The sequence below is a fragment of the Poecilia mexicana genome, unplaced genomic scaffold (assembly GCF_051168715.1).
Source record: "Poecilia mexicana isolate PSO_F unplaced genomic scaffold, ASM5116871v1 scaffold_21, whole genome shotgun sequence".
In the NCBI taxonomy this organism is placed as follows: domain Eukaryota; kingdom Metazoa; phylum Chordata; class Actinopteri; order Cyprinodontiformes; family Poeciliidae; genus Poecilia; species Poecilia mexicana.
Window position 1 is genome coordinate 13,133,460 of NW_028263390.1, and position 143,749 is coordinate 13,277,208.

At 40.0% G+C, this 143,749-nt stretch overlaps 5 protein-coding genes and 1 long non-coding RNA gene across 16 annotated transcripts in view; 3 read left to right on the top strand and 3 right to left on the bottom strand.

Annotated features, from left to right (window-relative positions):
* Window positions 1-2,033: 2,033 nt before the first annotated feature.
* On the top strand, window positions 2,034-98,259 carry nhsl1b (NHS-like 1b). Of its 7 annotated transcripts, none has more exons than XM_014968010.2 (8): window positions 2,034-2,982; window positions 77,025-77,177; window positions 82,221-82,348; window positions 85,704-85,908; window positions 87,337-87,468; window positions 89,186-92,365; window positions 93,551-93,689; window positions 96,703-98,259. In XM_014968010.2, the coding sequence occupies exons 1-8, from the start codon at window positions 2,664-2,666 to the stop codon at window positions 97,352-97,354; spliced, it is 4,908 nt and encodes a 1,635-aa protein (XP_014823496.2). In that variant the 5' UTR covers window positions 2,034-2,663; the 3' UTR covers window positions 97,355-98,259. The 7 variants fall into 7 exon arrangements, with proteins under 7 accessions (XP_014823496.2, XP_014823815.2, XP_014823742.2 ...); XM_014968256.2 differs by lacking the exon at window positions 2,034-2,982 and adding an exon at window positions 38,727-40,644; XM_014968724.2 differs by lacking the exon at window positions 2,034-2,982 and adding an exon at window positions 44,192-47,521.
* Window positions 98,260-100,778: 2,519 nt separating this feature from the next.
* Window positions 100,779-105,303, bottom strand: hebp2 (heme binding protein 2). The gene is made up of 5 exons (XM_014969440.2): window positions 105,192-105,303; window positions 104,878-105,031; window positions 103,602-103,737; window positions 102,881-103,061; window positions 100,779-102,410 (listed from the first exon to the last, which is right to left on the bottom strand). Exons 2-5 carry the CDS (start codon window positions 104,950-104,952, stop codon window positions 102,224-102,226), a joined length of 579 nt encoding a protein of 192 aa, XP_014824926.2. The 5' UTR covers window positions 104,953-105,031; window positions 105,192-105,303; the 3' UTR covers window positions 100,779-102,223.
* A 740-nt stretch (window positions 105,304-106,043) lies between these two features.
* cmtr1 (cap methyltransferase 1) lies at window positions 106,044-115,818 on the bottom strand. 3 transcript variants are annotated; one of them, XM_088002288.1, is made up of 24 exons: window positions 115,087-115,818; window positions 114,072-114,173; window positions 113,661-113,821; window positions 113,364-113,522; window positions 113,178-113,270; window positions 113,007-113,078; window positions 112,619-112,713; window positions 111,826-111,898; window positions 111,526-111,724; window positions 111,301-111,419; window positions 111,069-111,171; window positions 110,853-110,985; window positions 109,567-109,746; window positions 109,426-109,482; window positions 109,278-109,335; window positions 109,011-109,079; window positions 108,788-108,919; window positions 108,550-108,675; window positions 108,369-108,460; window positions 108,031-108,099; window positions 107,835-107,882; window positions 107,589-107,701; window positions 107,388-107,496; window positions 106,044-107,050 (listed from the first exon to the last, which is right to left on the bottom strand). In XM_088002288.1, the coding sequence occupies exons 2-24, from the start codon at window positions 114,166-114,168 to the stop codon at window positions 106,915-106,917; spliced, it is 2,493 nt and encodes an 830-aa protein (XP_087858414.1). In that variant the 5' UTR covers window positions 114,169-114,173; window positions 115,087-115,818; the 3' UTR covers window positions 106,044-106,914. The 3 variants fall into 3 exon arrangements, with proteins under 3 accessions (XP_087858414.1, XP_087858413.1, XP_014824546.1); XM_088002287.1 differs by having other exon boundaries at window positions 115,330-115,817; XM_014969060.2 differs by having other exon boundaries at window positions 111,075-111,171; window positions 115,330-115,815.
* Window positions 115,819-116,757: 939 nt separating this feature from the next.
* LOC106903882 (uncharacterized) lies at window positions 116,758-119,769 on the top strand. Its single transcript, XR_001414778.2, has 2 exons — window positions 116,758-116,942; window positions 117,901-119,769. It is a non-coding gene; the product is annotated as an uncharacterized LOC106903882 (long non-coding RNA).
* Window positions 119,770-126,377: 6,608 nt separating this feature from the next.
* si:ch211-225h24.2 (testis development-related protein) lies at window positions 126,378-140,746 on the top strand. Its single transcript, XM_014967830.2, has 4 exons — window positions 126,378-127,316; window positions 133,374-133,430; window positions 137,814-137,929; window positions 138,850-140,746. The coding sequence occupies exons 1-4, from the start codon at window positions 127,230-127,232 to the stop codon at window positions 139,286-139,288; spliced, it is 699 nt and encodes a 232-aa protein (XP_014823316.1). The 5' UTR covers window positions 126,378-127,229; the 3' UTR covers window positions 139,289-140,746.
* Window positions 140,747-141,634: 888 nt separating this feature from the next.
* The window catches only part of fbxo25 (F-box protein 25), an 11,220-nt gene continuing 9,105 nt past the window's right edge, over window positions 141,635-143,749 (bottom strand). For 2 of the 3 annotated variants that reach the window (XM_014967724.2, XM_088001702.1), the window contains exon 10: window positions 141,635-142,500. In XM_014967724.2, coding sequence (XP_014823210.1) covers window positions 142,411-142,500 — 90 coding nt within the window. In that variant the 3' untranslated portion in view covers window positions 141,635-142,410. Of the gene's footprint in view, window positions 142,501-143,417; window positions 143,445-143,749 lie in introns of all 3 variants that reach the window. The other variant, XM_014967661.2, reaches the window with a different exon arrangement.

Consider the following 143,749-nt stretch of genomic DNA (forward strand, 5'->3'; position numbering starts at 1 on the left):
AGAAAAAAGGGGGAGGAAAAAATTGAGAAGGAAGAAAGTAAGTACACCAGCAATAAAGAAAAGAAGGAACAACTTAAGAAGAATTAAGTGAACAATAATGTAGGAAGAAGGCCACTCTATTGAGATAATGGGGCAGGAAATAAAGAATTAAAATTACATTATTTTCTTTTTTCCAGAATTATGCAGGCTTGGAAATGACAGGATTCCAGCAAATTCCAGGCTTTTCTAATAAAATGTCAGAACCCTGTTTGCTAAACTATGAATGCTTTTCTAATCTCACAGCTGTACCTCCTACTCAATAACAAAGACATATTTGCCATTATTTTTCAAAACAGTTCCCAAGTGAGAAAAAAAAAAAAAAAAAAAAACTTCAGTTCCAGAACATGCATATGTTAAACCAAACAAAGGAAGCAATGATGGGAATGCAAGGACACAAGTAATAACCTTGCAGCGAGTAAATACTATCCGACTGGTTCCTTTTCCCACCGGTGTTGAGTCATCTCCGTGATGGGTTTGTTTTTCTGTCTAACCCATTTTCTTTGGGTTGAGGGACAATCGCGGATCTTAATCATGCCAGGCAAGATGATCAACCTTGTCTTTGCTGTTTGTCTAAATGAATCACAGTGGGTGTCACACGTTCAAAACACTCTTAACAGTGGGTGTATCATTGTATTCACTACTAGTGAATGAGTTGGTAAGCTGTTGCCACTTTGTACATTCTTGTTGGGAAGGAAGGAAGGAGTTTCCAGTTTGCTGAGTAATCACAAAATACTTGCCTGGGTCACATGCAGGCAGCTCAATAAAAATGCTATGTTCTCTTACAGACACCAGGGGGCGCATCTGCTATCACATAGGTCTACTGAATTTGTTGCTTCTTTTATTATTTTCACAGAAAAGTTGAATTGAATGCCCAGGAGGAGTAAATGATTGCTCCTCGTGCAACCATTAAAAAAAAAAAAAATATATATATATATATATATATATATATATATATATATATATATATATATATATATATATATATATATATATATATATCCATCTCCTTTTAAGAGTTTTATTTGAAAAAGTTAATATCTAATGGTGGACAAAACAGAGATGGGATGCATTACAGAGAAATGTTAAAAATAATTTTTTATTTGATTTTCAAAGCTATGAGAAAACAGCTCAAGTGTTATTGTGGAGACAGCCTCAACTCAGTCTGTTTCAGTGTGTTCTTGTTTTGTACTACAGGACAAAGCAATTTCAACCTCAGCATAGTAGTATAAGCCCCATTAGTTTTTCTTTTTTCTTCCTTTTTTTTGCTCCAGTACTGTCCGCTGTTTTATTAATTCATGCAAAACAACCAAGTGTCACATCCTGAACCGTAGAGGTAGGTACTCCACCCCTTTATTACAAATTCTCTTTTTTAAATTGAAAGAGCAGATGAGACAAATTTTTTTTTATTGTTGAGAGTCAACTACAGTGGTGTTAACAGCCATGGTGATATAAACCATGTGAAAGAAAACAGCAATGTAGTATAAAACAAAAGACAATTTAAGCATAAAAAGTAAATGAAGCATGCTATGTCCATCCCTGATAATTTTCAAACATAATCTACAGTGCACAAACGTGGGGAAATGCAACTTACATGCTACAACAGAAACCCATGAATTATAAATGGTTTGGATTACAACGACAGACAAAACATTCATTAAATTGGATCCATTAAAATGCTTCTGTTTGGAACAACTCATAACACTGGCAATGTACAAAGAAACTAAGCATGAACTTAAAGGCATATGCTTGTTTTGCAAAAGAAAAGTTGATTTCTGTAGCACCATTCACCATTTGCTAGTTGAAAGTGTTTTACAAGAAAACAGTAAATGCCATAAAAAAAAAAAAACTTGAATAGCTGTGTTAAGGAAATAGTAAAGTCTTGTTCAGAACATGTAAATGTACTAACTGTTAAATATAAATACAAAAATAAACGTAAATATGAGGCTTGATTATAATAACTCTATTATTATTATTATTATTATTATTATTAGTATTATTTTTATTTTTATTATTTTTTTTTTTTACTCTGGCTTTTATATGGAAATTCAAATAGAACATAAACATGATACGTATAAAAATTGTTAGATTGATGTAGCCTGCCATGAATAAACAAAGACAGATATTACAGAAGTTTTTAAAAATGGTCATAGTTGCATTTCAACACCAACATTGTATTTGTTCCATGTATTTTACCCATCCTTCCCTCCGTGCTCCATTATTGAGAAAATCCGCTCCATCTTTTCCGTGAAGCCGCTGACCCAGAAGGAGGGCAGGTAAACTGAGTCCTCTCCAGTTCCTACAGGTGGTTGTAGTATTCTCCGGGTTTTGGTACAGACTTCCTTCCCGACTTTTTCCCTTGCTGTGTTTCTTTCTCCTGCAGCTTGCTCTGTGTCTGGTTGAATTTGAATAGACTTTGAGAGGCAACGTCTCCGGTGTACAGCAGCAGGACAAAGTACCATGCTTTGAAAACAATAAATATGGCGGGACTGAGGGATTCCATTGCCTTGGGAATATTACTTTTTGCCGTAATGTAGTTTTATACATGTATAGCTTTGTTTTGAAGCGGGCTTCTTTTTTCATGTGCAGTTTTCGGTCCCCGCTGAGGTTATTGGTATGATTTAAATATGCCCTTTCATCAGAGGACTATTGAGCCGCGCCGTGTGAGTCGGTTATCGGCGAGGGACGACTGGAAACCGAGGGAAGGAAGCGGGAGACGCAAACTCCGAAGACCTGTTTTATACTCGTCTCTGGATGAGGTTGGCTGTCACACGCTGACCAGCTTAATCCAGCAACTCTCAGACCTTTCCCGGCATGCCAGCGACATCTTCCTGGGCATCGAAATGGAGGCAGGGCTGGTGTTCAGAAGGTCCTGCAGGATTCAGGGGCGCCTGCACAATCTGCAGAATGAGGTCCTCAAGTTGGATCCAAAGAAAGTTAAGATCCGTAAGTTCCACACGGGTTGCCTCCTCTTCATTGTAAACGTTACACCAAACACCGGAAAATGCGCGGTGAATTGCAATAGGCTTTATTGTTGTGCTTAAATTGTTGCTGAAAGTTTTGTCGTAGTCATTTGGACAACTGGCAGCTGTCAGACAGGTGTTATATATTCTCTTAGAGTTTAACAGTCTGTTCAAGTCCAAGGTGTCTCACATTTTGACTACTGACACAACCAGGGAGGACTGACCTGTGTCCTCTGGACACATTGCTGTCTTTGTCCCTCTTCAAACTTGTGTTAAGAGAGGGCATGGAGTCCTTTCAAAAGTGATGGATCTCCTCTCGTCTTATTGACCATCTGTTGGTAGAGCTTTATTGGAGAACAAGATCACAGAAAGCCTCTCAGACGTTGTCTTTTCGTCTGCTTCTTCATGCAGTTTCAAAAATGTCAACAAAGTTGGTCAGCAGAGGGATAAATGGAAAATCAATTTATTGACTCCAGGGGTTTAATTTGTTTTGCTTGCCATCGTAAAGCTGCTGCTTGTCCCGCACAGTGGTTATATATTAACTCGGACACTGACTCATGCTTTGGTGCCTGAATTGTCTGTGGAGTGCCAAAAGTGCCACAGTATATATATATAAAACCCCTATATATTACAATAAAAATGAAAACCCCCAATGTGCATAAATGTATCAGTTACTTAGACTAGTCATTTCATTATTTGATCAAGATTTCAAGTCGTGTTTTAATTGTGTTGTTTATCAGCTGATATTTTAAAATACATTTTTAGAAAAATATCTGAAGTTAACATTGAATTCACTGAGTTATGAAATTGCTGGATAATTTTTCACACGCCTGTCTATTAATTTAATAAAATTCTGTGTAAACTCAAAAATAGACTCATGGTGCTAGAATCTCTGTGGAGTGTCAAAAGTGCAAAAATCGTTTTGATTTTTTATTGTAAAATATACGAAAAATACGCAACACATGTGCACACTTGTTTTAAAATTATGTAAAGATTATGCAAAATTATTTTAGTATTTAATTGTTTCATGGTTATTGTGCAACAGTGAGCCGTGAGATGTTTTGCGATGGCTTATCAAATGGACTTTTGTATCTAATTGGTTAACAAGCAGAGCGATTCCAGCACAGACCAGTTATATTGATCAGATTAGAGCTATTTAATGCAGGCAACAATCATCAACTAAAAATTTTAATAAAATATAAAATTTGCAAAAAGGACAATTATTTAATTTATTTGTTTTAGATTTTTGATCATTAATGTACATTAAAGTAAACATTTAATAAGTTCTAGCTTATTCATTTGTGTCACTTTCAGCACTCCATAAAAAGAAACATTAGGAAGTTCAGATGTAGATCTGAACTAAAAGTCACGTTGTGTCTGTGCCTTTAACTTAACCCTTTTTTGTGCTCTAATGTTCATGAACACGTTAATTATGGAATTATATTACCTCCTGCTTTCCAGGGCGGCTCTTTTGCTCATCTAATTTGCATCTAAAGAATGCTACAAAGTAGCGTTCAGACGTCCAGCCCAGATTCTACTAAGCACCATTGAAAGATGGCGGTTTCGGCGCTGACTCACAGGCTTTTGTTTCCCCTTTTTTCTCCGTCCTTGTGACAGTAGTTGGTTCATCCTGTCTTGGGTCGGACTGTGAGTCACTGTCAGAGAGTCAAAAGTGGTTGTGGGAATTTAAGCTGACCTGACAGATCCCAGACTTGAGTGAGAGTGTTTTATGATGAGCAATGCGTTGGAAGACGCATAAAAACTTGGGAGTGAAGCAGGCGTGTTCAAGGAGTACACTCTTCACAAAACACACACACACACACACACACACACACACACACACACACACAGACACACATACACCATGACTTCTTCGTCTCTAATACCCCTGGTTTCTTCCCATTGAAACTCCTTTATACTTTTTCATTGCAGCTGAAGACGAGGTGAGGGAGAGCAGGCAGGAATGTGGTGTGTTACGTTGCAAGACTCTCACTTGCCAGCTCACACATGGCCCCAAGCGCAGCCCTGAGTGTACAGAAGCTCTGACTTCCAATTTATTACAGCACAGACCTGTCAGCTTTACTTTAAATCTTTCTGCACGTAAAGGAGAAAAACACCACCTGCCTTCTGAAGGGCCTTGCAGCGTTACTCCAGGAAGCCAGTGCTGCATTTGAATATGTCAGATCAGCTGGCGGCACTCTGAATGAAAGTTGCTGTTAGCGTCGTGTGACTTCAGAGAGCAGAGGCAGGTTGTGGTATTGCCAAACTTATGCTGTTACATGTTTTCAAAGCTGGATTTGTAGTTCTTTCTATCTTTAATACTTAATCCTGTGTTGACTTTTGCTGGCCTGCGGTGTTGAATTTGCTGCCTTACATGATGTACCCTTAAAGTTTGCATGTAAATATTTACCATTGACAAGTTCCTCTGGAGGTTCTACCTTAGTTCAGAGGTGGATCATATTACTGGTGAGGGGCCCCTCTATGCTGGAAGACCACTATTGAGTGAAGGGGCGTAGGGGGGTGGGGGGGCAGACATAGTAAATGTGTGTACATCGACTTAAAGTAATCAAGGTTGGACTGAATAGGTCAAACGGGGCATCTACGTTTGTGTATTTTGCTACCATTAATCCATTTGTGCTGAAGCAGAGGCCATCAGGGCAAAGTTCACAGGTCGTCCTGTGGAACGTCAGCGGGGGTGCGGGGGGAACTGACACCTGACACGCACAGAGTGAAGAGTTAAACAAAGCTGAATGGTCCAGCTTGGATTTCTGCTTTGGGCCAAAATAGCCGAGTCATCCGTATTTGGATAAACAGTGTTTCCTGCTGCACCCATATGTGTGAAATGAGGCGACCATTTTGTTCAGGCTAAACAGTAGCTTGAAATCAAATCAGAGGATAGAGGAGATTACTTGAAAGACTTAGTTAAAGTCCAGACAAAAATGAAATTAAGAATCATTGTCTTAAAAAATAAAAAGTCCTCATCAAAGACATGCTTAAAGCTGCAGTTACAGCAAAAGGTGACTCTATGATGTATTAGCTGACAGAAATGAGCATAAATGCCTGCCACACTTTTTATATTTTCACTTGTAAAAATAATTAAAAAGCATGGATATCTCCTCCCACGACGGCACCGACTTTATGACGGTCAATCATGTAACACTTTTTAAAGTCTGTAGTTGTATGACACATTCAAGGAGTTCAAGGGGGTGTGAATACTTCTGCCAGGCACTGTATGTATCAGTGAGCGCTGTTTTTAACTATACGTTTTACTCCCAGTCCTTCGGCCAAATATAGCCCTGTGTTGAACTGGGAGCGTTTTATTTTTAATGAATCTAGGTCAAACTGGTGAAGGTTAATTGGAGTTGGATGAGTCTCGGGGCTTCCCTGTCAGACGTCTTGATGCCCACCAGCTGGACGTTGGAGACACACACACACACACATTGACACACACAATAAAAAGGAGATTTGTTTCCAGCCGACCCACTAACGCCAATAGTCCATCTTGTCTTTCCCTTGCACTCTTCCACACCGAGCATTCCTCCTCTATCCCTCAGATATTTATAGGCGCATGTCTTTGCCCTATCTTTCATCTGCTGTCATGTCGACGGTGTGTTGCAATGCTAAAGTGTTCCTCTAAGACCCCTTGTGTGTCTGTGGGACCATACGCGAGTGTCTGCTGATGGACACTTGTTACTCAGGGAGGGACTACTCCGGTTGGGTTGCAAAAACTCCCTTGACTGAGATCCAAGTTTGTTTTCCTTCCAAAGCGCTGTCACGCCTGGATAAGCTAATCACCGTTTTGTTTTTATTTCTTTTCCGGTTTGCCACCCAACGATGCTCATGCAAGCCGCATTTATTCCTGCTTCACTTCTCGTTGCTCGCTGTTCCCTCTGTCTCACCCCGGCTCCCCGCCTTTCATTGATGGCAGAGCAGTCATTACGCTGACAGAATCCACAAGTCGGTTCCCACAGAACTCGCTCCAGAGAGAGGAGCCTGGCCTGGTTCTGGAGGTCGACCTGCTCCCAGGGGGAACAAAAAGTCCAGGTCCAGTTGTACGGACGGAGGGGGATCAGGGAGAGGGGAGAAACGTGAGGGGAAATTACTGAGAAAGAGCCGCAGCTTTAGGAGAATTGATAGGGAGCCGATTCTGATGTTGACTCTATGACAGAGTTCCAGCTTTTTCCAGGTACAGAAGTATGGAAAAATAAAAAAAATGAATATGGAAATATGTCAAATCTTTTTTTTTTGTTCCTTCTATCCTGTCTCCTTTGTGTTCTTTTACCTTTCCCCCCTCCTTTTTCTTTCTTGCTTCTTTCTTTCCTACTGTTGTCCTTCTGCCCTCCCTTTTCTTTTATTTGTTGTTTGTGTTCCTTTCCTTTTCTCCGTTTCTTGTTTTTTTCTTTCTTCTTTGTTTGCGTCATCCCTTGTGTCTTTCTTTAATCTCTTTCTCGTGTCCTTCTTTCTTCCATTTACTTTCCAATCATCCTTCCGCTCCTGGGCGCTTTAGGATCTCCGTCCTTCCTTGTGTGATACCGTCATTCCTTCGTTGTACTCCCTTTCTTTCCGTCATCCTGTTATCTTTAGCTTTGTCATTGTTTCCTTCCTCTAATTTTTCCTACTGTACGTTCTTCCTTACACTCTGTGGCTTTTGCAGGTTTCATTTTTACATCCTCAACAATGTAGAAATGCTTGATGAACTTTATGATGAACTTTTAGAGTTCTCGTGTGTGTGTGCGTGCGCGTGTGCGTGTGCGTGCGTGTGTGTGAAGTTCACAGCTGCCCTCTCTCACGCTTCTGTTCAGACCTCCCTGAATTTGGATACAGTCCTGTTCAACGCTCAGAGGAGTCCAGGAATCCTGGCATAACACACTTGTTTGTCATCATCCGTGATGCTCCAACAACAGTGGCCTTGTCTAATTTTATTCAGTAAAAACCTTCCAATAATTTTGTGAGCCCAAGATAAAATGACAGCGCATGTTCACGCTGACGTGACTGGGTGTAAAACTAGATCTGAGCTGCACTGTAAACCGGTTCACTTTGCAAAGCGCATATATGTTTTTTTTTGTTTTGTTTAATTTTGTTTTATTATAGATATCCACATACGCGCAAGTATGTTCCCACATTTAGAGAAGCCACATGTGGGACTGGTCGGCTAGCTCCTCAGTAGTTGAGGTTGCTGTGGGGTAATAAGCAGCCAATAAGGAGACGGTTTAATCCCCGCTGCGGTGATGGTTTTCAGAGAGAGGACGGACCGAGAGTCCCCTGGGATACTGGATCTCACTTGTTTTGATGTTTTTCTAAAAATCTCAGCTTCATTTCGATGTTTTTCTAAAAATCTCAGCTTCCACATGTTCATCGTTTTCCACACGTTAGATTCTACTGTTTTACTCGCAGTTTACCACACTTCTTTTACAACTGAGAGCCAAGCAGGTTTAAAAAAAAAAAAAGATAAGGCTTCACTAAATTTGGAGTCAAACGTCGTCATATCTTCTATAAGTCAAAATAAGATTTTAGTTGGGCTCATCGGCAGATTGTTCCGTCATCACAGTCGTACCAAATGATTGAGGTTTGTTTAATTTTTTCTTTTTTCCTTTTTCACTGCAAAAGGTTTTATTTAGAGTGCAGTTGAAGAGTTCCAGTTTGAGGTCACGCTGCAGATTTTTACACAGCTATTGTTACGGAGGAAAAGTATCAGACACAACCAGATGTTTGGGACGAAACACACTTCCTCGAAAGACAAACGGGAGCAGAGCTGCCAGCAAATCTCTGGTGAAAACTCTTTATGACAGATGAGCCTGGATGATATCCCTCCCCCCCCCCCCCTCAACTCCCACAGGGCAAATTAAAGACAAGACATACTGTCCAAGAGACTGGAATGGTGCAGTAAATATAACTCTAAAGAGACAATAGATTAAAAAAAAAAAAAAAAAAAGTTCAGTTTTTGCATGTCATCTCTATCTACAGATGCCACATAATGCATGATTGTATTCTTTTCTATCAGCTTTTTTGTACTCTGTTCTGTCATCCTTTGTCTCTCTTTTCTTTCATATGGTTTCCACAGCGCTCCTCTCTCATCTCAACCATTTCAGCACTTTGATGTCACGCTGACCACAACAAAGACGAGCCTTCTGCTTCCCTTCATCTTCTGCTTGCTTTGACTCTTTCATAATCAATTAAAATTTTCATTCTGTGACTTCATCTTTATTTTACAAAAAAAAAAAAACCTTCCCCATATTTGCTTGTTTTTATTCTGAATCCTTCTTATTATTGTGTTTGACGTCCAGAACTGTTCACCAGCATGCCACCGCAGTCGCAATCATGTCAGAAGAAGTATGCGCGGCCTGTTTTTCAGCTTGTGTGAAAATGATTAAAGTGGCTCACACACACACACACACACATGCACACACGCACAGATGCTTTACTCTGCGTTGCTCACAACTTGTGGGATTGCTACATTCTCCTCCGCTAAAAAATCATAAAACGCTGCACGATAGAAGATTTTTGTGGTTTTTAATAAAATCTTCCACATTATTTGAAATATCTTGAACCGAAACCAGTTTCTGAATAAACAAATGAATTAAACGGTTTTGTTTTTCTGTTGCTATAGTTGATTATGTCACAGATGGCGCCATTACTTGGATATGTTTGTGTGTAAGATAATCATATGTGTTGGGCTTTAGGCAGCTTGCGATTTCGATGTCATCACTTGCTTTTAATTAACACAGAAGAGGCAGTCGTTATTCCTACTGAAGGCAAAATAATCGAATATGTTCATTGTTAATATCTTGAAAAGGTATTGTTGTTTCAGGATTTCTATATAGGCTTTAGCAAAAGTCTAAATTTCAACACCCTCATCTGAGCTAATTGTTCGGAATAATTGATCTTTCTGCCTCTCTGCTCCTTATAAAGTAGTACTAACAAATTGATATTAGCTAGTTAATTAGTCGGCCTGCATTCCTGCCGACTTTGGTCTTAAAATAACTGTGGCTTGATAAAGAGCAGTGGGTTTTATTGCTATTGTTAGAACGGCATGGCTGTTTGTTCTTTGTGGCTGGAAATTTTTCCAGGCAGCTTAACTTTTATCTCTTTTTCATTTTAAGCGAAGGAAGAGTGTGATAGCAACAGGTGGGGGAGGGGCAACAAAGCAGCGTTCTGTTAATAAAATCTAAGGTCACAACTTGTCTCTGGCACTTTCTACTGAATTGTTTTAATAGGAATCGGTTTAATGGAATATGTTGCTGGTTCTATAATCCTTTATATGAGCAATCATGCCTATATCAAGTTCATGCCTGAAACACAGAAAACAGCAAAAATAACCACATTAAAAGTTATATTTGGAGTACATTTTAAGGCTAAACTTGGTTGATATTTTTGCATTTTTTTTTTGTTTTAGATTTGTATGATTGTGCTGGAGTTGAGGAAGATTTTTTGGGGGTTGGCAGCCTACAGGAGCCTTAAATCACTAAGGAATATTGTCTTTTGTTGTTGTTGCCGACTCGATAGCTTTCACATGTGGATTTTGTTTTCATTTGTGTGTAGTCATGCAATTTATAGTTTGACTTGTCTGTCTGCCTTGATATATAGGATGTTTATCCTGTGACCAGGAAGAGATGAGGAGATATGGCTTTTTTTTTTTGTTTTTGTTTTTTTTTATCTCAAATTGGTGAAAAACAAGAAAGGTGTCACTGTTTCAAGTTTATGTTTTTGTTATTCATGTGTCACCAGAGTGGTTTGATTTACAGACAGCGCAGGGAGTACTAATTCACATGCACGCAAAAGTTTTAATCTTTGCGTAAGTGCATGTTGGGGTTAACCTTTTGTGGTTTTCCCATTGATCCTACAATACAATACCATCCACTGTGTACAGCCTATCTTAAATCCCCTTCATGCAAATAATCATCTATGGGGGGAAAACCCCAAGTTTGGGTTCCAAAACAGAGCCGGAGGTCCACATAAACTCATGGTTATGTTTTACATTTGCAGAGTTTTTGTACGTTTGATTGTAGAAGAAGAATCATGCAGTCTTAACAGCTTTACTTTTATCAACTTAAATGGTTCACTACATCCTGTGTGGAATATTATAACCCATCAGTGGTGAGTACAGGAGGGAGACAGGATGGCAGACAAACATGCATCTATTCTACACAGTACATGATGACAAATGGCAGCAGATGGTGTTTAATATAATAGGAGCTTTAAAAGGCTATTGTTTTTCCCGCATTTGCACTTTACTGCACTCACTATATTAACTCTATGGAAAATAAACAAGGGTTTTTATTTTAATAGAAATCAGACTTACACACCCATGCATTGTGACTGACTGACTACAACTAGATCCATCCTTGTTAAGGATGTTAGAATATGTTTTGTGTAATTATGTCAGCACTGGTGGAATAAAGTCCATAGTGCAAACCCGGAACCTTCTACTGCTTTGGATGAAACATTTGAATTTTAAATCCAGATACAGACAGATGAGAAGTTGGGGTGGAGCCTCTTTCGGTTATATTTGGATTGGCAGAGAAGTCATTGCAAACAGCTGTTGGCTGAGTGTTTTCAGACATAAATTTAGTCCTCCAAACATCGGCGACCTCGCATAACTTGAACTTCCTCAGCTGAATAAACAAGCCGAGCTAATACGAGGGTCGCTAAGTTATTTTGTTCTTTCGCAAGAGGCCATTTTTACACTTCAGTTTTCATTATTTGTGCATTCCATCGTTTGCATGGAGCAATGCCACTGTTCAGTGGACTAGCTTTATTTTGGTTTAGGCTAGATCCAGAGTGGTGTGACAGAAAAGTCCCACCTGTAGGTCTGTAAGAACTTTTTCATCAGCTGTCACCACAGTGAGGAGATGATGGCGGTGTGAAGCAGGGTGTTGACAGTGTTGAGGTGAGCTCTGTTTACTGTTGCATCAAGAGCTTTGTAAGGAGAGAAATCCCTTCAGGATGAGAAAGTACCGCATAAAACAATTCACTCCACAACTGCTACTTACTTTTTTTTTTTTTTTTTACATGGTAAGACTTTTTTTCCACTTTAATGACAAAAATAAGTTATCACACCCATGATTCAGCTCTCTTAAAAAAAAGCTGACATAATGTCTGCTACCTCCTTGTATGTCTGTATGTTAGTCAGACCAACAGTGAAATACGCTGTTCTGAATTCTTACTTAACAGTTTATAGTCATCATATTGTCATATCATTATATAAATACCGCACCCTTTAATGTAGTTTATTGAGTGACTGCAGTTTTTTTCCACTTTGAAATGTTTGTTTGACATTGGCTTGGTCTTCTTGAGATTCTTGGAATATAGCCAGAAGTAAAAATACTATCATTTATGGTACATACACACATTTTTTTTTTTTTAAAGTTGTGTAACATTATCTATTTTTTTTTTTGCATAGAAAAACAAAGTATTGATACTGGTGATAAATATAACTGTGTAATTATTAAACGGACTGGGGTTGTGCAATGTTAGGAAAAATACATTTTTGTCGAATACTGTAAGGACATGACTCAAAAACTTTTGGAACGAAGAACCTCACAAGTTAAGTACAACTCGTAATTGTAACATATGTGAGAAACAGTGAGCGGAAAATCCAAGTAGATCAGGGAGTTAGCATTGATGCTAGCTAGGTATATTAGCTAGTATAAAGGCTGGAGACAGCAAGGTCTCCAGCCTCGGCAGGTATCACATAATTTATCACTAATATAACACCCTGTATAATTGTGTAGAACCAAGTCGAGCTCCCTCAACCTTTTCCTTTTCCCCAATTTCAATATTGCCAAAGTTCTCCCCGAGTTTAGCAGGTCAGTATTTTGAACAATAAGATTTACGTGAAGTATGGGGGTAAACAAAGTTGGAAAGTCCATTCAGCCAAGTCCAAATATATTTTTGATGAACACAATGTCAATGCATGCCACTTAAAATATTCCACAAAAAATAGCATCCAAGTAGTCCATTGGCTTAGTTTATTTGCAGAGTATACAGTGCTGGTTCACGTCAAATCTCATCTCAAGTCCAATTTGCATCAGAAAAATATAAAGTCAGCTTAATTCAGTAACATTCCAAGTCACCTGCATATGTCCCAATTTGGTCCTTGTGAAACACTGAAGAAGTTAAGTTTATGTTCCAGTTGGTGAAAGGTTTTCTATCAGCTGATTTCCTTGAGTTACTGACTTTGCCTCAATTCCTCCTGCTGAACAAGCATGTGGCAACAGGGGGATTTTTGATTGTGTCCGTGAAGTGTGATTGGAATAGAGGTCGAAGCAAGAAAGGGCTCATCCCAGCTGGACTGTTTAATGCACTAGTGAGAAAGGTGAGTAGAATATGTAAAGACTTGTTTATTTTTGCTGAGCTTATTTTGAGCTTTCAAGGTGATGCAAGATGTTCCTGTCAAAAGTGAAACATTATGAGTTGCTTTAGGGCAGAACATGTCTTGGGATGCTCTGCATGGGATGCCTTGATTGTATTGCAAAGGTTGTGAAAAGATAAAGTAATCAATAAAGCCTAGAGCCATTTCTTTTCTTCAGATAGACTTTTACCTTAAGGGTGCTTGGAGGAGGCAAGGAGGTAACTTTCAACATACAGAGGTGTGTTAGATGTTGACATAAATCTGCATTTTATCTAGTTAGAAATTCTGCACGTTTTCAGTTAAAAATAACATGTTTGGACATGCTGATCCATTCCTTTCGTGGTTCTAACCCTTTTAATTGTCATAGCTCTGACTTTTCTGCAGACTTGGCTATATGAAACTTTACAGTTAGTTTTTTGCTAGTAATTTCTTAATTAATGAAAAAAAAAAATCAACTTTAATGTTATGGTTTTATTTTTCCACCCTTTTCTTGATGCAGGTCCTCTGTGTTTCATCAATCTTCCCACTTCCCTGCAATGCTGTGCCCCACTAAAGCATGTGCATGTGTGTCTCTTGCTCTGTGAAATATGACATACTGCCAGCTGGAATCCCCATTGGCCACTGAATTTTTTCCCCCCAGAAGCAGTTTATGCTGTCTGCCTTATCTACAGAGACTTCATTGTGTGGGGTTTTTTAAGGTCATGTATGGATGTGTTCAAAACTTTAGATCATTTCAAAGCTTCCATCAGAGTGATAGAAGAGACGATTATCGGTTTACAGCTCTTAGTCACTGTCAGCATCTCCTGTTTGCACAAGATGTGGTGTCGGGTGATTTCATATGTTTGGCCTGAAGTCGTAGTCAGGTTGGTCCTTCCTTTTTAATGCCTTGGAATCTGCTTTCCAACTGTTCTCTTAACCTATAAGAGAACACTACTGTACAGAAGGCATGATTTTCTATATAAAAAGGTCTTTATCAATGTTTGTTCAGTATGGCAACATTCAATAAAACGTGTAATGAGAATTACCAAGTGGAGGACGAAGAAATAACATCCCTTATAAATATGATCTACGGAGATGCACTGAAAGTATTTGGCCATTTCCCTATACACACACACAAACTTTAATGAAACTTAAAGCTTGACACTCACTTTGCAGCTACAACCGCTTAGACTCTTTTAGGAAGACTGTCTATAAGGGATAAGGTTAAGCATTGATGTGGGACGAAAAGGCTTGCCTAATAGTCGCTGTTCTGATTCATCCCTAAAGTACTCTGTCAAATTGAGATCAGAGCTCCTCCACAGTCATGTGGGGACAGATAAAGGCCGAGACCAAACCTTTTCCCATCGGTACTCTGCAGCATTAAGATTATCTTTACCTGGAACTTAACCCCTTAACCCCAGCCATAATCTCATCTCCACACTTGACGTCTGACAAAGTTTTCAGGTACCAACCTGAAAACCTCGACCCGTCCATTTGTTTACGAAACAGGAACTTTGGAGTCCTTTAGCTGGTGACTCTGCAGAAAGTTGCCGACCTCAACATCCTTTAACCCCTGTAAAACTGGGCATTTTTGTACATGTGTTTTTTTCTGAAAAACCTTTCCCGTAACTTTTCAGTCGAACAATTTTTCAAACAAGTGTTAAAACGTGCTGTGCACCTGCTCAGCAGTGAGCTTCTTGAATCCAGCATTTGCCTGTGTGCTTATCAGAGAGGTCCTCTCCTACCACACAGTAAAACGAAACTTTCAGAGTCACTGGTGGGGATTATGATGAGGATAATTTCATATAACTACAGAGTGGTTTAATCTTCTTAATCCCTGCTGGAGTCTGAACACCCGTTAATGGGAGCAGAAAAAGAGTAAAAAGGTCAGACGACAATAGCTGATGGGAAACCAAGTGTATATATATATACATCTACAGATGTCTTACCTGTTGGTTTATAGGAATTATGGCTGTGGAAGGATGTAATGATGGATATGAGTAATTGCATGTTGCTTTAGGCTGTTGTAAATGTTGACTTCAGTGCTTCCTCTGCAAACCATATCCTCCGAATATATTAGGGTCTGTCTGAGCTTTTTCTGCTGCTGTTGTTGGCTTGAGTTTTCTCCCCTGTGCCAGTCATTGAGGTTTTTTCTTGTCTAAACATTCTGAGGATGCCAGATTTAAAAGAAAGAAGGGCAAAAAAAAAAAAAAGATGCTTTGGAGACCGGTGGCATTCCCATCACAGATCCGAGTGTCGAGACGAAAGGGGTTGAATTTGAAAATAGGCAAAGCTTTGGGCCACCAGCTTCAGTACTGAGGTCACTGCCAGCTAAGGTATGTTGTCTCAACTGTGTATGGAAGGAATTTGGGTTCATTTGCAGCACAGGAACCGGTTGTTGCAATTATATTTTGGTGTTTTCTTTCGTATTCAATCTATAGGCTTGCCAATTAATGGTTGGTACACCCAAGCTTTCGTTGTTAGGACAATGCATTTACCTTGTTATGTTTGGCATGTATATTTGCACACTCGATTTATGAGTCACGAGGAACTGAAGGACCAGCTGCAGGCTGCAGGACATAATGTACTTCTGTGGTACCAGCATATCGGGTAACTATTGTTGTCAGTCGCATCATCTTTGCTGTTTCATTGGATAGTTTCACTCATGTTGGATTCACTGCTGGCTCTGATGGTTTCTAGCTGAAAGCAATTTCATGTGTTCTGGTTTTGTGTGTGTAAAGTCTCAGTGCTTCTCCAATATGATGTTTAAGATTAATGTATAATTTCAGTCAACATTTACTCTAACTTTGCTTTATCCGTCCAACCATCCATTGATCCATGCCAACCATCCTAGTTTAAGGCTAATCTCTATTGAACGTCTTCTGTAAATTCAGAACTTTCTGGCCACAATTGGCCTGAGAACACGACTAATTTGAGTCTGAAAAACTTGGAATTTAATGTCTACAATATAATAGTGGGGAAAAAGCAAGGATTAGCCAGCAAATCGGAGGTTGATTCTGTTAAAAGAAATATTTGTGGGGGAAAAAAGCCTTTCTTCTTCTTTAGATTCTTATTCTATTTTTCCCGACACACACACACACACACACACGCATGCACAGACACACACACACACACACACACACACACACACACCCACACACACACACACACACACACACACACACACATCCCTCCTTCGTTTGATCCAGTAGCCTGAGTGGGGCCCCAAAGCTGCTAACAAGGCCGCACCACATAAAAGAAATCCCCCACCATGCCCCTTCTACACTTAAACACCCTCAGCCCCAACGGGGTGGCTCGAAAGTCTGCTAACGCTGAACTGAATCTGCCCGATCAGCTACATCTCCAGGTTTACAGGCCTGGAGATGTAAACCTCCAGGCCTGCAAACCTCTGCCTTCATCCTCCTGGGACGGTTGGAGAAGCTCATTGGAGAGGCTCTTAGGTCCTGAATGAGATTGGGTTAGCTAGGCAGGTAATGATCCAAGTGAGAGCTCTTGTTCTTCGGGGAGCAATGCTGCACCCCCACTGAGACCTCGCAAGTCTGGAGATGAGACTTAAGGGTCTTTGTTGTCGGAAAAGCGAGGCAGTGATGAGTGGTCTGGATGGAAATGTCAGATCCCCCAGGGCTGAGAGGAAAAGGCAAATCTATCTATCTTTCTGTTTTATCTATATTTTATGTACAAATCTGCTCTTTGTTTGTGTTTCTGTCATTTTCTATCAGTTTTGTCCGCTGTGTTTTCTCACCCTTTGTCTTTAATCGTCTATCGAACTGAAAGGCTCACGTTAGTAAAATAAAAACATCACAGAAGCTTATTTAACCTCAGGATTTAACCTTTATATTGATGAAAGCAGGCCCTAATCTGTAGGTGTGTCTGAAAACAAACTTGTGGTGGCTATTTCCTGATACCTCATTGTTATTCCCACGTGCAAAACAGACACAGGCTGCTGGGATGTCCACCTCTCTGCCCTATGTTCACTCTGACTCATCTCCAAAGAGAGATTAATCCCTCTTCCCTATTGTCTTTTTTTGTGTCCTTTTAAAGAGCAGATTTTGCATTTGTCAGAGAGAGAAAAAAACAGTTTCTCATTCCCTTCAGCTGACCAGCATAGTCACATAAGCAAAATGTCACGATGAGCACAAAAACAGACATTCTTGACTGACCTTAAGATCTTGCAACATACTGAAAACCCTGCTGCATTCCTAACATAGTGTCCTGTGAAAGGCAGATGGCCAAAGTGTCATGTAACAAACCAGTACAAGACATGAACTTCCATGTATTTTGTTGAGATTTTTGTAACAGACCAACACAAAGTACATATTGCAGGTGAAAAGAAGTGGATTTATAGTTTTTAGATATATTTTTTGCAAGTAATCTAGAAAAAGTGGCAGACTTTTTTTTTGGATAAATACTTTGATGAACTCCCTTGTGCAAGTTTCTGCTTCAGAAATGACAAATATGAAGGAGTTCTAGGAGTAGATGTGAAATAGGGAACTCTAGTCTCTGAATAAAGGAGCAACCCCTTCTTTTACAGTATTTGCGCAAAAAAACTAAACAAAATCAGACGACTCCATCAACTTGCTATTAAACATTGCTGTTTTTTCTCGCTAGTATACAATGTCTAATACTTAAATTTCAGCTATTGACTTTTTTTTTAAGCAATATATCCGTTTCAGGGCTCTAACTTTAGGGAGCAATGATTTATTACCAAAAGACTGAATTTTATTTTATTTTTTTTACCATCTTATCATCAAATCAATGCCACTAAACATTAAGGCAAAATGGGTTTATGTGGCCCATCCCTGGTTTTAAAGCTGAAGCAGAAGTAAAAACTGTCAATGTTTTGCATTTACCTGATTGAGAGTTGACATCCAGATTGAGCAACACAGATGGCAGCATGTAACCAAAAAGAGAGGAGTGCTGTTATCTAAAATGCTTGAGTAATTAAACACTTTTATCAATGGATCTTAAGTGGAAAGAAAACAAAGACAGAATCCTATTCTCCATTATTAGCTCTGTTTCTACCCATAATATACCTCGGGTTTGCAAAGTCTGTTTTTTTTTCCTTGACAGAACCAGACTTGTGTATTTAAAAACAAATCAAATTCCATATGTATTTCAATTGACTTTTGAAGATTGAAACACCACCACTATTTTGGCACATACGCAGAGAAAATGCTGAACTGCAATCAGCCGAATCAGTCGTATTAAAGCAGGGAAATATCTAACTCGCAAGGCAGTGTGCCTTCAGGAATAGGGTTGGGAAACACTGCCTTTTCAGACTGATGGATTGGTGTCTATATGTTTCTCAGCAGTTCAATTGAATTCACAATATGATTCCTTTTGAAATATTTTCACCTATTTTATGTCATGAGACAGGTTCTGTGAAAGGAATTTAATTGGGTTTGAGCGATGTTAAAACGTATCTTAGATGTCCAAAAAAATTGTGTTAATCACAGTTAATTCATAATTTTGCAAACAGGATATTTTTTTTCCACATAGGACCCAAGTAGCTTTTCCCTCAGTAAATAATGTTATGTGAAGAGGCTTTTTACATTTCCTCAGGTTAATCGGTTATTGAGCGCTGGATAATCATTGGTTTAATAAAATAACATTTTTAAGAATCACAAAATGGAAAGTCGAAAGGTTATGAAGCGAAGAAGGATGAAGCGAGATTAGCGGGGAGGAAAGACAAAGCAGGGGAGTGTACGGTAAACAGCCGCTAATGGCCTAGCTAGGTTCTTAACTGGTCAGGGATGAGTGTCTGTTTGTGTTGGAAAAACTGAGAAGGTCTTCAGGAAAACAGCTGTTTTCTACTTCTTAAAACTGGGGCCATAAGGTCAGGGGGACCTCCTCATAACCATCTAAGCTGTCTATGCACACATCCATACACTCCTGTCTGTTCCTCATGTGGAAACCCAACCCAGTTGTCCTCTCAAGTGGTTGTGGGTTGTGCCGGGGATGAGAGGGAAGGAGGTGACACTGGAGTCCTAAGCAGCTTTCCTCTCTGCTCCGCTCGCTCTCTTTGTTTTAGCTCATGGCTTCCCCAGCTTGGGGTACATATTTATCGTTTGGTTTGAAGCAACAGAGCAACGTGCGGTTTGGCCACGACCCCAATAGTTTCCAGTTTGCTGACAGAATGGGTGGAGTACTTTGGGTGTAGTTGACTAAGTTTTGCCACATGTGCGGTTAAGCAATTAAAGGTCGCACCCCCAATATTTCTTCTGACCCTTATTTTTTTTTCTCTCACAAAAATGTAATTTTGTTGACAGGTCATTGTCTATTTCTGTAATTCTTCATGTAAGAGCTTTAATTTGATTACCACTTCAAAAAAAAAAAAGGGGGGGGGCACTTTTTGTAAATAAAAGTCTGATTCTTCTTACAGTTAACCTCTGCATGTTTAATTGTTTTGACCTACAAAGTCGACTCCGTCCTCCCCCCGTCTTTTTTTTTTTTTTATCTTTTCTCGCCATCACACAGTCTCACACAGAAGCCCATTGTGTGACTTCAAGCCTGCATGAGTCCAGTGAATGCCCCAGTCAGCATAAATGTAGTATAACCACAAAGCACATACACACACTAACGAGCTGATACATTGGTATCCCATTCCAATAACCTGGTTTTATTGGAATGGGATAGTGCTTTAGTAAATGTACAATATTGCCTTAAATACACCGGATATAGCAAAATGCCAATTTCCTTACTACTTGAATCTTGTCAAATTTCTAATGATGCTACAACATAGTAACTTTACAGTTAGTTTTTCAAACTGGGCATCACTTCTCGTTAATGCAGAGTTCCTACAGTCTCCGGAAAACTGAAGAATTTGAATTCAGTACTTTCCAGGTCTGGAAAAGTAGGGAAAAAGAAAACAAGTGTGGAAAAATAAGGTTTGCATTTCCAGACGCTATTCTAATGTATACATCTTTCCCCTGCCCCCTTGTTCTTTTTTTGTTTTTTGTCTTTCTATTCTTTCTCCCCTCTACTTTTCTTCATTTCTTATCTCCCTCATTCCTTCCTTTTCTTTTTGTCATGTGTTCTTCCATTCTAACTCCCTCAAATTCATCCCTCTTTCCTCATTTCCCTCCATTCTTCTGTGTGGTCATTCCTTCTTTTCTTTCTTTGTTCCTTGAACCCTTACTGCCATCCCTTTTTTGTTTCAATATTTTTATCCTGACTCCATTTATTCCTTCTTTCATTCACTCCTTTTCTTTCCTTCCTTGTCTTCCACTTTCTTTGCTTCACTTCGTGTGTCCTTCCTCCATTTTTATCTTTGAGTTCTTCCATTCTTCCCGCTCTTCCTTATTTGTGCCCTTCTTTCTTCTCTCCTGTTCCTTCCAGTCTGTCTTTTCTTTCCTTCCTTGTTTCCTAATCCATTTTTTTCCTTATATCCTTCCTGGATTTCTTTTTTTTGTGTCATTCCCTCTTTTCACATCTCATTCCTCCCATTCATTCTTCTTCTCATCTGTTTTTCTTGTCCTTTTTTTGTTTTTACTTTAAAGTTTGCCCAATGTAAAAATATTTACCATAAATAAATGGTGAACTTTAACTCTAAAAGTCTCTGACATGATGTGTTTATGGAATCCTAGAAATATGAACCCCATTTCTCCTGGTAAATATTTCCCATTGTCTAATCATACCACAAAAACGTGAAGCTATTTTCTGCTGATGAATGTGTCCTTTATCAGGTGTTTTCAGATAATGTCAGTCACACCGATAAGTGGCATTGTCTAAATGTTTTGGTTTTAACACACAGAATTTAATTGTTGTTGCTCTGTCTGCATCGTGCATTATGTTTGTAAAGACGTTACATAAAATAATTAATGCCCATCAAGCAGACTGGCAGACGTTTACATAAATTATTATTTTTTTATTGTGTGATTGATGCCACCTGGCACCAAAAACACACACGCATGCACGCACGCACGCACACACACACACACGCACACACACGCACACACACGCACACACACGCACACACACACACACACACACACACACACACACACACACACACACACACACACACACACCCCTACATGTTTCTGCAGCACATCAAATAAAGAGCCAATAAATTAATGCATGATGCAACATGACATTTGGTTTAATTCAGTTTGTTTATATAGCGTCACAATATATCAAATGTCATCTTAAGGATATTCATAAGACAAACAGCTCCATTTAATATTCAGGCGTAGAATGAAATTACATTCAAACTCAGTTCAGACAAATCCTTGATTTTCCACTGGATTACAATTATACCGTCACATAGTTGCACATACAGGTCAGTCCTACATCTTATGCAACACTGGGAAATGTTGCCGCTTACGCTGTATAATGCCAGCTGGTGAAAACCAGGTGTTGGCATCGACTCTTTAGCTTTGCAGCAAAGACGACGGTGAAAAGAAACCACTCCTTTTTAATGCAGACACTTTCAGCAGAACCGGCCTTTGTTTCCGTCCGGTCTGAACGGAAGCAGAGGAACCTGGAAGCACTGGCCCAGCTCCAGTCTTTATGTGAAGAGCGCACAGAGTTAATGACGGTAAAACGTTTTTCCCGTGACTTTATGCAGGAAAGAAACGCAGCTGCAAATGGAATCACTGGACCAGGAGTATTTTCTGCGTTAAAGAAAAACGGAACCCATTAATTTCCGCTAATGGCGTCAACAATGACTTTGTCCAAGAAAGAGCAACAGCTGAGAGACCTGATCTCTGAGTTAGGAGTGCTTTCTATTGAAAGAAGCAACAGTGTACACAGAGTTAATGGCAGAAATAAAGTTGGAGACTATTAGGTTTTGTCAGCTATAGGGATTAAAGAAAATGTGAGTAGAAACCTGTGTGTCTGGTTGGATGGTTTCCTTTTCTGTCTTCATAAATCTAAATATCAGCTCACTTTATGCCACCGTTCTATACAGGTAGAGGTCAACTTTATCTTAGCTCAGCTTGGTGATTCCAATGCATATCCAGGATTTATGGTTGTTATTGCAGACAAGTGATCCCCATATAATTAAGCATGCAGACAGAGATCAATGAGCAATGGTTCATAAAAGGAGCACCCTTCTGCATGTTGTTAGTGATTTATCCCTGAGAAACGATTGAGTAGAGCACAATTATGTCTTTAAACTTTTTAGAAAAGCAGCATTTGGAGTCCTCTGTCTGAAAATGCTGACAGATTTATTGCACAGTCTGAAGGATTTTTAGACAAGACAGTTTTTTTGTGTCTCAGTTAAGTTAAGAGTTCAGCTTTTTGTCCTCAAACACAAACCAGATTGTTGTTTCATTGTTTCTAACAGTGCAATAATGGAGGAAGATAGGAGGAGAGTGATGCATTTAGAGGTAAATTTAGTTAAGAAAGTCTTGGTTTGGAGAACCAAGTTCTCCAGTGACATTTAAAACCTGAAGAAAACATTAAAGTATACTTTGCTAGTGAAAAGAAAATCCCTCAGGCCTTACTCTAACACAACTGTGCTCTTATTTATTTTTGAGCACAAATGGGCACCATTAGTGGAGCATGGTGCAACTGAAATGATTTGTGGACATTAGATCGCTCCTTTTCAGCATATCTCTTTAAAAACCGATGGCTTATTTATTTATTTTTTGGTATTCAGATTTAACCTCGTCTACCTCCAGCCTATTCCTCGTGAACTACTCCTTTGTCAACCCTACAAGTCCCGGCATCCTGTGGGAGATGGCGCTGTCAACTATATCCTGTTCTACTTCCTGCCCCTGCCGCCATCCTCCTCGTAGCTCAGAGGAAAAGTGCTTTTAATCAGACAGCTGCCTCATCCAATTGCGCCCCTCAGATTGTTCTTTGTGATTGTCACCATGTCCAGCAACAGGATGTGACACGTCTCTCGCAGTTGTTTCCTGCTGGATCGGAAAACGAGCGCGGCGGTGATGGATTTGTCTGTGGGGAAGGGTTAGCCGAGAGGCTTCCGCGAAGCATCGCAGGTTGTGATTAAAGCAAGCCATAAAAAGCAACTGGTGCTAAACGTCGGTCACTTGCGTAATTACCTTTTAAACAAAGGATGGAGCTGACGGTATTTAGAGGCAAACCTGAAATGACAGTATGCAAGATGGATGTGGAGCTGTATAAGCCAATCGCATCGTCTCATTACGACGGGAGCCGTTGTCCTGTGGGATGAGACTGGAGGTGCGGATATGCAGTTTGTGCAAAAGTATTTTGTCACATTACAATTGCTGCCTGGAATCTATTGTGTTAGAAATGTTAGAGTAACACAAAGCAGTGTAGTTGTGAAAAATACTCAGCAGACAGGTCAACCTGGAAACAGCAGAAGTTTAAAAGCAGGTTTTGGCTATGAAGCAATATCCAACTCTTAGAATGTCTCAATAAACCTAATTTGAGGATAGCACAACTACAAGCCTAAAAAAAGAGCTCGACCGTCCACCTAAGCTGACAGGTCTAACTAGGAGAAATAGGCAAGAGGCGCATGACAACTTGGATGAGTCGCAGGAAAAACAGATTAGGTGGGAAAATCTGTTAACAGGAACGCAATTAGCTATGCACTGTTGGAAGAAAAACCTTGAGGAGTCTCATTTGCGATGTTTTAAGTCACGTTAGGGGAAACAGCAGAAACGCAGAAGAAGGCTTTCTGGTCAAATGAGATAAATTTCAAAGTTGTTGGATTGCTTGGAAAATGCTTCATGTGTAGGAAAACTATCACTGTTAAGGCACCACGAGAGACGGCTGAGGTCATTGAATTACCTCAGTTTCTGCAGGGTCCTGCTTACAACTTAATTTTTTTGTTTGATGAAGCAGACGCACATCTAAAAGTTACAGACTACCACTTCACACTGCTTTGTGTTTGTCACTTTGGTTTAAATGTGACAACTTCAAGGGCAGTAAGTTTTGGAAGACCCCTAACTTTTCTTTCTTTTTTTTTTTTTTCCTTTTCCCCAGTACATATAAGGAGGCAAAGTAACGGCCAGGTTCACTCTCACAAAGCAGATACACATCAAATGAAATCTGCCCATGCATCAGGCTGTATTGTTCTGCAGCTTAGGTCTTCAAAGAACCCTGAAGTATTTGCCATTGACCCCCAACTTGATATCTCAAAGGGGGCCGGAGGTCCCGTTAAACTTGGCTGCCTTATGTCACCCTGGCAACCGCACACTGTGGCAGATAGTGACCACATTACTGCAACAACCCTGAGTTTTGCAGGGGGTCACCGTTAGGGGCTCCTATGAATTCACCCCCTCTTCTTTCTTCATAACAGGTTTTTTGATTGGTCAGCGTGTGTGTGGGGGGTCTTCACACATGCACCGAGGCAGTGCAGAGATTGGATGCTGATTCGTGTGTAGCCTTTAAATTGAAGTCGTCCTGCCAGTGTTATGTGCATCCATCAAGTAACATGCCTGTCAAAGCAAGTAGGATTTTATCCCAAAAGCAGAAGAAGACCCCCTGCACAGGTACGCATCTTTGAGCATGTGTTTCTTTGGCTGAGCATCTTGGCAAATACTTGCTTATGAAACATTACCTAATAGAACACATTGTTTAAATATGAAGCAGTCTTTTACCAGGGACATGGTGTGAGTTCTGTGGGGAGAATGAAACTACTGAGAGTGTGAGACAAGGAGCTAAAGTAAGAACAGAAATGTGTGGACTGGAAGACGGACAAAAAGACGATGGTGATCAGCAGGTGCTGCAGTGTGGGATCTGAGCTTGCATTGTTCAGGCTGGCGGTGTGCAGGCAGGACAAGGTCAGGACTGAGAGTTGAAAGAAGCACGGAAGAATGAATGGAGACCAGCGGACTGGAAGACGGACTTTTCATTGCTCTTCTCTTAATAGATGAAATTCAGCTGTGGGGCAAATTCGTGTCAGAGGTGATGGTCCTTTATGTATTTCTTTTCTTTTAACATTAAAGACAGCAAAGTGTGAAGCTCCATTTATAGATACTTTCCAGACTTGCTTTTTAACGCATGCAGCTTCCAATGGGGAGATCATTCTCACAGCTGCAAGTAAGTTAGGTGCGTGCAAGAGGCGGAATATGCAATATTTGTCAAATCTTGAGATATCAGATGTTAAAGGTGCAGAAGCACTAAGAAATTTGTATCAACAATTGACACAGTTTGAGGTGCCGGCATTATTATTTATTTATGAACATTGTCTGTTTGCATTGCCTTTATTAGAGAATGTAGGGAGTTGACTTGGAGATTTTCATATGTCTGCATGCTGAGCATTTAGATAAAGGCTGAAATCTCTGAAGGATAAAACAGAGAATCACCTTGCTGATACTAAAATGGCAAACTACAGATCTTCTTTACACAGCAACGTCTTCTGCCCTGAAGAGTGCTGGGCTTTTTGTGACCTGTTGATGCTTACTTATGGCGTGTTGGTTGTTTTTGTTTTTTTAAATCATTCACTTGCAGGTCACAACTCCTGTTAAATGATCCCTGTTCTTTACTATATATTTGCATTCTACAGACGTTATCATGAACTGACAGTGTTTGCATGAAGATTAATTAGAAAAATCACTATTATACAGTCCTCTGATAAAATGTGCATAAATGAGGGGAAGGTACATACTTCTGTTTACACATACTCTTTAATGGCCCCTTTATCACTGCATGAAATGGCATCATCCAAAAAAATTATGGGAAAAATCAAATCTTGAACACATTCAAAGAGAATTATTATCTGTCTCCTCTTTTATAATATTTGGAACTATTATCTGACCAGTTGTGAAAAGCAAGTGTTTTAATTGTCCATTTGGCTGACCTAGATTCATCTGGAAGGATAACTCAGCTGAGCAGCAGCGACTGCTTGGTCATGTCTCATTGTAGCAGCAGGAAGAGTTCAAATGATCCGTATCAAACCCCCGGGGACTTTTCATCTTTGTCCTGTTCACACACACACACACGCACACACACACAAGGACACTCATAATGCTTTACCAGCTTTCTCCAGTCGACTGTCCACACATCTGAGGTGACGATTGTATTCATCAACACTTTTTCTCTTTTTTTTTTTTTTTAACAACCTTTCACATGTGAGGAGTTTCTGTTTCAGCTCATAACTGACTTAGGTATTTACATTCGGGTTGAAATTTCTTTTTTGAATTCACCTTGGTGATCATTTTGTTTTTTTGCCATTTTTTCTTTTTTAAAATTGTTACCGGTTTTCTTGCCTTTTCTACGTGTGGCGTTTTCCTGTGGGCGTGAACAGTCATTTCTCCAAAATGCTCCATCAGCAACATTTTTGTTGTATCGCTTTGTTTTATTTTTAAATAAACTTATTGGGAGAATATCAAAAGCTGAAAAAATCTCGCCTTTCCTCTTCCTCTTTCTCCCGCTTGAATTACTGAATATTTAAGAGTTGTGTCACGTCAGCTGGTTTCGGGCATCAATGTAGCTTGTATAGGCTTTGACATCATGAACTATTTAACTTTTGCACACAGAAGGCTTGGCTCAGAGATCGTATTTCACATCCGGGAGTTTGTATTTCTATATGTGTCGACTGGTTGCTGTGTTGCTATACAGTCCGATTAGATTTAGAAATGCAGCTGATGCCGTTACATTGATTTCATGTATAATTTACAAATGTGGCTTGCAAAAAAAAAAAAAAAAAATCTAAACAAGGTGTTCATCACTGTATGAATAAGAGGTTAGATGACAGTGGTAGTATTTTTATGACAATGATTCAGATCCAAAAATTAAATGTAAGTCATTTCATCCAGATAACTTCAAAGAGTCATTGTGGGTAGAGGTGCAGTGGGGAAGGAGAGTCTCCAGTAGCAGTCAGTCTTGTAGCAAATCTGATGAGGCCTCTGACTGAAGCACAGCTAATCCACCTCATTTGCTTTTGCAGCTTCTCTTTGGTCTGCATCAGGTCACATGGTTAAAACAGGGGTTTGGAGCCATGGACGTGATACTTGCTAACAATAATAGTCTACATGTATAATAACCAATTGCTTAGTTGCTAATTTCGCTAATGCTAGTTTGAAAAAAAAAAGAAGAAGATTAAATGAAAATGTGAAATTAAACTACAAAACTTGTAAAATCTTGTGAATCAAACAAAACGTTTTTGGTTTTAAATTTTCACCTGATCATTGTTAGTTAAGTTAAAGCTCAGTTTAACGTATTTAAAATTGTGTTTTGCCTTTTTTTTTCCTCTTTATATATTTTTCCTTTTAAGTAGTGTTGAGGTTCTTTAGTGTACAGTATTTTCTTTGATTTTCTGTAACATACCCAGGCTAGCTTTGCCCCAATTTGCAGTGACATTTATCTCCTGTCAAGTTCAAAAGGACACACATTATACATTTGAACCAATGGATCTTCCAAATAGACTTTTTTTTTTCTCTCCTCATGACCTTCACCCTGCTTTCATCTGACCTCTCTTTGACCCTTCCTCCGCATCTCAATAGGTAAGTGCTTTATTTATCTGACACTCTGTAGTCCTGTGAGATTACCCACTCACACTCTGCAGTGCACTCTTTTGAATCGGGATGTTTTTATCTTTGTAGAAAGCCAGATGTTAAAGGAAAAACAGAAACTCTGTCATTTATGCTTTCCCAGATGCTTCGGCGGTGGCTGCCGAGCCAAAATGCGGAGCTGATTTTTTAACTACTCAGAATAATTAAGAGACCATAAAGTGGATGTAGTCAAATACCGTGAACTGGAAATTACCCGTTGGGTATCTTCACTGACATGGGAACAAAGACTAAAACAAAACCTGTTATCTGTCAGGTCATTATATTTAACGTCGGGTACATTTGGAAAGCCTTTAGGAGTTGCCCAGAGAGAATCCGTTATTCATGCTGAGTCATAAAACTCTTCCTCGCTGCAGTGCTCTGACCCGCTCTCACACCCCTATGACCCACATCACCCCTCTTCATGCTGCTCGTCTTCATGTCTCCCTCTCCCGCCGGCAGTCTCAAGCTCCAGCTGACTTGTCCAACCGGTCTGACTTGTCACTTGGATCCAGAGATTTACTGCCCATCCCATTATTTTCACATGGGGAAAAGAAGTGGGTTTTTTTTCTTAAGGAAGTGGAAACCTCACCTCTGACACCTTAAGCATCTGGGCGATGCACGGGGGGTCAGGAAGGTGTTGAGTGGGCATCCTGTTTTTTTCTTTTCTTTTCTGTTTTTCACAGGCCTGTGACATCATTGCCTGTTTGGGTTGCTTGTTTTCTGTTTTCCCAATTGGACAAACAAGGAATATGTTCTGTGCGAATGTAAATATATCTGTCTCTTTTTCAGTGTTTCACTTATTGATGATCAGTTTAACTCTACTTTATTCTGTTTAGTTTTTTAAAATTTTTTATTAGCTTGTCATAGGTTTGCATCCAAAAAGTAAGGATTTTATTTCATATACCGTATTTTCCACACTATAAGGCGCACCTTCAATGGATGGCCTATTTTAAAACTTTTTTCATATATAAGGCGCACCGCATTATAAGGCACATAGAATAGACCCTACAGTAGAGGCTGGAGTTACTTTTTGCATCCACTAGATAGAGCTGCACTAAACGGAATGTCAACAAAACAGTCCGACTCCGGTCAGCGAGGAGAGCCTTCTGCAACTGGGCCGCGGCGTGGCGGGACGATGGTCACCCTTCTCCATTCGCGCACAGCATGTTCATGGAGAACGTGGTGCTAAATGACCTGCAGATGACCTGATTCTAGGGTCGGTAGGTAGATAGGTCAGTCAAACTTTATTAACAAACCAGCATGCTTTCCCAGCATGCACCGCGCGCTTCTTCTTCTACGGGGGAAAATGAAGTCGGCGGCTGCTTACCGTAGTTGCTAGACCTGTTGTGGCTCAATATTGGTCCATATATAAGGCGCACTGTCGGCTTTTGAGGAAATTGAAGGTTTTTAGGTGTGCCTTATAGTGCGGAAAATACGGTAAATAGTTTCCAGTTATCTGTCAGGATGTGTGTGAGGCGGATCGTTTTTTTCCCCCCTCCATATTTAGGGAAAAATGGTTTCATTGACTGATGGATGTTTTTACCTCCAAAGTGTCTTCAGGGTTTTTCATCCCCTTAAAATGATTCAAAGTGTGTGTTTGCATGTGTCTGCTTGTCCGCTTCAGTGCTGTTGGCTGCCATAGGAATCTCTCTCTGCACCCACAGGTTATTAACTCTGGTGTTACCAGCTAATTAAATGAGCATTCGAGTTAGAGGATGAAACATAAATGAACCAAACGGATGTTGCAGGATTCCTGCTTTAATGATCAGAAAACATTAAAGCATGTTTTCTAATCTTTATCTGATTTTTACTAAGCTCAAAACAAGAAGCACATCAAGTAAATTGCATTTGTTGAGGAATTTAGTGACAAAATGGAAGGAATATTTTGGGAAAAATGATCTGATTTTCATCTGCCAAACTGATCGGAATGTCACTTATTTTAATAAGGTAATCTGGCTGTAACTATTTTGCCCTTTTCTCTGTTATTAGTTTGAATAACATTTGGAAAAACACATAAATAGCTTTTAGTAATAAAAAAAGACATTCAACTTTGAATTAGGTTCAGTGGAACAAGCAAAATCTTAGTTAAGATGGAAAGATGATTTTCATTGTTCTTCTGCTCCTCTAAGCAAAGATTACCTATGAATAACAGATATGTCAACCCACCTCTAATAGATGTTTTCTTCCCAAAAATCCCAGAAACCTGAGCCGGTTTGAAAACGGCTAGGTGCCCCGGAGGAGGCCAACGAACCGATGGAACCCGAGACGCGATGAAAAACACACAGTGCCGATCTGAGACGGCTGTAATTTCAGTCCCCACTATTTTATTAAAGTAAAACAATGGTTTTTGTCCGGCCTGTAACGATGACCTGTGCGTGCCGTTATTACGGTGGGGAGCAGAGCTTGAACAAACAACTGCACGGATTGCCCTCTGCAGACCGCGCAACCAGACACACAGACGCCTGTAGGCAGACGCACACCTGTAAGCCGGCGCAGGTACACGCATGCATGCAGTCGGGCGTGAAGAAGGGCAGCTGCAAGGAAACGCGCTCACAGAGGCTCGCATGGAAAACCCTGCTGCGCCGACCGCGCTGTGGGTGGGCGGGTGGTCGCAACCAGTGGCCTTTGGCTCGGAGTCCGAGGTGGGCCGAGAGTTTATGTTCCTCCCCCGAATTGAGAGACTGTGTGGGAACAAAGGAAGCGTATAATGAGGAAGAGAGAGGTCCAGAAAGAGGGAACATGTTGAAACTGATCTGTTTTTTGGGGAGATTTATTGTAAAGAAAAAAAAAAAAAAATCAACCTTAGATGAACTATACACAGAGGGCGGACATAAAGGGCCGGGGGATTGAGGCCCGTTTTGCAGCTTTGAACATTGTTAATCACATGAACTCCCTCTTTGCCTTCATTACTTTGTTTTGCTTGCTATTACACCTGCAGTTTGTGTGCAGTGTTCCTTATAATCCCAGCATGTAACGGCTGGCAGGCAGCACATCCAGGATCTGATCTCAGCTGCGCCCCTAAGTCCTCCTCTAAGGATGGTTGGCTGCCGAAGAGCCTCTTGGATCGGGAAGGAGGAAAGTCGGCCAGCAGCGTGGAGCTGCTGCTGCTGCAGACAGGAATGAGCCTGAACTTGTATGTTTATGTGAGCGTATTGGTAAATTAAAGCTGATCTCAGTCCAGCTTTGTGAAGTTTGTGAATGGTTGATGTATTGATGTGAACCCAGATAAGGAGGAATGAGTTTAGAGTAACGGTAGGCTTACTCTGTGTGTGTACGTGCGTGTGCGTGTGTGTTTATTTGACAGCTCCCAGCTGTAGACGGCACAAAGCCAGACTGAGTCAAGCCCCTTTTGTCTCTGTAACGGTCGGCCTGCCGCCTGCCTAATCAGCATAATTCTGTGTGTCGCTCCTTATCTCTCTTTTTTTTTTTTTTGTCTCTTCTCTTCTTTGTCTGTTTTGCATTTTATTATTACTATATATGAATCTTGCCCTCTTTCTATGTCTCTGTTAACACCAACAGAATAATTGTTGGTAGTGTTTTGTTGACGAGGACCACACAAACTCTGCTACTGTTACTTCACACATCCTGGCTTTTATTAGTTTTCCTCTCGCCGCTTCTATGCTTGTTAAAAATGCTTTATAAATGAAAACACTTGGAAAATATTAGCCTTCACGTCCTGATTGCACAAACACCTTTTCCCTCATTGTTCTTTTGGTGCTTTTCCCTTCTGTTTGAGAAGGTATTTGGTCTTTTTTTTTTTTTTTTTTTTTTGTGCTTGATATTTCCCCCACCCTTTGACTCACACTGCCTGTCAGACACACAGCAGAAAGCAGGCTCCTCTGGGGTTTGATGGGCGTGTTGCCAGATTTGACTCCTGGTGGGTTGCCAAATTGGCTGTCAGCACATGAGCTGAACTTTTCCTTAACCCTTGTCTGCCTATTTAACTGACCCGTAGACCAAGCATGGGCACCCCGCGACTGCCTGTGCTGACAACAAATATTTCAAAACAGCCAAATTTGTCTTTAGTTTTGAAAAAGGCTTGCCTCAAATAGTTACTGACTGATTAGACAATTCAAGTCTTTAGTTGACTTTTTGCAATAAAAGGATTAAAAACACATTAAATTATAGGATGGAATTTTCTGTTTCAAAATACTCTTCTCAAGAAATGCCAGAAATATGAGTGTTGTTTATATTTCATAACCACTGTAACAAGTTCAGCATTATTGGAGTGCAACCACAGATCCGCTGGCTTTGTAACCAAAGTAGCTCTGTGACAAACACATAGATCAAGTTTGTCCTTTGGTTTTATACTGGGGCACTATGTACTCTGGTTTTCTAAAACATCCTAATAACTTTAATATTTTTTATGATTAAAAATGTAATCATTAACCTTTATTCCGCCTCTAATAGTTGTTTTTTTAACATTTGCCCTTTTTGAGACATGGACTTGAACCAATAAAAAGTATTTTCTCTCGTAAACAATTAGTAGGTCAACTTTGTTGGATGGCAGTTTTTGGAGATCAATTAGGGCTGCAAGATGTTTAAAATATATGACACTACTGTTACAACACTGCAGTGATATCTGTTGCAATAAATCCCCAGTTTTCAGTTTTCCTCCTCTGTCTCTTGCCTGTCGTTGCAATGCAGCTTCCAGCAGAAATGTATTCAAAATATGGAGTCCTGACAATTCTAATGCAATGGCCGACAGATACGGCATTCCAAACAGTCCTTTGTGATATTAATGTCAAATTATGGACAGCGATTGAATGCTCAAAATGATAAACCAGAGCAACTTAACTCCTCTGTTTAGCCTTCCTGTTACCTGATGAAAGTCTTTCTCTCTCTCACAGCCTGAACAAACTGCAAGCATGTCTTCACGTACTTAGTAGCTACTTACAAACCAAAGGGTGTCGATGAGTGCTTGACTTGGTAGCGTCTGTTTTCAATTGACCCGTCTCCAGTTCTCAAACTGCAGTGCCTCAAGACCCGGGAAACTCGTACTGCAGACGCACGCCTGGACCAAAGCGTCTGAATTATTTGCCTCCTTAGTCCCACAGAGTCTTGCTAACGACCTCATCGTTTTATCTGGGGTTTATTGAAGCAGAGACGCATCTAAATGTTACAGGGAACCAAGTTCCAGATTTTTCTCCCTGTCCAATAGTCACATGATTTATGAACAAGTTTATCATTCACCCAGTTAGCCATAGACTGTAATGGCACACCTGTTGGTGTTTCTACTGTATTTCCTTCTTATTTTGAACTATTGATGAGTCATGATTAGGTTACTGTACCTGATACTGGTTTCTTTCAGTTGGTTACACATATTGACTTTTGCCTTCAATTTTTTTATTGTCTTGAGATATATAATTTCAAGAGTTTTTTTGTGTCTGTTTTATCTCCAAAAAAACAATCTAAAACTGTCCCTGTTCCAAGACACCTGCACCAAATGGCTGAAATGCCCAACATTAGCGTACAGTCAAGCCTTACACAGCCACTCTAATGATCTGATTTTATAAGTTCAAATTCTAAGACATTTTCATCTATTAAACACAGTTTAAAATTATTTTTAGGTACAAGGTGAACTACACCTGTATGCACACATGAACCATGTAAGCTGTTGTGATTGTTTTTTTCCACTGAGTGAAGTTTAAAACCGGTTCAACCACCCAGTAGGATGGCACAAGCCCAGGTGAATACTGTAGCAATGACAAACACGTTGTTCTTTAGATGATGCGTGCAAACAGGAACTCCTTTGACACAGTCAAACAAGTCAGGGTGCCGAACATTTTTAAGTGCTACGTGCTTGATTCAGACCTCCTCCTTGGCATTCAGCTGTTGTTGCTTGAGGAAGCAAGTTACCTTCCATTTGTGCTTTATAACAAAGAAGTGCAAAGAGATTAGTGAAAATGACGAGTGTGTTTATGAAGTCCTCTCTACCGAAGCCTCATATTCTTCCTAAAATAGCCAGACTTTAACCAGAAACATACAATGTAGTATGTGAACGCGCAAAGCCCACACAGAACACATCTGGCTACAGGTCCATTGGACTGGCCCCCTCCGCTCAGGCATGACTGATCAGGAATGCATAGTCTGCCGCGCCCTTTCTCTTGCTTCAACCACTGGACGCGGCCCTGCTGGGTGTTCTCGGATTACCGGAGTTCATTTGTCCTATAAGCTGGAGCGCCACTCCTTTCTGTTCTTTTTAAGACTAACCTCAGAGCTGTTGTTTTGTCTTTTGTTCAGACGGCCTGCATGTCAGAATATTTAGCCAAATATACTCGGGGTGGTGGGGGCGGGGGGCAGTATCATGAACAGACCTTTTGCCCGGAACAGAATCTGTATATTTAAACTGCTTCTAGGCCTTTTTGCCGCACTTTGCTGCTTCTCAGATGTAAGTCTTAGACACACACGTCTTTGTTTGAAGGAAGTACAAGAGTGTTTAGACACATAAAATGGCCCAGTATCCATAGCTCCTCAGTGCATAACTGTTAAAATACACACAGCCACACGTCTACGCATATACTGAGCAGCAGCTGTGAGTCTGTTGGCAAGTGTGGGTCACAAGTAAGAGGTCAAAGGTTTGTAGCTGCAGGACTTTTCTTCATTGTGTTCTAATGTGAGAACATCACATATAGATATATACATTTGTTTTCTTGCAGCACTAGTGTATGACCGCTGGATTTGAGCTATTTCAAGCACATGGCCAGAGGGAGTAGGGATTTCTCCAAACTGGGGTGACACATGTTGACCTTGGTGTTTCCAGAAGTGTGGTCAACATTTAACAACTCAGCAAGACCCGAAGTGTGTGTGCGTGTGTGATTTTAAAAGTGCTATTACACTGAGGCCATAGATAGGCCTTGAATGTTTGAAATAACTGCTTTCTCACCCACTATAGATTATCGTCGCACAACACACACTCGGACAGAGGGTCTTGTAAATACACAAACTTTATTCCCTCTAGGCCTCCATTGTTTATGAACTGAAGTCTAATTTATGTGGTGCTCAACATGGATAAATGAATAAAGACCACCATCTGCAGTTATTTTCTTGCCCATTTGACTTTGCATTAAGGTAATATACTATTACCTTAATGCAGGAGAGTTCAAGAGTTTGAGACAAGTAAAGTTAAACGAGTAGTGCCACCATGTGGTTGGAAATGGGAATTGCATATAAAGTATGTAAGAAAAAAAAAAAAAAAGTATTCAGAGATTCAAGTTTGGAGGCTCACATTTTAATGTGATTATATCATCTCTGATATGCATTCATAAATCGCAACTCGGTGAAAAAGAAATAAAAAATTTTGAGCTTTTTGGAAACAAATGTCCAGATGGGTTTGGTGTAAAATTAATTAAAAATATGTGGATAAACAACTCAACTCCAGTGATAAGTACGATAGAGGATCTGTGAGGCTGTGGGCTCGATTCATTTCGAAATACCATGGAAACCATAATGTAAGCTTAAGATAATTTTTTCTCTGGTTATATATATATATATATATATATATATATATATATATATATATATATATATATATATATATATATATATATATATATATATATATATATAAATAAAGAGAAAGATGAGAGGGCAGAGCAGTCCTCCTGTCTGCCATCCAGAGGGTTGTTGCTTAGCTACAAGCCCTGCAGGGCCTCTGGTGGCTTTAAGTTGCGGAATATCTCACCTGATTATAGAACAGTTTGCTACGTGGCAATTTATGACATGCAAGAAAAACAGGAATAGTGTTCAACTTATCAATTACATGTATGTGACGTGGTGTAAATATAACTACTACTGAAGCAAGTTCTACCCACGAGAGAACTGCATAATTCATAACATGCAGTGTTTTTTTTTTCTTTATAAATAATGGTCAGTTTTCGTACCACATGTTGCAACAATTTAGGATTAGCTTATTTTTTATTGCTTTACGTTGCTCTTCCTACTGTAGATTTTTCTATTCTGCAGTAAAAAAAAAAAAAGCTGTCAAATTTATGGCATGTGCAGAAACAAACACGAGCATAGATTTCTTGAGAGATACAGGCGGGGGTAAGTGAAGGCTAGATAAATTGTGGCGTTTAATTAAAGGCAGATCTCTCTAGCTTCTCATTTTGTCGTACGTCAGGCAGCGTTTTGTTAATAGTGTGAAAATCTGCACCCACAATGCAAAAATACAAAAACATTCAACCAACTCTGTCGCATTCTGCTTTTGTGAGTTTTGTTCCCACACGCGGTCTTGGACAGAAACGGCCTCGCACCAGCGCAGACTCCCACGTAAACCGTCCCTGTAAATGCGAGGTGCTCAGGGGTAATAAAAGGTTTCCTCTGCGGTGCAGCTGAACCCCTGTGTTTAACTGGCTCTGGAGACGTGCTGCTGCTGAGAGACGAACTCGACTTGCTGGGATTTGAAACTTGGCAGGGACGCCCGGCCAGGGCTTCTATCTGGATGAGACAATTGCGGACGTGCGGATGCACTTCTGTGGGCTGTTTTTTCACTCGCAAAGCTCAGGAAGTGATGTTTATCCCTTAGAGGAGCGTCTGATCGGGGGTGTATTTAGTGTCAGCGGTTGCTCTTGTGTTGGATTGAGTTACCTTGCAACCAGATCGCACTCGCATGTCGCCATTTGTGTCGTGCAGAAGTGAAGAGAGCGTGCACGGAGTAGCTGATATATTTTGATCTTTGGGGGTGTTTATTTAGCTCAATATGTAAGTTAGTCAGTTTAGTAGGGCCGCTTTTATGTTGGCTAAAATTACAGGATTTTCTTGTGTAATCCAGATAATCGGTGAATTCAAAAGTGAATCTGAATTATTGTTTGTTTTTTTTTTGTTTTTTTGCAAATTACGATAATTGTCTTAATGTCACCAAATAATAGGTTTTTGCTGTTTATATTGCATTTCTTGGGATCCTGCTAATCTTTAGATATCCTTTAATTTCTTTAATTATCCAGTAATTCAGATTTACCTGTCTCCATTCTTATGATATCATGGAGGTGAGATCCAGAAAGAAATCCTTGGAGTTTATCTTGTACGTGTCTAAGGCATGTGTCCTCTCCTGGGTAAACACAGCTAAATGTCTGTGCTGATATAATCACAAGCCCGTCGGCATTTACCTGAACATGCATACTTCCTTTATGGCAACTTGCACGGTCAGAGGTCTTGTTAAAAAGTCTCATTATACTGGTATGATTTATTTTTTAAATTATTCTTATTTTTTACTGCACACAGAGCAGCAGCATGTGATCCTTTACATCTTCTCCCATGGAGAAGGAATGAACAACAACATTATACGGGAGTAGTTTTTCAAAAATTTCGACTTACGAAACCAAAAAACTTGAAAGTTTCCTCTACCTTAAAATCATTAAAAAAATTTTTTTTCAACTATGTCCTAAACATTTTCTGTTACCCTCACTGGTATTAGAGGATTATCTCCTAATTAATTTGTGCTGGAAGTTACTCAGAAGTCTCTCTAGTTTCAAAAAAAGACCTTTATCAGACAGTTTAGTAGACAAGCCAGGAGTCAGAGAGAGAAGAGGGAAGATGTGAAGTAAATGGACCAGGCCAAGAGTGGACCTGAGGACAGCTGTGTTGAGCCTCCATTGATGGACAACTTCCTATACTTATTGTACCAATCAGCTCCCCATCTTAGCAACACTCTTCAGCTCGTTCTTCGGGATCCTACGGTGTTCCCAGGCCAGAAGGAACATCAAGTTCCTCCTGAAAGTTCTGAGTCTGTCCCGGGGTCTCCTCCCAGTGGGACGAGCCAGAGCATGCCCGGGATGCTTTGCAACTTCCCTAAGGTGCTAAGGTGACAGAGCTGGTTACTTTTATTTACAAGACTGACTCCCAGCTATCCTACAGAGGAAGCTGATGAGTGAATGAACCAATATGCTTCATTAATCCCAGAGGGAAATGTCAGTCCTTGTGCCCTGGATCTTGTTCTGTGGCTCCAGTTCCTCACGTTTACCGCAGGCCTGTTGGCTGCTTCTCTGATTAACTCTCACCTCGCCTAACCTCGCCCTTATTTGGGGGGTATCCGCTTAAAAGGGGATGAATACAGTTTCATGTCAGTCTTCATAAAAGCTTTTGCAAGATAATTTGCACTCCAAAGTGCAAACGCCAAAGTGACAAATGGTGGCATAGTCAGACGTTTGTCACTTTGACAGCATATTTATTGCGTTTTTCTGTACCCGAGCATTAAAGCCAAGCCAGTATTGACTGGATGTGCATTGCGCAAAGATCCAGCCATTGGTATCGGTTTTCGTATTGATTATTGGCACTGCTTGTACGTTTCATGAAATAAAAATGAAGTAGGGGGTTGAACTAGGATGCTGACCTTCTCAGCTTTCTTGTTCTCTGGGGGGTGTTTGGCTTTGAAGGAAATTGCACTTTTTTTTTGGACCCATGGTGTTGAGGGTACCCTGTCTAATGCCTGCATGTTTGAACCAGATAATTTCCTCATCAACATAATGGCCTGTTAGTTATTAGTCTTTCAACGCCAACCAAACTGATCCCTCCGTCTCCGCTCAATAGAAAATAGTCCTGGTTAAATATTAAAGGACTTGTGGCCTCATGTGTCATCACTCTGAACAAAGGTCTTTAAACACAGCCATATCTGTCACTGTATATTATTATGGAACTTGTTCCTGATGGCTACCATTTGAGAACTTGGCCACACAGTTATGTTTATTTATTTTCTGATTCAAAGTGAAAAACAAAAAATGAAAATTAATGTGAGGAGCCCGAATGAGCAACGAGTTCTGGAGTGTTGGTTTACTCTACACGACTACACCGAAATAGGAATCGGATTTCAGCAACGTAACCGATCCATCCCGAGATGGAACATAGTGTCTTAAAGATGCAGATTATTTTACAACAACAAGTAATCCACCAACTTTTTTATGGTTGAGTTTACTTAAGATTGTGAAACTGACAGACTACTGGTTTTTGAACAAACAATCTGCTGTCGCACCTTGGTGGTCACATGTCTGTTCTGCATTCACAGTGGGGTGGGAAAACTCCACCTCCCTAATAAATATCGTAGGAGGTGTTGTACCTGAGGGTCTGTGTGTGATTTTGTGTTTATAACAAGTGTTTTTTTTTTCTTCTCCAAAATTTGTTAGTGTTTGGCTGAATTTTACCCTGCTATTCCAGTTGCTCCCTGCATGTTAGTGAGCTCAAGCCAGCTACCAAAACATGCTGTGACCTATAAGACACTTTTATTTTTGCACGCCTTTAACATGCAGTGCATACCAGCTGCAGAGAGCTTTTACGGGATTTTGAATTGTCCTGCGGCGAAATGCAGGTTTATTAGGGAAGCAGGAGCCTGGAGAGCATGAATAACACGGAGAGCAAACAGAAAAGGTAGAAGGGGCAAAACAAGGTGCGAAGGAGGGTGTGGGGAGTGGTTGCCATGCTGGCTATCAGATGAGGGAGAAGGGCGGAGATCAGGGATCGCAGAAAAACAGAAAGGCAGGAAATAAGGAAGAAGGGAAGGGCTGACTCGTATTTCAGTTTAGTGTGTTTTAGGGTTGGGTGTACTCCCGGCAGTTCCTCACAGTCATACACTTGCAGTCTGCTCTCTCCAGGAGCAGAAAGTTCTGGGAATCCTCAGCAGACTGAGCTTTCTTTTGTAAAACCGTCTGGAGTGTTTTTTTTTTTTTTTTTGGGCGTGCAGCAGGTGCAGCCTTCCTGATACTCTTATCTCAGGCGCTGATCAGCTGATTGGTCGGTCCTGAACTTGGTGGCTACCAACGCCTGGAGCATTTTCTGTTTCTCTTCTTTACTTTTTTTTTTTTTTCTGTAAAGACTCTTCTCATGCTTGGTTCACCTTTTCGTCCTTTACCAGCATCTTCAATACTGGAGGAGAAAACAAGAAGAATCGGGAGAAGACGAGAGATCTTTATTTGGCAGGAGGATAAGATATGTGACTGTGTTTTTGCTCTCCTGTGAGCATGCAAATACCTTCATCAGGCTGGGAATAGATCCAGGGAGACTGACACTTCTTAACCTCTTCGTCTGCCGCTGCACTGACGGGTTGTGTGTCACCTAATGAGCTCCAGCGACGTGAGATAACAGCACTGGAAAACATGCGTGGTTTTAAATTACAACTGCCAATTCGCTGTGATTGAACATTATCTTCTTCAAGTTTGGAAATCTCTCTCCCCACCCTTTTTTTTTTTTTTTTTTTAAATGGAAAGCCTGCATAGAGGGGTGGATGTTTTTTTCCAGCTAACTGGATTGCCTAATTACTCCCTTGGGTTTTGGAATCATGCCCAAAGACGTAAGGCAAAAAGAAACGGAAGAGATGTGGAAGGATGGTTTGAAGAAGGAATTTCAGTTTGTGAAAGGAGGATGATGTGAACGGAGTCGAAAGTTGGGAGCTGTCAAGTCGAAATCGTGATGTGGAGTCGGACAACATACTTGGCTTATGGATGAAGTTCCTCCTGAAACTAATTTACTCCTCAATGTGGAATCTGATTGGAATGTATGTGGATTTGGATTGCTTTCCCTTAATATTTGGAGCTGCTCCTAAAACAGACATTCAACCGCTGGATTAGTGTCTAAGGAGGCTAATTACCTTAAACTATTTCATCTGACCTCCTCATAAACTTGCCTCTCCAAGCAAAGATGAGAGGAGACCGGCGTTCCGCTTCATTCCACAAGGAAAAGTCGGCAGGGCTGTCGCGGGCTCTCAGTTGGCTCAACATGTCCCCCCTGTCCCACCAGGGGAGACGCTTCTTCCACAGTCAAAACGATCTCCATCTGGTTCCCAACCGCCGCTCACGCTCACGCACTCATCTTCACATGCCGCAAAAAGACGAGTCCGAGGATGATGACAACTGGGTGTACAGACCTCAGCACAAAATAGGTGAGAATGAAGAGAGACCATAAAAAAAACAAAAGAAATGCCCATGCAATCTTTCTCTTTCTCCCTAAAACCAGTGATTCAATCATTTTATTTATACGGAAAAGTAAATATAGAAACACATCAGTCTATTTATTGCCTCTTTCTCTGTGTGTTTACAACCTGCACTTCCTTGTTGCTATGGCGAGTGAGTGGGAGCCCTGTTTGGTTTAGAGGGTGGACATCGAGTTGGCGGTGAAAGAGGGCTCTGTGCGTGTGTGTGCGATTGATAAAGACTTGTCCGACCGGAAGACGGTGACATCGTGTAAATGGTTGTGTCACAGCCTGGTACCACTCAGAGTTTGGTGTCAGGCAGAGGGTCATCTTTGGATGGTTGACTATTGTGAACAAGTGAACTAAATGGATGAGTTTATGCTTCCTATTTGGCTGTCTTGGCTGACGTGAAAATGTCATTTCTAGTTCTCATAGAGATTCTTGGGTGTTATGCCTGAGATTAGTCCAGTTATACACCGATTATATCTTGGTTCATACATCAATCAGCCGTCACTGAGAGTTATACGACGGTGGTTGTAACTGTAGCTTTGTCTTGAACCCTTCATGGAAAATGCACTAATGCTGCTCCATGATAACCTACCTAATGGTTTAGTAAGAGCCAATAGTCCTGCAATGCCTCAAATATTTTGGTGCGTCAGACAAGATACAGATCAACGTGAGAATAGCGCAAGTAGCTCATGTGGCTAAATTCAGTCTCACAGTGTATCAGTACTAGATTAAGAACTATTTGACAGTTTTTATTAAAGGAGGACTGCATTTGATCCTCTTTAATTCAAAAACTAAAGATACAGAATCATTCTACACTGTACAAGCTTTTCCTTACGCCACCGCTATCGATACTTTCCAACTTTAGTTTTTTTGGGAAAACAAAAGAGAACATTTTCAGTATTTTGTTCAAATGAAGTTCACCTCAGAATTGGACAACCAAGAAAGTTTTCGTACATGGAAACCTGGACTGAGTCATTTGGCACCGACTACAAATACTTCGAAAAATGTGAACAAAAAAACATAAAAACCAATGATTCTTCAATTTCTCTCAAGAACGCTAAAATCTTGTCTAATCGTGTTCTTGTAATTCCAGTATCATGTATCTTCTCTTCTTGTGAATTAGTACTGAATAGTACTGAAGCGCTCTGATTTAACCTGGTCCTCGCTTCGACTAACTGTCTCTGTTCGATTTGACCATATTTTTAATCTGTCACTCTGAACAAATGAGAGCATTTTAATCTACAAATAAGTTACCTGACAGGAATGTGAAGCTTGTCGCCGCTGTTGTTGTTTATCGCATGTCTCAATTTTCTGTGTTGTGTCCGAACGTGCCCGTTTCCTAAAACAGCTCAGGAGATGCGCATAACTTGAATAATTTGAGGGCTTGAAATGCTTCTGTAAGTCAAAGAGCAGCACCCTGGTGGAGCTTAAATTGTTCCTTATGTTAGATGTTTTCATCATGAAACATTAAACTTGACGGCTCATGAGGTTTTATTCCAACCACTTCGAGCAGTTTGTCAGACAAACAATGTGTTGCAAAAATAACACATTGTTTAGTTTAAATTTTTTGAACACTGATTGCTTAGAAATGTTACTGGAATTTCCATTGCTTGCCTATTGCTCTAATGTGTGGCTTTTAATAGGATTTTATTACACCGGAATATTTTTAACTACCTAAAGTGTCTTTAGAGCCAAATAAATATTTTCTTGCATAATCTTTTGATATGCAGTCTGTCTACACATCATCCATGTTTACGGCACACATAGTTCCTCAAAAAGCTATAACTCTTTTCTGCTCAATCCTCTGTTTTAATGTTATAACTTTGTTGTACTGGCAAGCTACAAATCTCGAGGGCAGTAAAAACTTATACTTATTCTTTACTAAGACCAGGCATGGTGTTTTTTTTTTTTTTTAACAATGACATGTATCACATTTGCAACCCTTTGTTTCTGCCATTCAAATGGTCTGGTAGCTTAATCTAGCGCTGCCCTCTGTCTTCTGTCTCTTCCTGTCTCTCTGTTATGTGCAGTTATGTCTTTTTATAGCTAATGCTAGGCCAGAGTCGGAGTCATAGACAGGTCATTCTAAAATTGTTCTCATCCAGACAACTCATTCTCCATATTCTTCGCAAAGGAAACTTTAAAGTAATTCTCCACTTTTGCATGTGTAACAACTGGAGATCGCATTCATACACGCACCAGAACCAATTACTAGACACGTGGGCCGCCATGCGCACTGCCTCAGAGTAAATATAGCTTTAAAATTACTGCCTTCAGATTCAAAGCCTGCAATTTTTGGCGCAGCCTGTTGCCTGTCTTTTTTTGGGTGTTTGCCTCTGTTGTCACGGTAATAGGTATGCAGCTGATTGTTTCCTGGTCGGGCTCGATTTGACCTTCCTGAGCCGCCTTGGTGCACAAGCTGCTGTAGGTTCTCCTGGTGAAGTTGTACATTTTCTCGGGCAAGTTGATGTGAAAGCTGGAGTTATTTTCAGAGTTAAAAACAAATCTGATCATTACAACAGAACTTGCGCTTGAACATTTTCTTGATTTCTGCTTGCCATAAGGCCAAACTTAAAAAAAAATCTTGTTCAGAAAGGTCAAGGCTAACTAACTTAAAGCTAAACTTTCCTTATCTAGACGCCTGTCTGGGCTCCTGTCTACATTATTGCCTCTCATAAAGCTGTTTGTTATCTACAGTACATGAGGTCATCAAATAAAATGTAACAGATGTCAAATTCTGAGTCAAGACTTTGACTTTTGCCAAATGCAAAACATGTTAACATGAAAGTTGGGTGCTGTGAGGCTTAGTAGCATTTGCTTGAGGTTTTCTGTGGATCTACAGTATGTCGGTTCGGCTGGTAATATTTTCGAGAACACGGATTAACCTACATCGCCACTATACCTTGGCACTGAATTGCTGTTGCAATCAGAACCAGAATTCGGTCTCATATAAATGTTATTAAGGAGGTATTTATACATTTTTGGCCGTGTCTGCTTGGGACAGTACTGATGGTTTGTGAGATGCTTATTGAAACTCTTGCATAACAGTCTTAGAGCATTTGGGACACATTTCCATACACTGAAATAAGCTCATCATCACCATGTAGAACATTTGTAAATCCAGATTAGCAGATATTATGAACAAACCTGCAAGGCCTCATTAAAACTCAGACACGGAAATCTTAGATTGTGGCCCTTTTCCCGGTACATGGATGCATCATGAGGCTGTACATAGATGATTAAAATGGCAAACACGGATGCTTCCTTTGAAAATAAATGGGTAAATCATTGGTTTAAACTGTGTCTAATTGCCGTTTTTTGTCTCTTTTTTTTATGTGCTTATCAAAATGCCATCTCCTGTAGGTAAGTTGCATCTTTCTTTCTGGTTTTCGTTCCAGAATGTCTCACCGTTCTGGTATCTTTTTTCCCTAATGGTACAAATGGATGACGAACAATGGAAAGGAGGGAAAAAAAAAAAGCCAAGTGATTATATTTGTTGAACAGGATTTCAGTTTTAAAGGGGATAGAGGAATGGCAGCTTATTTTAATAGGATCCAATCCATTGATGTTGTCACAAAACACAATCCAACAGCTTAAAAACTGTCAACAATTGAACTAAAGCTCTGTCAGGGTCATTTTTGGGACAGATCGTATTTTTTCTCCCACTCTGTTTTTTTTTTTTTTTTTTTTTAACCAAAAAACATGTTTAACCAAGAGGCCTTTATGCTTAAATATGTCTCATACCTCAACTTCCCCCCTGTTTGCATATCCGAACCTTCATGCCTGCTTCAAGGAGCTTGTTGTTTTTTATCTGCCCATTCTTATCACGCAGTGACGGTGCACAAAGCTCACGCTATCGCACCATAATGTGCTTGTGCAGCACTGCATGTAAGAGTGGATGTGAAGCACTCTGATAAGCATTAGTATGGGCCATTATGATCCCAGACTTATGATGGTGTTTTATCTGGAGACAAAGAGAGAATCCTGGAGGCTGATAACTGCGGTCTGATCAAAGTTTCAGTAACCACAGGTAGGAGGGCCTGTCCAATCAGGAAACGTGTAAACGTGCCAGTTGTTGCTGAATGTCCTGTAAGAATCAGATAGCAGACTTTACCACACGAAGGAGAGGAATTAGTTGTTGTTGTTGTTGTTGTTGAACAACAAATCTCATATTAGGAATGGTAAACACAAAACCAGCACAATTTTATTTTATAAGTAAACTGTAGCAACTTGCTTTTCACAAGTTGTCCTATGTTTTTTGTTATGCTATGTGGAAAATACAGTCTAAAAGTTACATAAAAAGGTAAATAAAAAGTGTGTGTGTGTGTATACCTATAAATATATGACTGCCTTTTGTCAATGGAAATTTAAAGGGAAAACATGCAGTTTTTAATGTGTAGGCTACATATAGTACAGCAACATTAACTGGTGAATTTAGTACGTTTTATTTTGGAGCAAGGGAATACAAAGAATAATCTGAACAAAAATGTCTTTGGTATGAACTTGAATATAAAAAAGATAAACTACTTTTTAAGGTATTTTTCTTTGTTTTACTGTTAAAATTTAAATATAAATGTTCCTAATTTAAGTGTGCATTTCTTTTCAGTTGTATAATTGAGTGAACTGTGTTTTAGAGTTGAGATATTGGTCTCTTTATCAAAAAGAAATAAAGTAAATGTTCTTTGAAATGTTTTGAAATAGGTTGATTATGTCGGTTCATAATATTTGAAGGGAATTTCCCTCTTACCTTTACAGCCTCGGCTCCATGAGAATGGAGATTTAATTCAGCTGAAGCAGTTGCCTTTGAGGCATAGTTTTTTTTTTTTTTTTTTTTATTGACATGCTTAAAACCAAAGCCATTATGGCAGAGCACTTTCCAGTTAAAGTGGCAGCTTGATGAGGGTTTTTTTTTTTTTTTTTTTACGGGCTGGTCAGGTGGGTTTATTTAGGGATTTTACATGTGTTTTTAGTTTGGACTCTGTTTTTACGGTCTTTTCATGCTGACGGTCATGCTGTCACGCTTAGACATTCACTCAGTGATCTGCCTCTAATTACTGACATGAGGTCAAGGCAGATGAGTCGGAGCCCACAGGCCATATTGACAAAGGCTTAGCTTGTTTATGAGAGCCACATACACCCAAAAAGGATGTTTCAACCCTTTAGTCACTAATGAAATAGTTCTGTTTTATGTTGTTTCTTGTAGTGTTCAAATAGAGATTCCTAAGAATTTTACCTGTACTCCGAATATTTTATATAACCTGGGAACTTAGAACACACAGTTGTTCTTGATTGATTGATTTATTATTATTATTATTATTTAATCTGAAGTGCTTTTCAGTTGGTCTCTGGAGAGGATCGAGTCTATGAAATTCTCCAGAGACATTTGAGACTTATTGAAGTAACCATCACAAACAAACGTCCCCCATTTTGAATGATGTTGGGTTTTTTAAGTACCCGACCAAAACTTGAAGGATTTTGGTCACATATTTAAATGATGAATAGCTGTGAAATCCCTGAGAAACAGTTGAGACTAAAGCCAAGATAATTCGAATACCAGCAGTTCATAATGTTTCCTTTATCTGGGAAAGAGCAGCTTAAAGAGACAAACACCCAATTTCAAGGTGTCAAATTATGAAGTTGCAACTGTGTTGCCTTCAGTTATAGAAATGCTTTATATGTCAAACATAACGTAAAAGAAATTTGACATCGCAATTTGTCGTCTTGAAATTGGCCTTTGTCTTTCTAAGGAGCTTGACACTCCGTCGTCACAATAATCCTTCTCCATTGTGCCATTTACAAGTGTTGCTTGAATGAAAAGCTCAGCAGACGTGAAGTTCCACCAGGTTTTTGCTAATTGATGCTGCTGCTACTCTGGAGGAACTGTGTGGGGAAGAGTCAAGGCAGGGGAGATGCTGTGTGAAGCGAAAGCTCAGCTTGGAGACTGAAGCTCCAAGGAGGAGCTTTGTGGAAATAGGCTGTGCTTTGTGTGATCAAAGCATTTGGGCATCCCTCAATTGTTGTCATGGGACATTAAGGAATTTCTCAAACATAATACATAATACTGCCCCTTTAATAAGCTTACTCCGTCCTCATCTTTGTGTTAAGTGGCAGTCAAGTTCGTAGGGCTTGCAATCTACCGAGCTCGTGGCTGCAACTGATAACAAACAGTTGAATTGTGAGGATTAAAGCGATTATATTTGATCAGTGAACAAAAGATCAGTCTCAAACTGGGGCCCCCGTCTCACTGCAAACTGCTGACTGCCCAGATTCTCGTCTACAACCAATGTCCCAAACGCTTTCGCAGGGTTGGCGGGGTCGCCTTCTTTATGTTTTTTTCATGCTATTAAATTCATTTTAATTGAATTTGTTGACCTAATACTACGAGTGTATTACTTTTTTTTTTGTCTTCATCTAGGTGCTTTAAAGAGACCAACACAGAAACTTGTGGTTGTTGAGTTTTAGATAGAGGCTCAGCTTTAATATCACATCCATCCTCTGATTGGGCAGGAATATCAGTGAGGGTGAGAGACAGAGAGAGGGGTTGGTCTCTGAGCGGTTTCCTGCAGTGTAGAAGTTGGCCTGCTGCCACTCGGAGCGTGCACATGCGTGTGTGAGTGCGTGTGTGAGAGAGGAGAGAGGGAGGGAGATGGAGCGCGGATCGAATATGTCAGGATCTGAGTGTCGGCGTGCGGACAGTTTGAGTGAGTGGTTTGGAGAAACGGGGAGAGGAGGAAGAGTGCACGACAGAGGATTACCGGGAAGAAAGGAACCAGAGGGAAGAAACCAGTGTTAGTTTATTGTTGCATGAGGAGGTGAAGGGACATGTTCTGTCTGAAAGGTAAGCGTGAGTTCATGACATCGAAGCGTTTGCTTTCTCCGCGTTTCTGCGAACAAACTTCTTGACTCTGTGAGACAAAGAAAAGTTAAACTCCCACCTCCCTTGCTGTCAGTCCTTGTTCCACATCCTTCCTTGTGCGCGTCTCTTTAGAGAAGGGGAGAAAAAAAACTCAGCTTCTTTGCCTCTTCAAGCACTTCTTTCTTTGTCCTGGTCTCTGATTTAGCCACATTAATAAACTTTATTCCGACTCTTTCCTTTCAGTTAACCATTCCCAACCTACACGCTCCTCGGTGTCATTTGAATTAATTACTCATGGTCTTCAAGAAGCAACAACTCGTTTTTTTTTTTGTTTTTTTTTTCTTTCATGTTGTGAGCTTGTTGACCACAGTAACAGCTGGTGAAGCAGCAGCTGCAAAGTGAAGCCATGTGTTGGTCATTACTTGATGGTAAGAGGAAACTAATTCGTGCTTTTTTTTTTTTCTGGAACCTTTAAAATAGTTTTTTCCGTCTTTGTCTAAAAATGGAAGTTGTACGATAACCTCGCGTAAAACATGTTGCATTTCTATGCATAACCATATTTATACTAAACCACAAACTGCATAGCGTCCGTTTCTTTAGCTTTTGAAGCTGAACACGTAATCATACACCTGATCGAATAACACATTATTATATTAAGAATATTTGTATGTTTATTTTAGTGTAAATACATGGAGAATAAACGCTGATTCAGGTCAGTAGAAGTTTCTAAGTGTTTATTGGTCAGAATCTAATGCCTTTTTGCCTTGCTCTGTATAGAGTAAATTAATTATTACGAGCTGATATTATTATATCAGTCAGGCTATCTGCTAAGGTAGCCAGCCATCATCCGCTTAACAGAGAGTTTAAATGCATCAAATTGATAAGAGTAAAGTCTGGGTTTCTGCCGGACCTCAAATATAAGCCTGGTTTCCAACCCAAACTCCTAAATTTGTACATTTGTTCATCCATTGCTTCATCTGTTTACAGAGTTCTTTTTCTTTTGTCCAGAAATGTCTTAGCCTCATTAATTCATTCCATGTGCTGTGAAATTAGGTCATTTAGCCCCGTTAGAAGGAGTTTAGTTGGATTTTTTTTCTCTTGTGTGAGTGTTTTAGGGAAATAAAGTCAAAAAGGTTCTTGACTAACGGCCAGCTCTTCTGCTGTGGAAAAACGTGTATTTTAGTTAGGAAGGGATTTGAAATGAGGGATATCAGCTGCTGGATATTAGCTTTAACTTTCTTGAATTGTTTGAAGTGAAATGGAAGCTGTTGAGGTAAATTCATTATATACTATTCATAACAGTTTTAAAAGATAAGTCATAATGATCTAAAAAAAAAAAAAGGTGTTAAGAAGTCTTGAATTTAACTTGCATAAACTCCTGTAGTTTCAACAGTGAATATTTCCAAACAACTCCGTTTTTTGTTTTGCTAAAAGCCGTCTTTCAGCCAGCTGACCTGCAGTGTCTAGCTACAGGTGGGGGAGGGGCAGGACTGTGATCATCTAAAACCTTGATACCAAAAGCTGACATATGGCCCAATGATAGTTTTACACTCACAGTAACTTTTAAACACTTCATAAGTCTGCTGATATAAGCTGATAAAGCTGTTTCAGTAACGATCTGTGTGCTTTAAAACTACATCTAGTTTCTTTATGTAAGAACATAATGTTTATTTTGTATCTAACTTTGGAACAGCATCATAGACATGATAAAGCAAACTTCAAGAAAACCTTGAAACTAAAACTTGAATTACAAAAAAATCACTTCATTATAATACTTATCTATTGTTACTGATCAATCAATATGTTTCATCTTTCCATACAGTCTTAGCCCAAGTAATGCTGGATGATATGTTTACCGGAACAAATCTGCTTTTAATTGACTGATTTCTGCTGTTTTTGCTATTTAGCAAATTCTTCCTCTGCAGCCATTTTTTTGGTGCCGTTTGTAGATTCACAGCAGAGAAAATGAGGTCACATAAACTGAACACATCAACTATATCTCTCGGTATCCCAGTTTTTCATCTGTGTGCACTAAATCATGCTGTGAAAGACAGTCCACAGAGATCGGGACTCTTAAAAAAAATGGACAGAAACAGATGTTGCACCATCACTGCCAATTTCATTTTTTTTTTTTAAGTTTCATTTTTTTACCGAAGCAGTGTTGATCGTGAACATTTTCAACCGTCACTTGGTTCATATCATCTGAAATGCGTCCAATTTGGCTTTTTTTTTTAAATTATTTTTAGCTTCAAAACTCTTTAGCATACTGACCCAAATACTCTGCATCATGTTAAATTCTGTGATCCAACCACTAGATTACACAATTTGCCAGCTGCTGAATGATTGCTGATATTATTTAAACAAGCTCCCCCTCAGCTCTAAGGCAGATGTGACACTCTTCTATCTGTGTTCCTGCACTCCCAGCTGCGGTTGGAGTGAATTCCCATCTGTTTCCACCACCAAAACCCAAAACCTCGTATGAGAGCGTAAGCCCTGTGTGTGGGTAGATTTATGCTCCCCGATTCGGTTCAGCTTTTCGTGCGTTACATAAGTTATCTCGGGGCTTGAGCCCCAGTGGAGAACGTGAACATGGGAGGGGACGTGTTCGGGGGGATTAGTCGAAGATGAAGATGTCACTCGGATGAGGAGGTTTCCTGTCGTGTGACGGCGGGTAGAGAAATTCTTCATCTCTGTTAGCGTCCCGTGAATATAAGCCCTGCTTGGAGTTCAACTGACCGCCTAGTTGCAAGTTTACTCAAGGCCGTCTTGGGCTCTGTCCAGTCCGCAAGAACATATTTTTGGCTGAGCTGAATGTGGTCCGCTGTGTAGCTGATCTCTTCGATTCTCTCTAATGTGTGAGAAAATGGAGGCCGTTGATGTTTCTGTTTAGGAAATGAGGCAGTGAAAGTGTAATCCAAAGTATCCCGAAGAATCTGTCCAGCTCACATTATGAACAGCAAAACAATCCAGACTCTTAACGAGATCACAGTTTATCACTGATCTCATTGCTGTGGAGCTTCATGCAGTTTTATGTGACCTGCCGTTTACAATATTAACCGACAACAAATAGTCAAAATATTAGGCTGTTATCTATAAAGTTTTGGTGTGTACATATCACTTTTTTTTGTAAAATTAATGCTAAAATTATTGCTTTTAGTTCTAAATTTGTGTCAGTTTATGTATAAAAGCACTTTGTGTATGAAAGCGCAGGAATATGTATTGATTTCTTACTCGGACGAGCATTTTCAAGCTTTCTTCTTCATGAAATTACAGTTTGATTAGGTCAGCTGGAGATTTAATTCGAAGCAATCTGAACTGTTTAGCCACGTTTGCTGTTCAGTATGGAGGTGGCACCATCATGTCGTGTGGCTGATGCCAAATCAATGGTTCACAAAATGGATGGCAGAACAAAGAGGGATGACTCCCACTAAATATTTCAACTTTAGGTCACATTTCTAGCTAGGCTTTGGAGTGGAAAAAGCAGCCTACCGTTCCCAAACCCATCTAGTTTTCACCCAATATGCGGTAGGATGCAATTCTTGTTTAAAACTGTTTCATCCTTCCAAGACAGGATGAAAAAGAGACATTTTAATAAACTTTTAATGCCAGTCTCATTATAAAAACTGTGAATTACTGAAGAATGACATTTTATAAACTTCATTAAACTGTAGTTCTATACCTAGAAGAGTATTTTCCTGGCTGCATTTGAATCACATTTCACCTCGGCTGGAGCAACAAGTCTAAATTTGACCACTTGCCAACCCTTATTCTGGCAACCCCTTTAAATGTCCCGCTGTGTTGAGCTCTCCGAACATGTAAGATGGTGATGGACCCCCTCCCTAACCAAAACACCTGTGCAGTCCATGTCTGTAGAGGCTGTGACCTGTTGACCCTCGGCTGACCCATATCCTCGCCTTCTCAATGTGGATCACGGCGCTGATGGATGTTCTCACGCTTGATGCGACGGTGTGATTTTCTGCAGCGGACAGGAAGAAAGGAGGTGTGGAAATGAAAAGAGGAGAGGAGAAATATTTCTAGCAGAGAAGCGGGATTATACTTTAAATTCAGGTGAAAGGTGAATCCCTTTACATCTACAGAAATCACAAATATGCAATACACCCAAACTCAAATATTGTGATATAATGATTTTTTTTTAAGTAAAATGAAAAAAAAAGTAAAACTAACATCTTTAAAGAGGAACTCTTCAAAAAAAAATTTAAATTAGTCAAGAAAATGCAGCTTTTGTTGGTAGCATTTTTGTTTTCTGATTGATCTTTTAAATGCACTTATTTTATTGGAACTGTAAACTTTTGTAGGGTGTAGCTGAGTTACATTTGGGAGATCTAAAATTAATCTGCAATTATCACTTGCGCCTTTTTTAATGACCTGTCTGATAAATGGTAGGCGGGTTTGGATGACGGTACTAAGAGGAAGTCTTTGATGAAACGGTGATCTCTGTAAACAAGTCGAAGCCCAAGAGGAAGATTTTGTTTTTGATCTGTAAACAATAGAGGCCGGAGTTCCTGTTGGCTGCCAGTGGGATCTGCAGGACCTTTTGTCCCCCCTGAATAGACTCACCAAAACAATAGTTTTTTTATTGTAACTTTAGAAATTAAAAAGTCAGCAACGAGATCTTATTGTATTTTTTAAAACTGAAACTGTAATTAAAAGGTACGGAAAAACTTTTCCCAAGTAGCGAGTGTGAAGCTTAGAGAGGCAGAGTGGGAAAGTGAACCGTGGGAAGACAATGGCCGACTCCCCATGGACGAGTGGAAGACTTCCCCAGACGGAGGACTTACTCAGCATGCAGGTGCTCCTCTCAGTCCTTTCAGAGACACGTGTCCATGGAAACCATTGTTTGTCTCCTATAGCCTTCCGCTCTCCCCCCTCCACCCACCCCCTTCCAAACACACAATATCTGTGCAAATGTGTGTGTGCGTCCACAAGAATGTAAAAACATGCCTATACATCCCATCCTAACCTAGGCTGAGCATTGCATCCTTCCAGAAGAGGACCCACAAGTATTCAGAGCCGCTAACGTGACCACTGACAGGAAGCGGATGGGAATCGGATCCTGAACACACAGAACCAACTAAATGATGTCCAATATGTGTTCAGTTGGTTGTGCGTTGATGGTTTTTTGTGCACAGTTGCATGCGTGTGTGTGCAGCTGGATTGAGGACAAGCGCAGTTCAGGCCACAGTCTGTGGACTGTGTTTTTTCACACTTTGTGTTTTCGTGTCTGTGTGCTGCTGTGCACTCCACGGTTTGTCACTTATAATTTGTGTGTGAGAGCACCATGGTTTAGGGTTTGGTTAATCGGCTTGTGTGTTGGCTGCCTCACCAAATGCTGTGGAAATGGTAACTGTTGGTAATGGGTGTTTTAGCCCCTGGTTTATCTGTGGCGGCTTTGGCACAGTGACAGTCACTCAGTGCCTCTTCCTTTTTTTTAGGTTCATGCTCTGCTGTAAAAAAAAAAAAAGAAAAAGAAAAAAGAAAAATGAACAGGCAGTCACTGTCAGGTAATGACTCCCTGAACTAAAACCTCGTAGATTTTCTACAAATAAAATGGAGAAAACTGAACTAGTTTTGTAAAAATAAACAAATTCCAGAGACTCACGGAAATCTATTTGACTCTGAGGAAAGCATGTTTTCTGGAATATTTTAAGAGTTTTACAAGTTGAGATAGACTTCCCATGAGAATAAAGTAAATTTTAGCTTAAGACAGTTACTTGGGTATTTTTGACTTTTAATAATAATTTAGGATTTAAGAGTGAAACTGAAAAAAAAAAAATCAGTAGCTTTAGTCCTGAAACATGATTAGCTAAATAGGTTATAACAGTATTCTAATATAGATTTTATTCACTGAAATGCTGAAGTTTATAAAGAGTGATAGGGTATTAATGATGTAAAATGAAATCGAGCAATACAATGAGTTTCTACAGTTGCTATTTTTATGAGTAATTGCATGTTTTTCATTATTGTGTAGACTTCATCTTGCATCTGATTGATTTAAATTTTTGTGTTTTTTGCAGAAATTCTTAGACTTTCGACTAATTGGCCATTTTATTCGTGCCCTTTTTTCCACTCCAATTAGATATCATTAATTTTAAGAGAAACTGTGGAAATAGATGACTATTCAAAAATACTCTATAAGCTGGTGTGAAAAAAAAAGACTAATTACCTTAAAAAACTGCCATTGTTTCTAAAATCCAGTTTGAAAGCTGAAACTGTGGTTGAGCCTTATTATTATCTGCTGAAAGTCTTGCTCTCTTTTGCAGCCTGAATGAGCAACATAATTTTCTGGGCATGTTTGGTGAAATAGTTTCTAAACACCTCCTTATATCTCTGTACTTCCCCTGACTTTTATTTTTAGCACCTAAGTGATACTGAAAGTCCTTGTTTTCAGAAGTAACTTCTAAACCTAAGAGCTGTGTGATGCATTCACCGATTCCAAAAAGATAGGATTATTGAAATTCATAGCATTCTTACATTACTGGAGATAGGTCATTTCTTCCTTCCATAAGTGATCTGCATATTTTGCCAAAGTAATGAAGGAAACATTTATACTGTTCTTCTTACTGTGTATGATTCCCTTTTATTTCTTGATCACTCCTCAGTACCTCAAAATAATAAGACTACCATCAACCAGGATCTGTTTAAGCCACCACTAGGGGGAGACATTTGGCCACTAAATTCTTTTAGCCACTTTCCTCCACATTTTCCATTTTTCTATAACACATGTCCATGTCTACATGTCGGCATTTAGATGTTGTCCATCTAGATGTAGTTCTCTCTCACTTGACATAAGATTTGTTCTGGTGGTGGCTACTCTCACCCTGTTTGTTAATCTCTCAGTATTTACTGACCTGCCACTTAACTTTTCATCTGGTGTCTGCTGTGCTTACACCTGTTTGTGTCAGACTTCCCAATCTGCTCTCCACATGGTGCTCCTCTGCAGCCTCTAAGGCAAAAGGGGGGAGGGCTTCAGTAATTAGTAAGTTTAAATTTCTGAGATTTTTATTTTTATTTTTTTTTCATCTGTTATTTGGCCCAGGATAACATGTTTGCCAAATGTTTTCACGATTCTTCCTCAAGCTCTGCACGTTTGTGTTGAAGAATTGATGCACTTCATTACCAGCAACCTGGTGTCCATCTGTGTTTTATGTCTGTCACAATCAGAAGCTAGTAGTAAGGGTCTGGAGGCTGGATAATCTGGTTTTACAGATTAGAAAAGCAGCACCGAGGAGCAGCGGGAGGAGGAGGAGCTGAGAGGAGAGACCATGTGGACTTCTCTGGACAATGCTGCTGCTTTCTCAAATGGAAGTAGGAGGAAGAAGGGTGCTTGTGGATGCTTTTTAGCGGACTCTTCTGAAAGTTTGGATTTTCCTTTAAAGACACTCGCTTTTGGATAACTTCTTTCTTGAGCTTTGCGGATCTTTTTCTGTTTATAACGTGTTTTAGGACCACATTGCTTCTGGGAGGAACATAAAGCATGTCTTGACCACAGGTATTCTCAAATAACTCACTTCCACTGGGTTTAAAATATACTTTTGCTGTTTTAAGAGCATTGCAGAAATGCGCTGCGGTCAAATTTGTGGCTCACAACTCATGTTTTTGCAAGATGCTTGGATTCAGTCATCCCACTGACAGCTATGACTCAGTTTTCAACAACTTTGTGCTGCAATAGCGCTGCAAAATATTTGTGTTGGAGCTGATTCCTGTAATCGAACACCGTTCGTACCCATCACCCTCCCCGCCCCACGCCCTTTTTGTCAGGCAAATCAATTCAAGTCAATAGCATCCCTGAGAGGAAAGCAAAGACAAAAACGGTAGGAGGAGACGAGGTGAGGTGGGGGGGTGATAGAGTCCCATGTGGGTTTCAGAAACCCCTCTAGATCTCCATCCTATCCTCCTAGAAATGAAGGGGGGAGGCCTATTGAGGGTTTGAGTGCAGGGGGAGGTCTCAACCACATCACCTCCAGCAGAGGGTCCTGAGAAGGAGGCTTGGACAAGAAGGAGGAGTAGTCGGGGGGCTTAGGTCCTGGAGAGAAGGGGAGGGCAGGTGGCAGGGGGTTAGGTCTTGGTCCAGGATGATCACATACGTACAGTGCCTCTCATCTGAGCCAGCGGTCAGTTGCTGGGACAGAGCCTGCTATGAGGAACGGCCGGGCGGCAAGCGAACTCTGTGCTCTTTCAAGTCCGGCAGCAACATGGGGAACAGCCTCCAGGGTCAGGCCTGCCCCAGCCTCAGGACCCCCAAACCAGAAGGCTGCCTGCGCAAACGTCTCCTCTCCGTTTCGAAGGTGCACCAGAAGCAGGACTCGCTCTGGACGCCCAAACCACTGCTGGGACCTGTGGTTGAAGGGTCGCCGGGGAAAACAACAACCTGTCTGGAGGGAAAAGGTACAAAATTAAGAGATGACAACTTTTGTCATGTAGGTCTTGTCGAGCAACACTTTAAAAGAAAGCGTTGTGATTGCGGTGCCTTCTGCTATCTGATAGCTGCCTGTAGACCTCTCATGCATTTGATATGGGAGATAATTTAGCTTCTTCTGCAGATTTCTTTGAAGTCACTGAACTTTTTGAGGGAAATAGTTGCACACCGTTTGTCAGAGCAACGGTCACAACACATGGAGGAGAAGCCTTCCAAGCTGGGCTTTGTCTCTTCCTATTAGCTGATTTCCATCCTCCTGTAACTGAGTGATCTGTACCGTCTGTTGTTGAGTGTAAATCTGTGTGTGTGTGTGTGTGTGTGTGTGTGTGTGTGTGTGCGTGTGTGTGTGTGTGTGATTCTGTATGATTTGCTGGATGTCCTTTGTTGGATGGGTGTGGATTGTGACTTTATGACTCCAGACATCTTTACCCACTGGTAATGATTGGATTCATCCAGGCAAAACTCAAATGACCCTCACCAGAGGCTTGCTTAAATACTGTTCATAATGCATGAAGTTTTTTACTTGGGATTCTAGTTTTGTATACCTGCCTTTAAAATTTGCTAATGTTAACATTCTAGGTACAATCCGTTGCAAAAGTATTCATACCCATTGAGCTTCACAATATAACCGCAAACCTCTACAGTTATTAGCCATGCATAATCTTGGAAGAAACTCTCTTGGAGGTTGCAAAAAAAGTTGAGTGGAGGTTCAGCTGCTATCAGGACACCAACTCTAACACTCAGAGCTTCAATTTATTAGTTTGGATCAAAGCATATCCAGGTATTGGAATGACCCAGTCATAGTCCAGACTTAAATCCAGCTGAACGCATCCCAAATCCACCCCATTCAATCTGATTGATCTTGGTCTAGTTGCAAAGAACAATGGGCAAAACTTTTAGTCTCTAGATTATGGATGAAATAATGATACAAAGGTATCTTTATCTCAGTATACCTGTACTACCTGGACGGCAAAAAATGTTGCGTAATCACTTAAGAACCATGCCTCTAGACCCTCTGTGACTGCTATATATTAGGAAACAACGCCTGTAAAAATATCGACTCGGGGGGCGGGGGGGCTATAATGACTAAGTGCATTGGTCTGTCACATAAACTACTAATAAAACTGAAGTTTGTGTAGTTGTCGTGCGACAAAATGTGAAACTTCTGTATCCAGCCATGCACGTATGACATGCATGACTGCGTGTCACTTGGGACACATGACTGAAGCCGCTCCACTGGGTGTCCACCCCTGGGAACAGGACATAATGGCAAGCAGCTGGAGGTGATGGGCCAGGCACGCAGAGATGTGTGTAAGAGAGCTGACAGTTCCACGGGAGATGGAGCTGACACCCGGTTCGGGTTATGGAGGTGACCCACTTTCACCTCTGTCACTACATAAAGGAACCATTACAGAGACATGATGGGGTGGAATGAAATGCCTTTGACTTATGTCTAGACTTCTTTTGTGTACTGTACAAAACTCAAAACACCAAATCTCTGTGAATTAAAACATCGAAGCTGTGCTGAGCAGGATCCGTTGTAACTTTAAATCACTTTTTCTTTTTGGCTCTTTAGTTTGTCCTTGCACTTTTTGTAACTGTAAACTACAATTAAAAAAAAAAAAAAGTCTGAAGCTTAACGTGCTGCCAAGCGACCATGAAACGTCCTCACGATCACTTGGGCTAATGCGCCCTGACAGGTCAAGATGTAGCAGCCTTTGCTACTGTATTGTCCCTGCTCTCAACATTTAATCAGCGTCCAACTGCTGGATTAATGATCCCCTTAGAGACAAACTCCCCCAGACTGGAACTTGGCTAATTCGTTCTTTGTTCACATTTGCTTACTTGATTTCATGCTGATTTATCGTTTTCGGTTTTCTTAGTTCTTTTTCTAGAAAATTGTATCTTTTTGTTTTACAGGAGAGTTTATGGCTTAAAATTCTAGTCAGATTTCTTTAAACCAGAAATATCTTTCTATTCTTCTCCAGCTCTTTTCTGGAGCAGCTGTTTGACAGGATCCCCCATAAACCCTCGTTGGAAATAGGCAGGGTCAGTTATTGGCCAATGAAAGCAATTGCTCCCTGGGGAAGGGCACCTGAGAGAGGTCAGGCTTATGGAGTAACGAGATGAGGCTAAATGAAATGGCTCTTGACTCTTAGAATGGGGGGAAGCTCGGCTAAAATCCAGTTAAGGTAATATGATTTTGGTTGTGGGAATTGGAAAGGGGGTCTGACCACAGCTCTTCATCATAATCTCCTTTTGTTTGTTTCCTAGACACACAAACATAATCACTTTATCATCATTTTTAGCATTTTAAAATAAGAATAGAACAGCTCAATTGGAAGCTTTTCACAAATGTATCTTCAGCAATTCAGCAAACATGGACACTTTTATGACCCCAAAATGGAAGATTCATCCGTTCATTGTTTTTTCCTGACCTAAGTAGTGTAGGATTAGTTGTAAATGGCTCATAAACGAACAATGAAATGTTAGATTCCCCTGCAGAACTCAAGACCTAAATCCAGCACATTCTCAGAGACTGATGAATACAGACAAGTGCTCACTTAGCCTAAATGTGCACGGCAGCCATGAATAGCAGGTTGGAGGTGGGAGAACAATGGAGTGGAGAGCATGACACATAGCTTAATGAGATAAAAGAAAAGGGATTTCTCACACACACACACACACTAAGGATTTGGGGGTCAGAGGTTGGTTTGGGTCATTCAACTGTGAAATGGGTGAAGGCTGTTTTTCTTCAAAGCAGCTGTGTTTTCCTCAATTTTTTCTTTTTTCTTTTTTAGTCTTCAATGCTTCAACTCTGTTAACTGGATTAATGTGTCATTTTTTTTACGAGGTAATTTACTATGACTATAAAAACCTCTGGTGCTCCAATAATCTCAGGTGAGAAATAATCACCGAATCCTGGAAGAGGTGCTTTAAGCTCAGTAACCTTCATGGGGAAAAGCTGGTCAGTTATCAGTCAATGGGTGCCAGAAAAAAAATTAGCTGATAAATAATGGCAGAGATTTTTTTTAATCATGTATTTTTACAATTTTGACCTCTTGATAATTTTTTAGTTAAAAGTTATTACACAGCTGAGTTTTTCAACTAGCTTTAGCGTCTGTTAGCATGAGTGAGACCAGCGTAATTATGTCTCTGAAGACAATAAAAACCCTTCACTTAATTTTGAGATTTCCAAAAGTATTTCTAAATCCAATATGTTCCATAACAGAAGCTGGAAACTCCAAAATGTAAAAACTAAAACTCCATTCACCCTTCCTGTTATCTGCAGAAATTCTTGTTCTTTCTTACTCATTCACACCATGAATGAACAGAAGACCTGTCTAGATGTGTCACAGAAAATTGTTTTTTCTTAAATATCTTCTAATATCGCTTTTCTTTCTGTGGCATCTCTTGGGCACTGTGTGCTGTGTTTTATAAATTCCCAACCAGTAAGTCACCAGTATGGCATTCCCAAAACACTGTATTTTGTATTTCACTCTTAGAACTTCTGTTTGTTTTATTAGACATCTTTTTGGTATTGAAGTTGATAGTTTTAACCTTAGAAATGGGAAAATCTGGCTCCTGGGTACAGATTGAATGTAGCATTAGTTCTCCCTGGTTGCAGAATTCACGTTATTTGCACATGAGCAGCAGTAATAGCTGTACAAAGAAGCAGTTTGTTTAGTCTTTTGTTAAAAATTAGATGTTATTGATGTTTCAGAAGTAAAACATGTCCCTTCATCATTTGATGACTTATTACAACAAATCCTATCTGACAGTATTTCTTCAGAGTTGGAATTTAAAAGAGTGGCATAACCATGATGCATATTTTTTAAAATTGAAAAGTAACTAGATTTTAGGCAGTATTTACGTATTATGGCAGATTGTAACTGCGAACTACCGTTTACCGTTTTGTGTTAAAGCTTCATGTATCCAGTTTATCAGGTTTTATCGTTTTATGTCTGAACAAAACCGCAACTTCCCGACACTGACCAGCCCAAGTACCTCGTCAGATGTTCCATATAATTTTAAACTCGTATGTGACGGGATGTGTCGCACTTGTGGGTTTTTGTTATGAACGTGAGTCACTGATAACGAACGTGTCTGGGCTCAGCTGTGCTCTTCATTCAGGAGATTGAACGCGATGAAGGAGACGTGATGAGTCAGCAGTATCACCATGAAGGGATCAGGTGTCGCAGAGACTCTCGGCCCCATATGTTTTACAACGGAGTTTTACTTGGTGATATGATTATCACATCAGGACATAACAGCCAGATAATCACTGGGATCTGCAGGGACCTTTATCCCATTATTGATTAATTTAGACAGAGGATTGAGAATGGGAGAGCTGTGACGGAGCAGATGGTTGCACGTTTTTCATTTTTATAAAGATATCAGATTACCATGACAATGGTACCCTTTGGTTTATGTTCTAGTGTTTCTAGTTGTTGTCTTTACTCACTCACTGAACATCCCGTCAAGGTTGGGTTTCCTGTTAACTTCTCTCTGGTATTTGGAGCCACCTGGTGGTGTAATTGTGGAAGAACATCAAAAATGAATTTGAGCTCTTTAGAGTGCAACTATTATTTTCTTTTTCTGCCGTCTCATGTTTCTCTTATCAGACTTGAGTTTCACGGCATTTTTTTTGTGTGTGTCTGCGAGACAGACAAGACACCTGTGATAAATAAAAAAGATGGCTGCCAACTTTGCTGATAAGACGTCCTGTCATTTTGTTAGTCTCATAAGCTTCGCACATGAGTTAGATTAAATAAAGCACATTAATCGGCATGCATGCACATTCTGTTAAATAGATTTTTAATCCACTGCCGATGAGCTAGGCAAGTTTTTTTTCCAGGCCTCTCTTCCAACTCCAGCTTTCGCCTGCTGAAATCCCACACCAGTCTTAATCAAAAATCTAAGCGAGCGGTGGTGCTGGCTAAGCGTGCTTAATCACTGGCTGCACAGACCTCAGTCGCAGCTCATTTCTTTAATGAGAGCTGCTATAAGCGGGAGATTTCTCCACCTCATGCTGCTTTGAGTCTGGTCCGCTGACGTTTGTAGCCCCGCTTGCCCTGATGAGCTGCCTGTTGCCTGTCTGCAGCTTATTCTATTAATAGTAAAAAAAAAAAAGATATAAAAAAACGCATGCATTGGTAATGTTTGGGTATTTCCCCTGTTAAGAATTAAATCAATCGCTTGGCTTATGATCAAATACTGAAGAACATTCCAACTAATCCAAGAGTACACATTTAATCAGCTCCATCTTTTATTTCTCTTTATCTACTGGTGTATCCCCAGCTTCAGTGCTAGACCCCAGTTAGGTCCCAGTCAGCTGGAGGCTTCCATTGAGCCATTCAAAGCCCAGTGGAGCCTCTGAAAAGCTCATGTCCCCCCATAGAGACTGATTATAAAGGAGAGAGCGAAGGGACATGGAGGAGAGAGAAAGTGATTTTAAGAGCCTCTTTAAATCTGTTGCCTTAATGAGTTGCCCTCACCATGGCAACATCTTTTATTGGAAGGTTTTCCCTGCGTATGTGTGCATATTTGGACTCGGGACGCAGACAAAGTAGAATGTAGAAACAAGGCGAGCTGCAGCAGCCTCTTTATTTGTGCGTCCGCAGGAGACAATTAGCTGATGATGGTGGTATTTCTTTTTTCTTTTCTTTTTTGTGTGAAAATTAGCTAAACTTGTTGATTGTTTTGCATGAAACTAACCTGGGTAGCGCTTCAAGTTATTGCTTATTCTCACCAGTAGGTGTCATAAGAGTACAGACAGACGAAATAATCTGAAGCTTCAAAATCTGTATTTAGTAATCACTGTTTCATTCAGTAGTTTCGATTAATACATTTGCAGAATATTTTATAAGGGAAAATTAACAGATTGAAAATATAACAAGATAGAATTATGTTTTCATTATTTCCCCTCAGGCTCTGAGCGCCCATTTATCTACGCCTAAAAGAGCCACATGAGGTATTTAATTTGGAGTGATGTTGGTCTTAAATTTTTTGGAATATCTGATAAGGGAGCTGTAATCATTTCCCCAGAGTCCCATTAGGATGGGGGCCGCTCTTTGCTTCCAAGAGAGGTTTACGCTCTCAATTAAAGCCTCCGTCCAACCTGTCCATTATTGCCCAGATGGGACAGGAGGGGGTGGGAAGCTAAGATGGATGGGAAGCGGGAGGAGGGAAGCATGGGCGGCTTTTTGAGGAAGGAGGGGATTGATGGGGAAGAGAGGGAGGGAACGCACAGATAAGTAGATTTCGGGGTCATGCTTTTTTTTTTTAACCCTCAGACGAGGTCTAAACACGGGATTATCATTGGTAGAGGTCGAGGTTAACGCATGCATGTGCTCTCATGCACACCTCTAAATAGTGAATTCCTAAATTTTCACATGACAGATCTACTGCAGAGGCACGGTATGTCTGTAAGTGTTGCATAACTCTACAAATTATCCTAGGACCACAAAGCACGACTTTAAATAAGTAACAGGGATTACAACACACAGTTTGCTCATATTAGGTCAACTGATCCTGGTCAGTTTATTTTGAAGGATGTTATATTTAAGTTCTTTGGTGGGTTGTATTGTAAATCAGCAACCAAAAACTGGAGATAAAAGGAGGCATTCATATTTGAAGTTTAACTTTTTGAGGTCAAAGAGTCTCCTTATCGTCACTCTAAGTTTAAACTCCCTTCACCGATTCAAGTCAGAAATCTAGAATTGGTTACCCCAATACATTGTAATTACACACAGTCAGAAGAACTTTATTAGAAAATGAAAATATTTAATTCTAAATCTGCCAGGGGTATGAATAAAATTGGCTTTTACTGTATATTTTGTGTATTTATTGCATAATTCAGCCAACGTTTGACCAGTCTCGAACTAATGCGAAACCTCCCGCCCTCCTCTTTTTTTTGTGCTTTCACTAAATTCATAGACCTTTAAAAAAAGTGAAATGGCCCTTTAGATTTGGTGGAACCTTCTTTAAGGTTGAGGAAGATCATTTACATTTGAGCTCACCGACTTGACCTTCACCCAAGGGCATGCATGCCTATGGAAGACACTCTCTTGTCTTTGTAAAGCTGTGTTTAAATATTCATGCATGCCTATCAATATTATGAATATAGTTTTTGCACATGGTACTGATTGGAATGCTAACCAAAATAAGTAGAACACAAGAAGAAACAAAAGTTTAGCCGCAAAGAAGAACTAAAAGTTTCTGAAAGTAATCCTCAAAATAATTGAGGATTGCGATTTGACAGCAAATCAAAAATAGTCGACATGAAACAGCAAAGTCCCGGGGTGGAGGTAGGAAGGGGCAATATAAGATATATGACATAATCGGGGTTAGGGACTGGGGAAGGAATGAATCGATCTGAGCTGATTTCAAGTCTTATGTCTCATTGAAGGCTGCAGAGTTTATATTTTTCTCCCTAATCTTTATGGAGAATAGGTGATCTTCGTAACACTTTCTGCGATGAACCGAGAGATGGCACTGACTGGATCAATGTTGCAGGTCTGATGAGCTGTGTCAAACGCAGTCATGCATTATGATAAAAAAAAAAAAAAAAGAATCGATGCCAGCCACCAGAGCCGGCATCCAATCTCATATCCAGCCCCTCTAGTCGTGTCCCCATTGTCGGGCGGATTGTCTCGCCCACTTCCTTTAGCTGTGATTGTCGGTCATTTATTTTTGTTTCTGATTGTTGATTGGACGGTTTGTTTTTTGCAGTGGGCAGCGCAATGGAAAGTGAGATCCATTGTGAGAAATAGGTCAAAGCATGGGTTGCCAGCGTTTCTTCTCTTGAAGGAAAACTATAGATGAAACACATGCTGACATTTTAAGTAGTGCGTGGCTTTAATCCACCTTCCAGTGGTGTCCTTGTGCTTGCCTGATAGAAACATGTTGGCAGGGTTTTTCCTCAGCGTGATACAGGCTAGCTCCAGGCGGCTTGTTGGGTTGTGCCCTTCAGCTATCGGAGCCACTTAACCTAAATTAGCTCAGCCTGTCTCTGCTGTCTCAGTCTAAATTATAAAAAAAAACAAAAAACTTTTGCATCAGCAGGAGCCGAATGTTTGCGGCCATGGCAACATGCAAAGGGGCCTCATCCAGTTGAAGTGTCATTTAAGTAAATAACAATCACTTATCAGGCTTCTCTCCGTCAAAGGATGGGATTCAACTCAAGTACTTTCAACGGCTGGACGAGTGTAGAAAAATAAATTAGTATGAAGAAGTTTTTGTATTTGCAGACCTAACTCCTAATCACGTCATTTAAATGTTCCATCTGTACATCCAGCTATGGGTCTGTCTCTGATTTTGGCATGTTATCCATTTCAAGCCTGACAATAGTTACATTTTTAGTTCAAATTCAGGATTTTTTATTTTTTTTTGTATTTATCTCATCAGGAATGACTGAAAACGGCAAGCTAAATTTGTGTGGACCGCAGCAAGTTCTGCACGACGTATCGCTTCTTTTTGTCTACGGTCGGATTCATCGCATTTCAGGTGTGACGTTAATTATAGAATTGAATTAATGATTGTTTGGTGCTGTGAAGGAAGAGGAAGGGAACACAGACACACAAAAACCCCCTCAGGAGAGGAGAGCAGACGGACCTGGTGCTGAAATGTAGGGCAGGAAACCAGGGTGGAATCCAAAATATTGTTTTATGTGTGCGGCTGTGTGAAAATGTCAGGGTTGTTTGTGGGCACTTTCAATGTTTCTTCCCTTCACCTCTTTCTTTCCCCTGAAACCACAGTCTTCTATTTTAACAGGACAAACCGATAAAGAATATATATTAATACATTTGAAGCACAATGGTGCTGACCTCCTTATATTATCCAGGCTCATGTGTCTCATTCTATGTTGTTTAAATGCAAAAATTGCTGCAGGCACTTACTCACAATTGCACAATGACGTTCATGTCCATCTACAGCCTCATAAAGATTGCTTTATGCCAGTCTAGTGCAGAGTAGTCATCTTATGTCATAGATTTTACCCTCAAAACCAGAATGTGGTTATTGATGTGGCTGATCCTCAATGGAGTCACCGGAGAATCAGAAAATCCGAGAGTCGATGAGAGTGGAGACAACATGGCTGGATGGTAAAGGATCCTATTGTAATCGCAGGGTTGTGTTACTGCAGTGGTGTTAAAGAATCACGTCAAACATGTCGTTCAGGTCTGCTTATGTGGTGGAGGAAAATATTGATGGACCCATATTTTATCACAATTCATTTTAGAGCAATGTGTCTGTTAGCTGTGTTTCATCTATTAAAATAATTACCTGCTTTTTGTGTGAATGTTTGGTCCCAGTGGTGCCACTCAACCAACGAACAGGAGAACTATTACAGGAGGGTAACTGGCCAAACATCAGAAAGTAATCAATACATTTAAATCCCCTCTATGAAACTTAACTAAACAAAGTAGCCCAATTGTTGTTTTAACTAGCTTTACTGATTCAGTGCTTCGTTTATATTTTTGTCCAGTTAGATTGACTTTTTGCTGCTCCACACCTGGTCTTGATAGTAGAGGCCAACGTGCTTACTATAAGAACATAGTGAGGAAAATATGTGTTACTCACAATCATGTCATTGCATTATTTAAGAAATATAATCTCACGTTTTCCTATAAATGTTAGTATTTATTTTTTTTTTTTTTAGTTTTTTCTGTCATATTGTGAAATTCGAATGTCTTCTTGTTACCCAAAATAAAAAGGGAAGTGAGACAAAATAGTGCGCAGTAAATGTCATCACCAAGCTCGAGGGTGGTAGGAATCTTTAGAAAAATTGTTTTAAACTGAGGACGAAAGATTGACCATTGGCAGACGCTATTGAAATGTCACACCAAAAAGCTAATATGCTGAAATGTTTTGTTTGCACTCTGTCTGTGGAATCAAGCTTTAATGGTAGGGCAGAACATTTTTCTTTTTATTTAGCCAGTAATTACTGGACCACTGGTAGGCCTGTGTAGATGGCATTAAACTTTAATCTCCAGATGGTCAATCTAGTTATGCACGACAGAAAAAAAAAAAATGTCCTTGTGCCTCTTGATAACATAACAGACGTCTAGAGTTTTGGCTTTTGCTGTTTTAGTTTTAGCTCATAGTCCTGTCAGCGCTAAGCCAGCGAAGTAAGATGGCAGGTGGCTTAAAACGGCGTTGCCAGGGACAGTTGGCTACAAATGCACCATGACGGGGTATTAGATGTCTTAAATTAGCCACATAACTGTCACATAGTCTGAAAGCTCCAAAAATCCATCAGTCTTCTTGTGAAACAACAGCATTTTAACTCCCTGGGTTGCTCCTTTATCCCGCTGAACATTAGGAAACAAAAGCAGGCCTGTTAAGTGAATTTGCAACGGTTGTGCATCTTGTCATTTTTCCGATTCTCCTGCTGATTGTTTTCAACCTTGTTTTGGGAGATTTCATTTTAGACTAAACAGTTTGACTTTTTTGCCTGTCCACACAGTCAAACGGAGATAGCCCCATCCTCTGTCTGCTCTCAGTGCGCGCGCCCCCCCCCCGTCCCCCCATGCCTTTTCATCCCGGTTTGAATTTCAAAGGAGTTTGTTGAGCGTTGGGGTCGGACACTGGAGGAGAGAAAATTAGACATGACTGCAGAGCATGCTGGGCGATGGTGTATGTTTGTGTGTATGCCTTACTCTGTGTATTTTTTTTTTTTATTCAATCCAGACCTACAAATGGGTGTTTTGGATTCACACTTTCATCTCTTCTTTTTTTTTTTTCCCCTCTACTATCCACCCCTGACTTTTCCGTCTGCTACCTTTATCTCATCTTTCTTTTATTTTTAATCTTCAAACATCTACCTTTTCAGTCGAGCTTTAGATCTGAGGTCCTACCACATCAAATGATCTCTCAACTTTTATTTGAATCCTACTTCACCTCCTGCGCAATTCTGCTCCTTTTGTATTTCGCTTTGATTTTTCACCCCGTTGGTATTGTGTGGCGTTTTAAAAAGGCATCTTGAGGATGAATGCACATTAAGTTTTTGAGAACTCTGCAGTGTTAGGGTAAATACAGAAAATACAGCAACGTACCTGTCACCACATCAAAACAGCTTCATGAAACCACACAAACACGGAGAACGCGGGTCCGATCATGTTTGCAACGTTGGTTGTAAAAGGAGGGCGTAGCTAGCAGCTTGTCTTTCCAATGTGAAGGTTTTTTTTCTCATGGATCACAAAAGAAGAGCTGCTTATAAAAGGAGCCCCCCCCTGCCTTTCAACAGAGAACACACACACATGCTGAATTGGTTCTTCTTCTTCTTTTCACCTTAAATCAAGAGTTTAAGCTGCAGAAACCTTATAGAAATTTACACTTTGTACCAAAAATGTTCACACAGAACCTCCCAGAGGATCACGGTTTCATTTTAACTGCTCTTTGTCGGCTGCTTTGGGAAATAAAGAATCCAATTTTTGCTTCTAAAATGAATTGTGTTCCTTCAATTTTCAGCAATAAATGCATCAACACCAGGCGTGTACTTTGCTGCGCTTTTTGTGCTAGATACAAATGTGATAAAGATTAGCTTTGCAGCAAACATGGATTTTTGTCATCTTATAAATCTCACATTTTCAGCTTGAATTAAAACTGAAAACTGTATTAAATAACCTGTGGCTCAGTGTTTCTCTTGTGTGTGCTTTAGTACATTGGAAAAATACAATCAGTAGGTTGGAACTAAAAAATAAAAATAAAAATCTTGTTGAAGAAAAATCTCAATGAGTGCATCTCTAATTTTAATCAAGTTTTGTCAGGATGAATGCAAAATGCTTAAGGTGAAGAACTGAAGATACCAACTGAAATACATGGAAAAGTTGCAGGAAACAGGAGAGTTGAGATGAAAATATTGGGTTTGCTGAATGAGAAAATTTCACTCAAGTGGGTATGGGAGTGTATATAATTAATGTGTTTGTGTGGTGAGGTGTGGTGTGGGAACTTTACCTGATGGTAAAATCATTAGTGTTGGGCGGGAAGCTTTCAGCACTTGTTTATTCAGCCGAGTCTGTCTGTCACCTCGCCTTCTGTGTGTGTCGGGTTTTAGTGAAAGTTGGTGTTAAAAGTTGAAATTTTCTAACTGCCCTTTTTTTATTATATGTAAAACTGCCTGCAACAGCAGATCTGCAAAGACTTTTCCACAAGTTTTAGTTCATGGTTTAATTCATCTATTTTTTTTTTCTTCATTATGAAGGGTGAAAAAATCTTCAAAAATGTTGTTTCGGTCTTAGTTTCCAATGAGGGTATTGCACTTCCAGAGGAGAGGAGATGCAATACTTTTTTCTTTCTTTTTATTAGATCAATGTTTTTTTCCATAAATGTTCTCAGACCTGCTTCTAGAACCTTATCACATTGAACTACGTCCATTGCATCGATCAGACGTTTACAGTTTCATCTCCTCTACCATGATCATGTCATGTTACCTCTTTAGTGCGTCTCACCCCTCTGACTCATTCCTTATATATTATTCATGTCTTCCTTTATAGCAGTGAGAGAAGCAAAGCGATCGTGTTTCTACTGAGCCTTACTGTTTAGCTCTCATTCGGATTATGTGGAAATGGAAAAGTGCTAGCGAACAAATACACAGCTTTGCGTTTTATGAATTGATTTTCATTTAAAGCATATAGAGGCAATGTAAGAGAAATGCAAAACAGCTTCATGTGTTTCTTTGGTATAGTCACTGCTTTGGTTAAGTCTATGTGATGAAAGTAGTTGGGGTTTTTTAAATTAAAGTGCAAGAAAATTAAAACTGCTCTCGCACTGATGCAAAATGTAGCAGGAAATTTTTGTTTTTTTCTGTAGGAGAGATAAAGACGTGCAAGGTTTGAGCCTTAGAGGGGATTCACTAGAGAAGAGAGGACGGTAAAATCAATAGCACTCGAGTACATTAGCTGTCATGAAAGCACTTGAAGAAAAGGGGGAAAAACTGGGATTTGTGAAAGGAGATGGCAGGAGGGACTGGACTCAAAGTGGTTCAGGCAGAGCTGAAGGGTTTGAAGGATCGGCTTCACTCACTCTTCGTAATTAGGAAAGATGCTGGGAGACGTGACGAGGTTTGTGCCCGTTTAGACATCAGCTGTTACAGCTTTATTAAGCTCCTTAAATTGATAACTACTTTAGGCAACAGTATGGAAAAGCGTGGAAGTCACTGTAAGACGTATCCATCTGTCCGTCCGTCCACACAACCGTCCAACCATCATCTGTTTTCCATCCAACCGTCCAACCACTATTTTCCGTCCCTCAGTCTATCTGTGCGTCCGACTGTCCATCTGTCGTCTAGTCTGATTTTTTTTTTTTGTTCCTGCATTTAAAACATGACTTTTGTACAAATATCTGCATGGAGAAAAGTTTTTATACATTAAAAGTTGTGCTTAAAATACTAAAACAGAAACTGACAGATTTTAGACATGGTCAGGAACCTCCACAGAGGTCAAACGGTTGACAGTCACACACCCATAAATACATCCAGCAAAGTGTGTGGTTCGGTTTCTCCAACAAGGACACTTTGAGGTTTGTGCTGGGAAACCCTGGGATTAAACCACCGACCCTCCGACTTGTAGACAACTGTTCTCCAGGCGGGCCCGAATGTGAGAGACATTGTCCAGCTGCCTCTGCCAGGTTGACGGGGAGATCCAAATGGGGTGTGAAAACAAGATGGGAAAGACAAAGAAAATACGAGCCCAGCGACAGGAGGAAGATCCATGGTCCTTCATTGGTCTTTGCCTGGTCTCTGTTGCCGCAGTAAATCACTGAGACGTTAAGACATTGCCTCTCACTGATTTCTCCCTCTTTCTTTTCATCGCCAACTTTTGACATGACTGCGTTTCAAGTATTTAAAGATGGCAGCAGTGTTGCCATGGGATATGATGCTAAAAGGGTTTTTAACACACAACTGCTAAACAATTTAATGAGCAAATTTAAATGCCTTCCTGTCACCACATTTTTTTTTGAAGCGCCTCTGGTTTCAGTTGGAGAAGAAATTCAAGATTTAAGCTAATTTTCCTGAAAATCATAGCAAGTAATTTTCACTATTTGTTGACTAAACTGATTGGCTGTGTGAAAAAGGATTACAACCGCTTACGCTTTTATAATCTGAATTTAGTAAATGTCTAAGGACTAATATTAATAGGACTCCCTTTTAATAACATTAATCGTATTAATCTGTTTTCTCCTTCTTTTTTTTCCCTCGGCCCTAGGGTTTCCAGACAGTCTTTAGGCTTCCTTCATATGCTGCTTGGAGTATGAACAGATGAAAGATTTATAGTGTTTCGGCTGGGCTAAAGTGGGGGCTTCCATTCTTCAGCGAGGCGCAGCAGATGAACGTATGAATGGATATCCCTAATCCAGGAGGTGGCCTAGATTCGAAGATTCGCTCCATCAGCAGATAGAGATGTTGACCTGACTGTCAGACAGTGGGTGCGTGCTTGTTAACGCCTCCTGCAGAAACAATAGGCCCTCTAATGACAGAAGCTGCTTGAGCTCGCGTCTGCATAAATTACACTAATACTGTACGCGTGCCGAGCATGGTGAGGTACAGTGTACATGCATGAAAGGTTATCAGCAAAACACGAAGGTAACATTATTGCAAAGATCTTAATGCTTCCACGCTGCTCGCTGTCTAAAATAGGGTTGTGTATGGTTATTTAGTAATGCATTGATTAATTCATGTATGATGCAGAATGTAAAGTTGTTGTGATATTTTCAAAGTTTCAAAGAAACCTAAGGACATATCCAAATATCAGATTGTTTTTTTTTTAAGTCTGATTAAATGCTTAAAGTCCAGCATTACAATGATGTGAGACATCAAAGTTGTAGTCAAGAATGTTTTCTATAGCTCAGCATTGTACAAGCTTGGTTTTAACTACCCAACTCTTAACACTGCAAAATCAGTCTTTACTGGTTGTGTGCGAGCTCAGATTTTTGTAGGTTTTTGTCTTGCCTATGCTGATTTTAGCCTATTTCAATTCATTTTTAAAGACCATAGATGTCAGCCATCATGCATCAATGGCGACCGTACAGTTTGAGATCTCTTTAGCATCTCGTGTTGGCAATTAGTGCAATTAGCGCCAACGGCATCGCCAACTGTAAACATCTGTGTCGGTGTGCGCAGTCTGCAGAGGGTAGACCCTTTTCTTAACTCTGAGATTTTCAATCCAGCATTTTCAATAGCAAATCGAGGGTCAGTCTTCTTCACACAATAACAGCCTCCACGCTGTAAATAATTTATGGTGTTGGCATTCTTCGTTGCTTAATACAGAGAGGTGTCTTGAATTATACAAAACAAGAATTACAGATTGTGTAGAACAGCATGAAGATACTGGAGAATGTGTTTTCTTTCTGGTTAAGGAGCGTCTTATTGGGATTGTCATTCCCTGCTCAGTTTTTTACAGCCACTTGATAATTTTAACTAAATTTGGGTCACTGAATTGTTGGCTCATTACGCATTTTTTTTTTTTTTTTTTATTAGTTTAATGATATGAAACTCTGAAATTACAGGGGCACTCGCTGATGTTTTCACTAACTTTCTTTAAGTGTCATCAGGCATAGTTTTTGGTATCATTTCCAGTTAAACCTAATTTTTTTTTTAAGGTTTAAGAATTTAGAGAAACAAGCTTTGTAAACGATCTTCTGACAAATTGCCAGCATTCTTTTGTCTCTGCATTTTAAAGCTGAACTGAAAGCGCTGATGAGCGATGCAGAAAGCAGTGAGAACCGAAAGCCTTTCTACACAAAGTCGGGGATCGTTTGCTGTCTGACTCGAGCTCTTGTTGCACCTCTTCAGCCTCACCTCCCTTTATTTTTCAACCGCTTTGGCTGAAATTAAATACGGCTACTAAAGGAGGGGCTGTGCTAAACTAATGGGTGTGTGTCTGAAAGAGTGGTGTTGGAGTCCGTGTGCTACAGACTCTGCACAGATTGGACGTTGGGTCCATTTTTATGTAGCACAGATGCGATGGTTTTATGTGAACACAGCAATCAGGGACAGCCAGATAGAGGGAAATGAGTTTATTTGAAAAGACACAAAGGTCTTTTTACGAGTTAAAAATTGCTCGTTAATATTAAATTAAACGTGATAAATGTGACTGCAGTGATTTGATGCATGTTATTTTCCAGGTAGTAGGAGTGTCTAAGTGTCCTGATGTTATAGAGTTTTAGTCATAGAGCAAGTTGGAAAGCTTGGGAAAGAAAAAAAAAACTAAACATATTAGAATAATTATCAGCTGTCAAAGCTTGTGCGCTTTAACAAAAAGCTTTGACTTTCAGCTCTGTCAGCGTAGATGCACGAAGATGCTGCAGAAGAATCTGTAATGATGAGAAGTAAAGGGTTGGGCTGCCAGAACTCCTTGGTAACCATCACACAGAGAAGGAGAGGGGCCGGGGCTGCCCCCCTCCGCTGTGTGTGTGTGTGTCTCTCTGAGGACTGGACTGGCTGCTGGAGGCGTGGTAGTGTTGATGATGGGTGGGGGAGTGGTGGACCGTGTGTGTGTTTGTAGAGCGATGTAGGGTTAGAGACGTATTGTCAGCACAGTAGACGCCCGCGTGGACTTGTGAGAATGTGAGCGTCCTCTTCATCTTCCTATAACCCTGTTTTATTCCAGGATTTGGTTGATTTTCTGCCACTTTTTTTTTTTTTTTAAAGAATATCACACTCAGTCGGAATAATGGTGTTCATTGGGACCTCGTTGAAATCTGTAATTAAGTACTTCAAGAGGAAGGGTAAGATTATCTCTTCTTTTTCCTTTGGATGCTGAAAACGGCTACATCTTAAACGTTTTTGCTGTTTGTCATCAGATTAAAACAACATTTTGGCTCTGTATATGGATTTCCGGCAGCTGTTCATGTTTTAACTTCTGCAAAAGGGGGGAAAAAAACAACAAATACTTGAATTAATAATCTTTAAATGATTTTCATTACAACTAATGTGGCCATTCTGCCTTACCGCTGCCTCCGCTGTGTTTCACCCTGTTACCAGGTAAACTTTGGTTAAAGATTTTGTGGTACTGATACGCAGCATTGATAAGGAAATGAAGATACTTTAAATCACAACAGATGATTTGGATTCCTTTCACTTTCAGAGATAATGTAGTGTTTTTGTTCTTTATTCAGTAAAGAAAATACTAAAGTCATATGTAGCATACAGATGAAGTAAACTGCTTAATACTCTTAGGATAATATTGCACGACTTTAATCAATGAGTGTGTACTACGCACGTGAGGACTTAAACCTCCTTGACGCAGGACAAGCTGCTTGAAAAGTTTATCTGCAGGTTATTTATAGCTTATATTTGTGTCAAAGTTGAGGCTGAGGTGCTGTTAATCATTACCTCCACCTTTTACTTTTCTCACTTGTTAAAATAAAAGCTCCCTCGCAGCATATTTTGTACCCTGGAAAATAAATGACCAGTTAATTTTTATGTTGGGCTCAAGATGTTTCTCCAAGATATTCTTAGTAGTTTACGGCAACTTTTATTTCACACATCAAACTTAATCGCTGCAAAGTTTCTTTGGTTGTTTGCAAAGAATTTGTATCATATTTTTTCTGGAGTACAACTGAAAACGTCTCCAGTCCCACCAGTTTGATTTGGGTCTGCAGGTGGAGAACCATGAATGTAGTTTAAATGTCAGTAACTTGTATTAATTTGAGGGTAGCAAAATAAAGGACTTAGTGTAGGGAACATAGATATTGTACAAACTGTTTTCTGTCCACCATGTTCCCATTGTCCTGCAGCCTGTTTCTCATTACCGGTTTTCATAACATTCTCCTCAAACTTCTCACTAGCCTCTTTTCTCCCAGTTTCTATATGGTAGGAGCCTAGGGAGGGCTGGGATGTCAGTGGACAGAGGGATTACTGAACTTTCAAAAAGACTTATGCGCCAGTGTCCTATGTGTGTGTGTGTTTGGGAGTTAGGGGCTATTGTGGCACTGAATCGCCTGATGTGGAGACTGATGCGGTGGGACAATACAGGCTTTGTGTCCCCAGTCTCCATGTCCTTGGTCTGGTCACTACTCTTTTCAAAACCCATGGTAGGAGAGGAGGCTGGGGGAGGGGGCTACCTGTCCCGTCTGTGTGTGTGTGTGTGCGTGCGTGCGTGTGTGTGTGTGCGTGTGAGCGACAGAAAAATAAAGGAGAATGTGAAATCTTTGATTAGCTTAAAATCAGCCCTTATTCACAGTCTACTGAGGGATGATCTGATGCAAGTTGTGGTGTAAAATAATTTGAGTATTTTTGTCACGACAGAGTTTTCCCATACTTTTATTAATAATGCCTGAAAGACACTTCAAAAGGAGTCTAAATGACACAAACTTGGAGCAGCAAATGTGCTTTACTTAAAAATCTGTTAATGATCCATAATTTATTTGTGTTTCATAAATAAATGAAGGGCTTAAGCGCTAAACTTTTACATTTGAATAAAGGATTTACATTCTTTGCTCATAGATTTCTGTAAACAGACTAATGACTTAACATCTAGTCAAGTCAAGGCAAGTTTACTTGTGTAGCATGTTTCAGTAACAAGGCCGTTCAAAGTGTTTTACATGCTCGGGGCTTCCCCCAGAAAACTTGCTAAGCTTTGTTGGCGCTGGTGCCAGGGCAGCCATCCAACAACCCACCTGTTGGATGGGTTGTTGCGCTGTTGGGTTAAAAAAAAATTTTTTTTAAAGTTGACAGGAAATCTGAAAAATATCACTAGGTAACCAACTATAAAGTCTGAAATCAGGCAAATGAAAAATAAATAAATAAAATAAAAATAAATTAACAAACAATGCATAACCTGGTGGGGGCGCAAGTAAAGACTGGTAGCCCATCTGTGGGAAACCCTGCATGCTAAAAAGATAAAACAGTAACTAATTGTATCAAATGCCATCCATCATGGTAATCACTTCCAAATTTACATCACATATATTGATCGGTGTTCCAGTTATTGTTGCTCAACGGCAATGCGCGTCTTCAGCCTTGATTTATAGAAACTCCATTTTGGCTGCTTTGCCGTTTTCCTGAAGTTCAACAGACAAAACCAACTTTTCTGGAACAAAGTCTCCTATGAGCAGAAATGACTATAGCATAATGTTTAAAAAAAATTAAACCAGTTCAAAGTGCTTGGCAACCTCTCACCACAACATTTCATTTAAAAATTCTACCCTGATAATTTGTTGTTACTTTGGTAAATGCTGTGGAGTCGCAATAGAGCAATAAGGGCTCCAGAAACCTACCCCTAGAAAAACCTTCTGTTGCGATGGTAACCAATCAGCGTGAATCTCCACATTTGCCATGCTTGTGTTGCCTCACTTTTAAAAATTTTGGTTTTAAAGCTCACCCATGTTACTGTTCTACTTGACAACAATAATGTTGAGCGGCGGGAACCCAGACTCCTCGCCTGTACCGGCCATTTGCAATTCAACATGACCACATGCAAAGCACGCGTAGCAGATATGGAGGAACTGATAAAAAGAAGTAATGGAGACGGGACATGAATAATTACAATGAACCTTCTCTTCAGCATTTAAGCGGTGAATGGTTGAACGTTTATGAATGAGCTGTGGAGGCATGAAGGTGCCGAATTTAAGAGTTGCTACCAATTTTCTCTGAGGTAGAAAGACATTAATTCATGAATGTCAAACACACAGAAGCACCTTTTGTAATGATCAGTGTTGAGACATAGTAAAAGTTTAACTGTATATCAAAGCAACTACATGTTATTTAACGACTCATTTGTAGCTCTACGCCCCTCTCCCCCCCCTCCTCTGACCCACTAGTTCCTCCATCCACCCCCAACACACACACACACATGCTGTGGCTCATTTGCACCTGTGTAGGAAAGAACAAAAACACTCCCCACACCTACATCCACTGCTGTGATCCGGCCCCCTTCATCCTTCTCCGGTCGGGACTTGTGCCGATCTCTCAGAGTCGTAGTGGTCATGAAGGCGAAACAGTTGCTGCTCTAAATGGAGTTAATTCTACATCCACAGTCACCCACCTTGGCCTGGCTGCGCTCACTTGGTAAGCTTAACGAGTCCAAATCAAATTTTCATTCATTAAGGGAGGTAGTGGTGGCTACTGATGGAAATGGATGCACAGATTAGGAAGAAATTCCTTCATTCCAGTGGCGTGAAGAAAACGTCTGTCTGATAAAAGGCACGTAGACGGAGTTTGAAGGTTATCTATAGTGAGCATTTTTCAGTCTGGCTAGTTTTCTGTTTGGAACAATGCTGTACATTTCACAACATCTGTCTCTTGGAGGAACATTTTGTTGTTGAAAAGGGCTTGGTTGAATAGAGGTTTTAGTTCAGTCCTGTAACTCTCCTCCCCCTCTGACTTGTGAAACTTTTTTGCGATGTCTCAAATAAGTGTCGAGTTGATGGAGGGGAGTCTGGCACCTCTTTAGAAGATCACCTAAATCCTCTCTTTCCTTCTTTTCCATCAGTTTGTGTAAACAAACTCTTCAATCACTTTCAGTCGTTACCAATTTATACCCTTATTTCATACCCACACTTTGCCATTTCATCTCGTCCCATACCCATTTCTTATTGGGAGCCAAACTTTTTTTTTTTACCCATTAACTAAGCATTGGTAATTAGCTTATTTCCCTAGGCAGTTCCATATTTTCTTAAACTGTGGAGACGAGTAACTGTTAAAACGCTCAAAATTCAAAGATCATTTGTATATTGCCTTATAAAGACTTTATACTACAACCTATTTCAGTTTATTGTGCTTCTAGATACTATTTGGGATAATTTACTGTAGTAAAAAACGTCCCTGACCAAACCAAAGTAACACTGGGAGAGAGAAGTGGCAAAATGCTCTCTTAGAGGAGATATACCGAGGCACAAATTCATTGATATTTCTCGAATTTCACCCTTCTTGATTAAAAAAAAAAAAAATCATAATGACTTTACATTAGCATTTTTGATTGTTTTCGTCAATAATACTACAATTCCCCAGAGAAAATGGATGGTGGGACTTGGTATTTTAGGTGCAAAATAATTCACACAGGTAATTCAACAAAGTTCATAACCTGATGTTTGTTGTTTCTGCAGCTGTGTCTAACCTGGACGAGGAGAGCAAATGGACGGTCCACTACACGGCTCCCTGGCATCAACAGGAGAACGTCTTCCTCCCCGGCAGCAGGCCGCCCTGTGTAGAAGACCTTCACCGGCAGGCAAAAGTCAACCTTAAGACTGCTTTGCGAGGTAAATGTCACCTAAATTAAACACCGAAACGCCTTGACAAAAGCTGCAAAATATGCACTGTTAGACTATTTCTTAGGTCGTCCATTGATTGTAATATTTTTTCATTTTTTTTATGGCAGTTAACATCAGTTGCATAAAAAATAGAGTAAGTAGAGCATTCATTTAAAGGCTGTTGAAGCTAGCATGTTCAGTGAGTGAGGTTGAAAGATTTACTTCTCTTTGTTCATCCTTCCTGTTATCCAATGAAAGCCTTGCTCTCTCTCGCTCTCTTGCAGCCTGAATAAAACGTAGACATGTCTTGATGCGACTTGGAAAACACAGTTCAAACAACTCAATAATAGTGAAAGTGGCTTACATGGAGGCGTCTTCTTTCAGTAGCAACCTTCACATTGAAGAGCATAACTGCCAACACAACCTGCTTGTGTTTAATATGGTCCATTCAGTAACCGGACAAAGATCAAACTGGTGTCCAACCAGCTTCTCACTGTTCAGGGTTGAACCAGGTGTCAATATTCTGATTACATTATATTTCTTGTTGCATCTCTATTTTAATATAGGTTTCATGTCCTCATATTTTCCTATGAATTTATGAATCATAAAATCAAAATCAAACAAATGAAAAGCAAACGATAATCCTTTAAATAGTCCTGTTTATTCTTGAATGATTTGAATTTCTCCCTTGTGAAAAGGGAGTGTCAAAGGAGAGAATGTAAATTAACTTGAAATAATTTACATTTAGCCTATTTTTAAAATAGGTATTTATCATAAGCAAAGGTGCTGTTTAATTTCTAGCTCTGACGATAGATTTGTCATAAAAAAAAAAAACAACAAAATGCAAATGATTCACGATATTTAAACTTTGAAAAGGACAAGTTTTCTGTGTAATTATAAATGTGTTACTGGCTAAATGTGTTACTAGCTCTATCTAAGTTTGACCACTAGAACAGTAGACAGAGATCAGCATTTCTCATTGCGTCAAGGCAACAAGTCTTTGTGTGCGACACAGTAAAAAATGTCCAAACACGTCATTTTGTGTTTATCCAGCAACACAACACTGTGAGATCCTCCTCCTTCCTGTTTGTCCGGTGCACTTCGCGACAAGGCACACCTTTGTTGCTCAGTAAACACATGCAGTCAAATTGCAGCACAGACACAACAGTGCATATAAAATCATCAGTTTCCCAGAAAGGGAAGCAGGAATACCGGTGAATCCCGAAACTGGTTTTGCTAAGACGTTTTGGAAAATCCTCCTTATCGCCTCATTGCTCAGATAACCGTGAGAAAAGTCGATGCAGTCCATGCAGGTGTGTGTGCGTGCATGTGTGTGTGTGTGTGTGCTGAACTACTAAATACTGTAAACAGAACGTTTACACTCTGGTCTGGCCTTGTGTGTTGGAGTTAATGGTGGGAAATCGGAGCAAATGGGGAACAAGCAGTTGTAACATGATGCTTTCAGTTTTTGGAGTCCCTGTCTCGCTGCTGATTCTTTTCCCATTTTTTGTTTCACCCTTGAACTATTACTAATAGATATTACTCCCTGAAATATTGATGTTGCTAAGCAGAAAACCACGCAAACATCACCTGAGTGGAAACCCCCATAACCAAACACCGTCCCAAACCCCCAGGTGTCCCATCTGACAGACAACAGGTGTCCAACGAAAGTTCCTGTCCAATTCCAGGAGGCCTGCAAGACTTTGTTGATGACCGCACATCAGTCACAACTTTGTACTGTAATTTCAGTTTTCTAGCTAAAAAGACCTTCCATATGTCACCATTTTGTACTTTTGGGCTTTTAATATCATCAACAATCTGACTTTTCATACCCTCCATGCATCTTTTCACACTCAGTTTAATAGTCGATGACTTAAAATACATTACTGTTCTCTAATCAATACCTTATTGTCACAAGCTGTGATTGATATCTTTTATTTCAGTCTCACACACACAAACACGCATCCCTGCAGTTTGAGTAAGTCAAAATCTCATTAAATTATATTAAATCAATCAGTTTATTGAAATAGGTCTGAAGAGTGAACAATTTTCCTTTTTTTTTTTTCTAAAACCAAAAACACCTCTGGATTCAGAATTCTCTTAAAATTAACAAAAATATGTAACTTCAAATGACAATACAAACATTTAACATTAAAAGCAGGTGAAAAGAAAATTACAATCTTTATTGAGTGTTATAAACTTTAATTTTTGTATCTTTGTGCAATCGTTATTGCACAAAATGGTTCATATTTTTCATTATTATAAAGTTGTGGTTGGATTGTGACCCAGAGGAAATTACTGTATGCTTTAGGGCAAGAGTAAATGAGGGGAAAGAAGGTTAATTAAATAAGATTTGGTCGCAGTTTCCAACCAGCTACAGAACATTAATATAGACACATGACCCTGCTTACTGCTCCACATTTCTGAATAATCAATACTTTGTGTCCGTCTGACACCAAAATGAGGCCTTTTCACATGATGAAACTTGTGAGCCGGTTGAAGTTAATGAACTTCCGATTCTTCAGTCGTTGGGATATTAATATAAAGTGTTTTAGTCAAAAATATTTAAATATAATCATATTCAGTGCTTTCAAGAACTGAATTGCATGGAGGAAACTTAATTATTTGAGTTCAGCTTCTGGAACAACAGAATACAGGAGAGTTTTACACATTTTCACTAAAATCTAAAAACCGCTCCACCAGCATACACCTTTAAACACATGCCTGTGTGTTTTGTTTGGTTTTTTTAATTTTCCATTTTATGGAAGTTTTTTTTTTTTTTTTTTTTTTTTTTTTTTTTGAATGGGAAAAAATAAACATGCATGTGTACAGGAAGTGTAAACAGAGACTATCAGCAGAAATATCTGCGTTGGAGTGGACTGGGCCTAAAACATGGAAAATTATTACACAGATTAAAGTGTGAATGAGTGGCTTGTCCTACCTGCTGCAAGTACAGGGAAAAGAAAAAGTACAGTTATAATGCATTTAGTACATAAACCGTGGCAATGTTGCACCGTCCTGTAGAAATCTTTGCTTGTGCATTAGAATATAATTGCTCAGAGTTAATCTGATAATTGTTTAGCGGTTTTTGGCAGATTGTTTGTTTTCTTTGGATAGGTTTGTACATTCACCAACAAAGAAAAGAAAAGAAAAGAAATAAGATGTGATGATGTAATAGTTTAGCTATAATTATGTAAAATACTTCTTAGACAGCGTATCTAGTCATTCTTTGAAACAAACGGAACATCTTTTACTTGCTTTATTCTTTTGCTTCTTCCTCCATCCTGCCTAGCAACTAGAAGCACTTCTCTCTGGTGTATTTTTTTTTATCAGCCATCCTAAATCATGTTCCACCAATCTCTCTCTGTCATCCTCCTAATTACCATCATCCTTTTCTAATTCCCATCTCACTGACTGGCACCTCATCAGCTTGTTCTTACATTAGCTCTGTGTGCTGGCCCCATCAGGCTCCATTAGTTGACAGTATTATACATGCATCGGTGTGTCTCTCCATCGGGGATAGTCTGTAATTAGCTATGGGGATGAATTAAACATAAAACGGGATCAAAAGGAGGATCTCCGAGGTGCCAAGCTAATAGCAAGGTGGGCTCACTTTGATACGCAGCCAGAATTCATCAAGAGGTTCTGCATGTGTATCAAAAACAAACAAGTATATAAAGTAAAAGCCTTTTTTTTAATTATTATTTTTACATTCGTCTTAATTAGCAAAGCTTCAAAAGGGGTAAAAAGAAAATATTTTTTTTAAAAAGCGGATGTTGGTTGATGTGACATTAAATCGAGGCTCAAGCAAGTTGATTGAAATCGAGTTTTTTGATTTTGAATACATAAGGTGCGCTATACTCAAAAAGTTGTGCGATAAAAAAGCAAAACAAAGGATGCGCTAGTAAAAAAAAAAAAAAAAAAAAGGAAAACTGCAGACACTGACAAACAGAGCAACAATGTGTTAAATGCCCCCTGAGTGAACAGGAGGAAGCAGGGGAGAGAGGGATGGTTCTGCCATCTGTGTGTGACAGACTGAAACTGATATCACCTCCTCTGCTTCCACATAAACAAGTACACGTCTCTTCAGATCACACACACACACACACTCACGCACATCATGTCCTCATGACAGCAGGTGGTGACAAAAAGACACAGAAGCAGCACTTGGCAGAGTACAAAAGGGATCACAGTCACACAACTGTCAGATGTACAAAACAAGCTCAGATTACAATATTTCCCTCTTTGGACAACAGAAAATGTTCTTAGCAGATATGTGTGCCATATAAAATAGGGGTGATAGATGAAAAGCTCAATATTTAATGTGTTGTAATCTCAATACATTAAAAAATAATTAGTTACTTTGAGTAATTTAAGTCAGAAAAGATTCATCAGTCTCAAAAAAACTTTTTGTATTGATTTTAATGATTAAAGTGTTCATACAATGTAAAAACTAAATTCGGTTTCTTTCAAAATAAGAGCATCACATTAGACAAGAATGATTTTTGTATTGATATGGTCAGCAATGGCTCATATTGAATCCTGGGTAGATTGCTGATTTTCCAGCAGACAGTCAACAATATCCTCCTGACCTTTGAGGTATTACCTCAAAGGTCAATACTGAAGAGGCTCAGAGTGCTGTGTCCAAACGTATTATAAGGAAATTCAATGGAAGGAAAAAAAAGTGTGCTAGAAGACAGTTCATAACACCCAAGATTTCTCTTTTTGGTCATAGGTTATAAAATCCAACTCAGAGCAGCAAGTGTTTCTATTGCTGGTATTTGAATAAGTTAAAATGATGTTCGATCCCTATAGAAATATTGTCTATCTTAACAGATCTCCGTTCACCAGTTGTTGCTAAAATTGAGTTAAGTGCCTTGATTTGAGACAAACTCTTTGTAAACTGAAAAGTGTGCAATCTTAATTGTACATTTCTACTCAAGCTGTAGGAATGCTGTCAGCTAGCCATGAACACACCTTGGTGTCAGCTTCTTACAGCCACTGATTTTTTTTTTTTTTAAAAAAAGCTTTTTATCTGTCTTTGTCCTCCAGAATGTGATAAGTTGAGGAAAGATGGCTTCCGGAGCTCTCAGTACTACTCTCAGGGTCCCACTTTCTCTGACCCCAAACAGTCCACCAGCAGCCTACAGGATGACGAGGATGATGAAAATGACAGAAAGGTATGTGTGTAGATGTGGAAGTTAACATGCTGTCTTTAACATTAGCAAAGTTGCTGAATTAGCAGTGCGGTGTAAGGTGATTTCTTATTGTGGTCTTTGTGACCATAATAATCCTCTTTGCCTTTGCAGTGTCCATGCTGTGAAACTCACTGATTGAAATGATTTAATGATCTCAGCATGTTCTGCAGAAGCCTGCTATGAAAGCCTGAAATCAAGCTTAGTCTGCCCTCTAGTGGCTAGAAAGAAAAATACATATTTTCAGACATTTCTGAGTTGCTAATCTATTTAGCTTTTCAGAAATAGTGTCGGTCACTTAATACTCGTTTTTGTACAGACTTGGAGTGGTGTGCTTTTTGTTCATAGCGATTTTATTGCAGTAATAGAGAAAAAATTTTAGAAAAAAAGCGCAAATAGAAAATACAAACAAGAGCAACAAGGGTTATGAAGCTAAACAAAGTAAGTTTTCTTTAATACTTGTGATTATTGAACGTATTTTGTAAATGGCGCATAATATAAACAGAATATAGTCTGAAACAGACCAACTATGTTATAACTCTTGGTAGATGTGATAAACGGAGAATAAAATAAAATATTTGTATGTCCAAGCTTACGGGGACGACACATTTTAATTGATCCCCTTGTTAATACAATTACGTAGCCGTCATTTAAATTTAAATTATAGCATTTAAATTTACGTAGCCGTCCATCAGTCCTACTGCAAGTTTGTTTTAAAAGTGTTGCGTTTGAGGTGTAGTCGCAATAGAATTATTTGAAATAAATTCAGTTTTAAGCATGAATGTATTTGGGCTAAAAAAAATAAATAAATACGATTGGATAGAGAACTTTAATTTGAGTCTGGAAAAGTATGAGATTTGGTCATGAAATTTTTAATTTGTTACTCATGTACTCTGTCACCAGTATAAAGTAAATTTTCTAAGTTCTGTATTTATCTCCTTGGACTTTATGTTCCAGCTTACTTCTATTTTGCAGTTTAAGGATGCTCTGACCTTTGACCTTTATAACACTGTTATTGTAACCTGTCACCCTTTCTCTCGTCATTTTCACTTCTTCACACTAACCTACTTCCAACAGGCCCAGCCATAGTTCCACTCCACTCTTGCCCTCTTTGTCTGCTTGTCGTCCGTTCTGCTGTCTGCCCTCTCCTTTCCCTGCCGTCAGTACTTGTTGTCCTGATCCTAACTCAACCTGACAGTCTGTTTAGGAAAGGGAAACTGGGTTCATGTTTAACCTGGAGAAAATGCAGAAAACAATCCACTCTTGTTACCAAAGTACCGCTCTGCTTTCCCCCCCCCTAAAATTGCCCTTCCCTTGTTCTGTTACCTTGTTTGCCTAATAATCCCTCATTAAGCTCCTGTTTTCACATTTTTTTAGACTTCCTAGACTTGCATATGAGGAATAATTGCCAAAAACTGTAACCAGTGATGAGCTAAAACTACTTTATATTATATTAAGGTTTTTAAATCAGTCAGACTTGTAATAATTTAAAATCTATCTGAAGAGTAAATAGTTTTCCTGTCCAGTAAAGCACATTGTATAATCCTCGGGATTCAAAATGTATTTAAAGTAAACCCAATAATCAGTTTTTCAAATAAAACTGCAATGCTTAAAATTGATTTCAAAGGATTACCAGGAGCTTATAGCCTCATTCTGATGTCTAACTAAAGCCTAACATTATTCTAAGAAGGGAGAACATGAACAAGATGAACCTAAACATCTTGGCCTGTCAACATTGGCAGCACCGGATAGCCAACATGATCAAACTGAGAAAAGTCCTTTACTTGTGGTCAGCGTTTCTTCTTCCTCGCCTCTCGGAATCAGCCTGGGTTTGTTTGTGTAGCTTTTCTTTCTGTCCTCCAATCACTGAGTTGGTTGTCTGAATTGGTTGAGTTAAACTAATCATCCCTCTGTAGTGGGTGGAAGAAAGAAAAAAAAAAAAGCAATCTAAAAACAGTTTCATACAAACTACAGTGAAGAGAGTGTGAAAGCACATTTAGCACTCCAGCCTTAGCGAATCGGAGATCAGCTCCTTTCTGGCTGAGAAAGCGTTTCTGGTCAGTGGTGTGTGGACTCCACAAACTGGAGCTAAGCTTAAGATTTATAAATTTGCCACACTGAATATCGAACACCACATTCACTCAAAAGTTTAACACCATTGACAATAAATATTCACTATGCAAATAGTTAATTATTTTTAAAGCGTTCCGGATCAACAAAATAAGTTAATCTTAAAGGAATTCTTTCTTTTTTTTTCTTACTTGGGAAACGATTGTGGGTCTTACTTCCGGCGCCCACCGGCTGTAGCAGTATTTCATTCTAATTTATGGGATTTTTGGCTAATCTATATTCATGATGGAAGTTGCATCTCTCTTTTCGGTTAATATTATATTAACATTAGCACAAACATTAGATTTCACTGCTCCCCATTAGCATTAGCCTTTTCCCTAAAAATAAATTTTAGCTATTTTTCTTCTTTATTAGTCACGCTTAGTATACTGAATGGAGAAGTAAATGTATAACAATACGCTAGCGATGCCCCACATGCTATTGACAGCATTTAGGCTAATGTTAGCAATTTAGCTCATTTTAACTTGTACGCTAATTTTAACACACAGAATGTCATAAGTCCATGTTACTCAACATGCTTGTGATTCTCCACATGCTATTGAGTACATTGCAGCGTACTTTAGCATTGATGCTAATTTGTAGCATCAGAACGCTGGGTTCCAACCGACGGGCACACTTTGGCAGGCCCCGTTTAAGTTTCTTCAGAAATTTTCTATTTGTTCCATATCACCCTCCCCTGCATCCAGTACAAACAAACAGACCATGAATGTGGAGGGATCTCTCCAGGATTATTTGGAATTGTTTTCCTCTGGATGAAAACACAAAGATGTTAAAATGACTGGTTTGCTGGTGACTAATGGCTCAATTTAACATAGCTGTCTGTTCCCCTGTGCGATTTTACGATTGAGGGCTTTTAGTGTTCCAGCTCAGTTGACTGCTTGACTGATTCTATCTCTCTCCTTGCTGCTGGCCTGCAGCTTTTATTGCGCCATCTTCAGCTGTTTGGTCAACAGGCTGATTTCATTTGGATCCGACTGATCATAAAATATCTTTATAGCAGCAGAAACACTTAAAGGTCAATCCACGAAGAGCCTTCAATCGATGATTTAAGACAAGTATCTGGAGTTTTTTTTTTTAATTTCCAGTCACATTTTTTTTTCCCCTCCCGTGTTTTGTCGCACTAGTTCCTGCTGCTTCTCACCGTTTCTTTTAAGCTTCGTATTTTCCGCCGCATTAAACTTTCCTTTCTTGCTTTGTTGTCCTCCTCCAGTCGACAGCTTCGTCAGCGGAGGATGACAAATCTCAGCTCTCCGTGAGATCCCCGACGCCGCAGGGTGGGAGCGAGGCGGGGGAGGCGTCTGAAGTCGACGGGCAGGTGGTATGGAACAAGGCTCCGCCCCTCCCGACCCCGGAGGAGAAGATGAGGCAGGCGGCTCAGGCCGTGCCCACAGATGTGGTGCCCATCAACATTACAGGTGTGTCACATTGTTTTCTTATAGCTCAGAAGGGAAACAAGTTCCCTCGCCTGTTCTTTCTTTTTCTCTCTGAGCTGAATAGAAACTAATCAGGAACTGTATCGCATCACTTAGGCAAAAATAAATAAATCTGTCGGTCACGGAGGTTTACTTTCCATCTCCTATTCCATCCTACCTGAATGGGTTTGACCTTCACCTTTCCTCTATGCATGTGTGAGTGAGTGTTTGTGTGTGAAAATCTGTCGACAGCTTATCCAGAGGCCGAAGATTCTTGCTGACTTTGTCAGATCCCCATCGTTTTTGACACACAGCAAAACATGTTGACATAACCATGTTAGCATGTCATTTGTATTCCACTGCTGTCCAATAGGAACATCTCATTTAGCAAGATTTGGTGTTTAAAACATAAATGGAAGCGTTCCTATTATTTGTATTCTTCCACTATTCATTATTTACCCACAGCTGCTCCCGCAGACACTAATCAGAGCCTAATCTGGTCTCACTCCACTCATTTAGTATCGACTTTGGCTGCTGTCACTTCAGGTCGCCGAGCGAACTTCCAAAGCGCACATGCAGACTCGTGGAGAGATCAGAGACTTTACTGTCACTTTGAGGAGAAGCCTGAGAGACACTATCTGGCCTCCTATCAAATCCAGCTTCCCTGACGCGCCGCAGCTTGTCACCAGCTAGCCACACAGCACAGAGAACGGGAGTTTACTCTGACATTTCAGTCTTCCTGAAGGGAAACTAGGCAGAGAGTGAGAGGGGCACAAAGCACTGTCTGTGTGGATGTGCACACTTCATGTCATGCTGTGTCTGCCATGTGCATGTTTTTTATTTTTTACCTTTATCTGCCTCAGTTGCTCATATTTAAAGAAATAAACATTAACCAATTGCCAAACCATTTTGTTTTAAAGAACTTTGCAATTATTACATGATGCACATATTTTTTAATTGTATTCACTCAAATTTAGACGTTAAACTTCAATTTTTGGGATAATTTCTCTTTGCAGCTTTTAAAGTTTTTTGTTTTTTTTAATAATCTGAAGCTGCTGTGTGATTCTAAATTGCTTATAAATGTGTAACAGTTGTAGATTAAGTGAATAATTACAATGCATTTAATGTATGGGCATTATTGTGTATATTTTCTCTCTGCAAAAATACTGGGACAGTTCAGAAATTCTGGTTAGATTTAAGTCTCAATTATACATTTGATAGATTAAATTAATCCGTTTTTAAAGCTTTAGGAATAACAAATACTTTAATGTTTGAACTTACTCTCACTTCCTGACCTGTTAATGTTGCATGTTGAGCTTTTCAAAAACCCTGAAACCCTCTGCATGTCGTTGAGTTTGTTCCTTCTGACTAACCGAGTGCTGTTTGCCTGTGTGTCTTGCCTGCCTTTGCTCTCGCCCTCCCGGCCTCCAGGGGCAGTGTTTGACCGCCAGGCGAGCATCCGGCGCTCCCTCATTAACACTGACACCGTGCCCCGCCGGCCCAAGAAGGTCAAACGCAGAAAGACTATATCAGGGCTGCCTGACAACATCAACCAGGAGCTAGGTACGGATCTCTGCGGAGCCCTCTGTGCTAACTCTCTGCATGAGCATCCTGCACTCTGTCACAACCATTGAAAGCTTTCTCTCTCTCTTTTTTTTTTTAACCAACATAGCCATGCCGGGTGGGTTATCTTTTCTTTTTTATATAAAGAGAGACAGTGTGTCTTGCTATAGTGATCTTACCCCTTGAATTATTTCATCCCCCACTTTGAAAAACACTGAGCTCTTCACAGAACCTCTGAATTTATACTGCGATTAGATAAAACATACACTATTTATTAATTAGGTGACTTCTAAAGGTCATTGTGGTTGCACTGAATTTTGTTTAGAAGGGAGTGAAAGCAAATGTAGATCACACTTTTCAGATTTTTCCTTGTCAAACATTTTATCCAAGGAAAATGTTTTGGAATTTCCTTCCCCTTCAAGATTGGTCACGACTTTTTGTGTGGGCCTGTCACATAAAATCCCATTATATTCCATTGAGGTTCATGGGTGTAATGACAAAATGTGAAAAAGTTCAATATGTATAAATTTTAAGTTACTGGTAATTGACAAAAGCCTCACAGCTGCTCATATTTCAGTGTTGGAGTTCTGCTCTCCTCCACCCAGTTAAACTGAGCCTGCAGCCAGTTATAGAAGCTTCAAGTCTTTTTTGTGGTTATAATTTTGCTTTCATAGAGTTTTTTTTTTTTTTTGTCTAGTGACATTAGGTGTTTTGTTTCTGGAATTTGTGCTTCAGAATAAATGACTCTCCAAGATCTGAGCCATTCCTATAAAAAGGTTATGTGCTCCTCTAACCTTAGTTACTCTTCTGTTTGTTAAGCGACACTAAGCTCTTTAAGCTGACACAGTGCTCTGACAGTGCAGCATGACTAATGTTTACATTTCCCTCAGTTGTCACATGGTTGCAGCATTTCACGTCCCCCTTTCTTTCTTTGGTCCCCGAGATCAATCAGGATAGATTGGAACGGAGCTTTAAAGTCTGGTTAGTGCCCCCTTTGACTACAGCGTCTGAGTGTCGGCAGAGCTCGCTCCGGGGAAATTGTCCCGCTGCTGTGTCCCCTCCCTCCTTTAGCACTGGAGCTGCCTGCAAAGTAGAGATGTAGCTTAATCTATCTATTGCAGCAGAAGCAGCAGCCAGGCTGTCAGTCCAGCTTTTAGCGAAGGAAGGGAGAGGGTGTATGCGTGGTGAGGAGACAGAAGGAGGAGGGAGAAAGGAAAGTACGCAGGAGTGAGTGCGCGAACACAAACATCAACAGGAGAACCACCATAAATGAAATTAGACATCCTCTCTCTGTACATTCACTCCTCAGACTGTGCACAAGCCAGTATGGTTAGTATGCGTATTTTTTTGTGTGTCTTCATTCGGTGCATGTTCTTGGGTTTCTGATCTTGGATGAGCATGTTTGCAATGCACATGCACGCTCATGTGTCTTTTGTGTAAATGTTAATGCGGGTGAAGTGGTCGGTAATCTATCAGGCTGAGCTACAATAAGATTCAGAGAGGAAGTGTAGTGGAGAGTGTCTCCCATCATCATTTCCTCGTTAATGACAAAGACCAGATTCTATTAACGCATTCGACAAGGTTATGCTAAATCGAATTAGTAATCTCGTTTTGTGACCAGTTCATCTGAAAGTCCGGTCCGATGAGAAGAAGGCTCTGTTGAACCGGAGAAAAGATATTTCACCATCACATGTTTCTTTTTCCCCCCCCACCACAGCAGCTAAAGGGCGAGGCGGAGAACTTCGGCCACAGTCCATGTTCATCCCAGGACAGTACTCCACTCTGGGCCGAGTGGGGAGCGTCAACTCAACTCTCCGACATTCAGAGACCAGAGACTCGAGCTGCCAGACGGAGGAAGTGAAGATCGTCCCCCCGTCTATGAGGAGAATCCGGGCGCAGAGAGGACAGGGGATTGCCGCTCAGATGGCCGGCATATCTGCTTCCTCTTCCACAGGAAGCATCTCCATCTCCAGCAGCGACAGCTCGGGGGTCGTAATGATGCCCCACCTGTTTAACGGCGACCTCTCCCGTTTTCACAGCCTCCCTCGACAAGGTGCCAGAGTGTCCCTCAGTGCTGATCCCATCTATAGCAGCACACCCAAAAAGCCAGAGGACCAGCCTCAGAGGCAGATTGGGAAGCTTCAGGTTGACGACACAGTGGTGCACATGAGGAATACTCCGAGGATGAACTCTTTACCCAGGCCCAAGTCTCAAGAAGTGAGGGGGACGCACCCTGCTGAGTGGGGTGGCAGCACGGCGTGCGTCGTTTCCCCTCATGCTGCTTATTCCACTTCCTACATCCCCAGTGCCACGCTGTCTAGCTCGACCGAAGTGATTAGCCTCAAGACCTCCAGTCAGTCAGTTTCAGCTTACCCCATGTCTCGAGCACTCAGCCAGGCTTCCACCACCAACACCGACCATTTGATGTCCAGTCCAACCGTTTTCAGCCACAGCCCAGCCTTGGCCACTTCCACCCCCACGCACACACCTCAGGACATTTGTCTCACACCTGCCAGGCCAGCTAGTGAGTCGGGTCACTCAGACAGCAGCATCCACAGCTGCAGCACCCTGGCCCCCACTCCGCCGTCCTGCCTACCAGAAGAGAATTGGATCTACGACACGCCTGAAAATGTGATGACTCCACACCGCACCCTGACCTCCAGCTGCTCAACCCCAATCAACCAGCTCTACAGTAGCTTGGAACACTCCTCCAGGACCACCACCGACTCAAGCTCCCTCTACTCTCAGGATAACGATGGGTACTACACCTCTATGCACCTGGATTCGGGTCTACGCTCCCGAAGTCACGGTAGCGGGCATGGCGCCACAGCTGGGCGAGCCTCCAGACACAGCATGTATGAGTGTCGCGCGATGGTCGGTGAGGAAGACTCTGGAAGCCTCTACAGCGACCGCTCCCTCTCCCGCAGCATCTCCCTCCGCAAGTCCAGGAAGCCCCCGCCTCCCCCGACTCGCACAGACTCTCTGAGACGCAAGCCTGCAGCAAAGAAGCCCCTAGGAGGCGTTGCCGCCATTAGCGGTGCTAATATGCCGAATGGCAGTATGCTCAGTGAGACTTTGATTGCTAGCTTGCAACAAAGCTTACAGATGGGACTGAGAGAAGGAAAGGGAAAGGGTGCTTCGCCCTCCTCACCGTCGCACAGCCCAAGCAGTGACTATGATGACCCTTGGGTGATGCGGTCACGCAGTCAGAGCAGCATCAGTGCAGGTAGCTCTGCAGCCTCGCTTGCAGCCAGTGCCAACGGTGTTGGCATGCCAAGCGTGTACTCTCTCTGCCACGTCACGCCCACCCCCAGTGACACCAGCAGCTTGCGTTCTGACTATGCCGAGTCTTGGGGATACTACTCGGACTACCCACGCAGCCAAGTTGACCAGAGGGTCCAGACACCTCCTGGCCACGCTGCAGATAGGGTCACAGCTGGGGGTCATCCAGGAAAGTTTCAGAAAGCAGTTCAGACACAGGGGGCTCCATTTCAGGAAGTAGAGGTGTCTGCAAAGAGCAAACCCTCCAACTCCTCACCAGACCGGGTGCACAGACTCACCTCGCCATCCAGCGGCTATTCCAGTCAGTCCAACACCCCCACAGCTGGAACACCGGTACCCGCATTTGTCAGGTCCATGTCTCCGTCGGGCGGAAAACCTAGACCGAAAGTCCCGGAGAGAAAGTCGTCTCTCCTCTCCTCGGTTTCTGTCTCATCCTCCTCTACATCGCTGTCCTCCAACACCTCAGACAGTCTGAAGTGCTCTGGTCCCCCTCCACCACCTCCGCCACTGCTGTTCTCCTCCTCAGCTCCCACCACCCCTCTAAATGCACCTCCACCCTTCCCTCCCCCTCCAAGTTCTACTCCTCCACCTCCGCAGGATATTTCTTTCCCTGCTCACTCCACTTCCCCAGAATTCCCTCCTCCACCGTCCCCAGACATGCTAATCCATACTAGCTTATCTTTCAATGGGAGCCTCAGTCCACCCCCTCCCCCTCCTCTCCCTGCCATAGGGCCCCCTCCACCTCCTCCACTTCCTGCTTTTGCTTCAGTGTGTACTTCTCCTCCTAAGAAGACAGCAAAAGATCCTCCTAAGGCAGACCTTTCCAATAGCCCCTCAAAGTCACCCAAGCCCTTGATCACCCCGTTTGCGCTGCAGAGTGTTCAACTCCGCTCAGTTAGACGGCCAGAGAATGAACTCAACAGTAAACCAGACAACATCGAAACGAGTCTGGAAACCATTTTGGGTCTGAAACATCAAGACCAGGAGTTGTCTTACTCTCAGGGTCATCCCACTGTACTGACCTCGTTGACTGGCTCACCAGAACAGGATTTTCTCAAGACCCCGCCGTCACCCGTGTCGCAGCTTCTGGAAGAGCTGTCACTGGACTGCAGTTTCACAGATGAAACACCAGATGGCGCTCCCATCAACGGGGAAACCGAAGAGCAGAGTTACCGTATGCTAAACGGTGAAGAAAACAAGGAACGTAGCTCCCCCATCAAACAAAAGCCCCCAGCCGTCGCCAAGAAACCCAAAGTTTCTCTGATATTACCGTTTAGCACAGGCGAACATGTCCAGCCGCAGCTTCGGGATACAACTCCTCTAACCCAAGCAGATGACCAAGTGGATGCACCACCCAGGCAGATAGAGGAGGAGGTGATAGAGCAGAGTGAGGAACAGGAAGAGGAGGACACTCAAGAAAGCTTTGAGCTGTCAGGGAGAGGTGAGACATCACCAGACCAGGATGACTCCTGCTGTACAAGTGAAGACACAAGTGTCGATCATGAACTTGCAAATGGAGAGGCTCCTGACGAAGAAGAAGAGGAGGAGGAGGAGGAGGAGGAAGACGGACTGAGTAGCACCACTGGGTCCATCAGCTCCAAGGATGATGATATAGGTGGGTGTCAATTCAATTTTGTATTCATTTTTAACAGGATAGACTCTAATGCCAGAAACTTCAACACTTAAGCTTTATTTGATAATCTTCTATGGTTAGAAGTTGAGCTGCTGGCTGCTGTTTGAGTTGAAATTAGATTTATAAAATTTTTTTTTTCTGGTTATGAAAATTAAATGTTGTGGCTTATCACTGGGCCAGCAGTGCTGCTGCATAAAATCAGACGTTCTCCTCCTTTACACACACTTCCTTTTTCCCCCACCCATCCCACCACACTCTCTCTGGAAAGTTCCAACAAAGGCTGGAAAAGCATGGATTTTCCTTTCAGATCTGAAGTGTGAAAAAAAAGAAGTGAAAATCAAAAGTGTGAAAAAAGAGAGCTGGAAATATAGTTGTGTTGCCAGACTTGATTTCCAAACTCATTGTCTAAAAGTTGCATTTAGCTTTCCCTCCATCCTTCAACCCATCCATCCAACTATCTAATCTTTAACCCATCTGTCAGGGCATTTATTTATACATCTGTCCTGCTCTCCTTCCATCCATCCATCCATCCATCCTACTCTTATTGAGCCTTCTGCATGCCTTTAATTCCTTTTTGTTTAAAACTTTAAGAATAGGCTAAAAATAGACTGAGAACTTGATATTTGAGTCTGCAAAAGGGAATTATAAACCACTCTCAGTCCAAATATCCACTTTCTCTTTCTTTTTTTCCTGGGCTATTCTTCCATACTCCGTCTTCCTAAATCAGTCCTTTCTGGCCCGGTCCACCCCTCCTCCCCTCTCTCTCTCTCTCTTCGTATGAGGTAAGGATGGGGGCACGTGTCCCAGGGGAGACGCTGTTTTGTGGTTGGAGGGGAGATCGGCGGGGGGAGGGGCTACATGGTGGAGTGGAGGGAGGGGAACTGATCCTGTAGAGAGGATGAAGGGGAGGACGGGGCGAGTGTAAACTGTGACTGCAGGCAGTTGATGCTCAGACCTGAGCGAGGGAAGGATGAGAAGGCGACATATGGAGTGGAGGAGAACGTAAGAGGACAGTCAGGGATTCCACCCCTTTGGATATCGCCAGGTTAAAGCGACAAGATGGAGACATGACTGTGTTTTTCTTTTTTTTTTTTTGTCTTGTTTGTTGTGTGAAGATGTAAATAAGTTGCCTTTTCCCTCCTCCCCCCCTCACCTCCCCCCACTCAGGTGAGGTTTTTGAACCCAGCACGCCTGAATCGTCTCCGGCCCCGTCAGCGAACGGGGCGTCCGAGAAGAACATGGTGACCCCTACTCCTACCGCTACCCGACCCAGAACCACAGAGGACCTCTTTGCTGTGATTCACAGGTAGGAACTCATCACAACTCCCCCACAAATCTCAGGGGCCAACTTCAGAAATGTAATTCGTTCTCCTGAGCCGCGTCTTGTTTATCCGAACCTTCTGCTCAACATCCAATTCCCTCTTCCTCACAAACCGATGAGCTCCTTTCCTCTCCGTCACCCTTCAGGACTCGATTTCTTTTCCTCCACCTCCACCCCTTCACCTCTCCGATATAACTTTAGCAATCCAACACCGTCCAGCGTTGAAGCAAGCCTCTTCCGGGCAGTTTAACGACAAGACGTGATATTTCAGAAGCCGAAATGAGTCATTAAATGTTCATGAAGGCATCTGTGCTCATTTAGTCACATTATCATTGCTCACTCTCAACAGGAGAGGAGGGGGGAAAAAAAGACAGTTTCTTCATTTATTATTAACTATTGAACACCCTCAAGTCCTAATCTAGGTTAGAGGCCACTGGAGACTTTCCCATCTTCAGTCTTCACGTTTCTGCTCTCTGTGACACATTCTGCATACGTTGCTCTGCCTTGCTCCGCATAAATATCCCATGCAGCCCGCCAGTTTGTGCTCCACGGTCACGTGCGACGGCAGCGGCAGTCGGACTTCTCCCTGAGCTTCACAGCGTTTCATTTTCGCAGGATTTTTATCTCCGCTCAGAAGAGGGGTTTTTCGGTGCGTTCATGGCACCCGTTGCGTCACGTGTACAAGTGTGGTGGTGTGTTGTTGTCGTGCAGCCTAATTAAAGATGAAGACTGCATGCAGCTCGCAGGCGAGTTATTTGTATTTGTTTGGCACACTCCTCCTCCACAACACCTCCGGAGGGGGGACGGAGCGTAAAGAATAATTTCACATTAGGATTTCTGGAAGTGCTAGACATTTAGGGATTTTTTTTTTACACCTGTTAGTGATCACAATTGGAGGTTTTTAGCAGCAAAATGGGCAGAAATTTAAAACGAATTGGACATGTTGAGGCGACACACATTCAGTGACTGTTTCCTTTTCTTAGGACGAAAAAGATGTGTGCAGCAGGTTGCTTAATAGAGGTAGTAGTGTCGAGCAAAAAGGAGATGAAGGATTCATTAACCTCTATCGCTAACCTCTATCTGATTTTTATTAAACCAATAAAAGATTTTAATCTAATGCCTTTGATCATCAGAGGGGAAAAAAAAAAAAATTCCTGAATTTTCAACGCGATCGCTGACTGGAGACAGTAAAGGAAAAATTAGCCGAGTTTAAACTCTGACCAAGCAGTTGAAGCTGGGAGACACCAAGTTATTTTTAGCTTTCACATCTGGTTTCTGTGGGGTTTTTTTTTTTTTAGTTACTGATGAACTTCCTGTGTGAAAAGTCTTCAGAGCCCAGGCAGAAAACTTACCTGAAATAAAACACTCCAAACCGGCCAGGGGGAAGAGATCGATGGCGTGCTCGGAGCTCGGTCTCGTATTGCACATGTTTTCACCTCTAGAACTGTTGATGCTGTTCAGTGTGCCGTTATCACGGTCCGCCGAATTCAGGTTCCCTATCTTATGCAATGCTCAGGTGACAACAGCGACTTGCAGAGGGAGACTGCAGGGATGAGATCGAATTTAGGCCAAAAATGCATTTTGAAGTGAGATTCCTCCAATAATCGATCATGTTTTCAGTCCTCCCTCTTATGACCTTCAGCGAGAGCTTTATTTTTTTCTCTTTTTTTTTTTCCCCTCCTGTTTCTAAATAGAGGATTTTTTTTGCAAAGACTAGAGGATTACAGATTCTACATATGTCCTTCACATATCGGTACCTTGAGCATCAGGTTCCCACTCTGCATTTTCAATGCATTTAATTACGTTCTCACAGGGGCGCTGCTAGGCGTACTGGGGGCATGGGATCAGACTCTTTTAAATAAAACATTTACTCTAGTGTTCTGATTTTAATCACTTTGGTCTGAATGGAAATTTTACTCTGTACACTACTTAGTGGTGCACAACAGACAAATATCCTGTAACTCTGTCAAAAGCTTCTGGAGATCCCCACCGGTGCTTGAAATCCTTAAAGACGCTGCAGTTGAACCTGGTGTTTTCTTTGTTTTATAAGTGCTTAAATTTTGAGTAAAGTGTTTAAGGTTGCTTCAAATTGTCTTTTTTTTTTAATGTTGCTACCAAAACCTAACAACTTACTCTTGTTTTGCGTTGCTAACCTGGTAAAGCAAACCAATAAAACTGCTTTGGGGTAGATTAATCATTATTTCTAAGTAAGAATTGTGTAAAGCGCTTCAACCATTTTTTTAAAATATCTCTACTCATTAAAATTAGTTGAATTCTATCAATTTCTAGATCATTTCATCTGAAACTGATTTAATTAAAATAATTATATTAATTTTAACTCATTCCAGTTTGTATTGACTTAATCTTTAGACGAAGCAGCAGATATGTGTCTATTTAAATTTTATTAATAAAACGGAAGAACAAAACATTAACTCAGAGAGTCTCCTTTAAAGTACCAAGGTTCTGCCGTCTCAGAGGTGCAATAAACCTGCTGTAGTTTTCCTTCTGCAGTGTAGAGCAAGGCTGCAAAGTGCTGATGAAAATATAGCAGAGGTGAGAAGGTACAAACGGTGCTCTACGGAGTTTCTGCATTGTTTTATACATAATTATTTCCATTTTATTTCTTGAAAGGCGTAAATTGACTCGATTGTTCAGTGCGAAAAGGACGTTTATTAGTCTTTGAGAGGGCGTTATTATGATTATTATGACATTATCAATACAGTTCTTGAAAAAGGTCTCAAAACAATATTTGTTGTCCAGCAAAATTTGTTGGAGCGGCCGGCGTATGCAAAGTACCAAACAGCCCTGTCAGAAGAACTTGAATGACAGGCACTGAGCGATACCTGAAATCCCCTCAATTTTTATATAGTTCTGTTTGTGTGTGATGTGTTGTACTTAGATTTAATGTACTTGTTGTTGTTGTTGTTGTTAATTTAACCCTTGAACTCACCGTTCCTCTAAACATGTAGTGAAGCCAAAGTCGTCTTTGTGTCCGCAGGTCCAAGCGGAAGGTTCTGGGACGTAGGGAGTCTGAAGAAGAAAAGTCCCGAACTGGGAGCCAGCCCCAGTCTCCACCGTCGACCCCCACCAGCCTGTCTCCGGGGGCGGCGTCATCGCTGCCCCGCCAGGCGGGCTCGATCCAGCGCAACCTCCGCAAGACCTCCACCAGCAGCGACTCCTTCAAGGCCCTCCTCCTCAAGAAGGGAAGCCGCTCCGAGACCAGTTTCAGGATGTCTGCCGCCGAGATGCTTCGCTCCACTGACCCTCGCTTCCAGCGAACACGCTCGGATGGCGCGTTGGACCCCGCTCTGGCTTCGCCCACCTCGCCGATGACCCCCAACAGCCCCTCCAGCTCTCCCAGCCGAGGCAAGAGGGCATCCGAAGTGGAGTGGAGCCGCTACGAGGGCCTGTCGTCGCCGACGTCCTTGCCCTACTCGATGGGCATCTCAAAGTACGGACGCTCTCGCACGCCGCCGTCTGCCGCCAGCAGCAAATACAACGCCCGGAACAGAATCCTCAGCAGCCCCATGACCGTGATCTGCGAGCGCGAAGGAGAGCTGGCTGAGAACGAGAACGGAGAAACCGCCGAAGATCTGTCCAACCCAGCGGTCCGGACTCTCTCCGTGCTCACGGACTCCAATGGCACTTGAAGAGCTGAGCTCACGTGGAACATAACCTGGAAGGGGGGGTCCGAAGAGGGGCATCCCCGAACTCCAGCCCCCTTTGCGCTGCCTCTGAAGGAGGGATCTGATGCCGGTGGTCACCTGATCACGAACCACGCAAACCTGTCTGAAGTGGGGTAAAATGGCTCTGCTCCTATGATTTCACTCAGTCTTCTAGTGACTCACCTCCTGTTAAAAGAAGTGGTTCTTTAACATCTGGTGTCTTTTTATTTAAATGTTTTAATCATCCCTCTAGTTTAATTAAAGAACAAGCATTTGGGGGCAAGCTAAGGTGAATTGAAGGAATCAGAGTTGTAAACATTTGACTTTGCAGCTGTGGTTTTTGAAAAGACTGGAATGTAAAGACGTGGTTTTTGCTCAGCTTGTAAAAACTTTCTGTGTTTCGCTGACTGGCTTTCGAAAGTGACTGAAAGCAGCACCGTTTACAGAGTCGAAGTGAATGGAGGAGCAGGTACAGCAGACAGAAAGCCCGACGGTACACCTTCAACTGTAGAAACACCAGCTTTTTTACTTTGTGCTCGCAGCTCTGCCATTAATGTGTTGAGTGGTCCACGGGACGTGCAGAGGGGCTCAGTGCTGCCACCTAGAGATGGGATCAATGAGGACGATACCAAGACTGGATGAAAAAAACAAAAAAACAAAAAACAAATCTTGACTTTTAGTTTGTAGACTTTGCACTGTGCATAGATCTGTTTCTGTTTGTGACTTTGAATTATGTTTTAAAGATCGTTTTAGTTATGAGTTGTGTTTGGGAGTTAAATATGAACCTGTAAATGTATATTAAAAGATCTTATTTTATTGTCCAGGTCTTTTAGTTTTCATGTGGGTAACCAAAGAGTTTATTATTAAACAGAACTGGCTGTTAATCTGAACTCTGCCTGAGGGTGTGTTTTTGTCTGGCAACAAATCTGTTTGATGTTTGTAGAGCTTAAATGGTTTCTTTTACGATGTCTGACTAATTGTTTTACAAACTATAAAATTTTAGAGCCCTGTGTTTACTTCTACATCGTTTTATTTCTCGTTGCAGGGCGTTGGGATTTTACTTATTCATTATAAGGAGGGTTACTTCATAGTTCTCATGTCAAATTTCAGTACTCTATACTTTTTTACATTTAGATTGCTGTATAAATACAAATAATTACTTTGGCAATAATTTTCTGTGCTCAGGAATTAAATATGTAACATTGATGATCGAATGTTGCACGGACGGATGGATGGATGGATAGATTGACGAATGGATGGTTCTGATTTACAATGGACTGATGAACCAACAGATGATGGATGTGTACAAAACTTAGACAGCTGGATTGAGAATACAATCTGGAAGTACAAGACCTGGAAAAACCACTAGGCCTCCATAGATTTCCAGGTTGCTTAGGAGACGTGAGCGTTTGATAGACATTTCTGTTAATATTCCTCCTACTGCTCCTGTCCTCATTCCTGACTTGTGTAAATCTGTTTCTGGGGCTCACAGCTGGGTAAATATGCTCCCTTCAGATTTATGAACCGAACTGACAGGCATGTGATGTACCAGCCGTACCAGCCTGTGTGCCTCTCAGCCTCTGTGTGGCGATGACCGAGCGCTTGCTTGCAAACATCTCAGTTCTGCGGCTTTGTTAGAGGCCGGTTGGCAGATAGGGGTGGGAGTGAAGTGCCAGGCTCCATTTGTACGTCTGTAATAAAATTTAAAAAAAAAAAAAAAAAACAAGGTGATATTTAAATATGTCAGTTCTCTCTGTGTGTGTGATGCAGGGCCATCTGGCTGCCTGACGCACCAAATCATATCCTCATTAGCGCCGTGGTCATGCCATGCTCCTCGGTCATCTGGAAAGCTCAACCCCCTCCTCTCCTTTTTCCTCTTCTGTGGGGTCATCAGTTACATCTCCTCCTGGGCATCCTCGTTAGGGATCTGAGCAACAGTGAGCCGTTCTGACTCCACACTGTCCACCAGTTCAGTAAAAAACTTTAAAAAAAAAAAAAACAAAACAAAAAAAGCTTTCTGGAAGGTATTCTCAGAGGAACAGAAAAACAGATCTCCTCATACAGTTTCGAGTGATTCAGCAGTCACCTGTCCTCCACAAGCTGCCTCCATCTGGCCATCAGATGGGAATCAATACCCTCCCCTCCCGGCTATGATCACACTCCAGACGCTTCCTGCTGTCCTTCTGTTAGCACGTGCATCTGCGCGGCATCTTCACAGGGTGTGACTAAAAAAAGAAGAGATCAGCAGAGTAATCTGGAATATTTCCAGCCATGCGACATACTGCAACCTGGTCAACATGCTGCTCCGGTTCCCCAGTGTTGGAAAACTAGTCGGTGTTTAGGTGCCATTTGAATTGTTGATCACTTACCTTGTTGTTTTTTTCTTCTTCCTCCAGGAGATGCTAGTGGATTTTAAAAATGTACAAGTTAAACATGTTAAAATCTTGAAAGGCTTTTAGGGAAATGTGATGTCCTGTTTTCCTTGTGTGTCTGGTGTTTTAGTCATGCTTCAAAAAGGAATATTTCACTGTAAGATATTGACACATATGAGATTTATCAGGTTTTAATACATGCAAGCTCATTTGTGTAAACTTGGTCACATTTAGATGACGAATTAAAACAAACACTGAGCATAACATAAGAAAAATGTGTTGCACGTCATGTAATTGACGAATGGATTACCCATTTATGCATAAAGTACGTAGCCTGGGTTTTTTTACACAGTCTGGGAAATTATCAAATTCAAAGTATTCAGAATAAGGATGGAAAAATAAATATTAGCACGGCTGATCTTTCAAGATACTTACATTTTCAAAACTTTATTCCTAATCTTGTAGTTTAAATTTTTTTATATCCTTTCATCTGTCCATCCATCCATCATATGTCAGCCATTTGTCCTCTCATAGCCAGCTGGAACGTCATCGACCACACAGTAATTATCCAATGGCAGGCTTGTAACTGTTTGGTCCGTTGAATGCAGGTGGCAACTTTCAAGTTTCAGTTAATTCTTCACCAATTCCTCCGCGGAGTGGCAGCTAAAAATGCCCGACTCTGGCATTGAGATTCAAACAGGAATGTTATGCATTTGTTTCCAGCTACGCCTCAGTGGGCACCTTAAATTACATTAAACTGAGTTTGTGTTCTAAAAGAGAAAAACAAAAAATTCTGCTGAATGTCTGAACATGATATTGGGAACAATCCAGCCATAAATAAAACGAGTGATTCAGCAGAGACGAAGCTTAGGAAGACGAGGGCAACACGAACAGCGGCGAAGATCTGATCCGGCCGATAAAAGGTCACGATGGCCGGGAGTGTGGAGGGCAATCAGAACGTTTCCACATCACAAGTTAAATGTCACCAAATGAATTGTGGAGGTAAATGTAACAAAAGTAAAAAAAACAACATGAACATCGATTAGTTCTCTTTATTGCTGATGAAAACGCTTTACATTCAACATCACATTAGAAGCAATTAATCAAGAACATTGCATCACACAATTACTCATATGAAAAGCTCATCTTAGTGCTTATGACTGCCTTTCTGTAAATATTGGCAACACACTATAAATCTAAAAGTGTCGCAGGTTTGAGCCACACAGCACCACCTGCTAACTTTACATGCCTTCATCCATCACCAGCTCCAGAGAAAAATGACAAACAATGAGTTTTCAGCGGTGCGTCCAGAAATGGTGACTCGGTCATTAATCATAATGGATCTGATGGGAGAGGCTGCGGGTGAGGTCTGAGACCAGATAAGCTGGGATTTCTCAAACTGACAAACACCTAGCAGGGCCAAGTGATGTAAAAGTATAGAAATATGAGTTCTGTGTTCATTTTCCATTTATCAAGACGTTAGATAACAGACCGAGCGGAAAGAAAAGAGAACCTTGGTAGGTCTGGAGGAGCTGAAGAGATTCACAGCTCAGGTGGGAGAATTTGCATGCTCTGAATGAATCTGGCCATTATGGGAGAGTGTTGAGAGAAAGGAAGAAAGTCCCTTTTTTTTGTCTGCACAAGCCATGCAGAGGACACAGCAATCATGTGGAAGGGGGAGTTCTGGTCAGGTGAAAACTACATGGAGGCGTTTAGCCTATATGCAGAGAGCTTTGATAGAAAGGTGGGGTTAAACGTCTTGGGCGGGGTGGACTTCAAATTGTGGTGGAGGTTCACAGCTAAACAGTCAGAGCTCATTCATTTGTTAGAATCGGCCAATTTCTACATCTGAGTCCAATTAAATGTGGCAAAACTGGAAGGTAAATACCATAAAAGACTTGCAACAGAAGGAAGTTTTTTTTTTTTTTTTACAAAATATTGACTCTGGGGTGCTGGACAGAAATGCTGCCAGACTGTTTTTGGTAAAAAACAAAAAATAAAAATTGCTGTAGTGTGGCAAAAATGGGAAAAGTTTGAAATCATTTTCAAGTGTTGTTGAGCATCCTAACGAGAGATGGGACAAGATTTTGGTCTGTTTTTTCCCAGATGGAGCAACAGCAGCAGATGCTTCATAAAACCACACTGGCCCCTTTCATATTCATTACATGTTAACAAATTGTTCTGTTAGTTAATAAAATCTCCTTTAAAACCAGTAAAACAACATTCACAATCAAAAGCAAAAATTATGTTATGCATGTAAATTATGTAAAGATTATGCAAGACAAAAAAATAAATAAAACATCAAGGCACTTTTTAATCCAGTTAGCGCCACCTGCTGGACATGTAGTACCAATCACTGCTGCATCTTCCAAGTATTTGGTCTTGTCATCAACATCAGTAAGTGCTTTAAAACGGTAAATTACCGACTCATGCTTTTCAAACATTAGTCTGAGCGTTTGTTAAGTTGCTGCTAGGTGCAACTTCACTGCTGCTCTGCTTTCTTGAGGACCCACACCTCGTTCCTGCGGTTGGTCAGTTTGAAGGGGCTGTCGTATCCGGCCGTGTAGTACGGCTTGTCGACAAATTCGACGCCGTCCCTCTTCAGGCTCTCCAAAAGCTTCAGCAGCTCTTCCCTCTTCATGTTCTCATTGGAAAAACCACCATAAGTCCTGGAAATAGGATCATGAATTAGAATTTAAGCCCTTTATATTTGCGCGACTATATCTAAAAGAAAAATAAAGATGCACATTATTTGAATTATTATTTTTTTTTTTTTTGCTAAAGAGGTGATTTAATATTTGGCACGTACAACAGATCTAAAGTAAGGTATTTCACATGCAAATTAGCTGTAATTGGGCATATCCCTGTCCACTAGATGGCAGTAATGTGCTTTCAACATCAACCTGGTTTGAGTTACAAAGGTTAGAAACGCCAACTTGACTGGAGGTTTGATGTGAATGATGCAATGTTCATCATGTTGTTCAATCAAATACCAGAACCAGATATGCCATTAATTCAATTAATTACAAATCAACAACTGACTCTCCATGGCAACCAGACCCACAAGTCTATTTGCCAATGCTACCAGGACAGGAGACATCCCATCTGCGTTTTTTGGTTTCTTGCCAGTGTCCGTTACCTGACGTATGCAGTGAACTCTTTCCGGTCCTCCAAGAACACGTCGGGGTCGGTGGGCTCAGGCGGGTTTCCCTGAAGCTCATCTGGGATGTAGAAGGACACGGTAAACTGAGATTCGCAGGCGGGGCCGGCTCCAGGGTCCACGCGGCACGAGACCGGTGCCGTCATCTCCACCTTGGTCTCTAGAGAGGGAGGAAAAAGCATGCAACAGGTGCCCGGTTTGAGACACGATGAGCTTTTGTTGGGGGGATATCGGGTTCGCTTGCTTGTATCAAAACTTTGGTGCAAAACGATCCCTGACCAGATGGTGGATTGAAAAGATTAAACCCCGTGTTTACAGGCAGGACTCTCCCTCTGACGCAGACTTCAGCATAGAACAACACAAACAATATATAACATCATCAATAATGCTACTGCAAACTGCTGAGTCACACAAAAGCAGCGCTGCCGCCGCAAACTGCTGAGCAGGAACTAAAGTGCCCTTTCTCTTGCATTTATTCATCAACTTCTTTGTCTTGAGCTGCAGTTTATCTGCACGTTTCTTCACTTGACTGGTTCTTTCTAATAAAGTGTCTAATATTCTGTAAAGTTCAGTGCTTTGGATAAGAAAAAAAAAAAAAACATCTCTCAACAATGGATGCACAAAGTTACAACAAAATATGGTGGCTTATCCCCCCGCCCCCTCTTCTCTGTTCATGTGACAAAGTTTCACACGGACTCACTGGTTTTGTTGTTGCCCTGAATGTAGCGGAAGAGCCTGCGGAAGCCGGTGCTCGTACATTCATCACCCTGCATCCCACTCACAGTGGTGCTCATCCACCTAGTGGGATGGTAGGTGCGGATCTCATAGTCCTGACCCTGTTAAACAAAGACCCATAGTCATTAGAGTTGAGGCTGGTGGTGTTTTCACTTCTGGGCTATGCATTTTCTTTTCAAATGATCACAATATCATTAATGCTTCTCTAAAAAACAATACACATTGTTAAAGCGGTTTTTGATTTAATTATAATAGCCTTCAGTCTTCTTTCAGGGGGCATCTCATTTTTACATACTTCTCCTGATTGTCACCTTTGAACAATGAGATCCTTTTTAATTTGTTGTTAACTCTATGTGAACGATGGCTTTAGCTAAAGGACGGACATGAGTAAATGTCTAGAAATGCTCAGACTTTATATGCAGCTTAATCAGATTTAGCAAAATTGATGACAGGCTGAACTCAAGAACACTGAAAGTTGGATTTTATTAGTTTAAATAATTTTTTTTTCTTCCTCTAAGTTGTTTTTGTTGTAACAGATTTGGTCATTTTGGTGTGCCGATAGTTTGAAATCTCTAAAAACTGCAATTTCATTACGGCTGCATACACTTTTTATATTCACTGTATGTAAACACTGAATATAGTGACTGTATGTCTGTCAGTGTTTACAAAGCAGACATTTTGCATATAAAAGTTGTACATAATAGTAAATATAGTATATTGATACAATTTTGTTGTTCAAGTCCCTTTTTCAACCAAAACTTTTTTTAAACTAAAATTAATTTTATAGAACAAAATGTTTGCAATAGTAAAACTGAGTTTAAAACATAGCACCATTCCTATTTGATCTAAATGTTTTACTCAACTAAAAACAATTCTCTGTAGTATTATTAAGATCTCAATGACATATTAAAAAGAAAAAAAAAATCCCCAAAGTGCAAAATGTTTCATGTTCATGGTGCATATTTACCCAACAGCGAGTAAGTAAATAAAGCCTGTTAGGATGGAGAAAAAGAAAATGAGAACCATTTTATCTGAGAACCAGATAAAAATGGTCCTTAATTTTTATCTGAGAGGTTCAGTCAGTGAATGTGTTAAGAGATAATAAGACCAGCTGTTGAATCGTGTAACTGTGAACCGAGTTCATCGACATCATCCAGAAAAGTGGTCCCATGACAGTCGGGAGGACAGATCATTTAAAGGTCTGAAGTTCTGGTTTTATGAGCCAACTGAGAATAATTTACCTTCGGCTCCTCTGCTGTGAATTTAGGACTCTGCAGTCCGGTGGAGAAAAAAGTTTGTCCCAGAGCTTTCAGCATGACTGACGGGCAGCTTCTCCTCAAATAAGAGAAAATCCTCAAATCTTCAGTTTTCAAACTTCTGGAAACAGCTGAAGATCTAAGAGTGAAACCGCACAAAATTAGGTTACATCATCACCAACAACGCCCTGTTTTTAACTTCTAGCTTGAGTGTCATTAAGCAACCTTCATATCCCCAACTTTAGATACATCCAACTGTTTCATTTCTAACATTGCTGCAAAAATAATGAAGCAGTTACCTATCGATAAGCGCGTTTGATCCTCTCCACGGTGCGACGAGCAATGTTGCGTTTCACAACAGCGCTTCCTGTCACCGACCTCTGACATCTGATTGGTTGAGTGACTCAAACTTCAAAATAAAAGACCCAATTGTTACATGTTCAAAATGAGTCACAGGATGAGTTACAAAACTGGCGATTTTGGCAGGTTTCAAAATAATGTCAGTCATTTTAGATTTATGTTACTTAAAAATGGTTTCTTGGTGCAAAACATTTAAAAACATTTCATTCAGTTCAACCAACAATGGTAAAGAAGTGTTCAAAAACCTTAAACAAGGTTGTTGTGGAGACACTTTTTATTGGATATGTCACTGTCAATATGGAGCAATTTCATGCTAGCATCAAATTTTCTTTTAGTTACTTAAATGGCCTGTTGTCTTGCCTTCAGCATTATTATTATTATTACGGATATTATTGACCCATTCAGAAGAGCGACAGAATTTGGGTATTATGAAACAAAACATTTATACCCAAGAGACAAAAAGCGATGGATCGCTAAATGTTCCACACACATTTTGGCCCTTTAAAAAAATAGTATACATTTTAAACAATGCTCTACTCCTGCTACTTCTGTTTGATACATTAGCATTGTAAAGTTTTTCATTGAAATTATTTCCTAGTGTGGTCTTTATTTACCCCAGTGAATAAAAATATTAAATTAATAGTTGGATTTTTCAAAAAAATAAAAAAATTAAAAAAAATTAAAAAAAATTAATGTTCCATTATTTCACTGCAATAAAAAATACACCTATTTATAGATTGCACCATAAGTTATGGAGGGCAAAACAGGTAAAAATGAAGCTCTAAAATATCTTTGATTATCTGACTTTAATCTAGTTTCACCAAAGTGTGGTAACAGTGTCTTCCCTTTATTCACTAACTTTAGTATTTACATCCAACAACTTGAGATTTCACTCAACAGAAAAATAAGTACATTGCAGCATTTACAACAATTGTCAGGCACAAAAAGCGAAGGAAGTCAAACTTAAAAACAGAGTTTTAGGTCACACACAGTGAGCTGCTACAACCAGGCTGGGAAAAAGTGAGGAAAAAGCAGAGCTGCGGCTGGTTTTAGTATCCAGCTTCATCTTCTGTGAAGAAAATGAGTCATGGCGTTACAAGTTGAACTTGTATTTAAGTTTTAAAGAAGGCTACACTGACCATACAGACACTGATGCATAGTTTAACCATTAAAATCCCATCTGTCATTGATAAAGTGATGTATGAAAGCACAGCAAAGTATATCACCTATCAAGAAGTTGAGAAAACACAGATGCACAGGAGAGATCAAGGCATGGTAAAAACAACAGCATCGTTTTCATTGTCTCCATATTGTGGTGTAAGGCAGTATGATTCAGTGTAGTTCACTGAGGGCGGAGGAAACATTGAGGAAGCAAACTGGTTCAAAGGACAGCCAATAATTCATACCTTCAGTTAAAAAAAACTTCCCTGAAAGTCATCAAAGCAAGGAGCTTGATAGTGGTCTTAAAGCAGTTTAATGAATGAACAATGAGTTGAGTGGCCACATAAAAAAACGTTTTATAATCTGAAGACTTTTTTGTCCTTTTATTGTCAAATAAATAATGATCAATGGATCACACGGCCTTTTCCGAGGCGCTCCATCACTTTGTGCCTCAGAGGACGGTCTGCAGCTGACGAAGCTCTTGAAGGTTCATTACTTTGCTCAGTACTGGTGATGTTGATGGATGAAGGTTAAAAACTCATCTTTGGACAGTTTCTCTGGGTCCGTTCGGGTCTGGGAATCGTGGACGATGACCCCTTCCACCCAGGCCCAGAAGAGTCGCTCAGAGTGACAGACACTGAAGAATTAAAACAAACCAGATATTTCAGAGATGATCAACTTTTCTTACATTTATTTACTTACTGTCTTTGATTAGGATTCTATGTAGTTGACCACCAAAAAGTTGTGCAAAGTTATAAGCGGAAGGAAAACAACACTTGGTTTTCAAAGTTTATCACAAATAACAATGTGGACTGCAAAGCTCCACTCTGGGAACAATGTTTTCCTTCCACATTACTTTCTGTTGGTCTATCATCGCCAGTTAAAGCTTTTAACACTTCACACCCCTTCGTCTTAACAGGGTATTGATACTTTTGCGATGTATCGTAGGACTGAACAGAAAGGCGTATACATACCGGAAAGGAGCAGCAGCATTTGGTGGCATATCATAAGTCGATTCCTTGGTTAACTTGTTATAGAAAAACTTCTTGTTTGAGTTTTTGCTGTATGCCATCGTCCATGGCTCTGAAGGGCGACAGGAAGAAAAACTGAGTTTTGCTTTTATTTTTATATTTTAACACATCCACTGCTAGACATTGAAAAGCACAAATACTCACCATTGACAGTTTTAATGATATAGAGGCCTGTGGGAAGGAAGTGCCGGTCATCTCTGCCGGTGTAGGACAGACGAGGGACGCCTCCTGAACTCTTGGTCATCTTCATCTCTAGTCTGAGGAAGAAAAAGAGATCAATTTGCATCATTGGAGACAAGTTATTATGAAAACAACTAAAATAGCACTGGTCTTAAAGAAAACAGAGAAACCCTATAACTACAGGTTGCCAATGGGAGATCAATTTTTTACCTGACAAAGATTTTCTCCATTTCCTCCAGTCTGTAAACTTCCTTGACTCTGGTTGGGAGGAAAAAAGCATTTCAAGCTTTCAAATTTGAGATGAATTTTGACAATAAAATATAATATACTCGTAATTTAAGTGTAATGTTTTCCAGTGAAAAGTGAAAGAAGTGGTAAAAATGGCTGAATTTGGTTCGGTCGTCACCTGATCGGGTTCATGTCCGTTCTGCTGGGTTTTGCCACCGCCTTCACAAACTTCTCAGCCATCTGGATTCTGCACATTTTAAAAACCACAAAGCATAAACAAGAAAATTGTGGCCAACAGTAACATCTCTCAGCTCTTTTCACAGTTTTTTTTTTTTTTTAAGTTGCGATTGATGTCTGCAGCACAGATATCACTTGAGGGGCCAAAAACACACATGGATGTTCCCAACAAGAGAAACGTTCCGATTCCTAAAAATGCTTTGAGTGAATCCAAAACAAACAAAATAACGTGTTTTAAAGATAAATCCAGATGACTTTGTAACAGAGCCGACATCTTACCGCTGGTTGAAGTGCTGATCTCTTACATCAGTGCCATTAAGAATCAGTGCATCCATTACATGGACAGCACTGATTCTGCGCTGAGCTTTACCCTGAGAACCAGACAGATGGTGTTACATTTGATTCTTTTTTCTCCACTTGTTTTGTCTTTATAAACATTAAGATTCGGCCCGGTTCTCACCTCCCCTTTCAGTTCTTGAACAATCTCCACGCTAAGGAGTGTTTCCCTTGGCAGCTCCAGCTTGAAATTTTCAATTTTCTTCCAGCGCAGGGGCATTTTCCCATCCCACGTGTATATCTGAGACTTCTACACAGTCAGATAGCAGAGAATGAGTTTTAAAGAAAGCACATAATTAGCACTCTGCTAGTGCTCTAGATATAAATAAATTATACCAGAAACCCTGTCCCTTCAGACCTACCCCCAGCGCAAGCAGGAAGATCTGCTCTCCGCCTCCCACGATGCACCTGTAGTCAAAAATTTGTCGCAGCTTACTGAGCGTCTTGGAGTCCAGAGGAGTTATCTTACTCTGGAACGCATCGACATCTGAGTTCTGAGGCAGAACAGAGGAAAGAAAAATCACTTTAAACACAACATTTGATCTTTTTCGAGATACAAATATGTCCATATCTTTCATGTCAAACCTTTGTCAGCTCATAGAATTTGTTTTTTGGGTCGGAGGAAGAAGGAGCGACTCTGGCTTTGTCTGGTACCTGGAATCAGAAACCAGTTAACCATAAGTGACAGTATAAAACAACAATTATGTGGAAAATAAAAAAATAGGAAAATTAAGTATTCAGCTCTTTCAAAAGAAATTTATACATATTGATGTCTACTTTTTTAAAATTCTCTCTGGAAACGAAGGTGTTCAAAATACAGTCAATCTTAGAGTTTACAGTTTCTCCACTCACCCCCCAAAGCTTTAAGCACTCCTTCCTGATGTCGGCTTGTCTCGGCTCCGAGAGCGCCCTTTAAATATGGCAACACAGTCGCCGTCAGACATGACAGTCATCTGATTATGAGTTAACACAAATATTGCACCCAGTTGTGTTTGCTTACGGGTCCATGACGTAAGCGTGGATCTTCGCCAAGGCCTTGATCTGGACTGCACAGAGGCTGAAGTCACAGCAGTATTCAGTCTTTGTCAGGAATGTTGTTAAACAAGCAGCTGGTAAAACACGTTGAAAACGGCGTCCCTACCTCTCGTTGGAGTTGACCATGAACTGGTAGAAGTCTGTGTCGTCCTTTATGATGCTCAGTGGAACCACCTCTGTAACATCGGTGTCCCTGTTCCTGAGCTGGTTCAGTTTCAGGTTGACTCTGAACATGTACTCTCTGACTGCATCCGAACCCGGTTTCAGACCGCGGCACACGATGTACCTGAACGTCACACGGAGACAAGACAGTAGCTTCTTTACTTAAAGGAGGAAACTGTACCACAAATATCTGACCAAAAGCAAAAAAAACAAAACAAAAACAAAAATAGATTGACTAATTTAGTTAATTAATCTTAGTTTTAGGTCAATCTTGCAGACAGAACTGGCAGCGACAGACGACAAGGAGGTTATTGATGGAATCTAACTGGACTAGTTTAAATCATGCATACCTGAGAGATGGTGAATTTTTTGGATATATAAAAACGAGACAAAAGTGATAATTTATAGTTTTTAGCATAACATTGAAAGAACTAGAAAGTACTGATGACTCAAGGTCAAAATTATTTATACTGGACATTTCTAACAACTCAAGCTGGGAATAGTGCTTTAAACAATGTGGCCAGCACTTGTGGCTCAGACTTATAATTAAAAGCATTTCTAAATTCAAAATTTCAATTGAGCTGCAGTACAATGGTGACTAATAATTAGGCCAACTGCTATTATAACAGGAAACAGAAAAGTATAAAGAGATAAATAGAATTCTGTAATTCTATTACATTAAGTATTAAATAAAAAAAAAAAACCCAAGCAGTGGTGACAAAACCAGCCGTAAATCACCTCTAGATCTCGTAAAACCTTTATAAGGTCGATGTTCAAAGCTACTGTATATGGCAAAGGTTTACAACACTTCAAATGCTCTAAAACCACTATTACTTTGACCATAAAACCTCTGGAGTGTGCAGCTTATTTAAGTAAAAGCTGTAGTCATTGGTTTTTGTCCCATAAATTAGCACCGAACTACACTCAGTGGGGTTAAAACCAAAGTACATAATGGTGTCAATGAATAAAAAAAAAGATCAATCAGACAGCTGCAGTTCATCCAAAATGCTGCTGCGTGATTCCAGGCCAACAGCAGGAAGAAGAAAAACACCTCAGCGGATCTTAAGTTGTTATAACCATAAAAACCCGACTTTGAAACCCGGTTACTGATCTATACGGAGATAATTTATCATGAGGCCTAAATACTTCTCAGGTATGAGCAATCTAGATGCCTCATTCCTGAGTTCGTCACAAATAAACTCGTCTGGATCATTTTGTCACTGAGCCCACCTCTCAGAGTTGGCTGGCCTGCTGGTGACGGGTTTGAAGAGTGAGATCCTGTCGAAGCAGAGGTAGAGCAGGTACACCAAACCCACGCTGAAAGGAGTGAAGAGGTCAAAGGTTTTACATACAAAATGTCCACCTGGAAGGAAAAAGAAAAATAATAGATTTATTTAGAGAGAGCTCCACTATTTTGTTGAGTTTTCGGAAAACATTTACACGCACTTGTACCTGTCCTGAGAGTGGAGAGGGCCGTGAGGAATTGACAGAGCAGCAGCTGCTTGGTGAGAATCTCCTGGATGTTCTCCTGGCCCTCCACAGAGAAACCCTACCAATGCCAGAAATCACATCAAAACCGATCGCCAGCTGACTCCACTGAAAGCACCGGGCTTACCGTCATGTTTCTGAAACGTGAGGAAAAAAACCTCAGGCGGTTATTGCTTAGAAGTCGTCTTACCCCGTCTGCCATGAGGAAATGCAGCCCTCTTCTGTCCGTGTTCTCCATGACAAAGTTACGAAATGCGGTCACGTTTTCAGGCAGAGTAATGTCACCATCCCCGTCCACTCCACCCTCACCTGAGACGCACATGGCACAGGTCAAGCTTCCACTGAATCATTTATGATCTCGAATATAAGACGCCTCTCTTCTGCCCTCCGAGACGTGACGGTTTTATCAACACACCGTAGTAAGGCTCAAACAACTCGCTGGGCGCGGCGTAGAAATCCTCCAGTTTGAAATCGCACGGCCCTCTCAGCGTCATCCCGAAGCCTTTAGCGTGCCAACGTTTCCTCCACAGGATGTACTCTGAAAAGCCGCCGGGCCCGGCACAGACGTCGCCAAAGTACAGAAGCTCGCCCTCGCGGTCCTTCACCAGGGATTTCTACACAATACGAGAGTTTTTATTTGATCGATGTGCTTATGTGGGTCTGCGTTTTGTAACCAGAAGTTCAAGGCCGCGTGTATTAGGCGTTATACGCTCACCCCTTGAGAATCTTTTGGATTGGTGAACATGTAGTCAAAGCAGTGATCGATGTTGGCCATTTTCATGGCTGCTCTAAATACAGAGAAAGCGTGACGAGATGACAAAGCGGGAACATTTTTAAACACACAATTCCTTGCTTTTCAATATTTTTATGCCATTAAAATTGTAATTGTGGAATAACTGGTTAATTACTAAAGGGAATGAAAGTTATTACATTTAGTTTTTGCTTTCAAGGCATTTGGATCTGTCATAGTGGCTACAGCTGTTGTAGATGTGTTTTTTTGGGCTCAGAATGGTTTATTTTTCTTTTAGAGAAAACGTAAATCAGCAGATTTATCCTACTGTCAAAATCTCTTAAGGAGACTTTCCATACTTGACACATCTTAAAGGTTTCTACCATGTGGTATTTATAGATGGCAATTATCTATCTGCCCGGCTTTTACACTTTCACTCTGTATTTTCTCACATGCTGCGTTCAGTTGAGAATATAAATGAAAAAAAAAAGGAGAATGTTAATGAACATACAGCTTTGATCTTTCACCGAGTTGTCATGCAATTAGTAAAAATTAATATGTTTAGAAATAAAAAATAATCTAACTACTTTTTTAAATGAATAATTTTTAAATGACAAATGAGATAATTCTAATTTGTAAGTATGTTTTGTAACCTAAAAAACCCCTATAATTTGGAGTTGGACAAATTGAACGTATACAATGGAGCAAAAATAGAAAAAAAATATTATTTTAACATTATCTAGAGTTAAAAAAAGAGCAGCTAGTGATAAACCTTTACCTGTTGAGAAAGATTCCTCCTCTGATCGTCTCATAAGGGTTCGAGCGTGTTCGGGCTCTCCTCATCTCCTCGCCCTCCAGATTGTCAAACACCGTCTACATACCGCAACATTTTGGATTAAGACGATAAAAGAACCCAACACCATGAAAGTTTAACAATAATGCATAAGAGAACATTTTGGGGGGGATTTTTTTACTGAAGACAGCTTAGGCTTGAAAAGTTTAAAGACTGAAATGTTCTTTGTAGATGAAATACACATAAATTATCAGGACAAAACGTCTCTTTGAGTTTAGTACCTGGGTATCCCATAATTAGTCAATCTGCTTTTATTTCCTTCAGTTCTGATATTACATCAGACATAATAAACAACTGGTATTTTCAATATCACCTTGCAGCGTAGAAGCGTGTGAAGAAGATCTTCTGTACAAAACTCTGTTTCATCCTCAATCTTTAGTTTTCTCTGCCAGGAGACAAAACAAAGACTTAAATTTAAATAAAGCAAAAAAAAAAAAAAACAACAAAAAAAACAAGAATAAAAGTGTCAAAGTTGATAAATTACCGGTCCCAGAACCAACCAGTCCCTCAGCTCATCTGCATCTGGGGTCTCTGTGGTGCATTCTGGAAACCAGTCGACTTTCTCAGTTGCACTGGGCTGTGAGGACAAAGTTGAGATCTTTGTTCCAATAAAACATGTCTAAAGAAAAAGTGGTGAAAACAACAAAAGGTGACCACTGGTTTTGCTGACCTCTGGTTCATCCCGCCAGTCAACATTGAGTTCTCCCTGGAAACCCTGCAGCGTGAGCCCCAGGCCCCTCCTTCCACGCTGGGTGGAAGCCTCCACGATCTCTTTGCGCCCCTGGCTGAACTTACCCAGACCCTCTCCTTCTCTAAAGCCCATTTTTGCCTGTGGAAGAGGACATGATAGAAACGTTATTAAAACACAGCATTTAATCACTCTTCTGAACAATCTGACTACAAAGTAGTGAGATTTCAGAAATCTCAAAATATCTAGACATATAAGATGAGGTTTTGATTTGATCACCATGAGCTTCTGCGACACGCTGTTGTACATGGAGAACTTCGAGGAGTTCTGAGCGGAGTCGTCGTTGTCTTGGGCATCAAAGGAGGATGTCGATATGGACGGCATGGAGAAGCTCGGCCTGTGATCCTCCTGGTCACTGAGGGAGTCATTTTGGCTCGAGTCTGGACAAGAAGACACGTACAAATAGAACAATACGTGTGTGTCAGTCTATGAGGTTTAGGATATTATCACTTTTTGTTTAAAAACATCTGGAATTGACAGATTTAGGGCAAATTTAGCTCATCAAATCCATACTGAAAACGTGCAAAAAGCACATGATGTTAGTCCGGTTAGCACACAAAGAGCACTTACTTAATTCTTTTAAACTGCCAACGCATTTTGTTCGTTAATGGTGAAGATAAATTTACTTACCTTGTCTAGACAATGACTCTTCATCTGAGCTGCTTTCTTCGAGCCGCCTCTTCGTCCCCTGCAGAGGTGAATATGCTGCATCTGCTCTTCTTTTCATTATAGCTAAAAAACAAAACAGAAGATCAATGGTGAAAACAAAAACTGTTTCAAGTCAATGTGATTTCAACCAAGAATCACTGCTAAAAAAAAAAGAAAAAAAAGAGAGAAAAAAGTTCTGTAATGGGATTACAACTGCAGCATATAATCACCAGGCCAACAACGAACAATTGTGAGTGGACGTTTTAATCCGTTTCACTTTGCGAAATTATGGATGAGTATAAATAATCGATTGAAATTTTGAATACAAACACAACAAGACAGACATAACTGAAACAGAAACCAAACACTTCGCTCATAATAAACTTGTAGTATGTAAAATTATATAATTTCTTGCTCCATTTTCCATGTTACTATTGACATCACAGTGAGGAGATTGAGTGTGTAAATATGGGGAGACACAACTGGGGACTGTCGTTCTAATGCAGAGTGAAATGGAGATGCACCAATTTATTGGCCAGCAATTGGAATTAACTAATTTCCCCTTGATTAGATCTGACTTGTGACTATCCTAACATACACAGGAATTTTTTATTCATGTTTTATTTTTTAAATGTAAAGAATTCACATAACACATTTTTATGGATATTTTTGAGTTTTCATGAAAGCAAGGTCATATTTTAAGCCTAATTATCTGCTATGTTTGAGCAAAAAGGATGTACTATTTATTTTCCAGGATGAAAATAGTTAAATAAATATAATTTAAAAAGGAACAGCATGTGTCTAATATTTTTTCAATAATTGCAAGCACAGAATATATGATACTTTAATAGTAAATTTTAGTTTCAAATTTTTAAGGCTGTTTGTGTTACTTAATTGCAGCTAAACAAGGAATAAAATCCCCCTTCTCCCTCCAATTCAACAACTTCAACATCCCTGCCAGGAACTGCACACAAACAAACAACAGTCAAACCATTACCTATCGATTATGTGGTAAATGTATTGAGTACAGGCCCATGTCAGTCTCCGAGATATGTTTTTGTAGAAAACACCAACAGGCGTAAACAAATGTAGCGGGCTACTGCAGTCTGTTTTCAATGAAATGAAACTACGCAGCATTAGCCGTTAGCGTGCAATGTTAGCCAACTATTTTTTGTTTTACCAGCTCGGAGGGGGAAAAGCCTCACTCTTCTGAGGGGAAATAACACCGACTGGGACTTACTGTCATAAATGTTTCAAAACGTTCGAGTAAGAATTTTATTTTGATAGAAAAATGTGCCAAAAAAGCAGTTTCTGAAGTTAACATTAGCCCGCTCTCCGTAAACAGAGCGTCCTTCTTCTCAGACGGACGCATAGAGATGACGTAACTTCCGAGAGGCTCCCAACACAACAGCATGGAGTTTTTTTTGTTGTTTTTTTTAACTGAGGTGTTTTGTTCTTACAGCGTGTTTATAATTTTAAATTTTCTCTTCCTTAGATTACTTCTCAGCCGTAAGTAGTGAAACAAGGCTAAATGCTCGTATGATGTGGCAAAATATTTACAGTGGTTTTAAAATACTGCTTGGATACAAAACGTGTTTAAAATACTTTAGTTTCTTTCCTTGTAGTTTTTTATGATACGTATTTGTAATGTTTGGGTCTTAAGAATCATTTTAAACTGCAACTTGTTTATTTTTTACATTGAAAATTACAAATTGCCTTTCAAAAATATTCATAAGACTTGTATTTGGGAAACTATTTGAGAAACTAATTGAATCGAGTTATTGAAATAAATTAAACTTTCAATAAAATTTGAATGTAATATGACTGTAATTTTTAAAGTGGAGGAAATAAGTACAAGCAGAAGTGCTATATGTGGCAAAAATCTAACATTTTAAACCACCATAATCACAGTATCCCCCACATAAAATAGTGTTGTCAGCATCATGCTGACAATATGATGCTGTCCTTGCTTTCTTCAGGAAGGACAGCAATCAGTATTAATCAGGATAAATGGGTAGATGGATGGGCCTAAATACAGAACAATTCTAAAATAAAGTAGTAGTTATAATAATAATAGTAACTTGTTAGAGGCTGCAAAAACTGAATTTTTTCAAAAACAAATTTCTGCACAAAGAACTCTATTTTGTCTGTTATATTATGAGTGTTTGTTTTGATTAAAAAAAAAACTTCCTCAACATTTATGTTTGTGTTTATTTTCATCTGTCTGAAGTGACTGGTGGACTTCTGCCATCACAGATGATGAATAGGAGTAGAAAATGTTGTTTCAGACAGCTGTGCCAGATTCCTCTGTACCACTTTCAGAATGGGAACAAACTTTAATTGTTCTTAATTGCTAAAACTACTTAGCAGTGTCCCAGTAGACGTCACTGAAGTGGAGCTTTGTTATCCTTTGTTGTATGTTAGTGTATATTTCCCTGCTCTTAATTGGTGGACAAAAGACTTGGAACATCTATCCCAGGTATAATAATCCACTGTGTCGCCAGTGGATCTGCTAATCCATCAGTGACACAAATACACACACACACACACACACAACGATACGCACAAACCTTCCAGCTTACGCAATGACAATACAGCCAAGGTTTATATACAACCTGTAGGGACTGGATTTCCCTAGAGCAGATCATCTGATCGAAGTGTTCTTGCCTGCAGACACCGGGGAGAGCTGTTGTTGCCTCCACGCAAAGACACAGTGGGATACAGTTGCCCCGCAGCAGCTCCTGAGGGCAAGTTGCAGAGGAGTTTTGTGGCCTCAACTGTAAAGCACCAAAGGGAGCAAGAATGTTTTTTCGCATCCCTCGCCTGACCCCTGGATATATCAGATATCTGCAGGTTTGTGTGATGCTTTCAGATGCTCTTCTTGTGTGGATGGATTTCAGATCGCTTTAGACTTCGCTGTGGCTCAGTGGCAAATCAGGGATGGAAATTCCAACAAAGCCTGCGCTGAGTCCAGGAGTTGCATATCTTTTGATTGTTTTGAATGAAGAATTATGTGGCTGTGAATAAATTATGCTGCACAGTATTGTGTTACTATGCACCTTATGCATATTTAAAGTCAATTTTTTTCAACTAAAAATAAAAATTTTGGTAATAGACATAGCGTCTTTTAGAAATTTCTTTCTAACAACAACCCTGATTTCCAAAGAGCTTACATTTGTCTGAGTCATGGCAGGATTAGGATAGAGAACCACAGTAGCCTGTCTTTAAATGGATTTGATTTGAAGTTGTCTTCAGGTCGGGCAAATACCCTCTAATTGGATCTCTGTTGCAGTTGCATCAAAGCCATTTGTCCTGATTGTTATTTCAGACACATGCAGATGAACCTTAGAACTCTAATGTAAATGTACATTTAAAAGATTGGAGCGTCGGTTTATTTTTTGTGTTGCTGAGATGTTGTTCTGAAGTTTGATGCAGAATCAAACATAAGTGAGGATGAATGAACTGAAGTATTTGTTGTATGTTCTGATGAGATTCAAAAAGATGTAGGTGGTTTGAATTTAGCTTTTAGAGCAAGCATTTTTACATTAAAAAAATAATACAATCAGGAATGCTTTTTGGTGTCCTGTATCTGCTCAAGCTTCAGAAATAACTTACAAAAACTTGCAAAACATCTTCCATTTTCAAAGAAACAAAGTCAAACAGACATTGGAAAAGACCAATACTGGAATTAGACTAATCTTGAAGGGTCACATTTTTCAGATTGTTCTTTTGCCAGTGGCAGAAAAGACATAGCTGCAAATTCGTGGAGATGGATAGCTCTTATACTCCTATACTGTTTTTTTTTTTCTAGACCCAGGCAGCCCAGACGGTGCTGCAGAGCCGGGAGAGCACTGCCACGCCACGCCTGGCCCTCCTGATGGGTCTGATTGGTGTGGGTTTGTCCGGCTACAGCTCCCGCCAGCTCACACTCCACTGCAAGCCGTCCACTCACCTCTTCAGATGAAAGAGATGGAGGAGACACCAAGTTTTTTTTTGTATATATATGCATATATATTCATGTGGGTTATTTAGAAAGTATTTTCCTTGTGACGGTAGTTTTCTGGATTTTGAAAAAACCAGACAAAATCTTTAGAGATACTGATGACAGAAGTATTCTACCATTTGGCAGTTTTCATTCCAATCTTCAGTCTTTGAGTCACAGGTTTTATGAAATTAAACATGATTATTTCCCAAAAATATCAACAACTGCAAACTTACTCATTGTATATTTATGTTGCTGTTTGCGGTTTCCCGTTTTCTGATTCAGGTTCAACATTTACCGAAGTTCTAACAATTTAGTATTATTATTTTGTTGTGTTTGGACTGACAAGCGTGTTGCCTTACAGTTTTGTTTAAATGGGTCCCAATAAGAGGTACCTTTATTTCTTCTGCACAGCAGAGTATTTTTTTTTTTGTTGAATGTTAAAGATGCACAGACAAAAGGAAAGGCAGCTAATGATGTTTCTTTGGAACTTGGCTCATGTTGCACTTGGATCACGGTCCTCAGCTCTCCCGTTTTCCCGTGCCTTATCATGGGATTATTCAGTTAGAAGTCGCAATTTTGCAAAAAAAAAGAAAAAAAAAGAAAAGGAAAACATTAGTCGTGATGCTTATCCAAAGACATCCTGTCAGAGAATCACCATTCTGTGAAGACTCATAACAAAATCTCAGAAGAGAGAGAGAAAAAAATCTACTCAGGTCAAAATTTTAGAAAGCTAACAAATATGTACTCTTACACTTATCTGTGAACGTTACCTGTATAAGTAGCCATGCATGTGTTTCTTGAACACTAACTGAGATTAGTAGTGCAGGACATTGAGTCCTTCCTGCTTATTCTGTAAGGTGGACCTGGAGACAACCAGCCGGGCTCATTTGTTGTTGACGAGCAGAGAAACCAGGACAGCCATCCTGGATGCCACCTTGGGTCAACAGGTGAATCCGCATGGATCTCTCTCGGTTGCACTCCAAATATCGTAATCTGAATGTAGATGAATGACCGTTGGAGGTCTCTTAACAAAAAAATGTACCTTTTTGTGGCTGTGTACTTGTTTGTGCTTGATGCGATTTTTAATGGAGAAAATGAACTTTGACAGCACAATGAATGTAAATAGGAGCAGTTAGACTGTAATTGTAATGATGATCATATTGAAACCTCTTTGCAAAAGCAATGAGAAGGTTATGCCAATAGCATGACTGTAAAAGAAAATGTAGCATATTAACAGGTTATGATAAGTAGGGTGATCCCTAAAGATCTTCTTTAGATATAAACAATCTTAAGACCAGCTTACAACTGAGACATGAGAGGAAAAAAGTGTAAGGAAGTAGTATATTTATAGGGACACTGTGTGATTTAAAAAAAAAAGAAGTTGTATTTGATAATGCAGTAACGTATTTGATGCAGGATTGTGGTATGAAGGCATATAATGCCTTCGCTACATATATTGAAAACAAAACTGTTGCACTAAGAGATTTAAATGACAGTGCTTATGCTTCCTACAGCCAATATAAGACTTATCGCAAGTTTACTGAAATCTGTGCAGTAAATAAAGTACATTTAAAAAAAAAAATATTTTTCAGAATGGCCTGTCGGTTTGCCCTTATGGACCCGATGCACAACAAAGCACCTTAATAAACATTGTGCACAATTGTTTATGTTTCAATAAATCATTAAAAAACTTCAGTTAAGGTGTGACTTGTGTTTTCTGTGACATCTAGACATTGGCCTATTTACTAGTTTGCTAAAAACTTACATGAAAGAAGGCAGCAGTACCTGCTGTGTCCACTAGATGTCAGCATGCGGCACGTGTATAATTTGTCTCGACTAGTGTGAAGACTTGACAAAAATGAAAGTAAACAGATAAAACAAACATGTTTAAAAAGGGGGACTATTATATATTATAATTTTAGAAATAGAAAATTATTTTTGCCCAAGTTTAAAAGTCAGTATAGAATATGAATCTATAATATCAAGAGTGTGTCTTTCTAATTTATTTGATGTATAGATAATATCAATTTGAAGAGTACTGCAAAATGTAGTCAGTGTGATGTAACAATAAATCACATCTGTAATTGAGTCTGACCCAATTACAGACATAAAAAAGACAATTTTCTGCTAAATATAATGTATAATATCGCATTCAGAAAAAAAACATAGAGCAGTGGGCGCCAGCTTCAGTAATCGAGCTATACCACCCTGCAACTTTTGGAAGCATCCCTTTTCCAACTCACTTGTCTCAAACGAGTAGCTCGTTAAAAGGCCTCTGCAGAGCTGGATGACTGATATGATGACTTAATTCAGGTGTGCTGAAGCAAGAATGTATCTAAAATATGCAGGATAGTGACTATTCAGGACTGGAGCTGGAGTTGGGCGTCCTCCCCTCCCCCCCCCCACCTGACCTCTTGCGACCCCTTGGAAATGTGTTTGTTTCTAAATAGAAGCCTGATTAAGCATAGTTTAGCTTAAGTGAGCTGATCTGCTCACCAGGCAGTCAGCTCCAGAGCTGCTAGTCGCTGCCACCTGATGCTGGAGGCTTAGGCGTGGAGTTCTGACCCAATTACGGACGTAAGCTGCTTTAAATAAAGGCAAACTCTGTGGCCGAGCGCTTGCTTGCATGTCAAGTGTTACAGTTCTGCCACCTACAGATTAGAGGTGAACGCATGGAAATATACTGAGTGAATGCAGCACATACGAGTTCCTGATGTCGGCTGTGACCTGCTCCTCGGCTGACGCTCAGACACATAATTAGATCCATGTGGTTTGTGCAGGTGGAGACACAAGTAGAGCTAGACTTTTCTTTCTTTTTTTTTTTTAATCAACTTTCCCTCCTTCAGGTAAGAGAAGAGTCCCGGACAGAGACAGCTTCTTTCTTCACTCTCTCCATGTTAACAGGTGTGAACACATACAAACAGAGGCCCTTTGTGTTTCTACTGCAACTCATTCAGGAGGCTCTTGTTACTCTACCTTGCAGGGAATGACAAAGAGCTGAATGTCTTCACTGCAGAAGAGGAGTGAGTGTGAAGTTGTGTTGGCATTTGTTTTTTTGTGGATTTTATGTGTCTGGAAAGATTCCCCTCCTACTTATTGCACCTAAATTATATATTATAACACACAAAATCACTGGCAGAGTGTCAGGCTATTCAAAGTCTTTATTGAAACAAAAATGAGAAGAATGTAACCAATATGCTTAGGTCAAAGAGCATTGAACCTGCTGCAGGTCATATTGTTGTTCACAGAGAAAAGCAAGAGTTTGTCTGATGTATCACTTTCGTGCTCTGTGCAGAGCCTACGATTTCAGATTTTCAAGGATCAAGTATCCCTATAAGATCCAAGACAACTCTTCTGTTCTGCTGCTTCAGAATCCTTTTCAAGAGGGAGTTGGGGGGGAATTATTCAAAATCAGCTTATAATGTTATTCCCTCATCAAAAACACACAGAGTGTTGCTTTGATCATTCATGCATGTTTGAGAAATCCTATAGCAGCCATTTGGGGGTCCTTAAACGCTGATAAAATGTTCTACTTATTAGTCCCTAGTCAAGCTCCCGTCCCACAGAGCATCCCCACACAGCTCCTCTAGACTAGCGGCAGCAGCAATTAGCAAACACCTGGCAAACACCATTTTATAGCCATTTATGGCCATAAAATGGCCATTTTATAGCATAATCATAAAGCAAGTTTTTTGCTTTATGTGTTTTATTTACTTATTTGCTTTTGAAACATACTTCCATCAAGCCCAACCAGAATCAAAACAGATCTTGGTTAAATCAAAATATCTTGAAATCTAAATCTGCATGGTTCATAAATAAACTTGACATGAACTGTACTGAATAAGGCCAATTTATACTAGCTTTGTTTATAATAAACATTAACGGTTGTGCGATTCCACATGACATCTTATCCCCAAACACTGAGAAGGAGGTAAATATCCTGAGACACACCTAATCTATTTTGGGTTTGCAGTCCATGACTGATGAAGCTTGACACAAAATTACCTCGTGGTAAATGGTGACATTTACTGTGCTTAACCAGATGATTACATGTCCAAATTAATGCTTTTATTAAATGCCCTCAGTTGGATTTATAAGAAAAGATGCAGAGGAAGAATGTAGCCACTAAAGACACATTCAGCCCTGTGGGCATCTGCCTCACTAACCAATGGAACAAAGAGTTACCTTTACTTTAAAAAGCTGCTTAAATGTGTAAAAGAGCACGTATTTTCCAAGTTCCTTTGCATGAAGAGCGGTATTACCACCTCACTGCACCACCTCTCTCTGACCTTTTGCTATTTTCCTGCAAAGCTTTTTTTTTTTAGTTTATCATTCAGTTCTCCAGCCTTTATAACATCCAGCAGCAATTACTTCAGCTTTGAGATTTCCTGCCAGAAAAAAAGAGGAAATATGTGTTATTGTCACAAGAACAACAGTTAACTTTAATAACTGTCATAAAAAGTACACAAAAATGTTTTCATCAAATTATTATGGAGGGTTGTTCTGGAAGAGAAACTTACGTTTAAGTGTATTTTCTTATTTTTGTCTTATTGACAACGTACAATAGGACAGTGTTCGGTTTTCAACTTGCCACATTACAGGCACAAACCTCAGCTCAAGGTTTGATGGTGGACCAACACAAAGTAACATATAAAGTTGAAGAAAAGTGATTGGTGGCTTTCGGTATTTTCAACTATTTTGTTCACTAGATGTGCAGAGTCAAGCTCCAACACAAATAAGTCGATGATTTATAAAATGCGCTGCATCACTTCAGTGAAACCTGGAGCGTCACTCGGCAGATCCTCGCCATTCACTGCAGCTTAACTGAGTCTCTGAGGAACATCTTTGTGACTTGGCTTGTGAATGTAATTAAAGCTCTAATCTCTTTTCCTGGCTAACGGCGTCCCGACGTGATGACCTCAGAATCTCATCAAGATGTTGCTGAGTCACAGTTAATCTCAGCTGGCGCTCGTTCTGTTCACAGCATGACATGAACATTAGTAATGTAACAAGATGTACAATAAAGTAAGACAAAGAAAGAAAACAAAGTCCATTAAAGCTACAGACAGAATACATGTTCATATAAGTTGCATGTCCTTTTTTTAATGGACTTTTTTCTTTAACTTTAAAATGACACCTTGTCCTTTTATCCGTCTCATTCTCATGTGACAGAATTATAATCACACTCGCTTGAAAATAATTACAGGGCCGTCTTGTAACGACTATATCTTGGTTTTGCCAAAGACGTCTTAAGTTTTCCAGATCCTCATAAGACAAAAGTAAATAACTACAGAATGAAGTGCACTGCCAAAAAGATGACGAACTCTGCTTTGAAAAAAAAAACAACACACACAAAAAAAAACTAACTCTTGAGTATCTGATCAGGTGTTGAACATGTGTGTTAAATATGTCCGAGTGTGACTGTAAAAGCACAGCGGACAATCCCAGCTTTGTTTCCTCCATGGTGGCTTGACCCTGTCAGATTTGACCTGGCGTCTCAAACATCAGAGCATTTGACATCAGAGTTGCTCACATGTCACCTATGAAACCCGTTTGGTTCAGGAAGATCCACGAAGAGATCAGAACAGCTCAAATCAGGTCCCTACGGGATCCTTGGGTGAAGATTTGTTGTCCTATTGTCTAACATTTCTGGTGATGTTAGACACCAGAAATGTTTCAGTTTTTATTTCGTTTTTTTTTTTTTTTTTGCTTTGGTTTTGTTTAGGAAGTGAGGATTATTCACAAAACTGTTAAAAAAAATTTTTTTTGTGAAAATAATAAAAAAAAATCAACCATGGATTACACTTTTAATATTTTCCCCTTTTTTATGTATTTAAGGGGTATGTATCTGAAATCTGTTAACCTGCAGCAACTTAGCCTGTTCTGCACAAATGTATTTATTCTAATTTATCACATAACAAAACTATGATATATATGTGCATGGGAAAACAGGCAAGAACAGGAGCATTATCTCAGGGTTCATGAGTCCACGGTTTACAGTCCTAAATTCAAATATAATTAAATTAGTGGAGGTCAAGCACGGGAAGTTGTCCAGAGGAGCAGACTCAAGCAGGCTGAAATGAAGAACATAAACAGTTTGAGGGGGTTGTTGTAATTCCACCAGAAAACGTCAGAAAAACTAAAAAAAAAAAAAAAAAGACAAAAAACAGAAAAACATGGAACTCTGAGTGAGCAAGATCGACCAAAAAAAAAAATCAGTAACATAATTTCACAGATATGTTTTGTGGAAATTAATGTCGAATGAAGTACAAATGAACTCACTAAAGACGTATGTGTAGAAAAAAATAAAGGCAGGAAATGAAGCATATGCTGTATGAGAGTCAATATCCAAATATCTGGAGCACAGAAATGTACATCTCCTGTTAAGAAACCTTTTGATCTGTCCCACGTTTCATCACCTTACAGCCATAGACTTTGGTGAATGTGATACATTGACACAGAGTATTGCATAACAGTAAAGTGGAAGCAGAATAATCGACAGCTTTCACACTTTTTCTCAAATAAAAATCTGAAGTGTGTCTCCACCAGCTTTCATCTACAGCAGAAAAACAAAAACAAAAACCCACCGTCCACCTGAACTGACAGGCCATCAGTTTAAATGGACGGTGGGCGTTTTTTTTTTTTTTTTTGGTGTTGTTGTTGTTGTTTTTGTCTTAGAAAATAAATTAAATAGCTCTGTAAAATGTTCACAGTTTGTGATGCTGTTTTCTTTCTTTTCTTTTTTTTCTTTTAAAAAAAAGAAGACATATCACTGGAAAGGATGACGACAACCTAAAGAAGTGATTAAGGATGGTTGTCTCAGACAGTAAGACCCACCTAAACTTTAAATTGGTCGTTTTGAAATAGACTGGATGGGAATGCTGCACCTTTAAGAGCTCTAAAATGAACAGTTGACAACGTGAAGGCCTCAGGGTTAAAGGTCAATGACCTCCTTAATGAGTGTTGATAGACTCATCTTAACAGGCAGTCATGGTTTATGTCAACTGGCACTAACAACAGCACAAACATCATTAAGAAAAACTTTATCACAGAGGAACAAATGGTTAATTTATTACTTTATCACGTCACCTGGATCATCAAAGCAACCCCTGTCTGATGTGTTGAAGAGTTCTGGCAACATTTATTTTCCCTGCATGTTCCCAAATGACTCCCCGTATGAATGTGGAAGTGGGACGTTACAAATCTTTGGATCAGGTGAGGGGTCTTAGCCGAGGAGGTGGCTGAACTGTGGCTATTTTAAGGGGTCAGCCCTCCAGCATAATGTGTTATTTGTTTCCTCTGGAGGCCTCTCACAGAGGGGGAAAGGGATTTCATTTTCAGCACTGTAAATTCTGCGGCTTACGCTTTATACAATAAACAGTCTCTGTCTATAGTAAATATACAACCTGACTCCTTAAACTCTTGTGATCTAGTTTTTTTCCATGCTAAGGGCTTCCAAAGGAAGAACAGAGAGAAAAGAACCGATGAACTTTGCTTGGACCTCCTACATCTCAAATTGTTTGTATTCTGTTAAAACATATCTGGAAGAAGAGCTTTGATCTAAATAACTGATCTAAATGAAAGTCTCAGAAACTGAATGCCGCATAATCTAAACTTTATCACTGGTATTTGATACAAAATAATTAATAATCCTTGAACTTTTTCCACATTTTGTCACATTAAAGCCTTAAACTATGGTGTATCTTCTTAGAAGAAGGAAGCAAAAGCAGCATGAGGTAGAGCAAAATCATGAATCCAAATTATACTTTTTGAAAGCAGGGTAGCTCATAAAACAATCTTCTTACATCTTATAGAGCATTGTTCAGTCCATCTACAAAAAATGGTAAAAGCTTTTGAAAGCAGCTAACCTACTAGTCATGTAGAGGACAGAGCACACACATTGAAATAAGTCATCGATTTAGATCAGCAAACTTTTTTCAATAGAGTTTTGTCCAGTATGACTTGATATGTTCTTTTTATTGTCTTTCTTTGATTTTTACGAAAGTGTTTTAATGAGAGCATTTTCATTGTTGCTTTAGATCTTGATTTTTATTTCCTGCTTTGTCCTATTTTTGTGCACCACTTTAGGTTTAAGCTCCTGTGTTTCAAATGTGCTTTAGAAACAAAGTGGACTTGGAAACCATCAGTGCAGCATCATGCTGTGGGCATGTTTTCCTTCAGCAAGATCAGAGTTCCTGGAAAAATTTACAAAATACAAGCCTCTAAAGTTTCGAGATGGGGGAGAAGCTCATTTTTAAGCATAGCATCACTAAACACACAGCCAGAGCGACGATGGGATGGTTTACATGAAAGCGTGCGCCATTGGACTTGTCACTGGGGAATCTTTTGCAGGACTTGAACATTGATTTTCACAGATATTCACTATCCAATTTTGCAATGCAGAAAAAGTGTTTTTTTTTTTTTTTGCAGATGTGCAAAGATGTTACAGTCACAATCAAAGAAAAATGTATCTTTAATTTCAGCTTTTTGTAACAATAGCCAAGTAAAAGAATATATAATTTCCTATAACTTCATAATTATGTCCATTTTAATGAACTATTTCATAATTTTTTAGTAACATAATCTCAAGAATCTGGTCGTGGTCAAAATGTTTTCAGAAAAATACAAGGGGTATCAATATTTTAAAAGGGACTTATCAAGTATTTTTCTAAAAAAAAAAACGTTGAATAGTTTCACATGCATTCTCGGTCTAATGTTTGTTTAGGCACAAGATAAGAAGTGTGACCCCCTTCCTCCTCCTGCCATGGCAACTTCAAGGAACCAGAGTTGGAGGAGTAGGTGGGGGGTGACATAGGAGGAGCTAAAATCTAAAGTCCAGGTGGTCTAAAATGCGTAAAAACGCAGCGTAAAAAAAGAGGCCAAAAACACTCACGAAACACACCACCTCGCCGCAGCTCTTTGTTGAGCTGATTTCAGAGGAAAGAGGAGGGGAAAGTGCGGCTTTTTGGATTTGCAGCGGGAGGAAGACCCGAAACAATTGGACGCGTTGCGGTGGTGCTGCGCTGCGACACAAAACCAGAAAAGCAAACGGGCACTAAACGGAGCGGTGTAAACTTTTTCCTCTGTTGTGCCGAACTCGACAGTTGCCTTACCTGGAAATTTTTAGGCTACTCCTGTCAGCGACAAGTGGAGATATGTTCAAGAAAACCAAGAGTAAAGTACTGGTGGATTATGCGTCAGAGGAAGACGACATGTCCTGGCATTATCATCACTCCTACAAGGTAATGAAACGAACGGAGAGGAAGCAGCGGTCTGAACAATAACCTCATTAACGCAACTGGTTCCTTTGTTGCTGCTTTAAAGCAGTTCAGCCAGTTATATTAATATTTTTGTTGTTGTTGTTGTTCCCATTTAAATATATTTTCATCCTTAGATTTAAGAACATGTTCTGAATCTGAAGATCGTTTTGTTTTTAACTTGGTTAAAAGTGAACGTGCAGAGCAGTTATGGGCAGGAAGCAAGAGGAGGTGAACAAGTACCTTGGTCATGTCAGGTCAGCAGAAGATACACTTTTCACGAGTTGAACCCCAAGGCATTTTAATTGGATGAACTGCAGGTGCTTCAGCGAAAATGAAGAAAAAAATTATATATGCGTTGAGATTCTGTGATCTGTCGGTTCAAAGCAAGAATACATTGTTTTAGTGTATTCAATTAATTATTGTAAAAAATATATCTTTACAGGATATCATGTTTACATATTTGGATTTAAACTATTACATTCAATCTGACCTGAGTTTTAAAATTCATGCTTTTTGACAAGTTGATGGTTTTAGTTTTACTAGTTAGACATGGCTATTTGATTCTAAAATGTATAGATTCCAAAACCGGGACAAATTTCCATCATATGCTCCTACGGAAGTCCTTTAAATGTGATGTTAATGTGGTAAACGTGATATGAAGTAAGTGCCTTAGGCTGTGTGGAGCATTCATTAAGATCAGCCTCTCCCCCACCTGTTTCTGCGCAGTTGAAAAAAGTGTCACTTCTTCCTCGGTGGCAGAAAATACAACTTCAGCTCTCCATTGATGTTTATGCTTCAAAGGAGCATAAGCCAACACTTTCATTAGCATAACATGGTCTTAAAAATAGAGTTTGCAAGCTGCCAGTGAGATGTGCTGGTCGTGATGTCATATTGCTAATGGAGGAAGTAAAGAATCTCAAAAGAGGGTAAAGAGGTGGATAATATGTCATAAACAGCTGAGATGCTTGTGTGCTTTTAACTCAGTGTTGCTGATAGCATCAGAAAGCGTTTTTCTCTTTTGCCTCTAGTGATTTTTTTTTTCCTTTTCCAGAAGCATCTGGAAAGTCACTAAAAACAAGACAAAGTTGCTAAGTTGTCAACGCTGGCTGATATTTGCTGGCTTTGATATTAACCTTCAGTTGGCTGAAAACTCTTGAGTGGTGACTCTTTCCCCTGCCTCTTGTTTTAACAGCTTTAAGCTGCAGGATTGGCATGATGGAAGTTTTTCAAACCTTAACCTTTCCAGACTTTGTCACCTTTTCACCTTTAACACAGTGTTTAACCAACAGCATAAGCTAGGATTTGGATTGAAGATATAACCCGGCTGTTTGTTTTTTTTTTTTTTTTTTTGTTGGCAGGTTTTAAGCCTGTTTTTCTTGTTGTGTCTATGTGATGCGATCATGTTCGTGTATCTCAGATGAGCCACAGCTACGTGTTTCTGAGGTCCAAAAAGTCTCTGTATCTGGACTAACCAGCAGCTGGGCTCTGTCTTTTTCTTTTTTAAGGAGGTGATTACGAAGCACACACACAAAATACTCCACACCTAAAAAGGAGGACAGGCCTCCAACAGTCCTGCCACATAGGAAAAAGAAAGATGACATGTTTGTCTTGTGGGAGTCTTGTGTATATAATATATATTTTTTTTTATCTGGTGGAATTTGAAATCGACTTGAATAAAAGTGTGATATTCTTAGGCGCACACTTCTAGCTAGCATTCCAGTTAAAGAGAAAGGAGGTCGTCATTTTCCAGTTCCCTATCTGTCGATGGATTAATCTGTGAAACTCGTATGGGACTTTTTTCTTGGATTAGTTTGCGTCATAACAGTCAAAATAATCTTATCTAATGAACTTTGTGACTTAGAAATTGGCGTAAATAATGCAATAAGTCAAGGTTGTTGGTTTTTTTTGGGGTGGGGGGAGATTTTTTTAAGTAATCTGAGAAAACACTGAGTAATATCAAACTGTTAATAGTTTCAAAATGTAAATCTGACATTTGTTATGTTAATAATCTTTCATCGTCCATTTTTGCTCAATCTTTCCTTCATCCAGCAAAGACGGAGACACGTATTTATCATATTGCAGGAAACTCCATCATGATTCATCATCTTTTTTCAGCTCTTGCTGTGCTGATGTCAACATGTAAAGACCCTTGACTGAACTTTATTGAACTCCCATCCTGGGAATGAACACACGCGCGCGCCCCTCACTTGTGACGTCTGTCCCCGAGTTCAGTTTGTCCTGTGACCATTAGAGTTGCTTGCCTGTCAGCAGCAGTTCTGAGATCAGAGTTAGCGTCAACTCTGACTATGATGTCCTGGGAAAAGTCATCAGGGAGGTCTCCTCGAGTCACCATGGCAGTAAAGTATGTCCACCGGGTCAAGAGGTCGGGTCGTAAAATGTCATAAACACAGCGGAGAGGCGAGCGGCAACCCTGTCAGGGATACAGGATGGAAGTTATGATAACACAGTCTGGAAACGCAGTGTTTTTCCTTCCACTTATTCAAATGAGGAAGCTGTGCGCAGAAATACAAGAATCAAAAGAAGTTTTGAATGTTTTTTTTTCTGTTCTGTAAATTGTTGAAATGGATCACAACTCAAAGATTTTGGGGGTTAAAATAACAACAAAATTCACAATAAGAAGTTGATTATAAAAGGATTCTATATTTTGATAATTTAGTAAATGAGCATTACTGAAACAAAAAATATTCCAATGTTTTAATGAAATAAAGTTGGTTTAGGGATTGGGGATATGAGCCATGAAAAAAGATGGATATGCATAGTAATGTTCAAAAACAATGAAGTTAGATGATTAATGAATTTTTGTTTTGTTTTAGAATGTAATTGGCACTGTAGAACAGAAAAAGTATGAAAACATGTAAGATGACAAAACTTTAGCAAAGTATATTTATACGATCAAAAACCAACTCTCCAAAACTGACATGAAGGTCACATGTGGTATAAATGTAATCCAAAACCTTTTTTTTCTGTTGTTTGTTTTTAAGTTGAAGATTCTGGAAACCTTGCAGCCATCAAGTCTGACTTCATTATTCAATTAGTAGAGGTTTATGACTTTGTTTGCTTACTTTTCTCTCCATCTTAAACTAACAGAAGTATAAATGTATTTATGGTAGTAGTGGTCACCTTTCTTATGTAGTTCACTAATAATCTCTTAGGGCTTATTGTTAAAACCGTCTCGGGGGGAGGGCGATAATTTTGGAAACGGATGGCTTGTTTGTTTTGGATCAGAACTGAACATAGGAGGCAGGCAGGTTCAGACATTGTGTAAAGGGATGAAACACCCTGAGATGGAGAATAAGAAGGAAGATAAAAGGTAAAGTGGGGATAAAACACAGACTCTAAAGACACCATCGTTCTCCTCCTGCCTCCATCCCGCTCTGGGCCATCTGCGCAGCCTCTGCCTGTTTTTCTCCTTCATCACTCACTCTCTATTGAAGTTCAGCTGTAAACCTGAAGAAGGGGAATATTTGCCTTTAGCTTAAAGCGCATTGCACCTCAATACTGAGCGATTCTCTCACAGATCACAAAAGATTACCTTGGAACTGAGCTTAAAGACGACCTCTCATCTGAAGCATTAGGCTTTAGAGGAGGAAAACAGAAGATTAAATAAAGTTAATCTTTTGATGAAGGGAAGAGGGTTAAGTTAAATGAGGATTTGTCTCATCTCCTAAATTCAAGTTAATCTTTTTAAAATTATAAATATACTTTGGTGTTGAGGGAAATAAGCTCATGGTGTTTAAATCGAGGAATCTGTAACTTTGTTTGCTTACACAATCACAGATACTAGCAAAAATAATATTAAAATTGTAATTTGGTGTGAGAACAGGGAACTAAAACAATATGCAATAAGCAAATGTATCTACACCAACATATTTCTTTTGGAAAGAAATTGGTAAGTTATGCAAAATACTTTTGAACTCATTAGTTATTTGCTTGGTACTTGGGTATAGAGGATGCCAAGCCATGACAGTAAAGACAGACGTAGCTTTTGATAGACGTTTATAATGTATGGTTGGGTTGAACACAGGCACAGGCTGTGGGTTTTTCCCCAGAAAAACAAATAATGTTATCTAAGTTGACTTTTTCTGGTCAGTCTTGGTGTAGCTGAGTGTCGACCTGATTAGGTCCATTCAATAAAAAGGCCTCGGTGATGCATACACAAAGCTCATTGTTTGGGTCAGTAAGGCACTTGTAGTTATGGAGATTTCTTCCAGGTGTATGGAACCTGTAACCAGGTACCTAAACAATGGTGTGTTTCCAAAATGTTGAATTAGTCCACACTGTGGTACAGTGTGATTGTGAAACTCTTTTTGTGCCCAGACTTTGGGAATGTGAAGCATTTAAGAACTGTGTGTGTGTGTGTGTGTGTGTGTGTGTTTGTGTTTGATTGTACAGGTGTGTCTTTATGGCCTTTTGAAACATGAAAGTAAAACATATAGATAAAATGAACGTTCATTTCTCCTTTATAAATAGTAAACAAACTTCTGTTGATTCTTGTTGGGGATATTTAACATGCTACTCCCACCATCACCCCTCCCTTCTCCCTCATCTTAAAGTTGCTAATGTCTTTAGGCCTTAACCCTAATCTGTAATCAGTGTGTGTGTTTTCTTTGATCAGCTTCTGTGGCACACACTCAAAAGATCTTGTTCAGACTTGTCCAGCCATCGTTATTCCTCCTTCTCCTCCTCTGCGGTCTTAAATGTTAGACGATTTTGGGGTTTAGACTCTTTTTGAAGAAGTTCTGGCTTTGTTTTAGGAGTCTCGATACTTGACTGCACATCTGATGATTTCTGATGGCCTGCCTTTTAACATTCACTGTCTTTTAATGCCTTGGGTGAGATTCTAAACCAGATTAGTCTTTAAGCACAGCTAATATCAATCAAAATGTTTTTTTTGTGTGTGTGTGTTTCACTTATTTTTTTATATGTTCATCTTATTTGCATTGTTCATTGGAGAATTACTGGAAGAAAACTAAAAATAACTGGTGCAGTTGCAGAGATTTGGACTAATGATAGTAGAAATGGTGTCTAAAAGGCTAGAGTAAATGTAAAGGGTCAATAAAACAAAACAATAATTTGTAAAATGTAAACCATTTTAGTTATTTAAACCGAAAAATGGAACATCACTGGTCAGATTTAGGAAATAATTTTCCCATTAGGACCTTGCTACTTACCTGATTGTCTTTTTGTTTTTAGGACTTGCCTTAAGTTTTTGCAGCATAAGTTCAACAAGGTTTCAGGAACGTTCATCGGGGATTAGGCCCATATTGGCATCTCTCTTGTGTCCCAAAGGTGCTCAGTTGGATTGAGAGCTGGTGGCTCTGGAGGCAGTTGGAGAACAATGAACTCATTGTCATGTGCAGGAAGCAGAGTTTAAGATGATTTGAATTTTGTGATGTGTTGCTTAGTGAACCAAGGGAACAAAAGTGTGGCAAGAAAATATGCCCAGATCATTACACCACCAGCTGCAGCCTCAACCATGAACATCATCTCACAGTGCCTCATGCTTTTCTTTAGCACTTTACTTTGCATTGATTTGTAGGTATTCATCATGAGCTGTTTTAACAGACAAGACATTGGTGCTTTTAACAAATATTTTAAATGAACAATCAAATGAAAACACTATAGAAATTTCAAAAATAAAGATCAGGTTAAAAGGGGAAATCAGTCTAAGCTATCAAACACAATTGAACCAAAAATAATCCTCAAATCCCGACAATGCAGGGTACATGCCCAAGGTGAAGGTTTATTTTCTTTGTCCTTTGTTTTAATCTGCCCTTGGAGCTCGGTGGTTTCCTCATGTCCTCCCCACTCCTCCAGCCGTGCCTCCATCTAGCCCTCTGAAAACTGTGTTTATCTTCCAACAGTTGCCTTCCCTTTCGCAGGAAAATGTGCACGCTCTCCTAAAACAAACAGATGCGCCGTCGTTGCAGCATAAAGTAAATGGCATAAGCTGGTTTGTTGGGTGGCTGTTGGTGTTTTGTCTCTGACTGTGTTTGTCTGTCTGTGTGTGTGTTGCAGGACAAAGACCTGGGAGAGGAAGAGGAGGAGGAGGACGCTGGCACTGCATTAGCCAAGGTACATGGCAACGTCACAGCTGCTTGCACGTTGCAACGTTGAAAACGCACTATCAGCTTCCAAACATGCACGCAGTTCAAACTGTTTTAGCTTTGACAGATGGGCCCTCGAAGATACGGACGAAACATTCGGTCTCTTATCTCTTCACTCACGTCCCTGCAGCATCACCAGCAGACGCAATCTTGCGTTGCCAAAAGGGTCGAAATTTTTTAAAATGACATCAGGGCTGGTAAATTCATGATTTCCAAACTGGGTCAGACGGTGTCTTGTGAGCACACACTGTCCCACAGAGTTAAGGCTGCAGGGTGAGAGAACTGCTGAGGCCGCAGTGTTTATCTGTAAACAAACCAGCTAGCTATCGTCCCTATCTTTGCATATTGTTCTGTTGTTCTTTACCTCCGGCAAACATGTGGTCATAGGTGATGTCATTTACTGGAGGTTTTTTTTTTTTTTTTTACATTGCTGTTGTTTTTAATCACCTTGTCAGTTTTGTTGACTGCATACAGTGTTCTCATATTATCATATTAGGGTACTAAAGTTATCAATGTCCATATTACTGTATGATTACAAGCTGGAGATATCAACAGTTCCTGGCATAAGCTGTTGCTTATGCCAAGAAAACAGATTGAAAACAGATTTTTACACACTGCTTTCGGTCTGTTAGGATCACTAAAATTATTTCTGTTGGCTAAGTGCCGGACATAATTTGACTTTCTTTAGGTGATTTTTTTCTTTTTCCTCTTCTTTAAATCCAAAAGTTTCCACATGTATCCAGTGGAGTACTTTGAAACTCTCTAAATTGGTTAAAATAATTTCACGGTTCTACAACAGCTTGCTGGAGCTCAGGTCCATTCCTCCTGACTCCACTAGTGGTACCTTTTCAGAGCCGCTGCAATGTTGCTGCTCATGCTCTCTATTTTGTGAAGTGAATGGCCAAACATTTCTATTTTAGTTTCATGAGATCCCCACAAAATAAGTTATTTTTCTCCGAGTTATTTCCACGCTGGGATCGGCCTTTTTTTTTTTGATGCTTTTGGAATAATGGCTTCTTCATTGCGTGTCGTTTCATCTCATGTCCATATAAAAATGTCCATATAAAACTTGTTTCGCTGGAAATAATGACTCTTTCTCACCTCCTTCTCGGTCTGTAGTGCAAAGAGTGGGAGAAAAACAATTCTCTCTCAACATTTATAATGAAACGTTGACCAGTTTGTTTTGCAGAGACGGAACAACACAACACAGGGAAAAAGAAAAAAAGAAAGGACATGTCTTAGGAAACAAAGTAGCACACAAGGACGTAAGCACACTATAAAGAAAGTCAGGAAGGAAAGAAGGAAGTAAAAAGGAAAGGAGATGGAAGGAAAGACAATTTATAGATAATTGGATAATCAGTAAAATCTGTAAAATGACAGTGGTCCATCTTTTGATTTTCTAAACATATCCAGAGTGGGAAAATACTGAGCTTGAGATTCCAGACTTTTCCAGCTGCATAGGAACCCTGATTTCATCCCCGTGCCTTTTAAAGGTTTTATTTCTGATGCATTTTGACAAACACGTCTGCCTCCCTCTGAGCAGGTGATTGTCTCTCATCGCCCAGTTCGTGAGAGATGCGTATCGTCTCATATTCTGTGCTGACAGCGAGTCCTCACCCAGAGGTGTGGTTGTCCGCATGCGTGAAGATTGACTGCAAGTCAAACACGGGGTGCCACGTTGTCTCTGAACTCTGGCCTGCTGCCGCATTTTGCCTCCAGCTCCTAAGTGCAACCCTCGTTGGAAGCACATATTTGATGATGTGTCCTGTTGGTGAGGTGGAGGGGGTAGTTGGCCGGAGAAGGGAAGGAAATGCAGCATTCTTTTGAGGAGCTGCGTTCTTTTGGACTGGAACAATTGCTGCGGAGGAAAAACAAAGCCGAAAATAGCCGCCGGCTGTTTGGTTGGTGTGAATGGCTATAACTCTTAAATGCTTAGTTGTTTTATGCTCGCACTTGGACAGAGAAAGTGGTCATGGAGTCCAGGAAGAGGTTGTGGGTTGAAAGGACTTTAATTCCTCAGTGCTTACAAGATAATTATTTGGGCTTTTGTTTCAAAAAGGGTTTCAAAATAGTGACTTTTTTTTTTTTTTTTACTGATGAAAAATCTACACAGTGGCAACATTTGTGTAAACATATACATATTGACATTTTTCACATATCATATCACAACCACAAACTTTTTGGGTATTGAAGTATTCTTTTTTTTAATTTGAGAAATGGATGCTTTCATTTTTGTTGTGCATTTGAATCTACGGCAGCTGAAGTCTTATCGATGTCTCTACTCGCGTCGCTCTTCCAGAGATAAGTTTTTGCCTCTTTGCCACAGAACTTCAGATCGGTCATCCTGGGTGGAGAGCATTAATCAACACGAGTTGTTTTCAACCATTTCAAGCCATTGTCCCAGATATTGTTGTGATAAATGATAATTTTGTTGTTTTGAAACCATTTCTAAATAATATATTGGTAATGGCATAACCCTCTCAAAGAATGATGAGCCTTAATTTTGTACAGAACGCTCCACCCTAGAATTGGAAGACATTTTAAATATCCAACACAAAACATAACTACCAAAAATTAGAAATAAAAAGGAAGTAACCACCAAACACAGCTGAAACCATAAAAAATGGATTATTATGTCTCTGTAAACAAAATTGCCCGTAACAAATTGTTAATGTAAATTATCAAGCTCATTTTAATTCATTTATTAGTTGATTAATTGCTTTTTGTGACAGGATTAGCTCCATTCACATCAGTTTTAGCAAAAATACATTAGTTTATGGTTGTGACTTAATAAGATATGAAAATGAAGAATATTTTAGCAAGGCACAATAGCTGCAGCATTTTTAATGGTGCTTCCTCTGCATTTTGAGTGCATTGACTCCACAGTGTCAGTCATCGTGTATTCCAAAATGTCAAGTTTTAAATAATGGCAGAAAATACCACTAAAAGGATAATTATGTACGCATAAATCTGTGATGGTCATTGTCTTCAAATTCAGCGTTTGTAGACCTGCTACGGAGAAAATATTTCGATTAATAAGACGTCAGTCCTGACATATTGTTTCAAAATCCAAATGCTGATTTGCGTCGCCAAACACATCTACAGCTGTTTGACTCGTATCGTAAAAAATAAAACTGAGTATTTGAAAAATGCGTAGCGCCTCCCTCGGCTTTCATGTCGCAAATCTGGTAAATAAAAGCTGGATTGTCTGTGGAGCTGCAGGTAATTCGCCCACAGCAAATCAAGGAGCTCCTTTCGGCCGGCGACATGGACAGAGAGTAGTTTAGCCACTGTATGTGCAAGCATGCGAGTGGAATTCAGCTGCGCACACATTCACGTCCAATAAGAAGGACCCCCCTGACCCCCTGTGGTTTTGGCATATTTGGTTCCTTTGCTTCAGAGCTCAAACTGCTGAAGAGAAGCTTTATTCTACTGAAGAAACAAATTGGTGCGAAACAATAGAGGCAGGACAGAAACCTGGTCCTGAAGGAGCTTAGACTGAGAGGTTAAATATTTATTTCAGGATATGTTAATCATGGAAGTGAGAGGTTCCTCGTTTCTTCGTCAATAAGAAGAAGAACACGAGCAGAATCTTCTGTTCTCGGACGCGCTGAACAAATGTTAAGCACGCGGGGCCTGTTTACTGGTGGACGTTTGTTTAATCTTGGCTGCAGCGTTCTGAAGCCTTATCCGGTGACGGAGCTGATTGAAGGTGTCTCTGTTTGGTTTGAGGAAGGAATGCCTTCTTGGGACAAACAAGCCGTTTGCTTGTTGTAGCGGCTGAGGCAACTTCCTGTCCAGAACATGAACGGATCTACATTGTGCACCTTGTTTAGAGTTTTAACCTGACCTCAGAATAATGAAACGACAGGAGCGGTTTAAAGAGGTTAAACCCATTAATCAAATATTCCTTTCTGCACTGAGGGAGCAGGCCGGCACGGATGTGAGGAGGAGGAGGAGGAGGAGTATAGGGCGAGACCTTGACAGCTGAGATTAGGAGTTCTCCATTGGCAAGAAAGGAAGTCAAAACTTTGCTTCATCTTTGCTGATAAGGAATGTATGAAACGCAGGAAGGAATTCTGATGCGAAGTAGATCAGGGGTTTTCTCCCACTGGAACGCACTCATAAAGCTTCACCAAGTATTTTCCAAAATATGAGCAACTGTCAGGCTGAACGAATGGCTCTTCCTTTGCATTCCTATCATGGTTTAACCAACATATCTCTGCAAAATAAGGCAATAGTGACAACTAACATTCAACACATGGGGATTGTAAATGTTTTTTTTTTTTTTTTTGCTGTGATGTTTAACATCAAATCTCCTTTTTTCTCATTCATTTTGTTTTTTTGTCAGGAGGCAAAGGTGAAAAAGATAATGTCAAAGAAGGAGAGGAAGGAGAAAAAGATGCTGTCCTCTAAGGATGACGAGCACTTGTTGCTGTCCGGGGTGAAGGCGGCAGAGCGCAAAATGTGAGTTTGTGATTGTAATTTCTTAATTGTGACAAACTGAGTAAACTTCAATAACACTTTCATTTATGCTTTTTCTTTTTGGTAATTTTTAACAAATAGTTTTCCAGCATTCTTAAAGGTCTTCCACAGTTAGTTTGGATTTTAGCACCCCTTTTTCTTTACCTGACCATGACAAAATAAACTGCTGTAGAAGAAAGAGAAAAAAATCTCTTTTATACACTGGATTGAAAATGAGCTAAAAAATCAGCCAAAGTCTATTTTCAAACATTGACAGGTTTTCAGAAAGGCAGGACAACAACTGATGAAAACTCTTTAAAAATACTACATACTACATTCCTACATGTTATAAATTATGACAAAAACTGTGGATTAATAGCAATAATTATGATGTTCCCTAAAAATATATTTACATCATCTATAGCCACTAAAGAGCAAAAGATGGCTCATTAAATTATATATGCAAAAACAACTCGTAATTCATTGCATTCTTACTCATTTACAAAAATGAGCATAAAAGAATGTATTCAGGATATTGTCAGTATATCAGTCATTACTGCCCAAGTGTCAGGAGCAAAAGCATTTACAGTTTCCACTTCAAAAAACAGAGTCACACCCAACCACTTGGATGTGTTTCCATGTAAGCCCTTTGCAAGACGTTATCTTTCAGACCTGCTGAGGAAGTGGAACATGTATGAACAGGAAAACCTTTATTAATGACCTTGTTGTGACAAACATAAAGGAATTTCTCCATAATGGCCCAGTGTGTGGGGGGGAACACTCCGGTCTCCAGTGTTGAAATCTCCGATAAACACCGGTTCCTCGAGTCGGTAGCTTCTATTTATGGTGACAATACAGGCGGTCCACAAAGTTCCCTCTAACTTCACGTTTTGACCTCTCTCCCTTCCTCTGTTTCTTCAAAGGTCCAACAAAAAGCTCAAGGAAGGTGAGAAGGAGAAGAAGGACAAGCCGGAAAAGGGGCACTGTTTCTGGGACAGTGTTACGATGACGATGAGGCAAATCTCGCCTGCCAAAAAACTGGAGAAGATGGAGGGCTGGGAGCCGCCACGGTTGGCAATTGTGTCTGAGATTGTGCCTGACGAAGCCCTCATTGAGAACGGTCAGAACGGGGAGTCGGCGTTGTCCCTTCCCCCCGACTCCTTAAGCGTTCCCTTGGAAATTCCTTCGTGGGGTGGCCAGGGCTTTGAGGAGGACTCCTCTCGCTATGCCAACCTGACGGACTCCAATGACCCAGCAGCTGCAGTGAGGTGGACGTCCCGTGCCAAGGTCAAGCTGGCTGGCATCAGCAGAATGAGCAGAGGGATCGCATCAGAGAGCCCTTGGGCAGGATTTAAACAGTAGCATTGTTTTGCTCAGTAGACAATCTGTACCAGATTTCTGCCTCTTTCTAGTTTAACTCCAGAAGGAAAACATAATGCTAGAGACTGTCACACAAGAGGCAGTGCCTTAAATTGCTATACCAGTAGTGGCCAGTAGGTGCCAGGATTTCTTATTCTCCTACTTGTGTCTGTAGAGAGCATTAAAGGGCATATAGTGGACCCCCAGCCCCTCTCCCCGGCATTCAAGGGTGTTTTCTGCCGGCAAATGCTCTAAAAAAGCCGATAACCGCCTTTTCTAACTGTTCAAACACAAAATATACCTTAATATGCATTAGTGCGCACAGTGGAAACCATCTTAGCACTAATACAGAGGCCAACATCTACAGTTTTCAGTAAATACTGAACCACAAATGGTTGCGGGTCCACTGTATATCATAATTTTTACAACTTTTCCTTTTTAATTTTGTTCATGTCTGCACCTGATGAAAGTTATTTTCATGTCTGAAATCAGAAGTAAGTACTTAAAAGCAGTAAGAATAAAGAAACCGAGCACAGGGCGTCTAAGAATGCATGTGCATCTGGAGGGTCATCATCCAGATGTTGGACTGCCTGTCTGTTGTAGAGAGTATAGCTTCAAAAGTTTTTTTTTTTTTTTTTTTTTTTAATCAGAAAATGCTTTAAAAAAACCCAATAGAAATCCAAACTGTGATTTATTTGTGGTTCATACTTTTAATATTTGTAGGTCTTCTGTTTCTTTAATGTGGTATTGTCTTTTAACTTTTCCCTAAAATGCTAAGTTTATTTCACTACAAAATATCTTAGTCACTTTATTCATTCATTTTAAACAGTGTGGTGTTGGTCCTTCAGAGGGACATGATGGTTACAGCCAAAAAAAAAAAAACTCCAACTAGGCCTCCCACTTAGCTAGCAATCTGTTGTTAATGGCATCATATTGCCAGGAAGCTATTACATGAAGGAAATGAGTTTTTGTTTTTTTTTAAGGACTTTTGTTTGTGAATCACTTTCAAATGCTAAATCTGTTGAAATGAAAGCCTTAATCTACTGTCCGTTTTCGTTTCTGGAATGCGCAATTTTTTGCCAGCAGGCGAGAAGATAATTTCTCGCTCCGAGACAATCAAATATTATGCAAGCTTGTTGTACTACTGAGAGTTTATGTAGCTAGTTTTTACATCCTTTCTTTACAAATGCGGCACCCTGAAACTGTCTGGAGCCTTAATTTAAAAGCTCAGAAATGGGTTGTGCAATCATAAAAAAACAAACAAAAAAAAATAATCATATTTTGAAACAACTGTGTGTGTGTGTGTGTGTCTTTGAAGTTAAGCAAATCAATAACCATGCCAAAGGTGGTTGGATATGTTTTCTCATCTCAAGTTCTGGAGCTGTATTAGAGGTAGAGATCACACCACTAGTGATTATGCAATGTTCCCTCACAGTATGGATAAAGTTAACCCTTCTTTCCTCCTTGTGTCATTGCTTTATTTCTTCATCATATACTTCCTTCTTTCTTCCCTCTTTTGCTCATATCATCCAAATCTCTCACTTCTATCCTTCACACTTATGACCTCCTTCTGTTATTCCTTGTGTCTATGTCCTTTCCTTCTGAGGGTCCTTTGTTCTTCACTGAAGGTTTTGGTTCTTTAAGGCTTTCTACATGTCTTCAAATTATAACTGTGGAGGTTGGTGCTTTGTTAAAATGATCATAGAACATTCTTTCTGTCCTTAGTAAAAAAAAAACCAGTTAAGTCTTACAAATTTGGTAAATCTCCACACTCAATCCCACATTTGAGGAAAGAACAGAGCCATATTTTACTTGAATCTTTGGGAAAATATACAAAGCTCCACTAAGTTAAAATGCAATTTGACTTTACTGTGTGCCTCTACATAGAATATAAATATCAATTTGCTTTGAATTTCAACACAATGGACTGACTTTAAGGACTAATGTGGGAGAAAACTAAGTTCAGAAGGATTAATTTCATTCACATAATGTTTCATTCTTCTCTTATGTTTAAACAACTTGTTTTAAATTTAGGCATAATGCACAGCACTCCCTGTAATGCCTACAGTATATATTCAATAAAGTGCTGGGTCATGTTTCTTAAAGGAGAATTGGTCTGACATGCATCCTGATACAGCTTTTTTTGTTGTATGAACATGAATTTTACTAAGTTGATCATCCTTTGCTGGAAAATCTTAACTTTTTTTTTTTTAGCTTTCCACATCTAAAAAAAAAAAAGTATATAAACCACGCCATGTATGCTTGTCAAAATCAATTAGAGATTAATCTGAACTATAAAACTTCTGCATCAAACCAAACCAAAAGAAGGGAAAAAAATAGGAAAACAAGCAGTTTTTAGAAATAACTTTAATTAATTCACATCTAGTCGCCACGCTGTAAAAATCCCAACAGTACCTTCAACAGTATGGATTGGTAAAGGGAAGTTACAAAAGTTGGAAGAGAATTGCAAAAGTCTTTACCCTCTTAAAACAGTCATTTATATTTTTCGATTCGCCACATCAGATGCCTAACAGCAGTAGAAAACGTGCACACTCAACACAGCTTACATTGACTAACAAAGGACAGACGGGTTGTAAACGGAGTCAAACATGACAAACGAGCTGTTATTGTACAAAAATGCCACTAGAAACAAACAGATCGGGATGCAATTAAACCTCACTGAATAAATACCAGATATTTGTTTTTTCTTTCAGCGCTCTGTAAATCTTTATACATCCAATCAATGAATATTAAGCTACCAACATCAGGCTGAAACATGTTTTACACAAGAAATTCCATCATTATATTTTTTTCTCTTTTTTAATATATTTACATAATGTAATTCCCTCTATAGAGAGAAGCCTTTTTCTGTCTTCAAAACCAACATCTGTGCTGAAACATGAAATATATTTGAAGGTTTTGAGCTAACAAACAAAAAGAAAAAAAAAAACCACACATACCTTTAGTCCTTTCTATGTTTGGAAATATTTGTGCGATGAAAATTTATTTTCATACAATTTAAGCCCTTTTTTTATTTGGGTAAACAACAATGAGGTGTTTAAAAAAAAAAAAAAACACACTGAAAGAGAGTAACGGACGTTGTGTTGGAGAACAACGTGGAAGGTTTAAAATTTGAAGAGGTCGATAAAGTGCTGCGGAGAAATGGGCATCAGGCAGCTGTCCGGATCATTGGAGGTGCACGGGTGGCCAAAGTCCTGAGGAACAGTCAACAAGCAGAACGTGAGAAACCAGGTAACCAGGAAGGAAGGTAAACGCAACGCACACATTCACTAAAAATAGGTTTACTCAAATGTTATATAAAATTAGTTTTTACAGAGGCATAAATAACATTTTTCATAATCATGAGGGTACGCTTCTAGAGTTTGTTTTTTTTTTTACTGAAAACTTCTAGCATTTTCAGTAAAAAACTCTAGAAGTTTTTTTTTGTCAATAAAATATTAAAAGTCCTTAACTTCTTTCCTACATGCTTCACCACAAAACCACCTGTAATAACTTAAGAGGCCACTTGAACACATCTAAGTCAGTTGGATCTGGTGGGGAAATGATTCAAATAATGGCCAGCCTACAATTTATTGAAGAAAATGAAACAATCTTTTAAAACAGCATTATATTCAGCAATTCTTTCGCTGCAGAAAAGAAGAGGACATTTTGTGCAAATATACAAGAGGTGTCAGTCGTTCCAGAAATAATAAAATGTTTTCATTTATATCTTAAAATATGATTTTATTTGCACCTAATTGAATAGTATTCAGGAATAAATTAAATAAATGCAGTGGTAGACATAGAATTAGTTGCCGTAAACCAAATTTGGACATTGGCATGCAGACACCAACATTTATCTTGGTATTTATGTTAGATTGGGAGGCAGCTGAGAGCCTTTTTAAACTGAGATCTAACAAAAACAAGTTGGCAAAGTGAAAAGATAAGAACACAGCGAAAAGAACGCCACTGTTTACTAAACACTTCTGAAAAACAAGATGACATCAAGAGAAACCTGGAACATCACGCAAAAAAAAAAAAAAAAGCTCCACTCATGAAAACAGATAAATCATGATATGATCGACAGAGAACTGAACAGGCAGAACAAAAGGCATGATGGGACACGGAGTACCTTGAGGAACAAAGCCACATGGCGATCCTTAAGGAGTCAGGGAGAAGGGGAGCCAGGAGAAGAGGCAGGGAGGAAGGGTGGCAAGCAAGGAAAGGATGCAGAGAAGGAAGAAGTTAAACCAAACAGGGAGCAGCCGATGAGGAAAGTAACTACTCCAAAGAAGGAAACGGTCCGACTCAGTGCAATTGTTCCTTCTAAGTACTGTTCTGTATGTTTCTGCAAATTCAAGAAATATTTCCCAAGTAATTTCACTTGAACTGCAGGAAAAACAAACCCATCAGTTCAGAGTAAAAACAAGATATTTCAACACTTGAACTTGGGGGCAGGGAGGT

Excerpts from the sequence above, each read along its gene's own strand:
- cmtr1 (XM_088002288.1), bottom strand. The coding sequence starts at position 114,168 with ATGAAAAGAAGAGCAGATGCAGCATATTCACCTCTGCAGGGGACGAAG. Across the intron at positions 113,822-114,071 it reads AGAGTCATTGTCTAGACAAG|ACTCGAGCCAAAATGACTCC; the intron begins GTAAGTAAATTT and ends CTTCTTGTCCAG. Across the intron at positions 108,676-108,787 it reads TCTTCCTGCTTGCGCTGGGG|AAGTCTCAGATATACACGTG; the intron begins GTAGGTCTGAAG and ends CTGACTGTGTAG.
- si:ch211-225h24.2 (XM_014967830.2), top strand. The coding sequence starts at position 127,230 with ATGTTCAAGAAAACCAAGAGTAAAGTACTGGTGGATTATGCGTCAGAG. Across the intron at positions 127,317-133,373 it reads ATTATCATCACTCCTACAAG|GACAAAGACCTGGGAGAGGA; the intron begins GTAATGAAACGA and ends TGTGTGTTGCAG. Across the intron at positions 137,930-138,849 it reads AAGGCGGCAGAGCGCAAAAT|GTCCAACAAAAAGCTCAAGG; the intron begins GTGAGTTTGTGA and ends GTTTCTTCAAAG.
- nhsl1b (XM_014968010.2), top strand. The coding sequence starts at position 2,664 with ATGCCCTTTCATCAGAGGACTATTGAGCCGCGCCGTGTGAGTCGGTTA. Across the intron at positions 77,178-82,220 it reads CCTTAAGACTGCTTTGCGAG|AATGTGATAAGTTGAGGAAA; the intron begins GTAAATGTCACC and ends TTTGTCCTCCAG. Across the intron at positions 87,469-89,185 it reads CAACATCAACCAGGAGCTAG|CAGCTAAAGGGCGAGGCGGA; the intron begins GTACGGATCTCT and ends CCCCCACCACAG.
- hebp2 (XM_014969440.2), bottom strand. The coding sequence starts at position 104,952 with ATGCTGAAAGCTCTGGGACAAACTTTTTTCTCCACCGGACTGCAGAGT. Across the intron at positions 103,738-104,877 it reads TCACAGCAGAGGAGCCGAAG|GGTCAGGACTATGAGATCCG; the intron begins GTAAATTATTCT and ends TTTGTTTAACAG. Across the intron at positions 103,062-103,601 it reads TCAGGGCAACAACAAAACCA|AGACCAAGGTGGAGATGACG; the intron begins GTGAGTCCGTGT and ends CTCCCTCTCTAG.